The 142,993-nt window shown below is 49.4% G+C and overlaps 1 protein-coding gene across 1 annotated transcript; it reads right to left on the bottom strand.

Annotated features, from left to right (window-relative positions):
• Nucleotides 1-50,970: 50,970 nt before the first annotated feature.
• Nucleotides 50,971-136,201, bottom strand: GRIK3 (glutamate ionotropic receptor kainate type subunit 3). Its single transcript, XM_065650387.1, has 16 exons — nucleotides 136,087-136,201; nucleotides 86,285-86,461; nucleotides 85,489-85,746; nucleotides 84,048-84,229; nucleotides 81,992-82,045; nucleotides 78,605-78,778; nucleotides 77,564-77,707; nucleotides 75,119-75,226; nucleotides 71,579-71,692; nucleotides 69,368-69,571; nucleotides 63,481-63,704; nucleotides 59,159-59,277; nucleotides 57,054-57,271; nucleotides 52,648-52,870; nucleotides 52,175-52,425; nucleotides 50,971-51,165 (listed from the first exon to the last, which is right to left on the bottom strand). The coding sequence occupies exons 1-16, from the start codon at nucleotides 136,199-136,201 to the stop codon at nucleotides 50,971-50,973; spliced, it is 2,760 nt and encodes a 919-aa protein (XP_065506459.1).
• Nucleotides 136,202-142,993: the final 6,792 nt, after the last annotated feature.

Below are 142,993 nucleotides of genomic sequence, written 5' to 3'. Positions count from 1 at the left end.
CAATGAAAACACAGATGAAAGTGTAAGAATATTGCTCAATATCAACTAATCTGATAATATTAAAACGGAATTAGCTTTTTCACCGTCTATCAAAAGATGGTCTGTTTGACACAGCAGGTTCGTAAGGTTTTTGTGGGGGTGTCAGGTTTGTTCCGTGTGTTTGCACAGTGCTTGGCACAGTGTGCAGGACGTGGCTGGGTGCTCTGACAAGCAACAGCTTCTGCAGTTCTCAGCACCATAGGTAAGAAATTTCCTAGAACATGAAAATACAAAACTTCAGATTAAAAACCAATAGCCTTTTTCTGTTATCTCTAGATACCTAGATAATGGCCATCTTGATCTGATTTCTCTTTACCAATTTGTAGAAGTGTTGTAGTGGCTGGGAGCAAAACAACTGCCATGCGAGATGAGTGTTCTTGTAGCATAAAACAACTTGCGTGAACACCTTGCTCTTAAATATTCATGGCGAAGCTATCAACTGATGTGTCACAACTCGTGTTGACACAAAACCTGATCCAAGGGGAAACCAAACCTCAGTCTTGGCATGCAGCTCAAAAACCTTCTGCAGGATTTTGAACCCCAAATGCGTGAGATGCTTCTGATCTCTTTTGCAGCCGGTGCTGAACTGGAATAGAGAGACATGGGAGTATTGGAGGGGTTTGCAGCTGTCTAGAGATGTGTGCGGTGGTGACATAAAGCACTTTTGAAAAAACCTCTGCAGGTTATGAGGAGAAGCATAACTTAGGTTAACATTTATCTTAACTGTCATCGTTGTTTGTAACACTAAATCTTCCTCATAAATAAGCAGAGAAATCTTTGCTTCAAAGTGAAAAATTCATGCTCCAGCTAAACCTCAATTATATTTCCAAACAATATTTATCAGATTTTCTAATGTGTGCTTAGCGCAGTTCAATTTTGTGCTATCAGTCAGAAGCAGCGGAGCTCGGGCAGTGGTGCTGAAAGGTGTTTTTCAGGTGGGAAATGGAGCGTGCAGGAGGCAGCGATGCCATTGCCCGCGCAGGCTGAGCGGGGACCACGGTTTGGGTCCGTCGTTAATGAAACAGTGCATGAAAAAAAACCCCACTGCATTGTTTCTCCCTGCGGAACAAGGGAAGCTGATAGAAATTCCTAAAGGCCATATTCTAGGGGCCCGATGTAGGAAGCTATAGTTTTGTTCTGTAATTCCGGGTAGAAAAAAAGAGTGCCTTTGTAATTTCACGAGTCTCTGAATTTATTTCCTCTAATATTTTTTTCTACAGCTACTTACCACATTAATTTAGTAAAAAACCTGACAACTGTGAATATGCAGAATTTGAGCTACATTGTTAGGTACAAACTAAGCAAAGATTCAAGGTTTGAAATATAAGATTAATTGAACTCTTTCTTACAGTTGCATTGCGAAATTGTTGATTAGCTAGGAATTCATGTTTCTCGTTCATATCAATTCGATTGTGTATAATACTATCTATGTATAAAGCTAAGACTTATGATTAGAAAAGTAAAATTCTTGAAGTGTGTGCTTAAGGCTCCAGCATGGGAGTGTGGAGCAGATGCCTCGCGAAGCTCTGGGAGGGGACAGGCTGGGACAGCGGGGTCGGTGATTGCTCTCGGCTGGTGTTCGGAGCAGAATCCCCAGTCCTGGTGCCTCCCTGAGAAGGTGGGAGGTTCTGTTCCCACCCACCCAACCATTTAGACCTGCAGGTGCTTCTTCGAAGTCATTTGTGCTTCTTACGCGGATGCAACAAAATGGACTGTTCCCTTTGTTCTCGAAGGCGAGCATGTTCTTTGGTCCTTCCTTGAGGAAGGAATTGAGCATACATTTCAGTCCTAGGCAGAGAGAACTTCTTTTCAACAGGGATTTGCTCTGGACCTGGGTAAATCTTACTCTTGGTGTCAGTTTTACCTTAGGTTTATGTGAGCGCAAATTATAGCTCACTGAAGGGATAAATGATAGGACATTTCTCAAAGCCTCTGAATGTGCAAGGCATTGTATTGTTATTTTTCTCAGATCCGTGCTTCAGAAAGGTGCATTTTATAGAGAAGGAGGGGCTAAGACAAGCGTTGGAAAAAACGAATGGTACCCAGAGAACAGATTCCAAGATTCCCATTTCAGATACATATAAAGAGGGAAGCTATAGCAGTATCATTCAAATATGACAGCAGTCACTCCAACCTTTGCTATTACGGCACAAAATTACATGTTCTTGCCAGAGAAATAGGAAGGGCTGATAAGGAAGACAGCTGGGATTTGCTTTCTTATCTGTTTTACACACACACTCTTTCATTTCCCTCCCACTCCCCTCCGTTTCCAGGATCCAGGTTGGATTTTCGGAGCTGCTGTTTAGTTTGCATACAACGGGGCAGCTTTGGACAGGGTCGTTTCTAAGCTCCATAGACACAGGTTGAAAAAGAAATGATTTAATTCTTGTGCTTTGTAATTTTGGCAACATTAAGGATGAAGTTCTGCCTGCAGAGCACTTGATCCTAGAAATGTCACCAGAGGTCCTGTCCCTTTCCTTTCCTTTTCCTTTTCTTTTTCCTTTTCCTTTTCCTTTCCTTTTCCTTTTCCTTTTCCCTTTCCTTTCCTTTTCCTTTTCCTTTTCCTTTTCCCTTCCCTTTCCCTTTCCCTTTCCCTTTCCCTTTCCCTTTCCCTTTCCCTTTCCCTTCCCCTTTCCTTTCCTTTCCTTTCCTTTCCTTTCATTTTCCTCTTTTTTTCCTATTTAGCTTGGCAGGGCATTTTTACTGGTGTCTCTGCAGCCGGGATTGTGGAAATCGCTGAACTCCGATTTAGAGGACGGCCATGCGAGTCAAATATGCCCATGGTTAAGGAAACCTGAACTGACAGGCATTGTGGGCTGGCTGTGCAAACCAAGGGAAGTTTTCTGTGCCAAGTCAGTTCCATTAATCTCGAGGCTGCGAGATGCCTGTGCTGTTATTGATTTCCCAGCAGGCCATACATCACCAGTCTCATCACGGCAGGAGCCAATATGGAGAAGGCACAGGGGGGAAATGGGGCTGGTGGGTTTTATCTCTAGGGCACAGGATGCTCATAATCAATGCAAGTGTGAGAAGCCAGATGGGTTGAGGTAATTGATGAAAAGTGCCTCGAAGTCGGAGAGGCTCTACATATCTTATAGGGAGACGGGGGGGAAATGTTTGTTGTTGATGTGTGTTTCTTTTAATTATTTTTTTTAGGCCAGCAGATACCTTGGGTAGGGGCGATGCTGTGGGTCGGTGTGGGGAGGCACAGCCCCCTGTCCTGGCTGGATGCTGCGGTTGCCTTGTCCCGGGCTGTACGTACATACAGACCAGGGTGACAGGCTTGCTGCCGTCGCTGGCCATTTACCCTTTGCAGTTTTTGTTCCGTACCCGTGTCAGCACTCGATCACTCTGAAGATCTCAGCTTGCTCAACGTGGCTCCTCCCAGGGCAGGTGCTGTGCGGTCCTATTGCTGTGCCAAGGTGCACAAACTCGCCTCCAAATCCCTTGTCTAGTCTCTGAAACTTTTCACAAAATGTATTTTTCTCAGCAACTTCTTTATTTCTTGTCTTCTCAATCAATAATGAGCCATCACAGCAAAGCCCTACATACTAAGCTGTTTTCTTATTGTTCTTTAAGACAGCTGCTTGGAATTAAAATAGCTCTTAGGCAAAACTTATAGAAACAATTAAGTCTGGTGCTTGGGAGATTTTTGCAATTATGAACTGATCATGTTTTGGTTCTGCAAAGACTCTTGCCTCTGGCATCAGTGGATGAGAGCTGTGTGTGGAGATAAGGACAGGAACATTTCTTTGCTTGATTGTGGTCTGAATTCAAACTTTGGGTTGCTGTTTATTTACTCTCGCTAATTTATCTCGGTGTGTGCTTTGCACTTCATGGAGCAGCTTTCGGCCAGGGCAGTGAAGATGAGGAGGGTCGAGCCCAGAGCGAGCACGCTGAGCGGAGCCGGGCGCTCGGCACAGCCCGGCCCTCGGCGGCTGTTTAAAAGAAGCAAAGCCCGACCACTAACAAAAAAGCCACCCCAAGCCCCATGAGTGTGTATATACATGTGTATTCATACACACATCCAGCATTTTAACTGCACATTGCTGATGAGAGCCAGAAATGTGAAGTAGCAAAACAGGTTCCATTTTTTTTTAATTAAATTGGTTGCCTGTTTTTTATGGCAATTTATTGTTCCCTGTTTCTGGATATCAAAGAGATTTTTCTACCTACAAAGAGTGGAGAAAAAAAAAATCTAATTTATTTTCTGTAGCTCATAAAAGGAAACTCCTTTCCCCATGGCAGGACTTCTCAAGTCTGTAAAGAAGCTGCTACAGCCAAACCTATGAGGAGCACTTTTAAGTGGCTGCCAGCGCGGTTTAATTTGCAGAGTCCCTCTGACAGCTTCAGGTCAAAGCGATTGTTATGCCTTTAACTTGCAAATAATTACAGTTAGTATCCCAAGTTGTGTTTGGTCAGGGACAAGGGAGCCTTATGCCCCCATTTTTCTGAGCATGGCAAGCGCCCAGAGTTATTATTGGCTTCAGCGGGCTGCCTCTAGACAGTTTGTTTGGCATGTTTTTGTATTGGGATCTCTAAAGTTGGGAAGGTGATGTGTTCCCGGCCTGCATGGCAATGTTGCCGTCAGAGTGCTCGAGGAGCTCGATGCGGTCACCATTCCAGACCTGTCACCCCCGGGGCACGCTTGGATATGTGTAGACACACGCGATTTGTTAGAAATTAAAAAACGTTTTCTGCACGTTGGAAAGTCTGTCATCCCCATCCAGTGTCAGAACTAAACAGGCAGCAGTGTAATTAATATATAGCTTTCCCTGATGCATTTTCTTTCAGTTTTTATAAAAGAATGTCTTTCATGAGGTGGGCACAACAAAAGTGGGCTTCATAATGCATCATCAGAAGGCTTTTGACCTTGTGCGTTACAAGGTATTATTACTGTTCAGTGTGATAGAACAGATGCTATTTTACTGACAAAGCAAAACTGCATTAAATTGACAGCACTTTGATTTTTCTTGATAGTAGCGAGAATCCTTTTTCTCTATTTTATTTGCATTTTTATTACTGGGAAGCATGGTGACTGGGTTACCTGGTGTTTTTATGTCACTGCTGCTCATCTACTCAGACTATGATGGTCCAAACGGCAGCTGGACTATGAATATGTATCGTTTTATTCACATGTCAAACTTCTGGCATAGGATGCTGAATAGACGGCGGCTTCCTGCAGTTAGTGACCTGGATAGTAGCTCGTGAAATGAAGTGTCTTGAAGTGGAACACTCCATCAACACATGCACATTATCACCTACAAGTGATTCTTCTATTGTCCAAAGTCTCACCCAGACTGCAATATTTTCTGATTCAGAGCGTACATATTAGGGTAGGTTAGAGCTACAGACCTGTGCTGATATGGATTATTCAAATCAAAGATGCTGTATCTTTGAAAAATAGCAAGATATGGCATTCTTTAGCTAAGTGGTCCTGGTAGGCTTTGGAAAACTCCTAGATTTTATTTTTACTTTTTAGAGATAGATTACCTTCCATTTCAGCTGCACACTTGTGGTGTTGGCCTCAAATGCTCTTGGTTTCCATAAAGGGGCAAGTGGGTGAAATGCAGCAGCCTGTGCTGCACAGGAGTTTAGACTAAATTATTGTACTGTATCCTATGGCCTCAAACTCTGTGAACCTGTGAGTGATTCGGTTTCCTGCTGATGGGAGCAAGTGTTGTGAAGATGTTCAGCCTCATGCCCGAAGGATGCCTGGGCACTTCCAGCCCCTTGGTCTCTTTGCTCCAATTATTTATATTTATTTAAAAAAAAAAAAAGTGAAGTGCCTGCAGCATTTTGCCTAAAATGGTAATAACCCTCCTCAACAATGCAGAATACTTGCTTTTGATAAGATAATTTTAAAAGGTAACTGCTTATGATAATACAATTTATTCTTTATAGCTTGGGGGCAAGCTAAGATCTAAATGAAGCATGTCTTCCATTAGAACCCTACAGAAACAAACTAATAGGCTGCAAAGAGAGCCATTTGTAATGTTACTATAATTCACATGATTCATTAAACAGAAATGGAAAATGATAGCATTTTCCTCTGGAAAAAAAAATCCTTATGGAATTACATGCTGAGATCACTTAGTTGAACTATTTTATTGACTAAGCATCTTGTTGTGCTGATGTGTAGATTATATAGACATGCAGCCATTTATTTTTTGTTTTCTAAAATTAGAACTCCTCTTTATTATGGAAATGGTATCACGTAGCTGCCAGCCATGCCGGGGCTCTTCCTGGGGCATTTTCCAGCAGTGGCATCACCGGAGCCCTCGGAAATGTGTTGCTGGTGTTCACTGTCACAGGTCACTGAGGGGAAACGGTGGAGAAGGGTTGAAGGGGTATATGTCAGTAAAGGGCACACAAGTGATGGTTTTTAGCATATGTGGTGTTTTCTGGTTAAGGAGGGGGGAAAAAGGAAAAACAAACCCCATGTATTTTGTCCCTCTAGGGGCCAGAACTAGAAAAAAAAAAGCTTTAAGGGCAGAGATGGTCTGATCTAAACAAGCCGAGGTGCCTTTCAGCAAGACGAGGGTTAGAGGAGAAAATGCAAGGAAGAACAGGAGCAAGCGCTGCTGTTCCTGTGTTGCAAGCTTGTAGGTTCCTGCGTTGTGTTTGGACCTTGCTGTGCGGTTGATGAGTTTGGGGTTAAACGTGGGGAAGGTTGAGGGGGAGCGCGAGCCAGTGGAGCTTCACTGATCTTGAACTCAGGAACTTCATTTTGTGTCCTGCTTCTTGTCACAGTGATTTCTGTCCCCGGGATCCAGGGAAGGTTCTTCTGACATGCACACTCAGCCCTCCAAGAACATCACCCTTGATTAATGTCAGAAAGCAGAGTGTGCCATTTAAAGGATTTCAGGAAAACGGCACATGGAGCAGGTTTTATGCTGATTTTTTGACAGCCTTCATGTTTGGCCTTGACATGCTGCAGGGCAGACTCTGTATTCCACTGGCCATTTATCAGAGGTATCACAGGACAGAAAGACATTAAAAGCTATTTTAAATGAGTCCAGGACGATCTCAGACTGGATAAATGTATGTGGGAGGACTGACCAATCTGACAATCTCGCATTCATCCACGTGAAATCAATCTGAAAGGTACAGTGGGTTGCATCTCCTTTAATGTTGATGGAGGATGCCAGGATTGCCAAAATAACCTGGCACTTGCTCTTTATTGTGTAGGGAAACAGAGTATTTGTTTGTATATGTGAACATCTCTTCGTCTTTTGCAACATGTTGTACAGCAAGAAAAAGTAATGGCATGCTGGTATAACTGGGCATTTTTTGACAGTCTCATACGTCTCTTCAGTCATCTGGTAATTCCAGTGAAGTGCATATTTCCATACCACGCAGCAGAGGAAAGCTAAAGCTACCGTAAGGGAATGTAACTCTTTTGCCAGTGTCATTTACGTTTTGCTTTATTAGGCAAAAGTCAAGTAATTAATCAGTTGATTGCTTAATTCAAAATTCAGTCAATTGCAATTTAGGCTTCATCACTATGCTTTCCACATGATGAAATCTGTTTGATAAATTTGATTCTGTTTTGGTTACCTGGCTATGAATAAATAAAGCAAGTTTGAGGTAAAGACAAGCCAGAGGCTTCAATTTTTTGCATGTGAGTAGAAATGGAAATGTTGGGTTGTGAGCAAAATTCCACAGGGAGAATTTGTAGACAACCCCCTTGGATTTCAGAAGGTGCACCCAGCGGTGTGCTCTCAGATACTGCGCCTTTGTCTTTCCCACTGCGGCTGAGTTTGGGCAGATCTCACTTTGGAAGGTCAAATCCTATCGTTCCAAATGGGTAAAGCTCCCCTGCTCTAGGTAACATCCGCAGACTACAACATAGATCAGAACCAACAAAGAATAACCAAATATATGGCTTTAGAGACACTTCCCCATGAAGAATATACATTCAGTGGTCTCCTTACCTGCACAATAACAAATCTGTGCTCTGTCCTGGATTTCCCACTGTAAGCTATAAAAGAAGCTATCATTTCCTATTTTCTAAACAATTTACAGCCGCCTTAAAGAGAGTGTCTCTCAGCAATCTTGACATCTTGACTTGATCATCAATTCACAGCTATCGTTGCAGGAAATGCTTTTGCCTTCGGATGAGCACAGAAACGAGCAGCTCTGCCGTCAGAGCCCGCGGGAGGCGGCGGTCCCTGCAGAGCCGGGCTCCGCGGTGCCAGCCGCGCAGGGTCGCGGTTGTCGCCACCTCACATTGCCCACTGCCGGGCCGGGGCAATTTTACCAGCAAGTGTTTTATTATTAGTTTGTATTGCTTTAAGAAACTCTCTGCAGTGGAATTGTAATCTGGTAAACCTGGAGCCCATGAAATGAGATTTTCAGTCTTGTGAGTTAGCAATAGGTATGATACATTAAAGCAGATTTACTCCCCACATGAGGGAGATTTTGATGATAAATCTGATAAATTAACCACAAAGATTTCTGGTACAGAGCACAGCTCACCTGCTGACCCACTATCCTCATTTCACTTTTTCATGTGCTTGCTGTGTTTGAGTGCTCCACAAATAAAATTATCCACAATGTTACGTGTACCATTCTTCAGCGGAAAAGCCAGGCAATTTCTTCTTGCAGAAGACATAGGAGGTTGTGAGAAGGTGAAACTGCGAGGATTTGTTCACAGTAGTCATTCCAGGGACAGAAACTGGGTCTGGAGCATCTCTCTGACACTGGGAACATCTGCTGGGGCTGGGCTGCTTGGCATGAGGTGTGCAATTCACTCTGCAGAGCTGCTCCTGCCTTCCCTGCAGGTGCAGAAGGGAAGAAAACAGTGTAATATCAACCACAGTGACAAATGTCACTGGTGACGTCTGGCAGATGTGACCACCGAAAAGATATGGAGGCAGCAGGTCCTGGGGAATCCTTGCGAGCTCTTCTGTGTGAGGGCAGGACCAAACCTGGGGTGTTTGAACTCATAGCTAACTGATATAAGTCTTTGTATTTATATTTGTTGGATGTAGCTGCCTCCAGCTACACTTATTTATTCAAAGTTTTTAATGAGATATAATCAGAAAGGACTTATACAAAATCTGCATATTGACTTGACATTTAAGTATATGATTAAATAAAACCTGCTGAGGTCACCACTTGACTAAATTGGCTTGATGAATGTTGATTCCACTGTACATGTTAGTTTAATTTAGTGAGATCTCCTGAATGGGTTATCACCTTCTGTTCGGTTATTGATGAGGAGACGGGAGGATGCCATACAGGTTCTGTTCTGAGTCCGATCAGCGTGCCTGGGAGCACCCAGCGCGGGCCACGGTCCGTCTGTCTGCCTGGACAGAGTCCTTTCCTTTCCACTGATGCCAAAAATCACTCCAGGACAACGAGAGCCTAATGCGATGTTCAGATGCCCGGATTCTCATAGGTACTGCCCACGTATCTGTTCTTACGCTGTGGTAAATGTGCGTTGCTGATGTACAACGGTGAGAACAGTGTATAAGGAGATGCCTCTCCGTCTTTCACTAAGTTTTCTGGCTTGCAGGCTGGAAATCTGCCTGTAGAAGTGAGTGAAGAGAATGAGGTTGCTTCCACTAAAAGGTTGTGGAAAACTGAAGTCATCAAGAGAAGAACTGGCCTGAGCGTGTCTTCTGCTGGGCTGTGTGTGCTGCTCTGTTAATTGCTTTGGGCTGACGAGGTGAGAGCTTTGCTGCTGCCCCTGGCTGTTGTGTGGCTCTGGTGTTCTAGGTGGGGGTTAGGAGAGCTCTTTATCCCTCCATCCCTGTGATTTTAGACCCTCCCCTGTCACCCCAGGCCCCCTGTTCCTGGGTTGTCACGCTGCAGAAAAGCTGCTGCCCCCAGCATGGGCTCAGTGGCTGAGGAGCTCTGCTGGTGCCCTTGGAGAGAGCCAGCTTCCATATGGACCGTGTTTCAGTGGCATATGCCATTATTCCTGCACGCTGAATTATTCAGCAGTTCAGAATAATGAATCACTGAACAAAGCCTGGCATTATGCAGCTCTCTTAGTCCTCGGCTGCCTGGCGCAGCAAACCCAGCCAGTGTTCCCTCAGTGGGAGCGCTGCAGCTTGGTGACTCTGCCAGAGCCGTGATCCTTGGGAACTGGCTTTGGGGCCATTTCTTGTGGTTGCACGAGCAGCACCTTCCACTTTGCACAGAAAAGCGCACGTCAGTGCTGCCTCAATCCGCTCTTCTCCACAAAACACAGAGCTGCAGCATCTCCCAGGGGAGCAGCAAAGGGATCAGACCCCTGGAAAAGCCCTTTCTCTACTGCTGGATTTGTAGCAATGAGAAATACAAGCTGTTTTGTTGACTGGCATAAATCACTTTCGATAGAGCTGTGCTGATTTCCATCTGTTGTGGATCTGGCCTTTAATCTCCATCGCTATTCTGCAAAGTTAAAACAGTCATGTTCATCTTTGAAAGCCTAAGAGGAAATCTGCAGGAGAAAAGGTGGTTTAAGAATATATTATGCTAGCAGGATGCTATATTAATTATTACGATCATTTAAAATTTCTATAGCTGTACTGCTCATGAACTCCGTTTAGAATTTGTGGCCAAGCCCTGGCATGGCTGGCTCTGTACAGAATATTACCAGGAATCTTTCCTGGGGGTGTAGAGGTGCCGAGACGTGGTAGCCAAGGGCGCGGGGACAGCCCGTGCTGCAGGGTCCCCTGCGTTCAAACCGCCTCCCCAGGGGCTATGAAACACAAACACCCCCCAAGAGTGGGATTTGCCGGGCTAGAACAGACCTGAACCGTGGGCTGGGCTCTGTGTGTCACCGCAATAAACCCCAGCTCCATTAACATGCAAATGGAGGGTTTCTCTGGCAGCCCGCTGACCAGCCCCTGTGCAGCTGGCTGATATTATCCTGGATGTGTAAAAACTGTAATCTGGGTACCTCGAAGGAAAATTACCATCCATTTGTCCTCAAATCATAGCCTTGGTGGGTCTGCTGACAACTGTACCTCAGTAAAGTTGAACTCTGCCTTGCCCCATGTTTGTCTGTATTTTTCCTTTTAATTTCAGTGGCATTTAAAAAATTGAAATTCTGCTTAATGTCAGTCCAGTTGTTCCCGAATTCTTTAGCTCAACTCTCCAAAACATGCATTGTTTGTTTTGAAATTGTTACCAATTTCTGAACACCAAATTTGGCCACTGTTGGAAATGTTGCAGCTCTCTGGGTGCTTGAATCAAATCACAAATAACGCTTGAAATGTTTAAAGACCAGCCCTCCTGTAACTTCTTTGGCTGGATGCTTTCACATAACGTTAATGAATAGGTCTCGTCAGCCACCAAAATCCTTGACCCTGGAGTCAAGGAGCATGTATGAAATGGGGAGAAAAAACCCGGAGAATGTAGGGCTACAGTTCATAATAACTAACAAAATAAGTTTAAGTCCCAGTGCAACTCATTTAATGAGCAAGTGAGCTAAAATACATTGCAGCTGAATTGCTGACTTTGTGTGATGTTGTTCCCACAGAGCTCATTAAACCTTTTTATGTAACGTTGCTGCAGCCACACTTTCTGAAAGCTTTCCCCATTGTGCATTTCAGTTGATGTTTTCATGTATTTTAATAATTTTTCTTTTTGTCCTTTCAATTTAAAAAAGAAAAATCATGGATCAACAACCTAAAGAGCTTAATAAAGGGCAAATGAAATATTTCTTTGGAAGACTAGCTCTGGTGTTTCATGTTTTAGCCATGCGAGTTCATCCTGGAAATTAAAAAATCCTGGTTGTTCCCAGCTTTGAGAACCTGAGCAATAAGCAGCACTGTCAAAACCAAAACATTCAGCACAAAATTCCCCAGCAAGTCAACAAAAGCAGCCACAGCCTGTTTGGAAGGGAGTGGGTTTTGCTTTGGACCATTGCAGGGAAAACCTGTAGCTGTAGCTCTTCAGGAAGGATTCTGGAAATAATGGTGACACCACTGTGGTGCCTGATGTCCCCAAAGGCGGTGGTTGCGGTGTCTGTGCTGCCCGGGAACATCTGACGGCGCTTCTGTGTTTTGATGGAGCTTGGGACTAGTACACAGTTTCTTAATCACTTTCTGGCAAACACTGTTAAGCCTCATTAATGCAAATTAACAGATGATCTATTTTTTCCAGAGTCTCAGTCCCATCACGTGAACTTAGATTATACAGCAGCTTTAGGAAAAAAAAAAAAAAAATCAATTTTTAGTCCTTACTACAAATTGATTTATGGCGTTTTGTGCTCGGCACCGATGGGGTCGCTGAGCCCTGAGCAGCGGCTGCGTGTTCCACTCGCTGCCACGGCAGAAGGTGAAACTCTGAATTAGCAACATGCCTCTGGGAAAAAAAAAAAAAAAATGAATATCATGGGGAGATTTTGCTCGATTTGCCTCCCTTTGGAGGGGCAGCTGCAGAAACATGCTGGTGATGGGAGAGCAGAGGGATGAACTCTTGACTTCCCTGGTCCCCAATGCCTCGTGGTTATCTCGGGGACAGGAACACTAAAGGGGGGCTGGAAATCCTAATCACTCTAAAATGGCAGAGTCTTCTGGGCTCTGACCAAGTAACTGTTTCAAACTCGAAATGAAATGTCTTTCCTGAAATGAGAATTTAAATGAATTAGCTGCATCTCTCAGCAGGTGCTGAAAGGGCTATTTAATTTAAAAGCCAGGTATAATCCTGGCTTGGCACATACAGCTTAATTACAGTCAGTGTTAGCAATAAACAAAAACACGAGGGGAGCGCAAAGCCTGGCCTAGGCAGCTCTGGGATTTCACATTTTCTACAAGTATTGAAATTGCTTTCTAATTAATTTACTCTGACCTAACGGTGTGCCTGTTGAAGGCAGGCGGTTGGCTCCGTCCCTGAGCTGGATTCTGTCATGTAACGTGAATTTGAGAGGAGCAGAGGGATCTCGGGCTGTGCGGGGACCGGGCGAAGGGACTGGGACAGCGGGAGTCTGCCTCAAAATAACTGCGGTGGAACATAAAAAATGCTTTAAAATGTACTGTAGCCCTAAGTGAAAGGGATGAAGATTATACTTCCAGTGAAAAAGTCATCAGAACACAGCTTCATTTTTCTTCAACGACGGTGAAATTGTTGGAGAAATGCAAGAGAAGTTCCTGAAAAGGAAAAGAACTCTAAGCTGCTTGAGAAGCTGGATGTTAAGCATGCTAATTTTGCGTCCCATATTTATTTAGCAGCCAAAAATGTTTTTGCCGTATTTGGAAAAGCACACCGTCAGCTTTGTGATTTGTCCCGTCACACAGTTCACCGTGCGCTGCAGTTCGCCAGTCGTGGCAGCTTGCACATAGCTCAGAGCCTGGACTCATGTGAAGACAGATGTGTATCATGGGCCTGATTATACGCTGTAGCTGGCAAAACAGGGAGTGATTTAATGAAGTTTTGATACAGCTCATCAGATACCGAAATGGGAAGATGCAATATTAATTTAGAAACACATTATCATTTCAATTGTAGTCATTCTGAGGAGTATTAATAACAGGGGAGCTTGTGGCAGTTTGGAAAGATGATGTATTATTCTGAAGGCAAAAATATTCTTCAGAATTATGTTTCATTTGACACCTAAACATCTAGCATATTCCTATTACCACTGTGTAATCAATTTTTTTGCTATGTCTTCCATGCTTACAAAACATAATCACTTTAGGCATCTCATGTGCTGTACTGGAGGCTTCTGAAGTGGGTAGGCAGGACAGGCTTAAAACACTAGGTTGACAACTTTTATCTTTTAATCCTCAATTCTTCAATGGATTTAAATGTCTTGAAATTCTGCTTGACAGCAGGACCTCCTTTTGCTGTCACAAACAAAAGAAAGATGCAAATGTCATCTAAAGCTTGCTCCACCTGTGTCAGATTGTGACATTTCACACACTGACCATTACTCTGAAAGCTTTAATTCTTCTTACATTAAAGTTAGTGCACCTTGGGAACAACGAGTGTCACCCTGTTCTCCTTAAACAGCAGCGTAATTCTCACTAACATTAGTGTAGCGCTCTGATATTAGATGTAGAAAGCGTATATCCTGATTTTTTTTATGACCTCAGGTGCAATTTAATAGAAAACTTGGCATTGAGTTCATGAGTTGAACAAACTTGAATTTCTATTTGGTGATCGTATGAAGTCACAGTCCTTTTTACTGTGACACTTGCTCAGGCTGCAGCTGCTCTGTACTTGCACAGCCTGAATTCCTGGTTGTGCCGGGGTTAAGCTCAGCCTCTGAAAAGCACTTGGATTCCAGTAGCTGGCAGGAAGGAATGCGCTTTCTCTTAAAAAGTGTTTGGGGATATCCCTGCTGCTGTGTCTGCGCCTGGAGGGTTTCCCCATTCCTCAGCTTTGAGATGAGACCAGAATGAATGTTCTGGAAAATAGGCTTACGTTCCCTGACCTGTGCATTGTATGGTTGGAGCATGGAAACAACGGTTTAAATGGATCACTGGTCTATCATGAGCACAAATCCTCATATCCTACATTTGAATTTTCAAATCCTCTGGTGATGTGGGTGTGTGACCAAGTCCACTGGTGTTGTCTGGTCCTTTTCCCTGTCCCACCCCTCCCAGAGGGGCAGCTCCTGGGCCTGTGGGGGTCCTGGGGGGTCACTGTGTCCTGGGCTGTGCTCACGGTGGATCTGCATCCTGCTGCTCTTTGCTAAAGCAGGCGGGCTCCCTGGGAAACCACTGCTCGTGAGCTGAGCAAGCTCCAGCCTGAAGAACCACTTAATTAACATAGTCTCCTGGCAATGGTGTGCAAGCAAATTTCCCATCTAAAAGCAGAATGAAGGCAATATTTTGTGTCTATTCTTAGCCACATCCATTTAATCTGTAGATACTTGAAATCCTCAAGCAGGCTGACTGCGGGGCGGCTCCTTCCTGATGCTTCCTGGTGGATTCCAGCCTGCCGTGCTCCTGTGCCGTGTCACCCAGATGAGGATCCCGGCCGGTTCCGAGCTGAGCTGCTGCGGGGGCTCCCCTGGCAGGACCCACATTCCCAGGGGTTCCCAGGGCTCTGGACTTGGCTGCCCAGGGTGGAACTGCTGGAGCCTGGCTGGGCTGTAACGGCCAATTAGGCAGCGCTGGGCCCTGGGCGGCACTGTGGGACACGATGGCCTCGGGGACAGGCTGCATCGTAGCTCGTGGCGTGTTCTCGTTGAATAAAATCTGTGAAAATAAATCCTTGTTAGACTGCTGGTTTCACAATAATTTAAGTCAACACAGGCCTTAGCTACCTCTCCAGTGCTCACTGCTCTTGCCATGTGATGGGGAAAGATAAATAATGAGGCAATCTTTTACTCTTCAGGCTCTGCCATTGGCAAATGCTTCTAAATGTGTTCCATGAATTTATGATGCTGGTGGCAGACTTCCATGTTATCCCCTGTAATTAATCACTCGGTTTAACAATGAGGAACATTTCATTGGTCCGATTAGCGCCAGGTGAAGTGATTAGTGCAATTAATCAGGTGCAGGGAAGGACTGGGGTTGGATTTGGGCAGAAAAAGCTTTTCCCTGTTCCTAGGTGTGCCGTAGTGAAGCTGCTTGGCTGTGCCCTGGGCCAGCTGCCTCGGGAGGGGGTCTCAGGGCAGGGAACAGGGGCCGAATAAAGTGGATCTGTGGAAAAGATCCCAAATGTTACAGCAGATCCATCACCAATGGAATCAGAGGTGGCCAAGTGACTGACGTGAGCTGTGCGACAATATCTGTGCTTGCACATACCTGTGGGAGACCGCAGAAGTCCCACAATACTTCCTAGAAATGTATTTCTTTAAAGATGCTTTTCCTGTTTTGCTGTTGATGCTGGCTGTCAGCTGCCTGCTGTTCGACTAGCGGACTCTGCTGCTGGTGCTGAGCGCTGTGCGTGGACCAGGTCCCTGCGGTGGCTCTGAACAGCCCTGGGGCTGGTTGTACCGTCACTTCAGCGCCAGGTTGGTGTGACAGTCCCTCTCGCGTAGCTCTGCAGTCAGAGCTGGAGCTTTCTGTTCTGTCCTCACCTTCAGAATTCATCCTGTAGCTATGGATTGCATGCATGGTTTTTAAATTGCAGCTTAAGGCCCATTTTGGTATCACGCATACACTCATGTTTAGGATTTTAGTAGTTCTAGTTCATTGTATTATAATTGGATAGCCTTGGGGAACTCGCTGTCAGAATTGATAGGCTCCTTGCAATTTTTTGTATCTATTGGTGAATTACCATGTACATTTTTTCAGATGTTCATGTATTTATACATTCCCATGGCGCCGCATTTCCTTTAGAGAAACGTACTGATAAATTAGCATTGCAAGCAATGCAAAGGGACGGGTTTCCTTTAAACACAGTGATGTGTGCAGCCTTCAGAATTGCTGAAAAGAACAACAGAACAACTTGAAAACAACGAGAAGTACCTTGAACTGTACTTGTTCTCTTAGCCTGTGCTGTCACGGAGACGTTTTCCACGTTCCCAAGTGCGGGTTGGCAGCGGTGGCGCCGGGCAGTGAACACCCCCAAACCACAGCCCAGGCCCTGTGATGCGCGTGGGTGTCCCGGCTGGGCTGGTGGCTGTCACCAGGATGCCCCGGTGTGTCACACGGGGTGGGAGGATGTTTCTCCTGGTTGTGCTCTCGTGGCAGCTGCACTTTCCGCCCCCCCACCCCGCCCTGAGCACTGGTGCGGCGGCTGCACCGGTAGCCGCCCACCCCCTCTCCGAACCGGGGCCTCCAACGGGCAGTTAAGGCTCCGTGTGGGACCCGCCGCCGGTGGGCGGGGCCGGCAGCAGAGGAGGGGCCGAGCGCCCACAGCCCGGAGGAGCCGAGAAGCTTCTGGAAGGCCCACGCCCGGGGCACGGGGTGTAGAGGAGCCGAGAAGCTTCTGGAAGGCCCACGCCCGGGGCACGGGGCGTAGAGGAGCCGAGAAGCTTCTGGAAGGCCCACAGCCATGAGCAGACTGTAAATGGGGTTCCCGCGCTTTGTGTGGCCTCCTCGGAGCTGCGGGGCTGCCGTGCCCCCGGAGTCCCTCCCCTCGGACGGACAGGCCGTGTGAGGGAACCTCCCGGGGTGGGGAGCGCCTCACCTGCGCGTGTGGGTGAGTGATAAATTACTGAATATGTGCCTTAATAAGCCTCGCCTGGTAGGCAAGTGTACCTTCCTCGTCTGGGACAGACGGGTGTGAATTCCTCGCCTGGGGCAGGCAAGCGTGAGTCCTGGCCGCAGTAGGCCAGTGTTTATCTCTTATGGGCAAAACGGGGCAGAGAGGGCTCTGGTTTGTTGTCTTGTGAGTGCGTATATGCACGTTGTGAATCCTCATTCTTATTTGGCTGCACCCCAAATAATGTCCTAACCTAATATCCGAACCTTTATCTTATGTTATCAGGGTGCCAGTCCGCCTAAACTTCTATTTGGGGTGCCTCCGTGACAGCTCTGCTGTGGAAGTTACGGATCCATCTGACGCCTTGAGAGCTTCCCGAAGGCAGCGGGTGAGCGCGGACCCGCGCGGGGCGGGATGGGGGTTTGTTTCTCGAGCTGGAGTTGCATTACTAATGTTCTCACTTCATACTAGTAGCTACTGGTTGTTACTGGTCCCCTCTGGGGTAGGAGAAGGCTCTCCCAGGAGCAGACAGGCAGCAGCTGTGGAGCTGTGGTGTCTTTGTCACCAAATTACAGAGGGGACCTCAGGCACGGATGGGGTGATTCATCCAGGTTAAGGCGGAAAACATGTTTTTCTGGTGCGTCAGATCCATCTTATGAATCCCAAGGCAGCTGGTGCTCTCCAGCAGAGTTCGGTGAATCCTCTGCTTAAAATTAAATACTCCAGTGACAGAAGGGATGTAGGAAATAGCTCTCACTCCCTTTGACTGCTCAGGCTCCTTCTTTACTCAGTGCATTTGCTTTTTCTAAGGGTAAAAGCAACCATTAATTTAGCAATTTGTGGGCCCAGCAGCCTCGGAAGCTTTCAAAGGTTATTGCTCACGCATCCTCTGCTCCCAATCCTGTGGGACGCGCTACGTGAAATGGTGGAAATGGTGCATGATGAAGGAATGAATGCCCTTTGGAAAAGGTTAAGGCTGCTGGTGTGTCAGGCTGAGCTGGAAGGGTTGGGGGAGTCAGGGGGAAGCAGCGGCCGTGCTGGTCGGTTTGAACCTGGCTGGGGTTTGGGGATGGACGTGCAGAATGGGATAAGCCTGGTGCTGGTCTCTTGGCGTGATGATGCAAAAATCCCCTCCTGCAATGTTGTTGTGAGAGAAACTTCTGCAGCCCTGCTAAACCCAAACGGGCTTGTGCTTAATGTAGTTCTGTCCTCTTGGTGAATTACCTCCTAACTGCTTTTGTACATTGCCACTGGCAATGCTCAGTTTCATGGGGTTTTTCTGTAATATGCATAATTCTGCATTTGATTTTTATGCTTGGTTTGGATGTTGAAGGGAAAAAAGGGGACACACTGTGCTGCTCAGCAAAGTTTCCCTGCAAAGGGCAGGACCTGCTGCTTTATGGGCAGGCAAAGGTTTGCTTTGCAGATTGTATTTATCACGTTTGACCTTCTTAATATTTTCATTATTGCTAGCCCCAAGTGCCTCAATTATGTCAGAACTGTAAAACTGGTTTTAGTAAGCACTTCAGGATTACTTCTATTTGTTCTGTTTCTGTGCAGTGAAGTTGCACTCGCTTTTCATTCTACCCAAGAGAACCGAGCCTCTCACTATTAGCTGACACAAGAAGGGCAAAGCTGAACAGGAATGCCAAGAATTTGCAGCCTCATGAACAGAAGACGAGCTGGGCTCTGCCAGTCGTATTCCCTGCCCCAGGTTGAGCTGCTTCTGTGTAGGAAATTCTGCAGGTTCCTTCTCTCCAGCTTGCATTGGAAGGGAGCATTCATGCGGCTTTTTCAGCTCCATTAAATAGCACAGCTGCCCAAGCAGCTAAATGGATGAGGCTAATGAACATGTGCGCAAGCTTGATGGTTCAGGAGCTAAATTGCCTGGGAGCAGGCAAAACAGAATTAGGCAAGTAAAGAACCTGATTGTTTTTCAAGTGATAAAAGATTGGCATGAATTACAGGAGACATTAGAAATTTGGAAGATGTGTAGATTTAAATGGATACATTTGTTTCAATTAAATAAAGAGGAGGGAACAAAATGCCTGTTTAGAAGCATCATAGACTAAGGTTTCTGTCTTATTTACTCCGATTCCTGGGCTAAAAATTGATGTCTGTGCATTTGGGGATCAAGAATTTTCTTTTTGTTGTGGGGAGCCCACCACAGCTCATTGGGAGCCAGAATAAGAGGCTTGGAGCGGTCGGTGTTCGGTAGCTGTGGGGTTGTTTTAAGGCATTTTAATGTAAATCCCACATCAGCTGCCTTTTCTGGCTGGTGTCAAGTGCAGCTTTGCAGTGGCCTTTGGCTCAGCTCGGATGCGGTTTGGAGAGGAGACCCGAGTACCCAGCACCCATGAGGGGGTCCCGGTGTCACAGGGAAGGGTCCTGTGGCTGCCCGGCTCACTGTGCTGGTCACAGCCACCCCATGTCCCCACCGGGTCCTGGAGAACCACCAGAGTGACACTGAACACTCCCCCTTCCAGTACAGGTGGTTTTCACTGAATCTAGACCTTCTCATTTCCTATGAGGTTTGGTTTCCTCTCTATGAAGTTTTGTTTGTTTTTTAAACCAAAATTTTAATTGCAAGTTTTGTCAGGTTAGTTTCCAAAGCTGGTGTTGCATTTTTCAGTTGCAGGTGTTCTTCCTGCAGCTTTTGGAGAACGTGTTATTTCAGTGAATGTTTTGGAAAGTATATCAAAGCAAATTTTGATTAAAGCTGTAAGAAGTGAAACAAGTGAAAAGTGTGCTGTTCCAGGCAGTCTCCCCAAAGTAATCTCTTTTTACGAAAAGCATGACTGTTCATTTGCACCCACAGCCCTCTGGGGCACAGAGCTCTCCTGGGGGGAAGGACATTGCCACTGGTTTTGACAGACTCTAACCCCAAATTTCCCTTCCTTATGACTCACCTCAAAGCTCCTGATGTTCCTGCCAGCCTGTCCCATGCCGATGGCCTCGCAGAATGTCAGTGTGGTGCTTTTGCAGCCCCGGAGCCTGGTAGAAAAATCTACCATGGGGTTCATACAGCTGCCGCTTGGTAGCTTCCTTCCCATTCAGGTCTTGAGATTACTGTGGCATTGATTGAACGGGAGATTCATGGGGGGAAATTAAGCCTCTGGAAGATACAATAATTTAAATAATTGGCAAATTTTTTTGTCTGTGAGAACATGAGAAATACAGAGTGTTCATTCACTATAAATTCCTCCAGGACTGTGGTACAGAAGCAGATGAATTCTTATGAAACAAAGATTCTATTTTCATGCAAATATCCCTCAGTAATAAAGTACTCAGGGAATAAGAATGACAGGAAAATGTATGATGTACAAGCAGAATTGTTTCCAAAGCAGTGTATTTTCCACGAAGCCTCAGTAGCTCTTAATACCGTAGGCCACGTTAGCAACAGTGCACAGTGTAAGATCAGGCTTCGCATGAGCAGCATGATGGAGAAAAGCGACTGATGCTGCTGTTCCTGCCACTTTTGAACTGTAATTTCTGTGCAGAAACAGTCTTCTCCAGTCATGTCGAGAGAAGGAGAAGTCTTCCACATATGCAAGGTAGGAGAGGATGGCTCTTGGGGAGCACCTGAAGGAGGTGAAAAGCCCTGAGTCCGTTATGAGCATTGTTCGAGTCTAAAGTATTTGAGACTCAGGGTTGGTTTTTGGGGCTGGGGTATGGGTATGGGCTCTGCTTCGGATGGCTCTACTCTGTTACTTAGGACCACGAAGAGGAAAACAGATCCTGCACTTTGTACGTATTTAGCACCGACTTGGACCATACTTCGTCAGCAGTAATTAGTCAGATGGATTACAATAGTCACACCATCTCAGCCCAGATATGTGCTAGTGTGGTTTCAAGGCCAGGACATCACCGCCTCCCTGATTTTTTTATCCATTTTATACATATTAACGAATACGAGTTGCAAACAATGGACATGGGGGTGTCCATATGAATCCCAAATTCAAGCCTGGGCTGTCATGGAGCTGTGTGCAGGTATATGCACAGGTACAGCCAGAGGTGTGTGATGAGGTGAAAAAAAATGTCATGGAATTACCTCTTTGGAAACTGCGAAGTCATTCTGTTCCACTAATATATTTTTGAATTTGAGTGTTGCATGAAGAGTTCATTACCTCAGAGAAACAACCTATTAATGTATTCTGCCCACAGTGCAGTCTCATTCACTATGCAAAATGGAGACGTGCACACACAAAAAAAAAAGTTACAAGCTTATTTAATACTGGGTTTGCAAAACAGCAAAATGAGATGGATAAACTATCCCTGAGCTTCTAAACCTCCACCTTGTTAATGCTAATTCATTCTTTGATTTTTCAACTTGTTTTGATCAGACTCTTCTTTTCTAAATGAACCTGTATCTCCTTTCAGAGCTGGATGTTAATCAGCCAGGATACTCAACATTTCACCCCTTGCTGAAGAAAATAAATCTGTTAGTCAATTAGCAAGAGGAGCGGGTCGTGCTGGGGCAGGTCAGCTGGTCCCTTGGCAGTGTGGACGCAGGGGATGGGACTTTTCTAGGACTGTTTTGGGTCAGAATCATCTTGTGGACTGGGGACACTGGGACAGCAGATGGTTCCGAACCCTCGGGAGGTCTCTTCCCTTGTGGAGGGCTGAGCCCTTTTTGTTTCTCTGCGTTCCCATCCAGGAGGCTTCGCTTACTGCTGGCTCTGAACCTCACCCTGGTGTGTCTCAGCACCTTGGTCCCGCTCAGGTTGAGCCTCTCAGTTCCTTTGGTTGTCACAGGTCTGGCACTTGGGCTGCTGGGTGTAATGCCAGCCTGTTGCAACATTAGACAGGGTTTTTTCTGCTGTATCTCAGGCCTTAGAAGCATGGTTTTAAACATTAGATAAAACTAAATTAATCAATGTATAAATTAATTACCAAAAATGACTTAGCCTCAGAGACTAAAGCAGGGATGTGTGAGAAAGAAACCTAAATGCCAAAATTAAAATCTCAATTAAATTTTACAAATAATGGCTAATTACAGGGCTTTTTTTTTACATACATATTAAATTGTAAAGAATTATTAGATATTTAACTGACATTTATCCAGATAGCCCACAGCAAGTTAGGTAGCAGTTACATGCTATAATAAATGTCAGCATTTAAAAATTAATTGCTATGCTATCTAACTTGCTGTGGGCTGTCTCGTTAAATATTAATGGGATGTCTAAAAATATGTTATGAGCTGAAAGGATGATTTGGGTGCAGGATGGCAGAGTTCTGGGGCCCTGAGGCTGCATTTGGGCACCGTCAGCTCAGGGCTCGGCATTGCGGAGCCCTCGCCGTATCCAGCAAAAATGGGTTTGAGTGTGGTCACTGCTGTTCCCCTCTGTGCAGAGATAATATACAATGGAGAAGAGTAAAGATAAGCTGGAGAGGAGGGAGGTCCTGTCCAACATGAGTACTTGTATTATTTATTTTGAACAAAATGTGTGCTAAGCGCTTTGCAGAGATCACACATCTGAGCATGCTGGGTGTTTAAAAAGCACTGGGAGGGAAAAGTCTTTTGCAGCTCTGATACAAACAGAAGGGATGTTCTTGTTCTAACTCGATGTCCCCCATACATAATGCATGCTGGTCTCTCAGAAACACGGGCTAATCGGCAGTATACTGTGTCCATGGCAAATGCAGCGCATGCTGCTGGACCAGAGCTTGCAGACCATTCCCGTGGACTTGTACTGTTGAAAGCTAAGAAACATACAATATGTTTTCTCGGTCCGCCACTGCTTTAATGCTTTGCTATTCCTTGTACACTAATAAAGTGTCTGGAGCGAGCAAGAGCTTTTGCATGCAGAGAGAGGCTGCACAGGCTTGTTGGGGGTTATTCCTGAGGCTGAAACCTCTGGAGCAAGTGCAGGTTCTTGTGGGGTGTCCTGGCTGAACTCCTGTAGCAGAGTGACTGATGTAGCTAATTCATAGCTAATTAACTCTGCAGCCAAGGCAGTCCCTGTCCCTGGGGTTCCCCGTGCTCAGCCAGGCAGATAACATGTGGGTCTGACCCCAGGAGGGGACCTGAGGGTGTCCCAGGCGCTGGTGGCCGCAGGGCAGATGCCACAGCCCGGGCAGGTTGAGCTCATGGGCTCCATCAGACTTCTCTGCCTCGCTTTGCATCTCTTGTTTTTGCAGCCTCTGAGGCAAATACACTGCGGTGTGGGTTTTCAGCCAGCTGAAGTGTGCGACCAGGTCTGTGCGGATTTTTGAGAGGTGCCATCTCTGAACTGGAAATGGTGGGATTGCTGCAGAAATACTTGCATGAACCCTCTGCCTTGTGCAGGAGCACCGTTTCTGTCCTTTTGAGCCACTGTTCCAAACATGCTCCATTATACCCATGCAGAGCAGAATATCCTCTGTAAACACTGAGCCTGGTGTAATGCTTGCCCAGTGGGCTGACTTCTCAAAAATTACAGATAATTGAATTTAAGGTGCTTTGGAGGAATTCCCCTTCCTTTCCCCTAAGCAGGCCAGGGAATGCGATTTCATTCATCATGTACTCAGTTCAAAGGACCATCTACTGCTGAAGGATTGAGCAAATATAATTTAAGGTTCCACTGTGCATGTGACAGATTTAATTAGTGTACATGGGAGCTCAAAGTTGTTCAGAAAGTATTTGTTTGCATAAAAATAGGCTATGTCTGCAATTTAAACTGGAATAAAGTACTGCGGTTATGAAGAATTTAATGAGTTGTTGCGTAATGTTCTTTATAAACACCATCCTAGATGGGAAATTGTATTAGGAAATAAAAATGAGGTTACTAAATGCAACCAAATCCAGCCTTCCGTATCCTTTTGCTTATAGCAGCTGTAATGTGTTGTCAGTGCCATTCGGTGAATGTGAACGGGAGCTGTGTGCACAGGAGTGCTCAGGAGCAGAGAAAATCCTCCCCGATAACCTGTTCTCTTATGGCGTCAAGAGAGTCTGTCCTACAACACTGCAACTTTTTGTTTAGAATTGTCAGAAAACTATTGATTTCCACCACCCAGGAGGCTGATACAAAGGCAGAAGCTTGTTTTTGTTGTTGTCTTGTAGAAGTCTGTTTACCACAGTCAAGCACTGTATGTTAATTGTAAAACTGCTGGCAGCCTGCTTATTACATGACAGGGAAGCCAGGGAGGATTTGGGTTGGAGCAAAACGTGATGACACAGCAGGAATTTATCCGAGGGAAAGAGAAAATGGCTACGAGGCAGGGATCCAGCTGCTGCCTGCGAGGGGAGACCCGAGGATTCACAAGCAGATTTCAAACTGATGTTCATAAATGGCGTGTATGGCAAGAGTGAGCAACACTCCATGGCCCAGGGACTGTGCCCCGTTCTGCGTGAGACCGGGACAGGTCACTTTGTTGAAAGGGCACCTCAGCCACCCAGCACTGGAGGCTGAGCATCCACACTCGGAGAGTCTTTGGTCTAAAGCAGAAGAGCAAAAGGAGCGAGCAGGGGCAGGATTCTGGAGGATTCTTTCCCTTCCCTGCTCAGCGCTGCACAGAGCAGCAGCCCAGCTGCCCTGGGCTGGAGCACCGGCTTCCCAAAGGAGAATTTGTGCAGTGGCTTTGTCAGTTTTCTCCTGGTACGGCTTAAATCAGAACAACTATGTTCCTTATTCTGTTCATTCAACAAACATACCAGTTATTTATTAAGAGGGAGACTAGAGCATTGTGTATTATTTTGCTTTATTCATCTGCTGCCCAGGAGTCAGAGATCATTCAGACCCTGTTTCTGAGCTGTTGGAGTGATTGGCAGCCATGGGAGGAAGCACCATTCAAACAAATCACATATTTAATTAGCTTTCTTTTTTAGTAGCCAGGCTGCAAGGATCGGGGTGTGGAGTTTCATTCCAATAAACTGGTTTCAATGGGATTTCCATCTTAGGTTTCTCAGAAAACCCCAGTAACTTGTACATCACTGACCTGCAGTTACATACAGTCTGGTTGGAGTGAACTCCGTCATTTCCTACTTGGGAACTTCAGTTGTTACCTCGTACCTCTGGAGGTCACTATAACAAAGACAAAAATACAGATACTGCAAATTGTTTTAAGGATTTTATTTGGCTGTTATTTTCTGTTACAGCACATGCACGTGTGAAATCTGATCAATTAATGCAGATGTTGTAATTGATTTCTGCCTGGGAAGGTCATGATCTTGAAGGATCTTGATCTCTTGGTCCATCCTTCTCATTAACGGCAGCACTTGTCACCTGCTGTGCTGCCCGGGTGGAAGGTTTCCCTCTGGTCAGAGATGGAAGCTCTAACCTCCTTTTCATAACGACACAAAGGACACGACAAGGCCAAGGATATGACAGGGAGATGGTGGAAAAGCCTGCGGTGCTGAATTTGGAAGGAAACTGGAAATATTCCTACAAATAGAATTTCCATTAGTGCTACTATTCATAAAATCTTTTGTTTAAAAGAGAGATGCTGCTGGAGCCATTTCCACTGGTTCTTAGTCCTTCCCAGCAGAGGTGGGTGCTCAAAGGACCTCATCAGCCATTTCTCACCATATGTTGTCTTTTTAATCCCCTGTAGACAACTGCAGCATCAGTCAAAAGGTATTACTCTAGGGCTTTCCACAAGAAAAAAGAATTTCTCATTCTGGTGATATGCAGCATGACCTTCAACTTACAACACCCTAAAATAAAGTTTGTCTGAACTTTCCAATTGATGTAACCAGGCTGCAGTATAAAGCATGAGGGTTTCTTGTGATCTGAAGCTTGTGCTCTCTGGTTGTTTATCACCTGAAAATTACAATGTCTATTCCCTGATATGTCAGGATATAGACACTATTTCTTGTTTGATGGCTCAGCTTGACTTTTCAATGACTAAAATTTACATCATGGGCTTTCAATCATGTAAGTTAGTTCTTAGCGAAACTTCAGATGCCTTTGATCTCTGCCCATGGGTTAACTGCTTTGAGGAGTCTCAAAACTGTTGGTATTGTTAAACAGACAACATATTTTTTCTTTTGATTAGACAGCGAGGCTAGCACAACTGTCTGCTTTTCAGAGTTATCTGAGCAGCTTCTCAAGTGCTGGAAGTTTACCCTTGAATATGACAGGTATAAAACATGTTGTGTGTGTATCTTCCAGTCAAGTGATTGATCTGCTGCATTAGCACAAGCTTCAGCTTTGTCACCCTGGCACTGGCAGGCTGAGCAAAGGCTCTGCAAGGGGAGATGACCCAGCAGGAGATGACCAAGGACACTCCTGGGATGGAGCAATGGCCAACAGAAACCTTTGCATCATTTTCAAATATGTGAATTTGGTTTGTATACTGATAAGCACCAAATGCCCATAATAGAAACTGTTTTCAAGGACAACCCCAGAGGAAATACTCTGCAGCATTGGTCATGTCACTCAGCATCTGCTCTTCAGTGCCTGTTAACTCTTCAGAGATCTGATCAATCAGCTGGTTAAAAACCTCTGCTGATATTATTTCAACAGGTCTGTAAGGACATGCAGCAAATATACGAGGAATATGGTATGAGCTGTGTTTTGTAATTTTTCCTTTGATTATTTGTTGAAAATGAATGCAAAAATTAAGATAGATTGCAGAAGTAGGACAGAGCATGGCATATTAATTCATTTTATTCAGATTAGTGCTAATTGCTAATGAAAGTAGGCAGGAGAGCAAGGCCCTGTCAGTCCCAACAAGGTGTTAAGTGCAACTTCTCTTGCGGCTGTTCCTGCCAGAACAGACCTGGGCAGGAGGTGGTGTTGGGAGGCCCCGGGTGCCAAACAGGCAAAGCAATGACTGTCAGCTCCAGGATCTGGGTAGTGATCTAATCCTCTGAATTTCAAGGCTTGGATCAGCCTTAAGTACAGAGGAACCTCCTTTAGTAAGCAGAGTCATAGCCCAGAACAAGCAGCGTACACTGTGTGGGGAGGTGATCTCCTTTGCTTTGTCTTGGAGTCATTACATGCAAAAAAGAAGGGAAAAAAACCTCAGTAAGAGTTAAACAATAGTCTTAACACCTGCGAATTTAAGAAGTGGTAAATAGCAATTATAACTTTAAAAGGATGCTTTTTACTGTGGCGTTTGAAAATGACTTATTTGGAAACGAACACTGAAAGAGAAACCAATGGTGCTGTGCAGTTTGGGAACAGCGTCACCCGCGAGCGGCGCCCGTGTCCCCGCTGAACGCGCAGGAGCCGCCGCCGCGCATCCCCCCGCGCCAGCGCATCAATGCAGGACCTGGGACCTCTTTCCCGAGGTGGCACTGACCAAGCGGGAGCTCATCAGAATGCGAATTGCCAGACAAAGGTGGGAAAAAGGCGTCTAGGAAGTTTGAATGGCAGCTGTCAAATGTGCAACTGAGACCAATCTCTGTTTAATTTGCCTCGAGAGATGAGAAATTCCTTGGTGGCATTTCGTTATGTCTCCAAAGGTGGTAGGGGTTAGGTTTTTTGGAGACCGCTTCTCTGAAGTGCCACAGAATAAGTATTCAATTCTCTTTTCTCCCAAGAGACTCTGGGCATCTTGTTAAAATACCAAAGAGAAAAGTAGAAAGACATAAAAAGGTCATTAGAAAAACTTAAGAAAGTGGCATTTAGCAATCGTAACAGACTTTTATCAGCTGAAATGCTAGGCTTTACACTGATTGTTGCAGGTAAAGATCACCAGGAATGTTTTTTAGAGGATGCCTCAGTGCAATGTTGCAATTCGCATTTATCAACAGAATTTCCTAAGGGGCTGTTGATTTAGAAAGTCACAGGATGCAACGCATCCTCCCCATCTTGCAAGATCACTGGAGCAAATGAAGTAATTGAAATTACAACAGGAATTGCAAACATAATAGGTGGTATCTTCCGGATTACTTAATTGCCAAGAAACCTCTGGAGAAAGGATTTTCTTGGTTAGTGGCTGTGTGAGGAGCAGCGGGGTTTCCCTGGCCCAGCTCCGCGGAATTGCTGCAGATCTGCGTTACGAGGGACTTACCTTACTGCTCAACTTCGGGCATGGGTGGCTGTTTGGAAAGTAAACTAACAAATGGGTAGTAATTTTTTTTTTTTTTAGTGAGTATTTTAGTGTAACCCCCCCTGTCACCAAGACAAGGCTCTGTATCGAGGGAAAAACATTCCCAAATGGGATTATTCCCCGTGCCAGTGTGCTGAGAGGCGGAGAGGAACACTCGCTAAGAGGATTTTCCTCCAGTTCTGCTTGTTACCCCTGTTTGATGTGGGCAGATCTGGTGTGAAGACAAATGGATCTTCAGTGCTCAGGAAGTGCCTATATCTACAGAAATAATGAATTAAATTAGTGCCATGAAGCTTGTTTCGCCTTGCGATGTGCATGTTTAATTATTTGACAGGTTTTGATAGAAAGTACAGTGTTTAAGTGTCCGTATATTCCTACATATGGTTCAGCGAGCTGATCTTTACGTATTCATGCCTTATAAGTGGCTTTGAGTGCACATCTAACAAGGGACTGTATTAGGCATAATAGGATAGGTACGGCAAAAAGGAGAATGTTTCAACTGGCATCTGAAAGGCATCAGTTTCTGTATGGGATAACAGTGTGAAAGTGCCTCTTAGAATAACCCACGGAAAATGCAAGAGATGAGTTAAATGTGAACCCAGGAGGAAGGTCTTGAAGATTGTGCTCGCAGCAAAAATGTGATCAATGGAGAACAGAGAGCGAAACAATGGCAAAGCCTCCCAGCTAAGTAGGTCACCCGATAACGAGACAGTGACTCAGGCAGAGAGGAAGAATTTAATTTTTAAACACCAAATTCTGAGTTTGCTTGAAATAAAACATACATATAAATTTAGCAATGGGTCAAATAAGATAAAAATATCTGTATTATTTTGTTCTACTGTTATCAATTTTTATTTTATTTACTTATGTCATGCTTTAATAGCTTTTAACATTTAAGTCTTCATTATATATGAATTCTTTGTGTTACTGTTTTTCCTCCATCCCCAGCTCAGGGCTCACATGAACCAGTAGCTACTGTGTTCAATCAGACCCCAGTTAAAATACGTCTGTGGTTATGATTAGTATTTTATCTTATTGATTAACGGAGAAAGATCTCTAAGGCGTATCTTCAAATCATTTAGCAATAAACCACTGTGTGATAATGGTGTCTTTATAATATTTTTAGTAATGACACAGGGAACTTATTCTTCCTTCTCAGATGTCAACGCTCCAGTCCCAGGATTGTCCCTCCGTGTCCCCACCAGGGACAGACACTCTGCTTCCATGCACAGGTTGGGATGGGGCCATGTTTGCGTTCCCTCTGGGGGTCTTTGCAACTCTGTGCTTCTGGGCATTGCTCTGAAATAATGAAATGCATGTGTATTTTTAGAGGTGATCTGAATTTTGGATTAATTAAGAATGTAAGTTCCAGGTTCCTTCTTTAGATGTGAACTCTTATTAATATTTATAAAAAACTATTACATCTTAATACATTCATAATACATATGTGGTGCTATCAGTTTTAATAGGCTTTTTTTAGAACATCACTGTAACTGTGGGGATGTTCTCCATCCTTCTTGGAGTTGAAAGAGTAATCACATGGATTTATTCTCCAAATGTTTACCAAAGTTTTTTTTAAAAGCCTGCTTTTTAATTACCATGCCAGGCTATCAATAAAAGGCTGTAGGCAATGTAATTTCAGCTGCAATCAGAACCGTGGAGGCGCAGAGCGGCCGGAGGTGTGAACGTGATTGAATCCGCTCCCTGGTTCTGCTGCTGTGGAATGTGAATGAACGCGGTGCGGGGGCGCCGGTGGCAGCACCAAACCTGCTCCACACTGTCACCGGGGACTGAGGAAGGGAGGAAAGAGAAGCTTGTAGTGCTTTAGTTCTTCAGAAAGCATCTGGTTTTGATAAATAAAGCAACGAAGTGCCAGGCATCCTGTATTGCAGTTTCTATGCACGTTTTTACCCATGTTTGGCTAAACTTTGCCAAGCTCCTTCCTCTGCAGTCATTAGGATTCCATATTTTTTTTGAAATCTTTTTAGTATTCCTCATTTCAAAGTTAATTTGCTTTCAGAACAACCCAATTAGAGGTGAATCACTCTATATATATGCAATTCTGCATTAATCGCTTTACTTGATCATTTGATATTTATAAGGCAAATGCCTTATTTTCTTTAGAAGGCAGATATCATTGCCTCCCACCTACTGCATCTCAAGGTCTTTTCCGTTTTGTGGTGGGCTATTAGCAATAAGGAATAATGTTTTACATGGTTGTTCAGAGAATCGTGTAATTTGCAGCAGAGTCGCGCTCGGCAGCCGCCGTGTGTGGTTTGGAGGGTTGGGAGCCGAGCTCATCCCATCTGCCACCCTGGGGTGGGACCTTCTGCACCAGCACCCTGGGCCAGGAGAGGGGAAAATAATTGGGGAATTGGTGACGGGTTGTCTGTGATGCTGCGGAGAGATCTGATGGATCTTCCCGGCCCAACCGATCGTAGTGTTCGTGCTGGATTTGAGCTGTGCACGCAATCCTGCGTCCTGGACTGAATTATTTTTCAGGGTTGAAATATGTATCTCCTATAGATACATAAATAGTTACGGACAAGCCCTTTTTTTCTGTCTTTTGTTACATGAGTTTAGGATTAATTCTGGATTGGTCCACAGGGGTTTTGAAATGAAAATAGCTTTAAAATATTTTGCTATTAGCATATGTTGGCAGGAATAAGCATGAAAGCAGGGCTGGTTTTCAGTCAGCCTCCCAGTGTGAGAGCTCCGGCTCTAAATGTTCACAGCGTGTTCTTCAGGCTGTGCTAATATACATCAGTTCTCCCAGACAAATTAACACTGAACATTTGCAGTCAGAATGTTTATGAGCTGGGTCAGCTGCAGTGATCTTATTGTGATAGCTCTTGACATGATTTCGCCCAAACCTTTCCTCTCCCTTCTGGTTCTCCTTGGAGCGGGTTGTTCTGACATTGCACCCACGCCTTCCCTCCAGATCCACCCCAGCAGAAAGAGCGAGTGTGCTTTAAGTCCAGACCAAGGAAGAAATGGTATCTAAATCTAAAATTTTGGGCAGTGAGGGTGAAAATGAGACACGGGAGTAGGTGAAACGCCGGCCGGACGAGTGGAAGCAGCTCATGAGCCAGCCCTGGCAAGAGTCAGGTGAATATGCCAAGCAACAGTCATGTGGCATTAAAAATATGTTTCCTTAAAATACAATAAGAAATGATACCATGTTTTGAAGCCTGCAGCAAATTTTCATGGGAGAAAAAGTTCTATTTTTAAAAATGAATAAATATTGGATAAGTTTTCTGGTGGTATTTACAACAGTGACACTTGAACTTTTGGTTTATTTATAAATTCAAGGATCCTGTAGCCAAATTAGTAACACAAAAATTGCTGTCTTGTAACATTTCAAAGTTGCAGGCAGCTCCATCCATCTCCAGCAGAATCCCATCCCGAGCCAGCAGCAAGAAGAGAAGTTGGCACAAATTCAATTCATTCAGGCTGGAAATAAGATTGAGACATACCATCACCTTAATTCATTATTATTTTCACTATGCGAATTGTAATCTTGTCATTATCCTTTATGCCATCCTTAAGATAATTCTGTTCTCTGGGGAGTTTCAAATGTTTCCTGCCAGGTAGCAGTGCTAGAAATATATATTACATATCAGCACACCGAGCCCTGTACGATAATTACAGGGGACACACAATCTCATTTAAACCTGAGGACACCTGTATAAGCAGGGAGGGTGCTGTGCTTGTTGTGCCGTGTGGCAACTGCTAATGCTGTTGTTATACAGGTGTGGATTAGATTAAACTGTGTGCTCATTCCATTATGCATTTCCCTGGTAATCATAACTACAGGCACAGAGAGCTCCCGGGATCCGAGTAGCCCATAAGAAAGTATTGAAATGTGCTTCCTTACCACCAGCTGTGTTTGAAATAAGAAGCCTTTGTGAGTAATTTCCAAAGCCACTGGACCAAACAGCCAAACGGTGAGACCCCTGAGCCTGCAGGACAGGGAAAGCTCCAGAAAAACGGTGGAAACTTTTGTTCTTTTGCCTTGATCCAGCCAAGCAGAGAGTGTGTAAGCGTGGGTGGGCAGAGCTGTTTGCTCCGCTGGGGTGGAAGCACCTGCCCGGCACTGGAGGTGAGTGTGTGTCTGTCTGTCTGTCTGTCCCTGCCTTCATCGCACTTGACAGCTTTGTCCCAGCTTAGCAATCGGAGGCACTGGGCTGAGGCGAAGCTTGACAGCGTGATGAAGAACACATGCTGATGTGTAAGACAAATTGCTGGAGCAAAGCTGTGGTAATAGCTTGTAATGCAGAGCGAAAATAAAACAAACACCACCTGGAAGGTGCCGGCGGAGCGGATGTCCCTGCAGCCATGGGCGGAGACGCTGTGGGTGCCGAGACCCTGTGGGTGCTGTTCCCATGGCCGTCCTGGGTGCCCCCACCTGCCAGACCCCGGCAAATGGGAAACTCCGGCACCAGAGGGCTATAAAAATACATGATGGGCAATATCTGTAAGAGCATCAATCTTCATGAGTGAGGAGAGGATGGAGTAGGGGAGTCGCAAGTGAGTTATCCTGTCACTCCTGACAAATGAAGATGAATTGTGTGACACTGGCTATTTATTTACACACTTTGCTGGGTATGCATATGGGTATGAGCAGGAGGAACAGCGTTGTGTCACATATGGAACTGTGTGCTGGAAAGGGCCTTTGCAGGGAGGAGTTTTGTGTGGTTATTGCTGTGTGTGGTCAAAACCAGTCAACGACTTGTCTCCACAGAAAGCTTTGGATGGCGAATTTCTCATTAGTGGGTGAGGGAGGGAAACAAGCCCTGTAGCTGCTGTGATGTCCCCGGTCCCTTGGGAACTCAGGAGCACAGACCTGCCAGGGGAAGCTGCAAAAACCCTAAAACCAGGGGATGGGCCAGTCCCACCCCCCGTCCTTGAAAAACAAGCGGTGGGTGGAAAAGGGGCGGCCTATTGTGAAAATAGGAAGCTGTAGCAGATGAAGTGTCGCGTCCTTCGGTTTCCTGGGGAGTGGGTTGATCGTGTCTGCTTACGGAGCAGCAGGAAGGTGCGATGCTAATGCTGTGTCGTGACTTTTGCTTGCGGCAAATAGTGCGGATAGGGATCAAAGTCGGGGGGATGCGCTGGAGGAGGCTGCACGTGGCCTGGGCTGTGTCTGACCGTACCCATTATCTCCCATCAACATGTTGATAAACTGTTATCACTAAATTATCCTCGGTCTAATACAAGCTTCACATCAGTCGGGTATGAAATCCATTACTGTCTGTCATACCGCTTGGCTAATGGAAAGAAACCCTGTTTTCTCCGTTTAGATTTTGGTTGGATCCCTTTATCTGCCCATTATTTCTCCTGTAACTCCTTCTAATGGAATCACACTAATACAAAATGACAAAGAATCAGAAAAAATGACACCGAAATTGAGGGAGCTGTAAAAGCCTGTATTGCCTCTACTTGGCCTTGTTAAAGAAGGTGAAGTCTGAATTAGTTTTAAGATTTGTTCATTCAGTGACTGATCCCATGAGCTGGTTTCCTTTGCTTAAAAAAAAATAACAATTTTTGTTTTGCAGTAAATTCAGTATGCTAATGTCATGATAGAAAAACATTTACTGTGATTAGTGCAATGGCTTCCCTGACCCCTTTGTCTTTATAAAAAGCACATGATATGGCTACCTCTGTTTTATTAATTTAATCTCACTGGGCTGAGTGTTTTTTTAACATTTCTGGCATGGGATTGTAAAGATTTAGCACACTTTTTTTTTTGCTTTCTTTTTTAATATTCCACGGACACATGAGATGAGACCAGGCTGTATAATTTTCTTCCCACTCCCTGTGTGCAGTCACTGAATTCGTCTTAATTTCCTGCACCAGTGCCCTTGGACTGGGAGCCGGTTTCTGCCACCTGTGAAGTCGATGGCACCGCTCACAAGCTCAGGTGATTAAAATGCTCGGACTCCAGCTAGGCACAGAAAAGTGCGTTTTTTCATGGATGCTCTCAGTCTAACGCAGCGATGAGATGCAGGACTGTGGGTCGATGCAGGGGGCCAAATCCCAGACAAAACCAGGTGTGAGAAGAGCACGTTGTGTGCAAGCTGCAGTGCTGACCCGGCGAGTCTGTCTGATGCTCTCACCAATACCCGCTTCTGATTTCAGGGTCTAAAGTTTGCATGCTGGTGCTGAACCCATCACTTTTTCTCTTGTGAACTTCTAACAAGTTCTTGCTTCCTTAGCAAAACTGTAATCCTGATCGAAGTTCCCTTCTTTCTCACTTGATTAGAGTAACAAAGCTCCCCTTCCTCCCTTTGTGTGTACCTGAATTTTCATTTTACAAGCCCTTTTTTCACGCTCTGGCTGTGTATTTGTGGGGATCTCCAGGTTGCTTTGCATGGGCAGTTGGAAGAAGGCTCATGCGGCTTGCACACTGTTTGAATGGGTGTTTGTGTGTGGTGGCCGGAGGGAGGAGGAACATTTCCCTGTCCGCTGAAGGATGATCTCTGCTTCCCTCCTCATCCTCGAACCCTGAGCCTCTGGCTCCTGGGGAGCGTTAGAATTTAATAGAAATAAAGAAAGTAAATGAAGAGTGCTTCATGGGCTTCTGACAGGTCAGCACAGATCATGCCATATAATAATTTGCTGGTTCTTCAAACATCCTTTTCTGGCATCTTGTTAGTCCGCAGACAGACAAGCCACAAGTGCATGGGTTCTCTCTGTCCCTCTTTTCCTGCTACATCAGTGCCCGCGGGGCCCTGGATTGTCACTGCTGTAACCAGTTGTACGCTCTCCCCTGCTGCAGATATTAATTTTTTGTTTATAGAAAAATCCATAAGGTTTGAGTTATCAAAAGCTGTGTGCGCTAGTGGGAAAGACACAAAATCAATGCTGAAATATTGCCTTATTTAATGGCTGCTGTAAATAGCTCTGTTATGATTGTTTAGTGGAGGTAAATGATGAAGCACGGGAGAGGCGAGCTGTTTGCAGCCCACAGCCTGGCACCCCCTCCGGCGCACTGGGAGGCATCAGCTGGCACAAGTCTGAGAACGCTCAGTTCATGGCTTTGCCGTCTCTCACACCAGAAAACAAAGGGGAGAGCGGGCTGAATCTGATGGCTCTTGGTGCTTTGCTCTGGTTCCTGGTATAGCCGTGCTGCTCGGGGAGCTCAGCCCGGCCCCTCCTGCAGAGTGTTCTAGATGCCTTGCTTGAAAGTCACAAGGAATTAAGAAATCCTGCTTTGCACAGCTCCTTGAAGGTCAGACATGCTCACTCCGAGCAGCATTAGCCAGTCCGCTCATGTGCAAACCGGGGTCTGAAGGGCTCACGGAGCCTGACAAGGGATTTCCCTGAAGTGCTGCTGCAGCCAGTCGGGTAGCGCCGGCATCGCCTCCGTCAATATTTAACTCTGAGTCAATACAGCTTGATGTTCGGCTTAACAGAACTTAATATCTGCCTAATGTCAGCAAGGTTCTAGCAACTGCTGGGTTTCTGCGGAGAGGGTTTCTTGGCGGTGGGGCCGAGGTGCTGGGAAGGAGCTGTGGCCTCGTTGCTCGCAGGCGAGGGCTGCGCAAGCGACTCTGGCTCCGGTTCACCCAACGGCTGGGCTGCAAACCCAGAGAGCTTTACTGGGGCTGTGCTGGTCAGAGCGAGCTCCATACTGGGGGATGTGGAGCGATGCGCTGGGCAGTGCTGCGCCATGCGTCGGCAGCGGCCTCTCCAGTCGGCCCCATCTGTCACCCGTCTGTACGAGCTGCTGGGACCCAGGCAGCTCTAACGGGCCCTACAGAGGGACAGAACAGGGTCTTCTGCTTCCCATCAACGTCTGCAGACGGGTGGTGCTGCTGATTTTGCTTTGTTCTCATGAGGGTTCCCTGTATCTCCAACCTGCAGGGATGCACTGGGGCCGCTGCAGCGGCTCCGTCCTGCCCTCGGGCTCCATGGCTTTCCTTCCTCCAGCAGACATGTGTCTTTGGGCAGCACTTATCCAGTTAAATTTTTTTTCTTTTTATTATGGTTTTTAATATTCATGACACATGCAAGTTAGGAAAAAAGGTAATTGTCCCAATTAACACTAAATAGGTTTTTCTCACACATCTTGAGTAATTTGATGCTTCTGCTTATCGCATAAAAAGTTTCCTAGTGGAACTGCCTCAGACTCAGTGTTCATACAAGAGCCTGCTGAGCTTCTGTAATTAAGCTGTGATTAGCCAGCTATAAATACATGGTTTTGAATACAACATTGCACTCTTAGGGCAACTGGAAATAATCCAGTGGTGGGATCAGTGAACACCTCAGGTACGGCAGCGGTTTGTCTTTCCCACCCAGAACAGAGCACGTCTCCATGGCCTGAAACCAAGGGCACAAGGTTGTGTTGGTCCAGCCAGAGACATGTTGTATCCTGTGGCCTCTGGGCCCAACCGCCGCTGTTTGTAATGTCAGGGAACTGCTCTCAAATGAGTTACTGCTGATATTTCATCACGTACATTATTCGGCTAAAGAATAAACTGGAGGAAGCCAGGACAATTCAATGAAGGAAGCAAGCTGACAGTTCTTGGGTAAATGATTCATTATTCACTCAGCTCTGGCTGTTTAGTGCACTTGCCCCGACTCCTGAGCAGAAGTCAGCTCGTTTCAAACCCTGCTGCATTTCCATTTCTCTGCTGTGACCCAGCGTGACAGATGAAATGTTCATGAACACACTTATCTTTCGAATTAGAAGTTCTGTCAAATCTGATTCTGTGAACTGCTTGCAGAAAATTCCCATCAGCTGCTAATTTTCATCCCCTTACGTCTCAAATACCGTTTGTGAGCTCTCTAACTCAATGTTATTTCAGTTTTAAAAGCACTTCAGGAAAAACAAGGTAGGATTATTTGGCAAAAGAGGCAGTTGTCTAAAGCGCTGTCAGAACAAGCACTTTCTTTTCAGCAGCCTCTCCATACTGGAAAATGTTTGTGTCGTACTGGGAGAAATGTCTGCCTGCCTTTCTATGACACACCTGTACCAAGCCAGGTCCCTACTGTTGAGCTGAAAACAGTTTTCAAGGGGTTGAGAAGTGTCATGGCTTTTGTAGAGTTTGGTGTGCTGTTATGGAAGTGTTCCAGTGGTTGTGGAAGCAAATGGGGAAATTTGAAACTTCAGAAGATTGTGCAAGAGCAAAGAGTTGCACGAAAAGAAGCGCAGCACCGGAGAGGGGATGGCAGAGCCTGTGCCTGGGTCAGGGGGGGAGAATAGAGAAGTGGAAGCAAAAAAAAAAAAGACTTGTGCAAGATCGGAACTGAACAAAATACCCAAACAAAATCCAGAGAAAGGAAAAGGAAGGTTGACAAAGGAGTTTGCACTGTGGACTCTGATGTGCAGGCAAATGTGGCGTGTTCCGTGCCAGCCCTAAAGATCAGTGACAATACCTGTGAACGGTTGGATCCGAGCTGTCAGGAGGATTGTGAGAGCATCCCCAGCATGGCAGCACTGCTTGCTGGTCCAGCCTCGGGCAGGTTTAGAACAGCCGGAGAGCAATGGCGAGTGGTGGCTTCGCTTTGGGTGTTTTGCACCAAGAGCTGTGTCCCTGTACGTGCTTGTTCAGACTGGGAGGAGAGATGCAGTGTAGATGGGCAACTTTATTGCTAACTTCTCCATCTATTTTCTGTCTTCGCTTTGTTCACCGGCAGTGCTGCGTGGGTGCTTCTTGGAAGAAGGGCGTTGCAGAGCTGTGGCACAGCTTTCCTTGGTAAACAGGATTTGATAGTCACTTCAAGTGGGGCTTTGCAGTAATTCTCGCGTTTCATTCCTTTATGCTCTGCCAATCCAGCTGAGTCCCGCTGCTCCTCTTTGTCCCTCTGCTATTCCAGTCCAACCCTGCCCCCACATGAATGCACAGAGAAGTATTTTTTCCAATTTAAAGCTGAGCAATTTTATTTGTAGCTGTAAGTGGGTCCATTAGCTCTGGTCAGAGGAAAGCTGAAGAACATTTGGCAGATAATTGGGCCTGGGTCCATCAGAAGGTCTTGATGCGGAGCCTGCTGCAGCATGTGCTGGTGAAACATCTGTTTAAATGGCTCTGCAGCTGAGGTTTCATTAGAACTGCCCATCACGACAGTCCTCTGAAAGCTCTAAATACGCCAGGGACTCCTCTGTGTCTGCCCAAAATAGCAAACTCTCCACTTAGTGGCCCTGTGCTAAAACAGGGGTCGTCTCATTTAAATATTCCCGGCTGTAGGCATGACCTGAGACTGTGTTGTAATGTGCTGAGCTATCAAAGCTTCACTCTTCGTAGCGTCTCATTAGCTGTGGAAGAGGTGAGGCTGGGGATGGCATCCAGCTGTGTCCCTGAGCTGAGTATATAATTTTCCAGCCACATCTGGAAAGGGGGAGATATGTAATTGGATGGAAATGGTCATTTGTCACCATGAAAAATGCCTTTTCCAGTAGGATTTCCTTTGAAAACAAGAGTCTACCCCTGGCTAAGAGGAGATAATTCTAGTGTTTGTGGAACTGGATGACAGGCAGATATCATTTCGGACTCTTTCCCCAAGTGTGCTCACATTCCGCTCACTTTCAGCCTAGGGCACCCATAGAGTTTCTCTGTGCACCTCCCTGCTCGTTTCCCCCCCCTTTGCCAGCTGTGCAGTGCCAGCTCCACTCCTTGCCCTGCTGCTCCAGCTGCTGCCTTGGGATGCTTCTGTGCCTTGATGTTTGTCCATGGCCCATGTAGTCTCTCCAAAACATTGAACGCTGAAGGAAGATGCAGAGCAGGAGGCGGCTGATGCCTCCCTGCATCTCTTGCGTTGCACAGAGTTCCTCCCAGGTTTCCACGCTGGCGTGTGCCAGCCTGGGCGCACCGGGCTGTCCTGTGGCTGTCACCCAGCGGGTGGCTGGTTCTGCTGTTCCTGTCCCTACCCTGCCTGCTCCATCAATCAGGCGAACGTGCCCTGTGGGTGGGATCCCCCTTCCTTGTCCATTACCAGTGTGTGACCGGGCTCTGCAGCAGAGCTGTGGGTTCCATCCCCACTGCTGAATCAGTGCAGGACACTGTTGTTGTACCCCTGAGATGGGGTCAGAGGACTTGCTGTTTGCTGAGCCACGGTTGGTGCCGTACGGGAGGAATAGCAACGAGCGGGGAGTTTTCAGACATGCAGATTTGTTTTGCGGATCATCATCTGTTCCTTCCGTGTGCCACTTAAACTGCCTGTTGTTATGCAAATCCCGTAATGTATTTATGAGTGCTCTCCTGAGATTTCAAATGGCAACTAATCTGGTTAGTAGATCCATTCTGCAAGAGACCTGTGTAATGCATTCAGCTGAAGATGAGATATTGGTATTTTAGGCATTTGACTAGAGACAAAAGCTGTTTTATCCCATTCACCAAGCATTACAATGCGCTTACAGACCTGAAACCCATGTAGCTGCAAGGAGGGAAAATTAACTCAGAAGTATCTTATTGAAATAAAAAATGTTAATTTAAAGTCTCTCTATGTTTTGACTCTAAAAATAACTTTAAAAAGCAAATGTCTCCAACAAAAGCAGCACAAGTGTTTGAATAATTTTGATATACATGAAGCACTTTATCAAATTAATCTTTCATTTGAAGACTATAAATATTGTAAAACTCTTAATTTTCAACCCCAGCCATTGTGTATTCTAGCAAGGCAGAGTTTGGTGCAGTTCTGGTCTCCTGCTGTGGCACAGCAGGGCTGGGAGAAAGTGCGGATGGGGCAAAAGCCCCAGTGTCCCTATGTCCCCATTGCCTCCCCTTCCCTTCCCCGTGGTCTGATTCAGGTCCCTCCTGCCCCCAAACTGGCCACTTAATGTTCCTTGTCAGATGACAGATTTCAGGAGAGCATTAGTAATTAGGAACTCCACTCTCATCAAGGAAAATGATTAGCGAGAATGCATGCAGTTTACAAAAGCAGTTCAATTAAAGAGAATAACAAGCTTTTTACAGCAACAAAGGAAGGACTAAGTAGACCTCAGTGAGTAAATAAAGCTGTAATCAGTGTGATCAATTAAAAATCTCAGGAAGGCACGAATTAGATTGATATTCCAAAAGGCTAACGTGTCTCTTGGGACCACAAAAGAAATTGTTCCATGTTTTAGGGAGAATATGGAGCTTCATTAATTGTAAACAACAAGAAAAAGTTAAAAAACGGGGAAATGTTACTTTGCTATAAATTTGTTTGTAAACAGATTTTGACTAGTGTTTTCTTCGTGAGGCTGATAGAAAAGTCTATGGCTGGCTAAAATGAAATTGAAGAAAGGTTCAGAAATGGATTGGCTGGCGTTTTAACCAAGATCCTGAAAACCTTTGAGAGCAGCTGGGAAGTGACTGTGGTGGGGAGGGATTTCTGTGGCAGGTAAGGCTGAGCAAATGGTACTTTATAGCAGAAAAGGAGCTGTACAAAGTGGTCAGGGATTCTATTGCCACACGTGAGAACAGGCAGAAATTCACGGGCAGAGGGTGGACGGATGCAGAAGTGATGGTACGTGACATTCATAGGATTATGAATGATTTCTCAAATTTAAGCTCACTGTTTATGTGAAACTCGTCTGCGAACTCTGCAGCACCTTGTATCACCATGTGAACAGTAGCATGAAAATAACCTTTCCCCAAATAAACGCTGAATGCTGGGGAGCACCTGCAGCACGAATGACAAATCCGAGGCGATGGGGCTATTTTAGCAAGTTCAGATTCCAACCAGCCTCTTTGCAGCAGAGGAAAGTCCTATATCGATACCTCCCCATACTGTTGATTTGCACTGGAGAAGGGTCGGCGTTCGCATTAAGTTCTCCAAAGTTTTGATAACCTTATTTCCCCAGAGGGAGTTTTCAGGCAGGGTAACATATAGCCTGTTGTTGCATGTTCCGAATTCCATTTGCGAGAGATCAGTATTTTATTGCCAGACCAGCATTTAAAAATTGCTCTTTATTTTCTTAGCTTCGTGGGATTTTACAGCCCCCAGAGTGGAAATAAAATGATTTTTTGATAAGATTGGGGCTTGATTTTTATTTATTCGTTTGAATGGGAATCTTTCCCCCACGAATTGATGCTGCTGGTTCCAGAAAGCAGTTCTGCAGCCGCCTGCTCCTGGCTGCAGAGGTGCTGAGGTTGGCAGCGAGCGGCTTGGTTCCCCAGGCACAAAGGGCTTTTCTCGAGTTGCAAGCACGCGTTTTCAGAAACGCCTGGTGGTTTTCAGTGCCCGGCCACCGGCATCACGAGGCAGGCGCTTCCAGAGGCGAGCGCTCAGCTTTTGCTAAAAATAGGGCCTCTCTGAGGCGTTTCAAGTTTCCTCCTTTATTCCTCTCTCCATGCCATCCTTCAGCAGTCGCTGGAGCAGCCGCGTGTTGTACTCTCAAACCTTTGATTGCCGATGTCGTGCCTTCAGATCCGCCGCACCTTTCTGTTCAGCCGGGTGGTCCCGCAGAGCCGGGCGATGTGCCCCAGAACCTGGAGTTGTTCATCCTCCTCCTGCCCCTTCGCACTGTCCCTGCTCCTTGCGCTGCTGTGCTCGTGTGACTCAACCGCGACCTGCTCTCTGTCACCTGGGGATTCAAAGGACCTGCAAGTCTCTAGGAGTTTGTCTCCATGCCTTGGGGAGCCTGAATCTGTGAGCAGACACAGTCCCACTGGGCTTTGCCTTCCAGCTGGAGAAGGTGTGCCATCTTGCTGAATTTTCCACTTGTTCTTTATTTACTGAAGTATGTCTCCTGTTCGCTGGGCTCCTGAAGGATTGAGGCTTTGATGCAGATTGCTGAAGTTATTCTTGGGATGGTGGTTTGGGCTGCGTGCCACCCCGGCACAGCTGCGCTCTGAGATCCTTCCGATGCATGGGTTCCTTTCCTGAAGCATTAACAGAGAAACACACTAATTGCTAATTGCTGCTAATTAATCCTGTGTATGGTTTATTAGCAGATGAAGTATAGCTTTCTTCCCCTCCTCAACAACTTGAGAATGTTTAAGCCTTTTGTGTGGCTTGTTATATCACCACAGTTTAGACTCCCCCCAGTTACTGAAATAGTTAGTAATTAGCTTATATCCCTGTGATCCTTGATAAATATGTGGGGTTTTTTCCTAGTCCTGTGTTACTCCATGTATTTTCATGTCATATGGCAAATTAATTCCATTTTAGTTTGCAGATTTTTCTCTGAGCACTTTGTGCAGCGTTGGTCACTGTGAATTGTGCATCTTTGCCTGGAGGTGTCTCTGCTCATCTTTGTAGCTAATTCCAAAGCAAAATCTCTTGTACACTCTGAAAGGTCTGGATAACACGAAGCTAACCAGAGTTTTGTGCTTGCTGGTGTGTGTTGGTGCTGTGGCTGCTGCTGCTGGAAATCTGAGGAGTAAAAGCCTCTTCTAAGTCTGGATGTCAGGGGTACAGTTTGGTTATTGGAGCTCCTGGAACAAAGCTGAGTTCTGAGGTTTTCTTGTTGCTGGTAAATAGAGGGTATGGACATCATTTTAATTAGCATTTTTTGACCTTAACTTGCTGTCTGCTTGCAAGGAAAAAAAACCCTTTACCGAAGTGGTTTAGTCCCCTGACAGCTCTGTTCTTCCAAACCGGCCGTGTAACAGCAGCATTGGCTCTGCAAATGGCATCGTACTTGTTGCTTCTTGATCGCAACACTAGATAAATGAATTTTCTCTTCCCTCCGGGGTAATGACAGTTTAAAAATGCCCTGTCCTGACTCCGCTTCCTTCATTTGGCAGATTTTGGGTGGTTTATATAATTTGGCAGTGATCCTCTGTCGAAACCATGTCCAACATTTCATGCAATAAACTTAATGGACTTTTCCATCTTTGAACAGCTGAGTTCTTTCTGAGCAGCTGCTCTGGGTTATTGATGGCCTAATTAGAGTGCTGCCCTAGGCTGCCACCAACCTGGGAGAGACTTTTTTCCATATTCCAGTGTAGCACAGGAGCAAGGTGTTTCCCCATGACCTGGTGGAACCGCGTGAAGAGGCCGAGCTCTGGGTCCCTGCAGCCCTGGCAGGGAAAGCGGCATTTCTCCCACCACTCCATTTGGAGAAAGGCTAAACAATTTTAGATTGTTTTTAAGTTTTCATTGGAGGCTTTGTAATGAAAACGATTCCTGCCCTTGCTGCGAAAAACAATAACGTTGCCCTTTCCACCCAGCTTTGTTGTTTACTTCATCAATCATCCTTGCTTGGTAGCTCATTTCAAGGTGCTGTGACAGAGCTCTTGGGTACGAAAACTGGTATTTCAGTTCTTACGCTTGCATACGGAAGTCACCTGGCATGTGTCTGTTAGTGACTTAGTCCAGACTGTGTCATCAGACCTTGATTCTGAGGGGAGTAAAAATTCCAAATTTGCTTTCTGGAACTATTCCATAACATCCACCTAAATTGCACTGTGCTAGAAAACCTTTGGGATTGCGAATTTGCTTACCAGACCTTTCTAGCTCTCAGCATCCACTGGAAAACAAGCCTGAAGGGAGTAAGACCGAATTCAAAAGGTTTTCAAATCTCACATTTAACATTCTTGGTCATGTAACTAGTTCTTTAGGTCCAAGCTGGAGTGCTCAGAGCTCCCCGAACAGACCTGCCTTGGCAGCCGAGGCTCCAAGAGATGAGCGGGAGAGAAAAAGGCTCAGTGGGAAGGGCCATGTTTCCGAGGAGCCGTTGGAGAGGAGACTTTAAGGTAAATCACGGGCTCGTGTTTGTGGCAGCGGGTGCCACAGGGCTGTGCTTTTCAAGCTGCCTTTAAACCAAACGCGTGCCCATGGTGTGCACCATAAATCCCGTTAGAAATAAATAAATAAACCCACCAACAAGCGGCTCAGCCATCAGAATCTCAGACGCTTTTGTTTGTGTTATTTTCATTTGCCTGGGTAATCGAATTTGTTGGAATTAGGGGTTTGTCTGGATAATAACATTTTCTAACCCTCTGGAACAGAGGAGGGCTGTGGTGAATGCCGATGTGCGGCACGCTGTATTGATTGCAATAAACTGGCCCTAGATACCATCAATTACCCACTTGTGATGGATGCTTGCTGGCTGCCAGCGCTGGATCACACAGCGCCGTGTCTGCTGGCTGGAAATGCTCCGGAGAAAACGGAACGTGGAAACACGGACATTCAGACTCGCGTGTGGATGGACAAGCTGGAGATGGGTGCAGGGCTTTGGGCTGCGGTTGTGTTGCAGGGCATCAAGAGGACTGGGATTCATTCAGAAAGACAAACCGTTCTAATTGCATTACCTATTTTAGCTGTGTGATTGTCTGCAGGGCAGACTGGGATTAGCATTGTTGTAAGAACCTGCTGCTTCACACCCAGCTCCTCCAGCCTCTGTAATGCTTCTGTGAGCTGGAGGAGTCCTGCTGCACCGCGCTCTGTTCCCGTCTGAGCGCACAGGAGTGGCAAAGCCATTAGCTCGGAGCACGTTCCTTAATGTGGCATAAGCAGCTAAAGAAGATGTATTTATGCTCCTTCATTTGCAATTGATAATCTCAAGAGTGAGAGGCTGGTAATAAATTTTCTCACTGGGGCTTCCATCCCTCTGCAGCCCACGCTGCAGAAGGGAACAGACAGCTCATTTACATAAGATAATGAAACTGCAGCAAAATAGTAAAATTGCAAAGCAACTTTGTTTTAATAATGACAGATGCTTCTTAAACACTTTAATTCTGTCTCTCAGAGCAGTTTTAGCTAGGCCACCAAAAGGGAGAGCAATATTGCTGAAATACTTGGAATAAACCCCATTCCCTTCCCACAACTTGGAGTTGCGCTGCAGGCGTGAACTGTGGGGACACCGCGGGGTTGGGTCCCCTCGGCACCTGGGGCGCAGGAGCTGCCACCGGTGCTGTAACAATGGTGCAGATCTCTGTGGTTTATGATAGCAACAGCGTAAGCAGCTATCTGAACTTCCCCGAGCAAAATTCACTGCCAAAGTGTAGCAGACACTTTGCTATAAAGGAGCGGCGAATGGCGCGTCCAACAAAGCATAGGGAGAAAAATAAACACATTAATGGAGAAAAAGCCATCACGTGAGTAAAGAGCATGCATGGAGAAAATGGAAAGAAATTCTGGGCAGCAGGAGAGGGTGAAAATAAACTGACTATTGCTGAAGGGTAAAAAAGCCCTAGAAGGATGGGATGGTCTGAGCCTGAAACCTTTCTGCAGCACACTTCTGGGCTTTTTTCGCAATGATTCATCTAACTCTGTACTCTGCTGTATGCCCCTTTCTCCCTGTAATGATCCCCCTTTCCCTTCTGCCAGAGATCGTGTTCTGGTTCCGCCTGCTTCCCTTTCATGCCCCCCAAAAGGAGCCTCTCCACGCACTGTCCTCCTCCCGGCCAGCGTGCAGCATCTCTGGGGTCGCGAAGCCTTCGCTGGATCACCCGCGCTTTGCTAATGTACAAAACCCATTTCCAGGCACATTATATACAGAGCCCATATGTTACTTCAGTGCTGCCAAAAGAGTTCCTGTTTACTCAGCTCATGCTTTCAATCGGTGTTCGGAGTGTACTAAATAGCACCATTGATACTACTTAAAGTAAAAGGGGTCAGCACCCTGTCTGCCCCAGCAAATTGCTCAGGACCATCAGCTCCGCGCCATCCCTGTGCCCAGCGCCTCCACTGAGCTGCTCCCAGCTGGCGGGGCCTTGCTGTGTTGGGTTTGGTGTCTTTTGTTACGCTTTCAAAGTCTGGAAATGCAGAGGAAAGCCAAAAATCTAATTCCTGTGATGCGTCATGACCATCTCAGCCCGTTCCACCCACCACACGGTGCGTTAGAGAAGCAGCTGGATCTCCTGCTGCCCTCATTCCCTCTGCTCCATCCCCAAAGTTTCATTAAGGAAATCAGGTGCATTTTGCCTTTGAAAACATTTAGGTCCAAATTTGCCTGAGTCCTTCCTGAATGACAACGTTTTTGTTTGGTGTTGTTTGAGGGAGGAGGAAGGAGTTGGTAGCTGCTGAGCAGGGGTGCAAAGGAGGAGTTGTGGGGGTTCCCATCACCCGTCCTTCCCCACGAGCGGGCACAGGGACACGTCACAGCACTGGCATCGGGGGCAGGAAAACACCTGCTTGCAGACGTACAATTACTGCTGTAAAATGGGATTTTGCTGGAAGAAACACAGGTTAAAAATTGTTCTCTCCGCTGAGCTGAAGATCTAAAATGTCTGAAAGCGCCTGGCTGGGACAGGGCAGTGGGAGATGGGGCAGAGATGCTTCTCTCAGCACTTCTTGATTTTCTTCCTCTTTTGCCCAGAGGGACTAATTGGTGCTCAAAGGGAACCAATCTCCTTTTTTATGAGTGAAATCTCTTGTCCGATTAATTATTCATTTGTAGCATGATTGGCAGCTTTCAGGTGGCGGGTTCACAGTCAGCAAAGGGTGCTCTGTAGACTGACAAGGTTAATTGCTGCCTGGCGTTATTGGTGGTAACGATTTATGTTGACAATTCCTTTATTTCTAGTGCCGACGGAGGTTTGCAGCACAGGGTCAGCCCATGCTGCCCCGTCCTGCCCGTTCCTGTGCCGCATCCTTGGGATTTCGTTCCCAGAAGCAAGTCTCACGTGCTGAACAATGCAGAAGCAGCTTTGCAACGGCCTCAGTTGCTTTTACCTTTTTTCCCTTTCTTCTTTTTTGACATATTCTCTGCATATCGATCGGGGTTTAGAATATGAAAGCGAGACTCGGCTCTGCTCTCAAAGTCCCTCCTCTGTGGGAGCGTCAAAGTTGCGATTTTCCAAGAGGTCGGAGTGAGTAGAGGTGAGAAAGGCTGATGAGGGCGACCCTTAAAAATAAGTCAAATGGGAAAGAATTGTCTTTTAAACCTTGGTGTAGAGGAAATGGCAATTTGCGGGGTTATTAATTACATGCACAAGCACAGCGCCGAAAATACCGCCGTTTGTCCCCAAGCGCATCTCTGTGCAGGAGGAGCGGAGTCCCCATCCCGGGCTGTGTTCCCATCTTCCCCGCCTGCAAACCGCAGAGCTTTGCTCCCCGCCTCAACGCAATAAAGCAGAGTTGTAAACATTTCAGCCTAATAAACATAGGCCCTGAGGGTGTTTTCAGCTTTTATCAGGCTAATAAGATTTCTGCGTTGTGTGGCGAGGGGCAGCAGGTAAGCGGAGCTGCTCTGAACCTCGCAACGGTCGGAGGGGCTGGGGGATGGCATTAAACAGCTTGGGTTTAGGTATAAAATTTCAACAAGGGAGTTCTTCAGTAGAAACAGGCATCAACTTAGTTATTTTCTAGAAATTATTTTTTATTTAAAATTTAAAACCATATTACTTCATACAGCAAACTGTGCACTTTTGTTATATCACAGTGTCTTAAAAAGGAAAATAATCAGAATTTTTTCTTTTTCTTTTTTTTTTTTGTAAATTTTATTTACATCAGCCTAGAATGATCAGCAAGTAACACAGTTACTATGAAACCAAAATTGTTACAAAATGTTTACAAAAAACTATATTCATAGAAATTCTGCATGTCCACAAAGGAAAAATCCCCTGAATGTCACGGAGACCATTTTTTTCCTTTTTTACCACTCTTTTCTGTGTTTTTTCTTTTTTTTTTTCTTTTTTTTCTTTTTTTGTGTGTGTGTCGTTTTTTGAGAAACATGTCCCAATAAGGTACAGACAGGGGCTTGTGTTGCCCATGTCCCACCAGCCCCGGTGCCGTCACTCCCACGGTCGCTGGGTGTTGGGGTCCCCATGCATTTGTTGGGTGCCCGGTGACACCTGCTGGGATCTGGGGGGTCCTGTCACCGGGACCGGGACCCCACCACAGGGGAGCAGGGGCTGCCTGGGGCTGGAGCTGGTTCCCCTTGGCGTGTTCCGTCTCTTGGCGGATCTGCTGTCTCAACGTGGTCCCTGACACGTGCTGCTGGTCAACTCCAAGCAGAAAAGCGACCCCGAGCAAAGCTGCTCCCTGCGCCCCTGCCCTGTCTCACGGGAGGGCTGGAAGGAAAAAGCAAGTGATGGAGGGACATTGAACTGAGATGACGACAGTTTAGATACAGTTTAATAGCCCAAACCTGGGTTTTCTTCATTTCCTCCTCACTTTTTCAGTCCCTCTGCCCACCAAGTGAAGAATGGCGCCGATCGAAACGAAGTTGGAAGTCAGATGGTTTCGAAGACGCGAGTTGCCGATGGTCATGGACAGGTCCCAAGTAGCCGGCAGAGGCTTTGTCACCAGCTCTGCCCCTCTGAGCTGTCCCAGCGCATCGCTGCGAAGCGTCGGGCGGCTCCTCCGCGTGGCCTCTGGGTCCCCGGGGACACGGGGGACACGAGACCCCGGTCCTGCCGAGCTGAGTAGCCACCAGCTGCATTCACCCTCCTCTGGTGCAGCTGCGCTGGGTTCCAGTGGGACAGCCGAGGGCTGGCACCAGTTCACCCCAGTTCCCGGTGAGCAGGAGCTGGTGGAGAAGGGAAGGCAGCGGTTCCTGCCGGGCGGGGGTCCCAAGGAGCCCCCAGCTTCCACACTGAACGCGTCCAACATCTCAATGCTCAGGATTTAAACAGAAAACCCTCACATGGCCGCGCAACGTTTGCTGCTGTTTCGTCGCTGATTAATGGTGGGTGCAGGGAAGGGAAAAGGTTCATCCGCAGGGTTTGGTCCTGCTGGCAGATAGCACCAGTAATTCCACATTCTCATCCAGCACTCTGGGATATTTGTGAGCAAAATCAAATCAAACTGGTGCGAAGGATGAATAAATGGAGTTTGTGGTATTAGTAATATTTATTTATTTTTAAAAAATCTGCCAAGAAGCAAAATGAATGCTATTTGCCATGGTATTTTACCCTCTCTGGATATTTAAAGCCAGTTTCAGGCTTTATTCTTCTCTCTGCCTTAACTGTAAAAATCTCTAAGAGTTTAGAAATCTGTAAAGGAAACATAAAATCTACTACTCTGACAAGCCTAAGGATTTGCAAAGAAATACAGAAAGAATGTCATTAGCTTTGGGAAACGGACCCACACTTCCAATCTATCCTCTGCTGTAGGTGTTTGATCAGCAAATTACTCAGAATATGGTGCCCGTCGAGTTGGCAGCTTTCACCCCTAATTTTTCATGATTTCTATGTGAAGGTGAAAATGTAACGTAAATTCTTTGCATATCTTTACTTGAGTTAAAATATGGCAAATTACCTTCTTCTGTTTCGGGTCACTATGTTGCTTTTTATATCATGGAAAAAACAAAATAAGGACTAATTATGTTCTGTGGTAGCAGAGGAACAGCTATCTCCCCTTGAGCTAATTTATTAATTCTTATCATCTCCAAAGACAACCTTCCTAACTGAGCCTCAGAAGGAAACAGGTGGGGGAAAAAAAACCAGACCTGAAATCAGCTACGAACAGGTTTGTTCCTTTGGGCGAGGATCAACTTTCCAGAAGGGCAAACCAGGTGGGTTCAGGTGCCGGTTGCTGCGGTTGCTGTGCTCACAACATGAAGGAGTTTGGGGCTTCGGAACTCGGGCACCATCCATCACTGTCACCCTGACGCGTGCAATGGTAGGATGTTGCTCTTTTCTTCAACACCAGTGTTCAAGTCAGAGCTTTTAAGCACCTTTGCAATACTCGCCGTGTGGTGTTCTGGGTAAGAACGGGCAGAGCCGTTTCTGTTTGTTTAATTTTGCAAATTAATCCACAGAGTGTCCCCCTGGCCACACGTGCCTTTCCCTGTGGAGGGACAGAGCCCAGTGATGTTACTTGGGCGTTACTTTAGGTCAGCAGAGGGGTCTTTGGTAATTCTGACTAAATTCATCTGCAGGACCAGCCTTCTGGGTTAAGCAACCTAAAAAGAAGAACACAGTTCATGGAAGATTTCTTAAAAACATTTCAGTGTGTGTTTGCTGAAATGGGGTGGAGTTGCTGCCTGCAGTTCCCAGGGTGTCGGGCCGGGCTCTCACCACGATGCTCGTCCCAGGCCAGCGCTGGCCGTGCGGGCTGAGCCTTGGCCCTTCAGGTCTCTGCTGCCACGGAGAGCGTCTAGTCCTGGTCCAGACAGATGGTCCTGTCCTGCTCTGGGTGCGCGCGCAGCAGCGCTGCTGAATTTCACAGGAATGGGTACCGTTCGGCTCTTGGAAACGGCTCCACTCCTGCACTACTGGAGCTCGTGGGGTCAGCCGTGTGCTGCAGTTCTTTGCAGGAGAGACTGAGCTTTGCGGAAAGAGCGAAGGAGCAGAGGACCTGGAGATGTCACCCTGGGCACGGGCTGGGGTTTGGCACGGGGTGTGGGTGGTGTCAGCAGCCCCGCGCACACCGCGCTGTCCCAGCCCTGCCCAGGCGCTGGGCTCCGCTCAGGCTCGCCGGCCCCGGCATGGTGAGCTCCGTGGCTCGGCCGTACGCGGTGCTGTGTCCCCCGCACCCCGGCACAGCCAGCACAGCCCCAGGCACGGCACCACCGAGCTGCTCCGACAGAGGGCACGGCCACGGCCACCGCGGCGCTCACAGACCTTTCCCAGACAGCGGCGCCGAAACGTGCCGCGTGTGCTGGTGTGGGACAGATGCTCGCTCAGACGCTGTGCACGCTGCACCTGACCAAGTGTCGCTTTTTATTGCCATGCTAAAGAGGGAGCTCGGGGGCTCCTCCTTACCCACCGAGGGTCAGTTTGGCTCAACTCTGTTTGGCCTCCGTGTGTTTTCAGTATGTAAACATCAGACTCCTGGATGGTAGTGTGTTTGGACTCCATGGGGCCTGTAGGATCTAAGTGTTAAAAAAAAAGCAACGAACAATAAGAAAAACAAAACAGAAAAGCCCCAAGCCCCATGTTACAGTCCGTGCTTTGAAGTTATTTTTCCTATGCCGGTGATCGATGCAGCTGTGTTGTAAAGGCCTTGTTCTTGAGATGAGCCAAACTAGGCGCTTTTAAAAATTTTATTCCTCTTGTCTTTTAATCCTTTCTTCCCTAGTTAAGAGTGCATCCAGCCTCGTCTGTTGCAGTTCCTTCCCTCCCGCCCCCCTGTTCCCATTCCCTAGGGAAACACGGGTGTCAATCCGGTGTTGCAGGTCATGTTGTCCTTCCCGGGCAGCCGTCGGTCGTTGAACGTGTGCATGTTGATCACGGCATCCGCCTTCACCATGACGGGGGCCTGGGGCTTGTGTTTGACCCGGCGCTGGCAGGTGAGCGACAGCCGGATCTCGTCGGCCATGGCACTGCAGAAGGAGCGCTGGGGACAAAAAGCACCATTACTCCTGGTAAAATGTTCTGCTGACCTCTCTGCCAGCAGGAGGGCCCTGAAACGCAGCTCTGCAGAAGGCAGGCGCGAGGTTTAGGCTGCGTTTAAGGCATCAGCTGTGCTTAGTGGGACTTTAGTGATGTATGGGCGGCTGGCTGACCCCTCTCTCCTTTGGTGAGAATTGTACCTTTGAGGAATTAAACCCTGCGAAAGGCAGAGCTGCAGGCGGCTGTTGGTGCACTGGTGCGGTGTGTGATCCCTGCTGGGGCTGCCTGCTCTGTGTGCTGGGGTCAGAGGGCTGGGGAACCCCGCTGGGCTTGCTGAGGGGCACTTTGCCTTCATCTGTCTACTCCATCACATGAGCAGCTTGCTTTGATTTCTGGTCATGTACCTAAATGCGCTTTCCGTTTACCATAGCACAACACACAAGAGGGAAAAGCATAACAGCAATGCTCTGGTTTAATGAGCACTCGGCACGTGGGATGGGCTGTTTGTGTAAGTGTTGTGGTAAGATAGTGTGAGGCTTCCTGGTGGACTCTGACCAGTTCCTTGAAGCTCTTTGAACAGGAGTGGGGAGAAGAGATGGAGACTTTGTGCATGTCTACGTTATGCCTGGAATATGCAACACGATTGCATGTGACAGTGGTGGGTGGATATAACAGCTCAGAAAGGTCCCTCCCAGGGACCTCTTGTCCATATTGTCATGACTTACGTGTCGTCTTGCTCAAAACTGCCCTACTAATGTTTACCAGTGTAGTTACTGCAGCAGCAGATGCCCCTGATCGAGGGGACAGGATTTTCCCGCTGCGCTGGGGCTCCGGGAGCGGGACAGAGCAGCGGGCCCTGGGGATGGTGCTTTGGGGGTGCTGCATTTTAACCCCCGGGCTGTGGCCGCTTGGGCTTCCAGGCAGCACGGGCAGGGCTGGATCCCTCTGCCCATCTCCCTGTCTGGCTCTGGGGTCAGCATGCAAAACCCTCTAACGAGTGGGGAAATCGGTACCTGCTCGCGCTCCGCCGTTTTGCGCAGCTTGTAGATGAACTCCACCATGGCCACGAAGACAGACAGCACCAGGCCTGCTGCCAGAACGATGAAAATCCCACCGATGTTTTGGATGCCCAGAGCACTGGCCTCCTTGTTCTCATCCTCAGGGCAGCCGTTCCCCCGCCACCACTTCTCCTTCATGACATGGAGCTTGTCCTCCTCCTGCAGCTGGAGGATGGCAATGGTGATCTTGTCCCTGTACGGTGACCCTGGGGAGAGGGAACACGGTTACGCACAGGGGAGAGTACTGCACAAAGTAGGGGATGTCTCTGCACCAAGCAAAGCTTTTCAGACCTCTCTTCAACAGGCAGACAGCGTAAGCTTTGGGATTTGGAAACTCGCCTCTGGGAGCGGAATACTTTATCCTCATCGGTTGGATTTGCGGTAACCAGTCCCCTCCTGCCCACAGAACCCCCGCGGCTGTTGCTTACCCATGGGCGTCCCAATGCCATAGCCTTTAGAGTCGAGGAGCCCCCCGATCTGCGTGAGGTTGCAGTTGCGCTGGGTGATGTACTCGATGGTGGTTGACTCCATCAGCAGCGCGTAGTCGGCTGTCAGAGTTCGCTGGATTCCCTCCTCGTTGTTCTTAACGAGTGCTGTGGGTTTGCTGCTCATGAAAGCCCACATTTTTTCAAACGTGGAAATTTTGGATTTCTGGAAAAACAATTCCCCCCCCCGCCCCGAAATAAGAATTAGTCTTCTATTTGCTGAAACAGGGTTCTTTACAGTAAATGATAATACCAGTTTGAGAACAGATCACATAATGGAATCACTACCAATTTGACTGTGTTTTAAATCCCTCTCTGCTTTCCCTGCCCAGTGTCGTTTAGCATCACACTGGGTCTGTTTAAAGGTATTGGTCTCCTAACCAGAATCTTGTTTCTCCTGTAGTGTTTCTGCATGATGAGAAGACAGAGAACATTTCAGAGGGTTTGTCTTTCTCTTTCGCACATGCTCTGTTACATTTTTGTCTTTCCTCAAGCATCACAAGGAAACATGTCTCCTCTGAGATGTGTGCAACTGCCAAACAAATTTAACATATCCACATAAACAGAGGATAGAAATATTTGAGATTGTCTTACGGCTAAAAATAAACATGTATATTCTTTCACTATCAGCAGGCGTTCTGTTAAAAAAGGAGGAATATGTTTTCCATCTTACTATTCATGTGAATGTTTTATTCTTCTAGAAAATGCGTTGGGTGGGAAGATGTATGGTTATTTTATGTCTTTCCATAACATTTGAAATATACCATTTATCTATGGCCACCTTCTGAATTGTCTCTGTGTAGGTTGTCAGAAAGATAACTGGCTTCAGTCTGGAAATCCTCCCCAGAAAGCACTTGGGCTTTCTCTGAAGTGCCGCTCACTGGTCACTGTGTCCCGTTCCTCCCTCCGTCCCGGCTGGAAAAGCACTTGGACATTGAGGCTCATGTTCATGGTGCTGCCTGCGCCTTGATGCGCCGTTCTTTTCTGCCTCATTTCTTGTTTTTCCTGGTGTTGTTCCTGCGTCTTTGAGCCTTTTTATTCTGGAAGAGGCAGCTCCATCAGCTGAAAGCTCCTCGTCCTCGGCGCGCCGAGCAGGAGCCAGGGGCTGGGTGGCAAACAGGGGGCTCAGTCTTTGCGCTTTGCCTGGAGTCAGGGTATGCGCTCACCTGCATCCCGAGCATAGATTCTTCTGATAAAAACACTAAATAAGGCAGAATTAACTAAGAAAATCAGTCCTTTCTAATGCTTTCTATTCCAAATGCTTTGCCTGTCCACCCCAGGCATTTTTCAGCACATTTAACAGAAGTTAAACATTTTATGGCAGTTGCCACGTGGCCGAACAGCCCGGAGCTGGTTGGCATAGTGCAGTGACAAAGGCTGTTCCTCTGACCCTGCGGGCTCATTCTCCTGGCTGAAATATCCACAGACTCATTTCGTCTCAGTTGAAGCTTGTGTTTGTCATAATCCACCCGATGAACGTGCCGCCGTGGATGTGCCGGAGCAAATTCCATTCAAGAGGCAGTATAATCTCCCTCACTTGAAAATCTGGTCCAGTGCCTCTAAGGTAGATTTGTGGCATCTATCAAACCTCAAAGAGCAGCAAGAAATGTAGCCTCCAAAAGGATTATTAAATATCTGTACATTACAATGGGTAATTGAAACGAATAGCATACTCGGCTTGCTGATAACGACTTGTTTAACATTTATACAGTTCACATCAGAGGCCTCTGGGTTCACTGGCTCTCCCTTTCTCTCTTTCTCTTCCTTCATTTAATGCTCCTTGGGTGTTGACACAGAGCTCTTAAACAACATCAGTGTTCTCCCAGTTTAAAGCATAGAGCAAAATAAACTGGCAAAAAATCAATAGGCTGCATTTAGTGAAGCTAATAGGACTTGCATGAGGCATTGTTGCTCTTCAGGCAACTTAAATTACATGAGACAGGGCTCCCTGGAAGAGAAAAAACACTTTTCTCTTCTTAAATCACCGTTTCTGACCAGCTGAAAGGACTTAATTGTGGTTCAAAATGCCAGGAGGAGCCCAGGTTTGGCAGCTCCGGCTGCTGTGAGTCCAGCCTGCTCCGGGTGTCCCGGATGGGGACAGCGTGGTGGGGGGGACACCGGCGACAGGGGGACACCACCGTGGTGGGGGGGACACTGATGACAGGGGAACACTGTGCTTGGGTGGGCACCCCCAGACATGGGCCGTGTCCCCGCAGCAAAGTGCCGCTGGTGACGATGTCCTCGTGTCCCCGCAGATGAGGCCGTGGTGGCTCCTTCAGGCAGGTCAGGCCCTCGGTGCGATCTCGGGGTCTCCCCAAAGTCTAAAACCCGCCACGTCCTCACTGAGACCTTATTTCTTATTAGTTTCTTTAACTTAGCTGGCATGAGACGAGAACATTCCTTTTCCAAGTGAAGATTCACCAGCTGTAATTCTCAGCACAGCACTGGCAGTCGGATCGACCTGGCTGTTCGTTACAAGTCCAATTTGGAAGCGATTGTCGCTCATTGTGAGAAAAGCCATCAATCAGAAACCGCAGGAGTGGCCACGGCGAGGAGCGTCCCGTGCTCCAGCTCACACATAACTCAACCATCAAACATTTTTTCCTATTGGGCAAAAGTTGTTCCTTCCTCTGTCCTCCTCTGAGAACACTTCAGCTGTACTGCAAAGGCAGGTGCTTATTTATGGGAATTTGGGTGGTGTTACCTGAGAACATACCATTCATATAAGCAAAACCACCATCTTCATTAGGCACAATAATATTAGTAGTAATTTAGTAGTCAGTAAAGAATGCACGTGAGGTTTTTTTTATTTTCCTGGGTGTTTTGTGGACATTTTATTTTGCTGGACTTCTGATTTTACAGTTTAAGATAATTTACCTTCAAGAATCCTTACTGGGGTTAGTTACTGTTTGATATAGGCTGTGGGGAGATGCAAATTTCTTCTCTGTGGAATGAGTATTTACTCTTATGGGTTGCATAGAAGAAATCTGAGATAGTGGCAGGCAGACAGACCCTCCTGTGGTCCCCAGACCTCCCTCAGTGCCCACTTTGCTTTGCTGAAAAAGGCAGATGAAGAGGAACTCGGAAGCATTAAGATAAATGGCCTGACACCAACTTCTTCCTGGCAGAGAAATTCCAGAGTCATGAGCTCCTGAGCGCTGGGAATGATGGAGGTTGTTGCTGACAGGGACAGGCTGATCGGGGATCGTGTCCCTCTCCACGTGCTCCTGTCCCACCGGTTCATGTGAGTGGACCTTCTTGGGATAAAACCGTCGGGATCTGGTCCGCTGCCCTCTGCATCTTAATAAAACCCTGCATTAGTGCTAAATGACATGCCTGTATGAAAAGCTGCGTCCCAGCCCCTCTGAATTCAGCAATCGCAACGGCGCTGGGAACGCCTCTGAGTTCATCCCTTGAGTCACAGCCCAGAATCTGCCTTTAATAACCAACGCGTCAGGACCAGTCACCCAAATAAATTAATGGGATAGTTTAGAGGAGCCACTACGAGGCATCTTGCCAAGACATATATGCCTTTTTATCAGTGAAATTGGCAGGAAAGTAACTTTCAGGCTTAAGATTTTCAATTCCAGCCTGTATGAAAAAATAAATTGATTTTCACTAGCTGAATATACTTACTTGTGAGGATTTAATATTTCTGTACAAGTGAGTATGTAAGTACACACATACACTCACTCACACTCGTACTCCACACTGCACATAAACCCAGCATTTGTTCAGAGACAGCACGCTTTGCAAGATACGAAGGATTTCTGGCGTGATTTATAACGAACTCTAGATGCTGTTCCTAAATTAATTGAGCTGTGTTTATTCCTGTAACTCGATCTGCATTGCCAGGGAATAAATAGCTCCTCAAAAGTTCTTTTCATTAAGCCGAAATGTGCCAGTGGGGTTGGGAAAACTCTCCATTTGCCGCACAGAACAAACCTCGGCTGGAGCAGCCGCTGGGTTTGGGCTCAATTCAACAGGGACCTTCTGCAGGGAAGGTGCTTGGAGATCGTGCGATCCGCCTGTCCCGCCGTGCCTAATGTGCGCTTCGTGTTACGGCGTGTGAGCCAATAACAGGTACAGCCTCAGAAACCATAAAATGAATATATGTTGTAATTGTGACTTCAGTTAGCAACGGGGAGAGGGGGATTCAACCATGATGTGAGTCTAGGTGAGCTAAACTGTCCAAGTCTTGGCAAGGGTGGGAGACTGGAACAACCTGCTTAGAAGGAGAAGCAGCGGTGGCTTAGGAGCCTTTTTGTCTTTGGTTCTTTGTTCTCGGTCCCGCAGGCCTGAGCAAGTTCCAGCCCTGCCTGGTGCTGAAAGCCTGTGCCTGGTCTTACCTTGAAGAAGGTCATGGTAGCTCCGTCCTTCACCGCTCCGTACTCTATTTTCGTCTGCTTTGCCAAGTCATCTGCCGAGTCGATGGGGGATTCCATCCTCTCCACCGTCAGGAAGGCGGCGAGGTTGGCCGTATAGGACGAGATGATGATGAGGGTGAAGAACCACCATATGCCGCCAATGATCCGTGTGGACAGGGCTTTGGGCATCAGCTCGGAGCCTGGGGTGGGACAGGAAACAGAGAGAAAGGACCTGGACATTTTATACACTATATACATCTATATAGAATCACAGAATCACAGAATGTTAGGGAATTGGAAGTGACCTCAAAAGATCATCTAGTCCAATAGATATAGAAAGGGTTAGGTTTCACTGTCAAAACTGTACAGCGACACAATTAAAACCAGCTGGTTTTGAGGCAAATGACCCATGGGTCTTGCATGCAAGCAAATCAGTGGGGTTTTTGTAACGTTTGCAGAAAACCCCTCTCCCTTCACTGCTGACCTTGGGTACAATGTACAGGAAACATTCCAACAGAAGTGATTAACCAGGCTGCTTTTATGAGATTTAAATAGCAAACCATTGCGGAACTTTTATGAGTGTTTTGTTCTGCTGTTTAAAAAGTGCTTTGCTTTTATACGGATTATTTTTCAAAGGATTCACTCCAGGGAGTGTGTTCAAATACACAAGGTTTAAAAAAAATAATCAAACAGCAAGAGAAAGGAACTATCAGGGTCCAGTACTTTGAATACTGGTGAGAAGTGGGGAAGCAGGAGATGTTACAGCATAAAAGGGGTAACAGGTCTGGAATGACTTTTATTGAGCAGACATGAAGGACTAAATGGGTTGTGCTATTTTTGTAATTGCCCAAGATACCTTTTAAAGCCAGGAAAGAGCTTTGGGTTTGAAACAACTGCGTTCAGAGGATATATCCAACCTGGAATTCGCAACAAAGATTGGGCTTTGCAAAGCAGTTTTAAGCAGCACGGCACCAAAGCACATCTCAGAGTGTGGATTTTCTCCCCTGAGTGCAGCAAGGAGACCCCAGGGAGCCGAGGGGCCTCTGGGTGTCGGGGGCTGCTGTGGGTCTCCCCAAATCCTGCTGTGGGTCTCCCCAGGATCCTGCTGTGGGTCACCCCAAATCCTACTGCGGGTGTCCCCAAGATCCTGCTGTGGGTGTCCCCAGGATCCTGCTGGTTCCCTGCTCTCGCCCTTTGATGCATCGGCCAGCATGACATCAGTCTAGCTTTGAAATACTATTCTGCTTAGATGCAGAACAGAGTTAAAAAGAATCCAGCTCTTTTAATTTATCAGCATTTGCTCCGAGGATGATTCATCCTGCTCGAACACCTTGCTGGGAACTGTCCCCGTCCGTCTGGGCAGCCGGGTCTGGGAAGGGGCTGTCACCGGTGGGAGCACCGTGCATGTCACCGTGCCAACGCTGCTGTTCTGCTGCTCTCTGGGTAGAACTACTGATACACGCTAAGTTAAAGCGTGATAAATGCTTGACATTTTCTGCTTATTTTTATTCCTGGATTTTCTGCAATTAGATCACAGCTGAATTTTGTTCCTTTTTCAGAGATGCTCACAAGCTCCCCCTCTGCTGTCTTTTTAACAGATTTACTCTATTCATTCAATCTCTCTCTCTATATCCCTTTGCCTTATTCCAACTGCATATAGGAGTGTAATCCCACCCATACCCCATTTCTAAGGTCCCTATTACTGTGGTATCTTCCACCAGGAGCACTGGAAACATTCAGTCTCGCGGTGGCTGCCGGGCAGAGCTGCCTGGAGATGCTCCTCACCATCCGTCCGCTCAGCCCCAGCAGCCTTCGCCGGTGCTAGAGGGAGTTCCAGGCCATTTCACAATGTGCAGAATGACCAGATGAGGATAAAAATGGACACAGACCAGGGGGGATGATGCTCTGTCTTCTGTGGAAGTTGATTTAAAACAGAGCGAGCCAGGACAGAGATACTGAGATTAAACCAATTGCTTGAATGAACTGAAGTGGGGATTTGCAGATCTGTGGGATGCTGTGAGTTTGGGGAGCCCAGGGGGTGCAGGCAGCACGCTGCGCTGGGGCAAGGGGTGCCTGGGGGGCTGTACCTTGCTGCATCAGTGCTCCCATCCCGAACCAGAAGCTGTTCAGCAGGGTGAAGTTGTTCTCCACGATGTCCGAGCCCGGGTTGCAGGGGTGAGCGTCGTACCACTCGTACGGGCTGAACCTGCAGGCACAGGGGAAGCAAGAGCTCGTTAGTCAGGACATGGCTGAGAAGAACCCAAAGGAGCAGGAGAACAGGAGCCTGGATCCATCCCGAGCCCGGCGGGTGTGCAGCTTTTAGCCAGGATCCGGGGAGGATGTTCAATGGGAGAAACGCTAATATTTTCAGAGCTGTTTATTTACATTTTCCGAGAGTCCCAAATTTTGCAGAGATTAAATTAAAAACATAATTGGTGTAATTGCTTTTGAACCAGGCATTAATTATCATCTCCGCTTCCTTCTGAAATCCCTGTAGCTTCGCAACGGCCCTTTCCCAAAGCCCGGCCCACAGTCTGCATTAGGAGACAGTTCTCTCTGTAATTCTCTGCCAGACATGCTGTTACCCAAGGAGATGTCTTGTTGCTGAATTGCAGGGCTGCCCCCAGTCAGAGGGTGGGTGTATTTGGAGAAAAGAGCCCCAGCTCTGTCCCAGGTGCCCCCAGCAAACCCCCAGCCCCTCGGCCAGGTCTCTTGTCCTGCCCACCTCCCTCGGCTTTTTAAATAAGAAAAAATCAGAAAGGAAAGCAAGAATCAGACTGAATTCAGACCTGGCTTTATATGCTGCCTATGCCTTTAAAAACTTTCTCTAAATTTATGCCAGGGGTGTATAAAGGACGATGCCTAAGCCCTTTCTGTTGAATAAAGCCAGAGTTCAGGAATTAATGAAAACCTTCTTGGGCTGCCAATGAGAGAATATGAAACGGAAAGGGAATTGGTAAGATCAAATGAGCCTGACAAGATGACATGCTGAAGAACTTCAAGGTTTCTGAGCGAAAACCTACTGGTGCTGCTCAAATTACAGAGAAATATTCAGAAAACTGCAAAGCGGCGACGGAGTCTTCAGTGCTTGAAAAGCGAGTGGGGCCATTAGCGGCAGCAGAGGGTGACGAAGGAAGGAGCGAGCGGAGCTCGGTGACCCCACAACCAACGGGGGCTGCTTGGGGTCCCTGCCGGCTGGTTCCCCCTCCCCAGGTGCCGAACGGGCTGAGAAATATTTCATCAAAAACTCTGATTATTTTCTTGTCTCTTCTTGGCCTTTATAGTGGGGAAACAGGGGAGCATTTCAAATAAGATTTAAAGGTCTAACACGGAATACCTTTTGAGTCTAAATTGCATCTCTAGAGGAATTACTTATGGATGACCCAGTCCTCATTGTGATTAAGATGGATGTTAAAGCCACCGCCCTGGTGTGCACCCAAAGGTGATTAGCTGGCATTTGAAGGCCGTGCGGGTCTGGGGACGAGTGACAGTTCAGATCAGCAGCACGGCCCCTGTGGAACCTTGTGCCAGGGTCCCCGGACAAATTGCCCCCGTGAATTCTTAGAAATTGCCACTGTTGATGGCTCTGGGGGGGCGGGTAGGAGCAGAGGCTCCATCAATAACTAAAGACTGATTAAAAGGGGAAATGGATCAAATACATCCTTTCCCTGCCTCTAAATAGTCTATAAGTTGGTTTTAAGTGGCATTGACCTATGATTATAGCATCAGCAGAGGACTCTGGTGCCTAGTTCAGGAGACTCATGTCTCTGAATTAAGGCTTTGCTATTTCAATTGTGGTTTTCTCCCGAGAATTGAATTTTAGAGGCCTCGCTGGGGTCAAAAGCAGATATCGTTTCCATTACTTCTGAATGCAGTAAATATGTTCCCTATGCAACCTCTCGCTTTCCATCTCTATGTGTTGAAAGATTGTTCCTGCAGAACCTTAATTACACTGAACACTTGATGTTCTTTGAAAGAATAGGAAGACAGAAGAAATGTCAGGAGCAAACTGTGTGAAAAAGAAACAATTGCCGTCTTTCCTAGGTTCAATTTCAGCCCCAAACCAGTCTGGTAAGGAGGGTCCCCAGGGCGGGAGTACCCGGGGGGGTCCCAGGGATGAACAGACCAGCTCGGGTCTCCTTTTGCAAATGCAGCTTCTCAGGCCTTTTCACATCAGGGCTTGTCCCAGTGCTTCCTTCAGCCTCCCCTCCGTGTTTACTGCCACGAATTTCACATGCAGATACAGTTTTCGCATTTAACGCGCTTCGGAAGGGGCAGCTGGACAATTTGGGCTGGATTTGGCCATTACGCGAGTTGGGAAAAATAAACTCATAAACGTAAAATTGTGTTTGAATTGTCATTGCAAGCCACACAAGCAGTCTGATACTTTATGACATTGAAGTCAAAGATGTTCCGGCAGCAGAGCCCATCTAGCTGCGTTCTGCATGGCTAACAGACACATAAAGTGAAGGAGTTCTGTCAGTCATCGCAATATTTTTCCTTTTTGTAATTACCTTGGGTTCATTTTCCCAGATGAGTATCTTTTCCCGCTGAGAGCATCTGGTTCCCTCTCTGACACAAAGCAAAACCGTGGAGGAACCTGTCCTGCCCTTCCCCGGGGCTGAGCTGGGGCAGGACAAAGCCAGCAGCCACGTTTTGCCCAATTTTCCTGCATTTTGTGTGTCTGCGGCCGGAGGGGCCGCAGGGCAGAGCTGGCGGAAGGTCCAGCGATGTGTTAATGGCAACACAGCTCTCGGCGTTGTACGCGATCGTACCAAATGCTGCCGTTCTGTGCGTTAAGCACCGGCTCCAGAACCCCAGTGCTGGGCGGTTGCTGGTGCTGCTGCTCCCCGCGGGCTCCGTGCAAAGCGCCTGCAGAGCCCTGGGTGCTCACACAGCTCCTGCGGGGCCGGGGGAAGCGCCTGGGAAGCCGGTGTATCACCATTCGCCACAGATGTGTTGCAAATACTAGAGAGAACGATTGCAGTTGAAATGGGGAACATGGAGAGCATCCCGTGTCCCCTGGGAGTGACGTGCAGCCTCTCCGGCTCCGCATCCCAGCAGAGGAGGGTTCAGATGATGCTGCTTCGCCATCCCAGATGCTCTGCAGCGCTGATGCTGCTAAGCCGAGTTTACTTTGACAACTGCTGTTATGTGTAATTAGGATGTTTCATAGTAAACTCAGGAAATCATCTCTAAATGCCTCTGTGGACCTGAGGGATGTTGAAAATTGCAGATTTGTTGTAACATGGGGGTTAATGGATTCTGGTTGCTGCAGTTTTCGTGTTTAAGCTTTGCTTTGAGTATCTGTCTGATTGATGGCAGTGGATGAGACGGGAGCCGGTCTCTGGAGGATGCTCTGGGGAAGGCACCGCAGCCCGTGGGCTCTGCACAGACCCCGTCCGGGCTGGGGCGTCTGCACGGAGCTTTCTGAAGGCACCGCCCGCATAACTTCAACTGGAAGGAATGAGAAATGAGTCTCTAAAGCAGGTTGTGCTCAGGAGACGTTCCCAGCACGGTGTTTATGCGCAATATTTCAACCCAGCGAGGGCTGCGTGTGGCTGGGGGGGCGGCTGCGGGCAAGAGGGGGCAAGTGCTTTGTTTTGGTTTGAAAAGGTGGAATCACGTATTGAGAGCAGCCCCGGACGGTGCGTCTCATCAAAGACTCTGTGAAATTAATAACACATGCAAATATATGCAAATTCTGCTGCTTTTAAATATAGAGGTTTAAAACATGCTAATTAGATGCATATTAATTTTGTAAACAGATACATTGTCTGATCCGTAGCAACGGGTTCTCCATTCTTTTAGTACAGGAAAGGGTTTGTGGGAGCTTTGCTGGTGGAGGATTCAGAAACAGGAGGTGAAAACGGTGCGGGACACGGGAGCTTCTCCCTGGAGCAGGTAACAGGAGCATGAATGGCGAGGAGCAATACAGAGCAGGAAAATCACCCTTCGTTATACCAGGGAGATGCTAATGAAACAGAAAGGCAACAAAATTTCTAAAATCATAAAAGCAAGCGCATTTTAAAATTCTTTTGTACTGGAAGTCTACTAAATCTGTAGAACTGCCTGCCCTGAGACAGCGAAAGAGGCTTAGGGGTTTATGTTAATAAAGCAAACAAACACAAGCGCATTTAGGATGGTAAAGCAGTACAAAGGATAGAACACAGGCTGGAGCTGGCAAAGAGGGAAACAAATTCCTCGGTGGATGGCTCGTCTGTAATTCTCCCCACGGGGGCTCTGTGACCTCTGCAGCCACTCTGAGGTTCGGGTCCAACACCAACAGGGAGCCTGGCAGGTGTGAGCAGCCAAGAGCCACCCAAAGGTGATGGAATCGGTGCCGGGTTTGGTGCTGCGGCTCCCCCCGCAGGGCAGAGCGGGCCGGGGCGGCCCCCGCGTCCCTTACCTGGCAATGACAAACAGCACGCAGCTGACCCCCAGGTAGGCGAGGAGGATGTACATCCAGATGTCGGGAGAGAGGGGGTTGAGGAAGGAGAACACGCTGGGGTTAGTCCCATTGGGCTTTCGGTACAAGATGCTGACCCCCAGCGTCATGAAGGGCTTGGAGAAGTCTATGGCTTTCTCCCGAACGTGGGTGATGGTGAGAGGAGCAACCGCCAGATCAGCTTTCTGTGCGCGACACAGCGGGAGAGAGGAAGAGGTGTTAGAAACCGAGGTGTTGCCATCCCCGTTGGAACACCCACAGCAGTCAAAAACCCCCAAAGCGCAGCCCTGGGGTTCCCCGTTCCCCCGGCACAGGTTGGTCTCCGTGTCCCCGGTCCCTCCAGCCAGGCCAGCAAACACCGACCTGTCAGAGCTGCACAAACCGTGTTCGGGGGCTTCTGGCATCACTGACTTAAGAGCAAATGTGGTCGTATAAATTATGTTTCTCAAGATGAGCAACACGCGCCCCGCGCCAGGTGCTTAGCATACTCGTGCAAGATTTATTTAACATCTGGTTCTGAAAATTAAAATTCTAAATTAACCACGAGTGATAATTACCTAGAGATATAGTGGATTTGTCATTACTTGCAAACTTTAAATCAATATTAGCTGTCTTGCTAGAACATGCTTTGCTCCAACAGAAACTATGGGTTCACTTTAGAAATGGGTGAAGATCTCTGGTCTGGGTTGTGGGGGAGGGTTAGACTGATGATCTCGTCTGACATTGCAAACCTGTGATGGAAGTCAGTAGAATATTTTTAAATATATGGGAATCTGGGCCTTTTTCTGTAAGAAGAGTTTCTTTTATCCATTACATGTATATACATGTGTGTGTATGGAAGGGCCTTCTCTCCAAAGAACATCACTTTAAAGGTCCTGATGAGAAGAGTTTCAGGAATTCTCTAACAAGGGTAAAAATCCGTAGTTTTTTGTAACATGGTTCTTTAGCTGAGCCCTGGTTGCTTCCCTTTCCCTGTCACTGGCGAAATGGAAATATATTTTGAAATCATCTTGCTACAGAAAGTGTCCGTTTCGATCAGTGGCATTTGTCAAACCTTAGAGCAAATGGAAACAATATGTTCGCAGTGATCCCCTTGTGCCGGCGGTGGCTGCGGTGACGCCGATGGGAGCGGAGGGACGGGGGATTAAACGGGGACGTTCTGCATCCCCGTGCCATCCTGCCGGGAGGATGCTCAGCAAGAAATGCAGCGTTTTAGCTCCTCCATCCCCTCTGTGTGGCTGTCCTGACTCCACAGGGAAAACCAAGGGAATCTTGAAGGATTTGGCTACGGATTTTTCTGGAGGAGGGGACAAATGAGCAGTTCTGTGGTCAGCGCTCGCTCACAACTGCCTGTCTGAAAAAGCTTTGGCCAAATTTGCCAAAATGTTACAGCAAGCTAAATAACAGCCGGGAGTTTATGCTCCACCACAGAAAATGGAGAGAGGGAAATCTGCATGGATGCCCAAGGATCAAAACGCTTTTAGGGCAGAAATAAAATTTTACTGTGTCATTTCAGCAGCTCCTGTGATTTGATCACAGCCCCGTGTCCTTGGCAGTAAATGTCACGCAGAAGCGGAACGGAGCGTGGGTTAGGGAGCCCGCGCTGATGCTGTGTCCTGAGCTATTAAAGGCAGCACAGGGCTGCACTTCCATATCCTTTTTATCAATGCAGATTTTTCTGAAGGTGGCCTCTAATTAAGGGTTTGCTGACTGAGAGGATCTAAATCAAAACCCACCAAGGGTGACGCTTTCATTTGTCGTGCTCTGACATTACAGGCCGGGAAGTCAATTATCAGGCCCTGGCTGCTTCCTTCCCTCAGCCCCAACTTTCATGCTGTTGCACAGTAAGATGGGTTTTATTAAAAATGAGGAATGATACAAGTTCCAGTGGCTTAAAGGCCCTTATCCAGCAAAACCACTTAAGCACACACTTGTTTCCCTAGAGCTTGCAGGCCTTCCAAGCCTTATGTGTGTTCCTAAGTGTTCTGCTGAATTGAGGCCAAAAAGGTGAATTTCGCAGCTACGCACCAAGTGCAGACGCTTCTCTAACACACCTTGAAGGGTTTGGATCCCCGTATTCACCCAGCGTTACAGCATTTGCACTTGGCTGGAACTGATGCAGGTTCACCGGGCGTTCAGGGGGTGGATTGTGTTCTCTGCAGAGATGCTTGGCTTTATCGGCAAGTGCTGAGTCTTATCTCGGGTTCTCAGTGATCACGGGGATGTGGCCTGGGGTCAGAACAGCTCTGGCACAGCCCCTGAAACCCCACAGCCTCAAGGAAAGCGCCGTGTGCCCGGCCTGGCCGAGCCCAGAGCGGCGTAAGCACCAGGATAAACATTTATTCAAGAAAATAAGCCGCCTCAGTGCTTATTTTGCCAATCTGAGTTAGGTATTTACATAAACTAATTATGTATGTGTTGCCTGAGAGACAGGTAAATAGTGCAGGTTTTACTTATCATTATTCAAGTGTGACATGGAGGACACTTCATACAACAAAATTGGTTTTTTCCTATTCTCAGCCCAGTGGCTTCCAAACGCGTCCCCAGCTCATGGCACTTGGATTAAACATCCACCAGTGCAGGAACGTTAATGGGAACGTGGCAATGTGGTTCAGTTTGTATTTCTGCCAGATTTTACTGTCAATAAATGCCCATTTATTGTGAAAGTGTTAAATCAACTGTCATAAATCGTCCCTGAGGATGGATATTACATCTTCTCTATAGTTACCATCAGCAGGGATTTCCATTAGAAACCCTATTATTTTTCATACCTTTTTTATTCCCACATGAAGTTTCAGATGGAATGGAAATTTGATATCCACTGTCTCAGCAAAAGACAAGTTTTATTTGTGAACAAGTTTGTGCAAAATGTCCAGAACAACTCATTCTGCTGGTTTTATGTGATCCTGCCCGCAAACAAAGGGAAGATTTGCAGGCGTCGTTTTGCCGGACAACTAGAATTTATGAATCAGAATGGATGGGTCACAATGTACAGTGTAGTTTTTCTTGTGTCAGTAATGATTTCTATGAATAAACATCAGTGGCGGTTCAGTACTGATGAAAGGAGGGTCCCTGTTTATTATGGATACAGGACACAGGAGCTTCTCTGTCACCCGGGTGCCCCAGAGCTCCCCACACACCAGCGTAGGGAGCACGTTCAGCCCATCGAACGGAGGCTCCTCTGCAGGGGAGGATGAGGATAACCAACCAGCGGTGAGGAAGGAGTCTGCTTCTCCAGGGAGTGCACGGAACTCCCTCAGAACGGGGGTTTTTGGTGAGGAAGGGCGAGCAGCAGATGAAAGGCAGCAGGGCAGGGCTTTGTGCATGTAGCTGCACGGGGCTGTCGTCTCCAGATCTGCTGCTGGGGACCTGGCAGACAGGGTCATGCTGCGAGCTGCTCCGGCTGCTCTTGCTTTTCCTGTTGATGCTTAAGGCCAGACTAGAAACAAAGCAGTTTTACAAAGGATCACAGCCTGAGGCATCGCTGCCCATGGCCAGGCGTGTCTGGATCAGAGAGGACGGGGAGGAGGATGCGAGACTCCCAAACAAGCCAGGAGACTCTGTGTCAACAGCCTGTCCTCCCACCCGAACAATCCCAATTCTTTTATGAGAAGGAGACGCTGAATATGAAGGAAAGCCAGGCCAGATACCGAACTCACAGTGTGGGCAGCCCTGTTTTCATCGCTACAACTTTGTTTGAATGCTGTCTCCAACGCTTTTCCTACGAGGTGTGAAATAAGGCTGAACTTTCCCGTTGCAAAGTGCCGATCAGTTACTCCTTTCCCCACACGAGCTGAAGATGCTTTGCTGCTGAGGAAGGGCCCCATCTGGTTGCAGTTTCACTTTTTAATGCTTTACATAAACACTGTTATAAAAAGCAATGACATGCAGATAAAGAAAATAATGGCTTCGTCTGGGGTTTGGGCACTGGTTGTAAATCACTGCTCGGCACGCACCCGCCACACCTGGTAGAAAGAGTTCGAACTTGGTGCTGCAGCAGAACCTGCAAGAAGAGAGGGTTTGGCCTTTGCCTGTTGCTGGATGTTAATTTGCTTTTTAGCTAGCCAAGAAATACTTTAATGCAGGTTGACCATGAATTTCATGCTCCTTAATGAGGTTGTTCCTCATACCTTCTTCTCGATCTGTCTCTTTGAGCTGACCACAGCTTTGGGGATGGCTGAAAGCCTCCCGAGAGCCCTCTAATGTCTCACAGGACATTGGAAGTGACATGGTTTGGACTAAATGACAGTCTGGCTTCTATTCCTGCTATCTTATTTCCTGCCTTGGAGCAATTTACTTCTCAGAGCCCTGCACTCCAGACACTCCGCGGTGAGAGCCGCAGGACCGTGGCCACCGTGTCCCCAACGCGTTGCCCGCGACCGCAGCCCGTGCTCTGCGCCCGCTCCTGTCTGCGTGTCAAAACACCGGTCCCTTCTGTCAGGACACTGTCACTTGTCTAACCTAGCAAGGCTGTTGTGTAAGAGGCTATGAAATCTGTATTTCGAGCTGTGTGGAGTTTTCTGGAAGCAGACGTAGGAAGGCAGGTTTGCACAGCGTTCCCCTGTGGGACGCCGCGTCCTGCTGCCCCAAGGGCTGTCCTTGCGTGTCCTTCCCGCTTCTCCAGGGCGAGCCATCAGAGGACGGCAGCGCTCTCCACTAACCGATTAAGCATCATTTTGTCCCTACAAGGGACATAATCATTATCATCTGCGTTTTACAGATGGAGCAAGTCTTGCACAGAAGCAACTTGTCCAATGTCATTTAGGGCAGACGAGCCAAATCTGGAAACACAATCCAGATCCCCGAGCCCCAGCTCCGTGGCCTCTCCGCCAGACAATGCTCCGGTACCTGCACCACGCAGCTCATTTGCTGGAGTGACTCACGCAGCAAATACATTCTTCTCACATGCACTGTGAGAGCATCACAGCTGCTATGTATGGGGGATTATTTTTGTCTCTTTTCTACTTAGGCGATGTTTTCAAAATGTAGCCAGGAACTTGAGATGTGGCCCAGGGGCCGTGCCGCTCGAGCAGGACATTCAGGACAGAGCTGTGCTACAGGGTGGCTCATGCTGCCGCGGAGATCAGAGATTAATTTTGTCCTGATCTTTTCTTCCAGAGACCTTTTCTGGGAGTAAGAGATTCATAAAAGCGCCAGCTTTCCTCGCCTCCCTAACTGGGCCTCTGGGATCACAGGATGTGCTGGAGGCAAAATATCTAATTAGGAACCTGAGCAACCTCTGGCTGCGAGTGGAGGTTTCAGAGTAGGTGACTTTTGGCAGCTGCAAGAGTAAAGCTGCCGCGACAGTTTCACTGGTGTTTAATGGGCTCTCAGAAGTGGCCGCAGGAGGAAGAGCACAGCTGCTGTGTTGCAGGGGGAGCTCCACGTCCCAGGAGATTTTAGAAAATAAGCTCTGTTTGTATAAAAGAAAGTGTATTAAACTGTCCCCTGCACACCTGCTCTTGCAGTCTGGATCCCAGAATCGCAGGATCTGTTATCCGGATTCAACTGAGCTTTGTCTGGGCCACGTGTGGGGTCCCTCGGCCACCCTGGTGTTGTGCCCTGGCTCCTGTTTGTGGGGGCAGAGCAGCGGTGTCCCTGGAGGTGACAGCAGCTGGCACGGGTGGCCTCGTCCCTCCTCTGCCTGTCCCCCCTCTCCGTACTGCGAGAACGTCCATGTGCAGAACCCCCCCGTGAATATTTAGAAGAGCCAAAGAGCTGCTCTTCCGACAAGTCATGCAACACTTGTCCGGGCAGGGTGAGGAGCTCGCTGGGGCTGCCCCGAGCCAGCGAGCACCCGTCCCCCCCGCAGAAAGCCTTGGGGACACGCGGGCGAGGGCTCACTCACGTGGTCGATGAGCTCCTTGATCATGCCGTTCCACTGCCCCTTCTCGTCCTGCGCCCCGTACTTGCCATCCTCCACCAGCCGGATCTCATAGCTGAAGCCCAGGATGATGGCCAGCTCCTTCAGCAGGTCGATGCAGTAACCCTCGAAGCGGTCGTTCCCAAACAGGGCCGTGTCGGACTTGCGGAACATGACAAAGGGCTCTTCCTGCACACGGGAAGGCAAAAAGTCCCCGTGAAGGGTCGGTGCGGTCGTGGCGTAGGATGGTTTGAGTTGGAAGGGACCTTGGGGACCATCTAGTTCCAACCCCTGCCAAGGGCAGGGCCACCCCGCAGGCCAGCCTGAGTCGCCAGGCACTTGGAGCAGGGCTGGCGCCGTGACATGTTGGGAATAAATTAACTTTGCACAGCACATCAGCTAATTAGCAACCTTGTTTGCCCCACGAAATTTAATTTTGTCTCTTCTGAGCAGCCAACTGCTTTCCATTTGGTAGGATTTCAGGGAGAAAAATAACCATTTCGTGCTCTGAAAATGAAGAGCGTTGAGAAACAATAAAGGGGGGAGGACAAATTGGAGCCCCAATCTGTTGCAGCGGCGATGCAGCCGCCCCGCAGCGCGGTACCCGCGGGCTGGTGGGTCAAACACGGCGAGGGGCGGGCAGCCCCAAACCTCCCCGGTTTGGTTTGCTTGCCTCTGGTTTGGCAAAACCGGTAACATCCCGGCACAGAGCTGAGCTTGGCACGCACGGCTCAGTTCGGTCCTGCCCTCCCTGCCGCCTTCTCTGGAATTAGTGCTTTGTTTGTGAATCAGCTGGATCCGTGGATCTCGATATAAATACACCGGCTCCAGAGCAGCCATAAAGCACTATTAATTTGGGGAAGAGCTGTAGGGATTACATACATATTTAACAGCCGAAGCACTGAACATTAGGACGCCACGCGCTTCAGTAATGTATCTCCAGGTCTCAAACATTTCCTAGGGGGTAATTCTGAACTCTGTGAACCACTTATTCACGGACTATTTCACAATTTATTACTGAAAATGGCCAGACATCCAATTCACAAGCTCTCTCGGTTTGCTAATCGATTTCTCAGTGAAGGTGCCCTCAATTTCATAACTTCACAGTTCCCATATTGCTTGGGGAGAGTGGTGCTGGCTGCCGGGGTAATATTTCTCTTCCAACAAGTCATTGCAATATGAGCAAAAGGGGGAAAAATAACCTTTCATGCTTTTCCTTTTAAAGTTTCCTCCTCTGGCTTTTCTACAATCATTTACACCAGTGCAAAAGTACAAAGGGGCGTTGCAAATGCAAATAAAATTTCAGGTTGTGTTTTATTTTTTAGAATCCAGTATATGGAGATGCAATTATTGCAAAACTCAGGTCTAAGCACATTTCCTCCTCCTGCAGGCAAGGGAATTGCAGGACAGCCGCGGTTTTGAGGTAGATACCCTGTGGCACATGTACATGCCCAAGGAATGGTACAATTAATAGGAACTGATATCACCCTTGTACATTATGTAATTTGTGCACGCTCGCGGAGTACGAGATGAAAACGCTGCCTGAAAAAAGCATGTCAAAGGCAGATGGCTGACAGGTCTCCTCCTGGCTCCATCATCTCACATTATGCCGTGGCCTTTGAGATCCGGTGATTATCGCACCCTAGACCCAGACATTTCCACAACCCCGGCCATGCGTCCTACCCCTGACAAGATGCACTGTTTCTCGTTTCCCTTGGTCCTGTCCATACACCTTTCACCGATACTCCGGTCCTGAATTACCTTTACCCTCTGTACCTTTGTGCCTCCTGAAAATATGGAACACAAAGGGCCAGAGCGTTTCCATAGGCAAAGCCGCAGTTCAGGCTCAATCGTGGGCAGGCTATCCAGGGGCTGACATGCCATGAGCCTGCGCTGTGTAATATAGCCGTCTAGAAACCAATGCCACTAGTCATAATTCATTAGATAGTAAATAAAAATTCATTCTGATCTGATGCCTGCCGTCAAATCCAATAGCGAATGTGAGAACAAAATGCGGCGTGACAGTTGGGAGCGGAGGAGACCTGTTAAGCAACCATGGTTTGCGGGATAACGGCATTACTCTTAGCTAGTTTATCAAATACCAACTTGAGGGGGAAAGAAACACGATTGTCACAGCTAAGCCAGCGTCCCTGGGATTTGTGGGTGGAGGAGAAAGATGAGCTTGCAGTCACCTACCAGGACCGTGGTGACAATCAGAGATCTGTTGCTCAGCGAGTCTGTGACATTCGGCCCTCGTCCTTTGGAAATTTCTGTGATGTTCAAACCCTCCGAAGGGCTCCACGCTCCAACCTGAAACAAAGCGGGCAAACCCATGAACACCCAGTGACATCCTCCTGGCCTGGGTAGAGGAGGTGCTGCTTTCATCTGCAATAACCAGAAGCAAAGCTGAAATGATCATCTTGTGTCACCTAAATAGGCGATTCGCATTAACCCTCCAGTTGGAGGTGACTCCAGCTGCACGTGTCTAACCAGCAATGCTTGCGCTGCCCTCTGATGCAGGTGTGTGGAAGAGGACCATGGCGAGTGGAATTCAGGGGCTGCATGAACAATTTGCGAAGGTACCGTGTACAGCAAATCGTCAAACCAGGCTGGAGAGTCAGCTCTGGGCAAGGGTCAAGCAGAACAAAAGAAAGCAAATACAAATACAAGGCCAGTTTCTTTCTTCTTTATTTTCCCACTGATTTGCTTTGGTAGGGAAAATTAGAAAGAACTTGACCAGCTCTGCACATCCCTGGTAGGGACCGTTCCTGACTCTGCGCTGTGGCAAACCAGAGGGACGTTTGGAACGGGTCCCCTTGGCCCAGGTCGCCCCTCGGGACGGGCACACGCAGCCACAGGCCCCACCAACGTGAGGTGCTCTGTTCTTCTCAGGCTGTCAATTTTAATAAAACATGAGGCTTTGAAGAAGGCTATTGACCCAGAAATAGCAAAACGTGTCTCTATTTAAGAGAAGTCATCTGGGCAGCTCTAAGCCTGTTAACCTGATCTCTGCGGCGCTGGGGAGGCTTTAGACCCAACTTTGAAGGCTGAACTGGCTAAAGGACTGTGACGGGGAGATGAAATGTCAGGAGAGCTGGAGGAACATGGGGTTGCTGGCAGCAAAAGGAGCAGGGTGGCCATCTAGCCAGGCCGACAGTGAGAAAAACCAAACCCCACGTGGAAATGGGAACAGAACGATCCATCTGTAGGGTCAAACTGTGAGATGGGATTCCGAGAAAGCAAAGGCAGACAGCTCAGACCCACTGGGAGCCAAGAACTTCTCATCTTTTATTTATTGCTATTTTTAAGCTTCTTCAACTTCTTCAGCAGTCCAAGGGAAGAACTTGGTTTTACTGCATCCCCAAAAAGAGACTTCGTAATGAGCAATGCTGCCTGGCAAAAAAATGTCATAAATTCTAGAAGAGTTTCCATGAACTTTGTGAAAGGCTCTAAATATTTCAGGTAAAACCTAAGCAATCCCCCACATCTCCCTTCGATCACACAACAGCTGCAATGTCAAAAGATTGTGATTCTGCATGGGAAAAGAGAAGCAGATGTGAAGCCCCGGCCAGCAGCACTGCAGACTTGGTTAACTCGGCCTTGCTGAGTTTTCTTTAAGAAATTAAATACATAGTACTTAAGACTGAATTAATCAGTTTAAAATATTAAGATAAAGGAAAGAAAAAAAGTGCATTAAGAGAACTGTGCAAGTCAGATAGTCAAACCACATGTAATTAGGTATAGTTAAATACTCCTGTAATCCCTGGAACATCCAAGAGCCGTGAGGATCAGGAGTTCAATCCTAAAGCTCAACAAACATAAGCTATTATACATAATGCACAATCCGTATGGGATTTGTTTGTAGTTTGGCATTTTGTTATTTCAGATTAACTATTGACACAAACCTCGTTTCACCAGAGATGTGACATCGATACTTTAAAACCCCTCTAGAGCTGACAAGGAGCTTTCAAAAAAGAATAGCGGAGCTGTGAAATCCGTGAGTTGCTGGAGACAAAAGCTGCACAGAGTGCGCGTCGGGGTTTGGTGCTTCCTCTGGGCTTTGTGTGACACACAATAGCAAGAAATGCAGCTGGTGCCAGCAATTCCCCGCCACACCTGAGGAACTTAGCGTGACAGAGAGATATTGCGGTTGTACCTAAACATTTGGATTCATGTGGTATCCAAATCTACGCACATTTCTCTGTTATTCCACCAGCACAGCTCTCCAGCACTGTCGGCGCCACTGTGCTGCAAAAAGACGTGTTGGGTTTTTTTGGTTTAGACTCTATAAACAAAACGCTTTGTAAAAAACTGAAGTCAAGCTACAGAGATCATGTCCTGCTCAGGTCTGGTGAGAAGGTGGCTCTTCCCAAATAGGCTGGGGTGGCGGCAGCTGAAGCTGGATGCCATTGGGTTTATTTGTAATGTTTTCTGTATTCGATACCAAAAACCACTCACTAGGAGAGTGCCGTGGCGACCTTGAGATTTTTTACTTGAAGCAAACAACTGCTGTGTTGAGAAAGCGTGGCAACAATTTATTTCAAACCAAAGGCAAAACAAACTGTAAAAAGGGTGGATGGGGAGGCCGAGCTGTTTGGTGCCAGGGAGCTTCACCGCGCAGGATTGTCCCTGACCAAACTGCTGCCTCCAGCCCTGTTTGATTAATTCCCCGTACTGGCATCTGTGCGTGTTGGGCCGCTCGCTGCACGGTTAATTGAAACGCCCCGCTCTGTGCCCCCGGCTGGCGCTTCCCACAGCCCCGTCACCTGTCCCTGTGCCGGAGGGGACAGCACTCGGCGCTCGTCCCCCCTGCCCATCGGCACCTTGTGCCTGTCGAAAAGCAGACTCTGCTTGAGAAGGGGGTTTGCTGCCTGACGGCCAATCTGTGCTGTGGATGTGCAAGAGACCTTTAGCAGAATGAGGCTGTGGGGCCCTGGGGAAGGAGCTCATCGGGCTGCTCCTTTGGGCTTAAACCAACTGACCTCACCTTGAAACCTGTGTTCCAGTAGCGTTGATGCTTTGCATATGGCCTTTAAAAAAATTATTTAAATAAATAATTGAAGAAAAGGAAGCGAAATCCCCACGAACACCTGAGAATCAGATTTGCACATCAGCATCGCGTTCCTGTGCCCGGAGATTTGCGCTAATTAGGAGGATCTGAGGCTGTAGCCTTTGTGCCGTGTCTCTTCCGGGTACCGGGCAAACACGGGCATCGAATGAGACCCCTCCAGCCAACCAGGCAGAAACACACTTTGCTTTTTTCTTATTGTTGCTTGGATAACACAGACCAGAAATAAACAAAAATACATGCTGCATCCTCCCCCAAAATCTAGGCTGTAATAAGCTGGCGCCATTTCCAAGCCCTAGGCAGTTTTCTTTGTGGGAAATCACACCAAGATGATGCTTTCAAGGGCTGTTGCCTCCTCAGAAAAATCGGCATTTTGTAAGCGAGGCCAGCAAAACGGGGCGGGGGGACGGACTTTATTCCTTCTCCCCTTGGCCCGGGCCGGGAGCTGTTACCGGCTGCTCAGATCCCGCTGCGATCCCACGCACATCACTTGGGGCTACTGAGTCATGGCTGAGGCGTGGAAAAGGATCTGAGGAATCCCACAAAGCAAATATCCTTTTGTGTAAAAACCAGAAAACATGGAAGCAATACCACCACCAACTATTTCCTCTGCTGCCTGAGAATCGGAGATAGACTAAGCCATTCCAGGTAAGACCAACCCCGCCTACCTTTTCGAGACCATCTTCTTTGAGGCTGATGATATCCAAGTCAAAATCTGTCCGTAAACCACTCGTTTTATTAAAGACAATTCGTCCTGTTAATCCTTCCCATTGGGCCTGTGGAAGGGAGAAAAAGTAGCAGGGCCGTTACTGGGCATCATAAATAATCTTTTACCCTACATTGTACATTCTTTTAATTAGTCCTTATACTGGTTCTTACTCCCCAAAGAGCATGATTAATTAACAGTCATCTCTGTCCTGTTCAGACTGCGGACAGAGCTGGAGATTTTCTCAACTCTCTTGCAGTCCTTGCTGCAATTTTTGTTTGCACCTTTTGTGTTCACCAGCTGTTGCGGGACGTGATGACTCAGTAGAAAACCACTTGTATTTATCATGGCATCCTTGTGTGCTGCATTTATCCTTGTAGCACTGATAAATGCTGGGCTGCGGGGAGCCGGGGTTCGGGACAACTCCAGTCCGGCTCATAAATAATCCTTTTTTGCACGAACCTGCTGATGCTTCCAAGGTTTGTGGAAGCTGAAGTGTCCTGAACACTCCCCTCCCTCCTTTCGGACGGAAGGTGGAGCAGAAGAGGCCGGGAGCTTGTCCGCACTAGCAGGCTCTGTCCTTGTGAAGCAGGCGTGGGGATCAGGTGGGAGTGCTGTGCCCATAGCCCTGCTCCGCTTTTTGGCAGGATGAGCCCGAGGCAGGTGCCCCTTGGGGCTGGGGAAGCCCCGTTCCTGGAGAATTTCAATGTTTGACGGGGCAAGGTCCTGCACAACCTGGTCTGACCTGGGAGCTGGTCCTGCTCGGAGCAGGAGCTTGGTGTCAAGAGCTCCAGATTCATTTCAGCGAAATGATGCTATGATGCTGTCTCTTTTCCAGTGTACACTTTGCAGCACCACCAGAATTGCTCTCTCTGATTTAAGAGGTGATTGAGCCCTAAATGTCAGGCAGTGGCCACGTTGGCAGAGCAGGTGAAGGGACAGCAGGTGGGCTGTGCTGTGAGCGCCCGTCCCGAGGAGGATGCTCCGCTCAGAGGGCTGGGCTGCCGACACCTTTGCTGCTTTGCAATCACATCTCAGGCTCTGTCCCCAAGCTGGGGAGCGGGTGGCTGCAGGGACACATCCCTCTGTGCACCCCTTGGTCTTTTGGAAGTTGAGAGGGAGAAATTGCTGCGTGTTCTGATTGCAGCGGGGAGGAAGCTTATCCCTGCAACGCGCTGACACCGTGCCAGGGAGGGAAACAACAGGCAGGCACTGGAGTGTGAGGCTCAGGGTAATTTGCAAAAGGAGCCAACCAAACAAATTATTTACACTCTGTTTTGGCAGCCAGCTGGAGCAGCTTTCTGCAGAAGGGAACAAAACACGAAAAAGGAGAGAGAGAGAGGAGAGAATACTGTCTTTAGTGCCTATTAAGAAAAGAGTTCATTCTCCCTCTGCAATGGGAATCATTCTTCTTCTCTCCTCCTCTCCTTCTGCTACTCTTCTGTTTAAAAACTTTAGGGGTTTTTATACCCAGCCTTTTAAATGTGACCCAATTGTTCATCCCATCCTGCACCCACTTTCATAACTTGCTATGTGAACTGCCCCAGGCAGACAAGTTTAAAAAGGCCTTGGGGTAAATAAGAGGGTTTTTTATCACAAAGACATATCTGGTAGGGTTTGCAGTATCTCCCTGCAGCTCTGCCTTCATTTTTTTCTTCCGTGAGGGCTCCTTTTTGCAGACAGAACAAACCTGGGGTGTGAGTGCAGGGGTGCGTGCTCGGGCTGTTTTGGGACGGCTGGACACTTCTCACTGTACTCTGTGGTGAGCTCCCTGCTCAAGAACACCCATGCTGTGAGGCTGCCTGCATGCTTCAGCCAGAGGCAAACAAACAATTACATGGGCTGAACAGGGAGAAATCATAATGACTGAAAACAAGAGGGAACGAAGCTGCATCCTCGCTCCCCTGGCTCCCTACGTGCGAGGTCTCCCGCTCTGCCCAAGCCGTTGGGCAGCACACAGAGACCCCGCGCTGCCAGCGCTGCCGCTGCGATTCAGCGGCACCGAACGCCCTTTGTGGGCCCCAAGCAAATGTTCCTTTCCAAGGTAAATGGCTGTTGCTCGGCTAAGAAACAGCCTGAGAGAGCGAGCGGTCCAGCTGCTGGTGACGCAAGCAGAGGCCAGGGCAGATCTCGGTGACGGCATGGGAGAGCTCGGCTCGTTCGGGATGCTTGGCACAACTGCATGGATGTTATTTTGAAGGCAAAGACAAGATTTTTCCGTTCTGGGTGCACTCAGCAGCCCGGTGTGTGTCTGTGGTACCTGCCCAGGCAGGGGGGTGTTTTACAGCCCTGTCCCTGCCAAGTGATGCCTGGCACCCCTGTACCTGTGTGCTGAGCAGCTCGCTGCTCCTGCGGGGGAAGTTTTGTGTCAGCAGGAAGCAGTAATAGTTGCAAATCATGCTTTTACCTCTTTTATAAAGTTCATGAAGCGGCCACCGAACCTCCAGGCTTTGTGGCGGTGGCACTGCAGGGAGTTGACGGTCATCTGAGGGGCGCGCTGGTAGCAGACGGACACCACGTGCACCGCGTCGTACAACAGGGCAGCGTCTGTCTAAAGTCAAGGGGAACAGCATTTGCGTCGGTGGTGGGTCCAGAGCAAGGAAGCAAGGTTTGCTAAGTTACGGGCTGGAGGGGAAGTGCAAGAGTATGTCCAAGCAGCTTCATGGTGAATTCCGTGCTGTAATGCCCAGCTGAGATCAGGACACCAGGCAAACACAAATAACAGGCAGGATCCCCTCTGGAGAAGCACAGAGAGAGGGACTGGGACAAGAGCCAGAGGGGGGGAACCCAGCACCGCTGCAGACAACACGATGCTGCAGTTGTGGGCAACGCCGCAGAAAAGTAGGTGGCTAAAGGAGAATAGTGGGGCTCTCCTCTGGGGAAAAAAAAGAACAGGAGGGATGCAAGGAGCCATTTCAAGGTGAAATTCTGGGAGGCTCTGCCACTTGTGGGGCGAGTTCTGGCAGATCTGAAGGGAGAGGGAAGGAGGGAGCCAGTCAGCAATTCAGGGGGTCGGAGACAGCCCGGCAGGGAAGACAGATGGGCGAGCAGGTGCCAAACCTTCCGAGCAGTAACTCAGCGGAGCGGAGCTGCCGTCAGACCCTAAAAGGGAGTCATCAAAGCTGCAGCAAAGCCCATCTCTGGGCAGAGCTTTGGCTCTTTCTCCCTGCATCAATCCCAGCGAACTGCCTGGCGCAGTCCAGCTGTGCCAGGTGTTGGGCTGAGGGATCATCCTGCCCTGAGCTGACACAGGACTCGCGGAGGGAAACCGAAGAGAGGCGACGATGCCTTTCCCGGGGCTGCGGGGTTTGGGGCGCACACAGCCCGTCCTTGTCCAGTTACCAGTACAACAACCAATAACTATAACATTTAGCCCTTAACGAACGTTCCTAGCCTCCTTCCCGCTCTGATCTGCTTCCCAGACTTCCCACATTTAAACTCCTCGTACCATCATGACGCCGTCGAGCAGCCCCAGCTCCGCCTTGGGCGCGGACTGCAGCCGCTCCATGGACCACTTCTCGATGATGGAGGACACGTGCGGGTTCTCCACGTTGAGGATCCGAAAGCCGGTCAGGTTCACTCCGGAGTAGCGATATGGTTCTAGGTCTAATGCATAAAGATCCTTGAAAGAGAGAAACCAGTTTAAACATTTTGTTTAGCTTTGTTTTGCTTGTGTTTTCTGTCTGTGGCTGAGGTGAGCAGGCGGAGCCCACAGAGGGTGGGAGGCAGGACGATGCCCTCGTGGGTTTGGTGGCTTGTCCTGCCTGTTGCCATCAGTCAGTGCTTGCAGGACAGGGCTCAGTGGTGTTGGTGGAATTTGGGTGTCAAATGTGCAGATTCACCCACACACAGCAGGGGAAGCTCCTACTGCACTCGCTGCATGACAGAGGCGAGTGAACTGTGGGGAGAAACCAGAACCACTGTCTGTAACCGTGAAAAAAGGGGTTTGAGACTAAGGGGAGGGGGACAATGCAGAGTTCCTGTGTCGAAGCTCCTGGGGGCCTTTCCGTGGGCCATTTGCTGTGAGTGCTGAACCCACAGGGTGCTGCAGATGACGGAGGAGCTCTGAATGCAGAATGCCAATTTGCAGACGGCTGTCAAAGAGGAACTAAGACGTGTTTCTTGACATTATGACCAGCCTACACAGTCTGCAAATGAATGAGAGTGCCCTTTATGCGATTTGCAAACCCGGGAGGCAGGCAGCCCGCCAGCATCGCCTGGCAGCAGCGAGACAGGCGAGCGGAGCCTCTGCAGAGGCGCTTCCTAATGCATCTCCTGGCTCTGCCACACACTGAATATTAACTGCAGTTTGGGATTAACTTCAGTGCTCAGTACCTAGTCTGGGTGGTTTGGGGTCAGACAACACGGCCGGAGCGCAGCGGATCTGCTCAGCAAGAGCCCCGGGCAGCAACCCGAGGGTGCAGAATGGTGGTCAGGACGGGGCTTCGTTAAGGGGAATTGTTTGTTGAACAGGACATATTTAATAAGAGTTTATCCTGAACAGTTTCTGCAAGTGTTCAATGGTAGTAAAAATATGGGGAGGCTGAAAGGCAACACCACTGTCTTCTGCGATAGAGCGGGGGATGAATATGGGAAGGATGTTCATTGCTCTCACAAGGGATTATCCCTAAGAGTTTAAATCCAGCAGGAGATCTCGTGGCTGTCGCTGTTGTGCATGATGTGGCTGTACTGGCAGGACACGGCGTCCGGCAGCAGCGAGCTCTGTCCTGCACGTGGGGCGCTGGGAAAGGCCCTAAAACACACCGCCCTGAGCAAAGCGCAACAAAATCGGTACTTGCCAGCAACCAAGACTTCATTCGCAGTGGAGGAGAGAGGAATTCTTACAGCTGTTTTGCTTTAATAAGCTTTGGGGGGGTTGATCTTTTCCTTAAGCCTTTGCAGCCCCAAGGCACGCTGCTGATGGATGCCGTGGTTTAATCTGCAGGTGCAGCCAGGGACCGAGTCATTAATCACACCCACAACAGAGTTCAGGGGCTTTGTTGTGTGTGTGTTTGGTTGGTTGTTTCCCCCCTGAAAAATTGCAAGTACAAACCTCCACGTTTTGTTAAAGGGCATGGTGAAAACCAGGCCATAATGTTGACTTTGAAGTGACTACAAGCTGAGTGCCAGGACACGGAGAGGTATGGGGCTGAATTGCCATATCAGTTTCTTCTGGATTTTCTGCTCCTGTGCAGCCACAAATTGAAACATCTGGTTCTATTTTCCACCTCATCTACATTCCTTTTCACTCATTATTTTCTGTACTGCAGATTAATTCTCCCCTCCATCCTACTACCCTGGACTGGTTTGGTTTAGCGCCTAACTGGAACAAGGCAGGTTGGGTCTGTAATTTTTGTTTCTGTCGACTCAAAGGCTGGGAGGAGATCGGGCTCCTGCCGGCGGGCAGTGGGGACATGGCCGCGTTTGTACGAGCTGCTGAGGAATCATAAAGGAGTTGGGGCTGAGGGGGTGTCACTGCCCGGGGCCTCGCGGGGCGCAGAGGCTGCGCGTGCGGTAGACGAAGGCTCGGAAGGTTCCTCCTCCTCTTCTTCGTCCTCCTCCTGGGGTGGCCGAGCCCTGCGAGCCGGCCCCACAGGGCTGTGTGCAGCCTTGCTGCCTAGCAAAACATCGAAGCATTTCATGCCAAGTGTTGATGCACTGTGCTCGGTATTGACTGGGGACCTTTTAGAAACATTCAGTATAACATAATAGACTAATTCATTAGCACCCCATGGGTCTAGTACTGGAGGAGCTGAAGCACATGCATTGCAAGCTAGGAAAACATTGCCTTGAGGAATGACAGATTAAAATATCTTTCCCATGATATAACTGTTATTTCAGGAAAGTGGCATTAATTGTGATTGCTTATCTATTAATTTATTATAATTCTTCTTTTCCCACCTCCAGGCTGTACCTACACATGAAATGTACTCTAGGCTCAGCTGGGGCTGATTAATAGAAGGTTATCTGGGAAATGCTCAAAGCTGCCTGGAATAGATAATAGCAGCAGGGGTAATTAAAATGTCTTTTGCATTTGAAAAATAAATTTTGCAGTTTTTAAGGGTTAGTTTAGTCTGTTTTTTTCCTAAAGGCAAAAAGATAAATTGGATTTTCAAAATCACACAAAATTCAACAGTACACTAGACAATAGCATGCTTAATGGAAACAAAAGTGGCATGCCAAAAATCCCAAACCGAAATGCCTCTGGAGTCAGAGAGGAACTGGCCCGTGTTTAATGAGAGTGGAGTTAATTTCAAGATGAGTTGTTCTCATGCAAAATAAACCTGCAGGACTGAACTATTGCCCACAGCAGGGCTGCTGCTGGCTCCTCGGGGAGCCCGGGCTGAGCACACAGACACGTACCCGGTTCTGACTGAGACCTGGTCCCACCAAATGCCATTTGGGGGTCTGCAACCGCGCAAATTCGCACTTATGCTCATCTTTCACTGCGTGGGTGGCTGCACTGAAATCAAACTGACTGGGAGGGGAGATAAAACCAGACCCTGCATCTGTGCCCGGCTGGAGCAGCTCCCAAGGAGCGAGCAGGGCCAGAAGCAGCCCAAGAAAAGGCCGACGTGACTCGGGATGAGCTGCACTGGTGGGATTTACAACCACATCTCGGTGCTCTGTGTCCCACCTGAGGCTCCGTCCAGCCCTCCCTCCCCTGGCAGGTACCAGCCCTGGCTCTGCCCGCCCCACCGCGCTGCGTCCCTGGGACAGGACAGACAGGACAGGACAGACAGGACACCCGGCCCGCTCTCCCGCCGTGTCACCACCTCCTCACTTCCCACTCCCAGCGAGGGTAAAAGGTGTTGGAACAGATCAGATACTTTACCAGCGTGGTGAAGATGAAGTGGTAGTATTCTGTCATCATTCCCATCGCCATGGCCTTGGGGAGAGGAGGGACAGGTTAGTAAGAGTGTGCACAAGAATATCACAACAGTCGTGCAATGTCAGCCCCTGAAGAGCTGATCTGGTAAGTGCAGCAGAAGACAGACCCAGAAACACAGGATCTGGATTCCAGATCAGTCTGTGAAGCAGTTAAGTGTGTGCTTGGCCAGCAAGAGGTGTGTGCTGAAGAGCACCAGCCTGTCCCCCTGTCACCTGGCCACCAGCCTGTCCCCCGGCCCTGGAGCTGCCAGGCTGGTCCCTCCTCATCCGCACACCCAGGTGCAAAGGGCTGGAGCAAGGGATGATACCTCAGCCTGTGAAGCGTCAGTTAGAGCATGTGAAACCAATCGAGAGTAAATAACGAGATCCCAGTTCAGGTTCTGCAGCTGGATCGGTGGTAGGTGGAAAGTTCAGACCTGCTGGAGGAAACAAGCCCCGGCTTCCCAGTGTTGGCAGCCTGTGTGCAGGATACATCTGGGTTTGTGGGGAAATGAATAAATGATAAACCTGGTGGAGAAGCTGCAGGCAGTTCAGGATGGGAATGGGAGCTCCGTGGCAGTGACGACAGGCACATCTGTGCGCTGCAGAGCCAGCTGCCGAGGGCAGAGGAGCTGGGCAGCCCCAGAACAGCCGTAAAGCGCTAACAGTGACCCAAACTGAGCGAGGGCAGAGGAGCTGGGTGGGATGGAACGGCCTCATGGGCAGACCCAGCTCTGGCATAGGTTTCTACAACGATATTTTTGTCCAAGAGGGTGAAATAATGCATGATTTGATGTCTCAGTTGCTCCGAGGAAGCTGCCTGGTATGGTTATCAGAGGTAAATAACAGCAATAATATACAAACATTACTGTTTCTGGGACAAACAGAAGGCTGGACCAATCTTCCCTGGCATTTCTTGCAGCCCGGTGTGTTTTCTATGGAGCATTGCTAAGCTGCAATTCATGGCTTTGGGTCCTGAAAAAAGCCAGCACGCACGCAGCGCCAGGCAGGAGGACTCGGGAAGATTTCTGTCTCCCTAGTCCCCCCTCTCCTCCATCTTCCTCACTCCGTGCTCACAGTGATGAGCAGAGCAGATGGCACAATAAACTATAATAAACTGCATAATAAGTGAACAGCACCAAACACAGCCAGCATGTTAAAATAATAGGCAGGAGACAATGAGTCCCTTATATTGCTTGCTTTAATAATCCCTCCCGGGCTTTCTGGTTTCTCTGAGCTCTTCCCTTCCTTTTACATCAAGCAGGCTGCAAGAGAAGCCTCTTTCCATGTGCTTGCTTTCTCAGCCCTTCGGGGGGTTTATTTATTCTCTGTGGTAGTGTCTTGCTGGGCTGATCTGAGCAACACTTCCACTGGCTGGTTTTTAGCTTTCTTTGTGAGATCGTCGTATTGACCCTGAAACCTAAAGGCGCTGGGAGACGAGGAGGAGCCGGGGTGAGCAGCAAACCTGCGAAAAATGCCACTGGAGGAACTCCGGGAGAAAGGAGAGAGACCGAACGAATGGAAAATCACTGACATCTGGCTTAAAGTCCAAGAATTGCACACGGGGCTGCCGAAGGGCTGGAGGACGCCAGCCCAGCCCCATCTGTTTGCAGCGGGATGTGCAGCTCATCCCCAAGGACGTGTGTTATAAACACCCTGCGCCTTTGCAGGGGCGCGTGTGGACCAACCTGGGGGCAGACGGGAAAGAAGGTATTGAAATTCAGCAGGCACGAACCGGTCTCAGCGCTGCCTTGGACACACGCTTGGCCTCGGCACTTTCTCCCGTAACGTTTGTTTGTTCTTACCAACAGTCACTTTGTGATACTTCATTTTTTTTGCGGTGAAGACTATAGTTCCTATAGAAATCCAATAGTATCCTTGAAAAATGGACATGTTGCACCTCTTAGGGCAGCTGTGGCTTGTGGCCAGAGGGAGGGCAGCAGCTCTGACCCTGCTGTCCCTGCAGTCTGCTCGCCCCGAACACACCGTCCCGCGGCGTCCCCCCCTTGCCCCCCGCTCACCTGCTTGAGAATCTGAGCCGCCATCAGGTGGCTGCAGTCGAAGATGATGCGGAATTCCCTGCCCCGCTTCATCTCCTTGAGCAGCGGCCGCACGTCGTCCGTGTCGAGCGGGAGCTGGCGGATCTTGAGGCGGATGTTGTAGCGCGATGGGGCCATGATGAGCTCCTGCAGCCGGATCAGCCCTGCGGGCAGCGCACAGACCCGCCGCGTTACGCAGAGCCTGCCCTCGCCCTGCACCTGCCTATCGCTGCGAGGTATTTCTTCCCCTGTTCTTTTATGGAATGCAATCAGGGCTTTCCTCTCTCCCTCAAATGGCCGTTGCTAAAGGCAAATCAGAGCCAAGGTGCCATGTGTCAGTCATTAAAAACCCAGATGTTTCCAATCGTTCTAAGGCAGAGTGGCTTTTCCTGGGCCTGGCTATGGCCGAGCTGGGGTCCCTGCACTGGGGGGGAAGAGGAGAATAGCAGACTGGTCCTAACCTTTGACATCTCTGCCATCACGACATATTTTCTGAAGCAAATGTGCCCTTGAGAAAGGACAGGATGTGCTAATCAGCTATAGAACAGATTAAAATCTGCACTATTTATGATGCACAACAGTAAAATAAAAAAAGGAATAGATACTTAAATTTGTGAGCAGTATAGTTCATAACAGTCACTTAATCACAACTTGTGACTTTCTTACTACCCTCAGAATGGTTTTATTTTTATGCAGACTGTACAAAGCCGTGCTGGATGCAGCAGGAGTTACTGGTATCTAATGTTGCAAGAAGAAATTCAGCAGATGCCTATTGCAAGGAGGAAAATAGAAGCATGTCCTTCTGCATAGTGGAAGAAATACATTAGAATACACCACGAAGAGAACATACTGTGACCCACATTTGCAAAACAGAAACGTCAAACTGTGTTCTCATCAGCCCTCCCCTAAAGAAACCATTTGGTTTAGTGGAATTAGGTTGGACAGGCTATCCAATGTGTCTTTTGTTTTGGGGTTTTTTTATCTATAGTCTTATGCAGTGCTTTGCTTTGTTTAACCATCAACAGCTTGCTTTATGTGCAAAACTTTGTCAGTTACGTTTTACAGAATTAGCCAGAAAACAAAAAACTTTGCAGAACTGCTGGGAAACTGCCCCCTCGATGGCAGCCGCGAACCAAGGGCTTTGCTGTGCAGGTGGCACCGCGGTGCCAAACGCAGCCGAGCTGAGCGCGGCCAGGCCAGCGGACAATGGATCCTCCACGGCCCTTTGTCTCCGGGGGCACGGGGGGTTCCCCACGTCCTGGCGCTTTGTGAACAGAACACATGTGAAAGGATTCCGGGGCAGCGCTGGGGAACCGGCGCGTCCCCTGCACCTATCGCTTCTCGGGTGTCATTTTGCTCCTAGAAGCTTCGTTAGAAAAGTCCCTAAATGGGGCCCACAACAAAAAAATCTCCTTCGCCTTACCTGTGCTGTCATCGTAAACCACGGTGGCCGACCTCCATTTCAGATACTGCACCAGGTCCAGGATGGCGTGGCTGAGGGAGGCGTAGTCGGGGTACAGGTTGACATAGAAAGTGTCCTTGTTATCCAGGGGGTGATGCTTCCAGCGGAGCTGGATGTGCGGGACCTCCAGGGCGTTGCAGATGGACTGCACGGCGTTGGTGCAGGAGCCTTGGGAAGGTCCGAATATTGCGACGACCCCCAGCGCCAGCTGGTCACAGGCTGCGAAGGGAAGGGGGGCTGTGGGCAGGTGTCCCCCCAGGGGCTCCCCGACAACCCCAGCCCAGGCAGCGCCGCTCGCTTCTCCCAAAGCAGAAGCAAACCCACCGAGCCCTCAGGTCACCAGCCCCACAGCCTCTGCTGTGTGGCCACATTTCTTCCCTCCTCTTCAGTAATTCAAGCGGGCTGCTGTTATCAGATCATAAAAACTGACTGGCTTTTAGGAAGAGAACAGAATTTCTGCGCTAGGGATGTTGAAACTGCCAGAGATACAGTAAACTAAACAAAGGCATGGCCTCCAGACCTCTGCTCAGGATTAGAAGCAAACACTGAAAGGAGTTTTGCGAGGTTTGCGGAGGGAGAAAAGCATAGTCGTTCCCCTTCTATTAAAATGCCTCTGGAAGGTCAGCTCCTGGAGGACTCTCCTCCAGATCGCTGACGAGCGCAGGACAAAACGAGTGGCTGGCTCTCACGCCAAACTGTACCTTTTTGTGCCGAATTAACAGCCATGAAGCCGCCAAGCGGCGTGCTGTGCTCTTACCTTTCTTAGTTGCTTCAAAGCTGTCGTGGAAGTGTATCCTCTGGATGTCGTAGGTTAGCGTTGTGTTAGGCAACAAAGTTCTGTTCCTGTTGATAATATTGGCAGAAAACCTGAAGGCTTGTTCCTCAGCACTCATCACCTGCGTGTTGGGGCCATCTGCATACTCAAAGATGCCTCCTGCAAGACAAGGCAAAACCAGCGTTAAGCCACCTAAAGTCTGATTCGGAACCTTCAAGGACGAGAAGACTCTTGGCCAGAGCTGTGACATTTGCAGGCTGAACGAGGCCACTCCAGGACATTTCCTGGACTGAAAGAAAAGACATTAAAACATTTGCATTTTTGCTAGATGCTGGCCCGTGTCCAGAATGCCAGCTTTGCAAGGCAACAGGGGACAAATGTAAACTCTTGGAATATTTTTATAAGACAGATAAGTGGGTTTCCGTAAGACTTTAGGACCAAACCCTGGGAGGTGGGTATGTTGTTGCTCATCTGCAGGGATGCTCCGGCGTTGTGCTCGGGGGAGTTTCTGCCGTTCCCCCCGTGCCCCGCTGGACCCTCCCGCCTCGTCCCCCACGTCCTCGCGCGGGACGAGCAGTGCAGCTGGTTTTAGTGCTGTTTTCAGCGCCCTTCTCATCTCCTATTGTTCCTCATGTTTAGTTATCCAAGTTCGCAATTCAGACCAGCGGAGACTTCTGAATTTGCCTGCCCTACAGCTCATCTGCTCAATAATGCACATCTCGGATGCGGGCTTTGCCGTGTTCAAAAGTTGTTAATGCCATTACACCTCCCCATGGGCAGCAAGCTCATGTCGCGGTACCGCTGGGTTTCTTGGCTCCGTAACCGAGGCTTGTCCTCAGTTCCCCGCTGACAGCCGCTCTAATTGAAGTGACTTAGTGCAGGCGTAAATTATGTAATTGCACGTCCTTGTCTCAGAGACGTCAGCACCATGCTCTGCCCCTTACGGAACCACGGAAAAAACACATGAACCTCGCTCTATCTTATTAAAAAGTAAACCAAAATAATTAATGGATGAATGGGATAAGCAAGTGCAATTGGTAACAGATGGTCTCTGGGTTCATTAGCAGAAGGAAAATCTTCCTCTTCAATTTAAGGTGGACTTAAAATGTTTTGTTGTAGACAACAGATGTCTGCTCAGCCCTCCTCATTCTCAAGAAACTGCACAAACACTCCTCCAGGAGCCAGAGCACATTATCTCTGGGTTTTGTGGCCATTTGGTGTAAGCCAGGAGTGCGACTTTGGGGAGAGCCAAGCGGACGTTGCGGTGACAGCTCCTCAGGACACCCCGAGTGCAGCGAACACGGGAGCGCTGCCGAGACCTTCCCTGTCCCTCCCCAGAGCCCGCCGGCTTGCTTCGGAGCAAGTCTGCTTGCGACAGAATATAGAGGAGCCGGGTACGTGGATTATTGGTGTTCGATCCCAAATAAATTCACGTTCCCGACATCCAACTGGATATAAGAGGCTTTTTGACAGAAAAGGATTTTCTGTGCAGCCACCCAGTGCCTTGAATTTAGCGGCAGGCGCTGAGGAGCAGACAGGCAGAAGTGATGTGTTTCTGGCTGTGCCGCTGGGACGATGTGAGACCTGCTGCCGTTGCTCGGGTGCCGCAGAGCTGGGGACACCGCTCCGCAGCGGCCGGGGCGCTGAGCCAGCCCAGCCCAGGACCGCGGCCGCCGTCCCTCGCAGCCCCTGTGCCGCTCCTCCAGACACCTTCCTTCCCATCATTATTTAAAGAGTCTAATAACCGGCTTGAGACAGCTGATTAATGCATAATCTTCATCATGATTACATAGCATAACTGGCATTAATTTGAAAAGCCAGCTAATTATGAAAATAATTGTTGCGGCTTTTCCATTTGAGCGAAACGGAGAATATCTGCTTGTGCTACTGAGAGAATGAGGGATGGGACATCGGCTGGGCCGGGGGACCCCACATGTCCCCACAAACCCCGCCGGGAGGGGTGAAGCGATGCAGAGCTGGGCGGTCTGCTGGTTACCGACAGACGTGGTCAGCCCTCCCTGCGCTCCCCAAGAGCCATCGCGTGCGGGTCTCACACCGGTAACCTCACCGTGGCTTTGCTCTCGTGTACAAAGTCAATGGGCTATAAAAACTCAACAACAAAACCGTTCCCGCTTTTATATACTACCTATAAACAAGTTTCATCTGAGACTCTAAAGGCCCTTTAGTGTTATTGCCTGTCTCTAAACCATTTCTGCCTCTGCCCTATTTTTTGAGCTATTTCCGATGTCTCGGTGACTGCTGGATGCTGCTGCCTCGACCTGGTGCTCAGGCCCCTTTCGCAGCATTGCCTGTGCCGGGTCCCAGCTGCCCCGTCCTTGTCCCTTCCCGTGCCGCAGGTGACAGGTGACAGCCGTGCCAGGACGGGACCGCGCGGCAGCGCCGGGCGTCGTTCAACACGCACTGAGGTTCAACAGTGTCTGGTTGAGTTTGTTTCTTGCCGTGTTTGTGCGGCCTTTAGTGCGCTGGGCTCCAGGTTCCCAAACCAGCCTTATCAGAGACCCCTCGGTCACGCTGCCGACAGCTCCTCGGGCAGGACGGGATCAAATGCGAGCAACCGTTATCGCTTGCTTTTGCATATTTTTTTGATGGAGTAATCGATTATTGTATGTGACTTCTTGGATTTTAAATATTAGTCACCAGTCAGGTTAAATAATTATGCAGTTGTCTTTTACCTTTAAAGTAGACTAATTGCTCTCCAGGGAATGTCAATCAGCATATTGGAAAACACACTAATTAAAATCAGCTTCACGTCTTACTATTTTATGTTATTTTATTTGATGACCACTGATGTTGCTGCTGAGGAGGGGAGGTTTAAAAATTCAGAATGAGAATCCAAAGCAGACACGTGCAACTCTCCTTTAGACCTAGAGCAGAAGAGCAATAGCGGGGCCAGGCCGGGCAGGCTGGTTACTGCACGTGAAGGGAGGTTTGGCCACACGGCACAGGGGATCCCACTCTAACTGAGCAGCAGAAAATTAGTCTCTGTGTTCGGAATAAAATCTGGATCCCAGGAAACACCCTAAACCCCCGCGGAACAGCCCAGCAGGAGCAGCGGGGACGGGGACGGAATCCTTTCCCAGCTCATCCTGAGCTGTGTCTGCACGGGCTACATGCAGCCCGAATTATTTTTAGCTCTACTGAAAGCTAAGTCAAGAAATTCAACGTGTTTTAGTTTTACACTTTTTGCCCTCTTCCCCTTGTTAACAAAACAAACAGCTTCATTGTCGGAAAGAAAATCCCAACAGCCCTCAGTGTGCGGTGTGATCTCTTATCTTTTACTCCTTATAAAATCACGGAGTTACTTAGCTCTGAAGAACGACTATTTCTGATAACGCTTTTCTCTCCCCCGCTGACAGTGTTTTTAACACATTTAGACAGCTTTCTGACAGTCTCTTTCCATGTGACATCCTGGAAGAAATATGCGTTTTGAAATAGCTCTTGCTGAGGATGGAGCCAGCCTGAGCTCCTGCCTCCAGCTCGCAGACCTCTCGTGCCTCAGGGTCTGTATTTCGTGTATTTTTTCTCTGAGGTCACAAAACATCTTGTTGCAGAGCAGGGCTGGGCTCTGTTTTGGGGCAGGATTAGCGAATGGGCTCAGCAGGACCCGTACCCGTCGTTTGGTGGCTGTTCCTCCCGGGTGGTCCCCGGGGCAGGACGGCACAGCCCGTCCTCCCCAGACGAGCCTTTCCTGGGATGCCGTGAGAAATGACAATTCTGCTTGTCTGACCAGTCCAGTGGAGAGAATTTCACTGTCGTAGTCCAGGTCCCTGCAGGGCCAGCGCTTATACCAATAAAGAGAAATGAGAAAACACCAGTGGGAAGTAAAAAAAAAATTCTCGGGAGCACGAGGTTGTGCTGTGGGGATGGAGCTAAAACTCCCAGAGACTGCCTGGCACCCTGGGACTCTTACAGCCACAGATGCAATAATACTGACTGAAGGGAAAGCAGCAAAATCCAGAAGGCAATAAATATAACTCCTTGCTCTTCTTGCCCTTTCCCCCGAGGAGCTGCTGGTATCAAATGCTCCATCAGTAAATGCAGCTGAAGCTGGAGCTGGTCTCTGGTTCGGGCAGGTGTTGAGCGGAGCCCCCGTGTCCGATGCTGATTCTCGCTGCTGTTCTCCAAACAGAAACCAAATCACCCTGGGGATGGACGAGCGAGGCTGGGGGTGCTGGGGCCCCCCCTTTCCCGGCAGCCCCTCACCCCGACCCCGTTGCCATCCCACAGCCCGGGCTGAGCTCCCGCGGCACCGCGTTCGGGCTCCGGGCAGAGCCAGCAAACACAACTCGCAAACTTAGGAAGCAAACCTCCTGGGAAGGAGCCGAAAACTATTTCTTAGCTGGGTTTCTGGTCTGACAGAAGAACGGCGCGGCAGGCTCCGAGTTCCCGTCCCCTGATGGTGCATCGGCCCTGTCACTTCAGCGCGGCGCTGCCTGATGCGATGCAGCACGGCCGTGCATCTGCGGCAATTTCAGGCTCCACGACCGCGCATCGGGCGAGAGCCGCGGTGCGGCTGTGCCGCCGGCCCTGCCGCGGGGATGGTGACCGCTGAAACCCAGAGGAGGATCTGAGCCCCAGCGCAGGGCGAGGATGAACCTCAGAGCCGGTGTGTCTGGGTTGCTTACGCTCGCACACTGCCTGTGTTCATTACGCGTCTCTTTTATCAGAATTAGGAAGGAATCGGGCTTGTCCCCGAGCAGACAAACGTTTCTCTCCTGGCAGTTTCTCTGGCTCTCAGGTCTGGCGTATTTCCAGCTGTATTCTCAAGCGCCCCAGGGTTTGCTCTGCCTCCCCGGACTGACAAAGCCCATAATGTCCCTGCTTGGGAAATGTGAAAATTCAGGTTTCCAACCCCAATGGCAGCAGGGGACAGTCCTGCTCTGGGCTGCCTGCAGCACCCCGAGTGCTGCTGCCTGTCTGGGGGTCCCGGGGACCCCTGGCAGCTGACGGGAGGAGCTGGCGAACCCAGGGATGCTCCCAGCACCTCAGATTCCACCACATTTTGCAGCAGAGTGAAAGGCCAGGTACTTGCTGAGTAATGCCAAGAAAAGGAATTCAAGCAGAAAATCAGATATGCAGAACGTGTGTGTGCCATAAGGAGGGATTTTCCCGCCTGCCAGGACAGAAAGCCCGTCACAGCAGGTTGATCCATTCCCAAGAGACGGCATCTCCCTCTTCTCTCATTTTGATATTGAATATGCAAAATCCTACTTCATTTGCACTGTATTAGGTACTTCATGTCACAGGGGGTGACATTCTTCTCTGTATGAGCTGTTTAACAGATGAGCAGCCAAGTGGCAAAGAAATACATTATTAATGCTTCTGGTTAAATTAACTGATTAAAAACACTGTAGCTAAAGTGTGTGTATCAGCACTTTGCTTGCACTAAATGAGAGATTAATTGAAGATGGCGGTTGGTTTTTTAGAGGGCAGCAGCTTGGGATGGTCCGGTACCCATCACCCGTGGGGTGGGGGGGTCACATATGTCACGTGTGGGGTCAGTGGGTCACCACACGTCACCCGTGGGGTGGGGGGGTCACATATGTCACGTGTGGGGTCAGTGGGTCACAACACGTCACCTGTGGGGTGGGTGGGTCACACACATCACCTGTGGGGTCGGTGGGTCACACATGTTACATGTGGGGTGGGTGGGTCACACACGTCACCCGTGGGGTTGATGGGTCACACATGTCACATGTGGGGTCGGTGGGTCACACACGTCACCTGTGGGGTCGGTGGGTCACACACATCACCTGTGGGGTCGGTGGGTCACACATGTCACGTGTGGGGTCGGTGGGTCACACACGTCACATGTGGGGTCGGTGGGTCACACACATCACCTGTGGGGTCGGTGGGTCACACATGTCACATGTGGGGTCGGTGGGTCACACACGTCACCTGTGGGGTCGGTGGGTCACACACATCACCTGTGGGGTCGGTGGGTCACACACATCACCCGTGGGGTCGGTGGGTCACACATGTCACGTGTGGGGTCGGTGGGTCACACACGTCACATGTGGGGTGGGTGGGTCACACACGTCGCCCGTGGGGTTGATGGGTCACACATGTCACATATGGGGTCGGTGGGTCACACATGTCACGTGTGGGGTCGGTGGGTCACACACGTCGCCCGTGGGGTCGGCGGGTCACACATGTCACCTGTGGGGTCGGTGGGTCACACACGTCGCCCGTGGGGTCGGTGGGTCACACACGTCGCCCGTGGGGTCGGCGGGTCACACATGTCACATGTGGGGTCGGTGGGTCACACACGTCACATGTGGGGTGGGTGGGTCACACACGTTGCCCGTGGGGTCGGTGGGTCACACATGTCACATGTGGGGTCGGTGGGTCACACACGTCGCCCGTGGGGTCGGCGGGTCACACATGTCACGTGTGGGGTCGGCGGGTCACACACGTTTGGTGTGTTCAGCACCCGTGTCCGTGTCCATCTGGTCCCGCGGGAAGCGGCACCACCAGTGCACTCTGCACGGGTCGCAGCTCCTGGAAACAAACTTCTCCTCCTTTGCAACTCCCACTCGCTCGGCCTAATTGGCAACGTTTCCTCTGCCGTCGCTTTGAACAAGCTGTTCTGGTGTTGCACGTTTTACATCTGAGAAAGAGCGTTTACCGCGGCGGCAGCGCGTAACCCCGACCAAGGGAGCGGATCAAAGCGCTAATCTGAGATCAAAGGCCTTCAGCAGTGCTACAGCAGAAATAAATTAAGTTAGCAACAGATTTCTTAATGATATTTACATATTTAATTTGCATAATACATGATTAAAATGAAATGGGCATTTTTATTTTTTTAAGCAGGCTCAATTAATTAAAAAAAAACCAGGCAGGACCATAATCTCGTAGGAGTAGATTCCCATCAAGATAAGGGCAACAAGAACCTTGTAATTTACAGGAGGTACAGCTCGCAGCATCGTGCAGATCTCCACAATGACCGGGGAGTCCCAGCCTGAGAAGCCCCCGAGGGGCAGAGCTGCCCAGTGACACCCAGTCCCACCAGTTTCCCTCGGCGGTGCTGGGACGGGCTCCCGCAGGCTCTGCCGTTTTGCTTAAGTAGGTTTATTTCTCTGAAAAAGGCAGATCTTGCGCGCTTTGGGCTACTCGCGCTCAAGTTGTTTTTACTATTAGACACCTCACCAAATACTTGCGCTGGCTTTGATTAATTAGCAGTTCGGATTTTTGGTGTGGGGGTGCCACAAGTACAGGGTTAAACCGCAGTATTTATTTGTGCCTCTGCTCTGCGCCGGGTCGGTCTGTGCAGGATGGTGCTGCAGGACGGAGACCCTGGGGCCGTCACCCCCCTTGGCGATGGGCACCCCCTCCCCAAAACCTTCCCGAGACTGGGAACTCAGCAAACGTGTCCTGGAAATCACCGGTGACCGAACAAATCAGGCATGCTCGGGTGGCATCTTTATGGTCGTGCTTTGGGCTATAAGCACGCTTTAAACTGTAATATATGGGAGAAGAAAAAAGTTTGAAAGCTTAACGTTATTAAGGATCTGTAACACAGGGTTTCGGCAGCACAGCTGTAAGTCTATTTTCCCATTGTGTTTTATTGGCCTGCGGTGTAATCTGGTGGTGGACACGATGTCCATCTGGTGCAATATGAAGCAGAGAAGCGAGGCCAGAGCTGCAATAAATCCAGGTTCACGCCTGCGACTGCTGGGGCTCGTAGAACCCGCAGGATGGTCCAGCGCTTCCCATCGATCTGTGCTCTGCGGGCACCGCGTCTCCCTGCGGATGCTCTTGGGTTTGGACCCCCCGGCACCACCCCCTGTGCAACCCCAGCAGGCAAAGGTTCGCTCGCTTATCCCCCTGCAAACTGGGTCCCACTGGTTAATGTGTGAAAATTGTCCGTGGGCATGAACCTGGCAGAGGAGGAGCAGGAGCAGCGACCAGCTCGCGCTCTCCCAACAGCTGCTCAGGTCTGGCACAGTTCTGGCCACGGTTCTGAGTTCTCTGTTTTCCTTCCCTACCGGTTATTAGCTCCTCTTTTACCTGGAATTAGAAATACACCTGGTATAAGTATGGAATAGGCGGTGTCCTGCAATGAAATGAAGTCCCACATAAGAATCCAACCCAATAAAAATTAAAATTGTTGCATGTTAATTAAATTCTTCTTAAATATTCATTGCTAAGCCCCAGCTAATAAATGTTAATACCTGCTTGGCACGTAGCATATAATATTAGACTTGAAAAAATCTAAATTAAATCTTACACTTCATTTACAATATAACCAAATAGCAGCAGTCAACTGATTGTTTCTCATTCTTGTGTTGATGCTTCCAAAAATCAGGGCTTTAAATAAGATGATGCATTGAATAGCAAATGCAATTCTGCAAATATTATGACATATTGTTTGCATTCTGCCCTAAATATTTAACAGTTCCATTTTACAAGATTTTTATGCCACATGCTGAGAATTTGCTGCTGATAGATGCTGAATTTGATTGATGAAATGGATTCCATTCAGGAGCTGACAATCCCAGACCCCTCTCAGGGTCTTTGCTCTTCGCATTTTCTGGGTGTTTTTCTGCCTCTTTTAAAAAAAGTAATCAGAGAGAGGGAAAAAAAGCCACCGAGTTCTCTGCAAAAATTGTTTCTGCTTAATCCCATCTGCTCTCCACAGAAAAACCTTTATGTAGGAAAAGATCAAAGGTCTGTAATGGGTTTACCAGGTTTCCAAGAAGGGCGTGCGAGGCTGCGAGTGATTGAACTGCCCTGTGCAGGGGCAGCCACAGATGGAATTGGGAGATTCAGACGCCCAACGTGGCCTTCGTATCTTCCTATTTTAATGTCCTTAAGCAGGGGGAAAATCCATCCCGTGCCGGGATGCGGTGCTGGGTGTGTTGGGAGCGGGTGTGGGGGGGGCCAGGGCTTGGGGACACCTGGGACGCGTGGCCTGACCGGCCCCCTGTGCTCAGGGTGGCGTCTGCACCATCCGCTGTTTGTGAGAAAAAGCAAGCTCAGGATTTCTTAGATATGCCTTCGCAATCTACCTTGACCAACATCTTTCATGGCAGCAAAGATCTGCCTAGGGTAGGCATTTAGTAACCGCGCGATGTTCTTGTGAATGGTTATTTGTACTTTTTTTTTTTTTTTTAAATTTCTTAATTGTCAATTCTGAATGTCCTGGGTAATTACAGCTGAAAGATTTACTGACTTAAAAGCGGCACTTTATTCCAGGGAATGAAAGAAAATGAGAGAATGACAAAAGGATCCGCTCTGAAAAATGCTTTCAAGGTTTTCCTGTCTGTTCTCTCCGTTTACAAACAGCGACACGCAGAGCAGGGGCTGCAGAGGGACGCAGGGACCTGCCCGGCAGCGCGACTGCAAAGGAATTCTAAATTCCCCATAATTATCAAAATCAGCTATTAAAAACCTTTTCTGGCTCATCAAAGAATAAAATGCACATGAAAGAGCAGATGGCATGGAGCTGTGATCGGTGCCTGTGGCTGAACACGGGGCTGGTGCTGGCGTCCCCGTCACCGTGGTGGGGACACAGCCAGGCTGCCCGCGATGTCCTGACAGCTCTGTCCCCACTGCCCAGGGCAGCGTGGGGAGAAGGGTGTCCCCACCAGCACTGGGTGTCCCCACCAGCCTGGGGTGTCCCCACCAGCACAGGGTGTCCCCACCAGCATTGGGTGTCCCCACTAGAGCTGGGTGTCCCCACCAGCCTGGGGTGTCCCCACCAGCATTGGCTGTGCTAACGAAGCTGAATATTCATTATTGTGACTAAACAAAGTGAGTCACAAACTAAGGTGGCTAAATTATCAGTTTGGTAGCTCAGAAATGGGGCAATTTGAAGACCGTTCCAATTATAGAGGAGGTGGAATAGGAAGACTTTATTAATAGATTCAAATCCAATTAAAAATGCACATTAGTCATTGTGTAGTGCTTCACACCTTTGTCGTCAGTGCCAGCGGATGGAACCGCACCAGGTGTCTGCTCAGTGGTGACCAGAGCACCTGTTCACACCAAACCCCAAAGCTTTGATGTTTTGTGATAATTCCAGGATTTATCATCGTTATCACTGCTTATTTAATGCTAAGGACACTGTTTCCTCAACTACAGCATAATGAATTACCAGAGATCGTGTGTTCAGTGGCTCCTATTGATTCATGCAGAGCTAATTAATAGATACATCACCCAATCATAAACATGAGCAATAACACACGCCTCGTTAGCACAAACAAGCAAACTGCTACAGAGAGGGCGGGGGCAGGTCTCTGGAAGGGTTAATGGGATAATATCTACTGATGGGAGTAGAACTTGTGTGCTGAACTTGAGCAGTCCCTGCTGCAAGGTGCAAAAGGAGCTTCAAATGCAGCTGAGCTGAATTTGACTTTAATTAAAAGGCATATTGAAGGGAAAGATTTCTGGGAAAGGCGAGGAGCGAAGGTTCTCTGTTTTCCTACCCTGTTTCTAGAGCTGGTGTTCTTCCTCGCCACGGTGGGGCTGCAGCAAGCAGATTGGTTTTGGGGGGAAACCACATGAATTTGGGCAAAACAATCCTCCTGCTCCAGCGCGGGCCGAGCAGCCGCCTCGTGGTTACTGCTGCCACACCGGGGCCAGAGATCCGAATCGGGGACAGTGTCCCTGACTAGTCCCTCTAGTTTACAGGTGACTGGTGCAGAACTCAAGTAACAGCTTCAGCTGCAAAGGGCTAAGTGAGAAAAAATAAGATTAATAAGTGGAACAGTCCATCTGAAAGCAAATTTGTAGAGGATGCTGCAGGCATACACTCTGCTATAGTGCTGAGCGGCTGGTTTATGCATCGCTTTCTTCTTGTTGTATGTAATATATTTAGAAGCTATTTGGAAAAGGCGTTTCTAGTATCTTGTAGCCCAGCAGTAAGTGGGGCTCTGCTGGGTAGCAGCGTGTGAATCTGATGAACGGAAGTGTCGGGTCACTGCCCCACGCCCGGTACAAAATCCTGCACTAAGCTGCTGCAAACGCGTTGGTCCCAGTGACGTCCCAGGGGTGGCCGTGGGTGGCCGCAGGGCGCCGAGCCAGCGCTGGAAACTCTGTGTTGCTGCAAACGCGCCCTCTGCCCCGCGCTGCTCCATCTGCTGGGTGTGGGGTGAGTGCCACGAGGGGGACGGCAGCGTCACGCAGGAGCTGCGGGGCTGGGGTGACACCGCAGGGCTGGGGTGACACTGTGGGGCTGATAGTGACACTATGGAGCTGGCGGTGACACTGCGGGGCTGGCAGTGACACTGCGGGGCTGGCAGTGACACTATGGGGCTGGAGGTGACACTGCGGAGCTGGCGGTGACACTGCGGGGCTGATGGTGACACTATGGGGCTGGCGGTGACACTGTAGGGCTGATGGTGACACTATGGGGCTGGTAGTAACACTGCATGCTGCCAGTGACACTATGGGGCTGATGGTGGTACTGTGGGGCTGATGGTGACACCGCGGGGCTGGCGGTGACACCGCAGGGCTGTGTGTGCAGTCCATGTGCTTCTTGGGACTCCCTTAATTAAAATCAACTAGTAACAACTTGGGGCTATAATAATGAAAATACAAGTTAGCATTGGAAATCAATAGCATTATTTCTGGCCATGCTGTGGACCTTGCTCCTGAAATGTAGAAACAATGCAGAAAAGATCCAAAATGAAAACATGAAGTGAGATACAAGGCTTCTCCATGCTGGTGTGCTCTTCCCTTTCTTCCCCCGTTCTGTGCTGTCCCTGTCCCCCCTGGTGTCCCAGCAGAGCCTTGTTTTCGGAGCAGGACGGGACATTCCCACCGCCGAGGTGACCTTGCCCGCTCCTGCACGGGGAGCTGTGCGGATCTGCGAGCTTTGCTCAGGTCCCTCTTGGGCAACTACTTCCAAGAAATGCGGTGTGAATTATTTTACTTCTTAAATACTGTTTATGGAGATACTTCAAGGCCTGCCCTCAGTCACATCTCACCAGACGATGAGTTGGAATAACCCTACTGCTTAGTGTTTCACTCGGCTTTGTAGTATAAAGAGAATACTATAGCTTTATAGTGTAAAGAGAAAAAACAGACACCAGCTAGAAGGCAAGGGGAAAAAAGATGTGCTTTTTGAAACTTGCAGATGGTGGGATGAAGGCCTGGAAAGACGATTCTTTGCTCAAGATGAGCAGCGAGTTTGGCACCGAGTCCTGGGTCCCCTGCACTGTCCGTGCTCCCTCCGGCCTTGCCGGCGGTTTTGGGGACACGGGCTGGAGCAGGACCTGCCTGTCCCCTCCTGCTCGACAAGAGCCGTGTCGCGACGTGCTGTGGCATGATGTGCTGTGACACGACGTGCTGTGATGCGCTGATCGCGGGGAGCAAACCAGCCACCATAACGGCATGGGGCAGCTGCCTTGAGCCCCGCAGCCCCCCCAGCGCCCCGAGGACAGGACCGCGCTCGGCCAGACGAGAGACGTGACCACTGTCTGTCAGTGCAGAGAAGGCATCAGCTCTTATTTGCACAGAGGTTAAGCGAGATAGAGATCTGATGGAAATTTTAGGCTGGACTTCAGCAAGAGCTTCCATATTGCAAAGCCAACAGACTGAAGGCACAGCCTCTCAGAATGCAAATCCTCCTGATGCTGCAGATAAACTTCCCTTGATGTCCCCATGCTTCGGCTTTCTCCTGGCCTGTGTCCTCAGGAATGTCCTGCCAGGGACCTTGCAGGATGAACCAGGCTCCTGGGAACCGCTGCAGCCAGGAAAAGCTGTTTCCAGTTGACAGACAGCCCCAGGTGGCGGTGGCTGCGCTGCAATACTTGTGGCAGGATCAGGAGCGAAGCTTTAATTCAGACACTGGCTCCAGCAGAGCTGAACAGGGAGGAGATGGAACAAGGAACCACTTGGCAGCTGAGTCCTGCTCCATCCCTGCAGCGTCCTGGGCCTCCGGAGAAGCCAGGTCACATGCACCGGGTGCTTCACAACGGTTCAATGAACCAGCTTTCCCACTTGCATCTCTTTAAACCGACCGTGAGAGAGGACTAACCTGAGAGCCAAGCTGGCCCCACCGACAGCTCCGTCCCCAGGCAGGGCGATGGTTGTGAGCTCTAGGAATTGCCTCCCTGTCCTCCTGCAGAGCTCCAGCTCCCATCTTTCCCGTCTCCCCTTCAGAGGCTTTAATTGCCATAATCCTTTTCCATGTTGCAGTAATGAAGCGCTTGCTTCCCCAATAAGCAGGAGTTAATTTGGGTGCATTCAAGCTCTCTGTTCAGTTTTTTGGATTTGGGAGGCACTTCCTGATGCATTCACGTTGAACTAACAAATTTTTATTAATGCTTTCAAATGGAGATGAAAATGATGTGTTATCTCAGAGATGGCAGGCTTGATGAAACTAAAAATCCCACCGGTTCAACCTCTGCTCCTTCTGTTTTGTGTAGCTGAGCCTCGGTGCAGTACTGGTACTGGAGCACCTCCGAGATGAATATGGCAGCCCTAACGGGATTAGCGTGATACTGGTACTGCAGTACCCCCGAGATGAACACGGCAGCCCTAACGGGATTAGCGTGATACCAGTACTGCAGTACCCCCGAGATGAACACGGCAGCCCTAACGGGATTAGCGTGATACCGGTACTGCAGTACCCCCGAGATGAACACGGCAGCCCTCGCAGGACTAGCGTGCTGAACTGTGTATTCCAGCTGGGCTTGCTTTGCTCACAACAGCTCGTCTGAACTTCATTCATTAATGTGCTGCTAAAACAAGTGAATGGGTTTGAAACGTAACTTAGGGCTTTCTATCTCCCTCACCTAAGCAAGAGTACAAATATTTATTTCCTCCTGCAGAGTAATTCAAACACAAATGCTGGGAGCAGCCAGGTTAAGCTCTTGGGCAACTGAAGCTGGTCAATAGGATCCGGTGGATGGGTGAACGTATTGGGTTGAGCGGCAGAGATAACCCCATCCTGGTTCTCTTTATCCCATAACAAAGGGATGTTTCACCGGCACCAGCGCTGTGGGAGGCAGCGGCTCCCGTTCCCGTTACTGTTAATAATGCTGGGTTTAGCTTCCCCTTCCAGAACTCATACAAGCAGGTATTTGTGATCTCTTTCAAATGTATCTCACTAGCAAATCTGAAAGAGTGTATTGCGTGAATATAAGAAACTTGTAGAGTTCTTCAGATAATCCTTGATTGTTAAGTGCTGAAACAAAGGTGCATAAAGGTCTATTTCTGCAAGTTAAAGGTCACAGGGGGAGCAGATGGGGGTTGCCTGTGGAGCTAAAGGGATAAACACAAATGCCTTTCTTAATTCTCTCATCCCCTTGATGCTCACCCACCATCAGTGGAAATAATGAACCTTTTCCTCAGGAGAGGAGGGGGGAAAAAGGCATCTTAGCTGCAAATTTTCATTTTTTTAAAGTAGTATCAGATACTAATAACTAAGCCTTTTCCTGGTTTAATAACAAGGAATCTTCCCAATATCAAAGGCAACATTAGAAGCGATGGGGCCAATTAACTCTCAGAGTTTTCCCGTGACCTTTGAAGTCTGCACTGAGATACTTTGTATAAATAGACTAAAATAATACTGAAGGATGATGGTTGTTTCTTTAGTTTAGTAGCAAAAAAGGCTTTCCTTAAGCAAATATGGCAAGTGTGTGCAGAAAGGTCAGCAAACAGAGTCCCATGGCCAATGCAGAGAGGCTGGTATTTAAAATCCAACCTGTTTCAGTGCTGAACACCATCGTGATTTTAGGCATTTTAGGGCAGAGCACTAGAGAGTTGGTTTAATTACCAGGTTACAAGGAATTTGCGCTTAAATTAACTGTGCCTCCGTTTTCCTGCCATCACACAAACTTAGTTAAAACACCCCTGAATAGTACAGATTTCTAACAGGTTCTCCAGCAAGTGGCTGTGGGTTTATCTACTGATTAATAGCCATGAGCTGGATTGAAGGTCACCCTGTTATGTTCTCCATGGGTGTATGAAAATAAACACAGAAGATGTCCTTTCCGTATTTCTGTGCAGGGGGCCCAGAGCATAAACACGGCCATAAAATCATCGTAACATCACACAGCTCAATGACAATATAGTGTCTAATTATGGAAGGCTCAAAGACATCCTCAGGAAGATACAGAGTGGAAATGCAGGTCTGTGGATGGATCCGAGATGAATCCTGAGGAAACTGGGCAAAAGAAACAGGCACCAATAAGTAGCATAGAAATAAGGACTCGAGGATATTCGACTATAAAAAGATGGGAAAAAGGGGCTGTCTGTATAACTAGGAAGCAGCTAAAACAAAAGACCAAAAGGGAAACATAAAGCTGGAAATTGGGTAATAAATCTCTGCCCTCATCAAAGAAGAGACAGTTCTATTGGAAAATAAAACCAACATTCTAGAACACAACAAAGCGGAATTTATAGTCCAATTAAAAATGCGCGACAGAAAAAGAAAACCTCAAATACTTTTCTCCTTAGTGTAGGTAGAATGCAGTGAGAACATGGTGTATCAGAGCAGGGAAGACTATTGGGAACTGGAAGAGAACAGTAGGTTCTGTGTGCGATGGACGGGGGTTTCTCCGGCTCTGGGACGCTGTGCAGTGGCTCTTGTACCCCCAGGAACGCTGTGTCCTGGCATTAATGTGGCTACAAACCTACCGGAACATCCCACAGCTCAGTGACAGCAGATCGCCTCATTATAGAGCCCACAAAGACATCTGTAAGTATCATAAACCACAAGTGCAGAGCAGAGGATGAGTCTCTGACTCCCAAAGAACATGGGAAAGGGGGAGAAACACCGATGTGCTGCGCAGGGAGGGCAGTTCCCGGGGGGAGAGCGGGGACAGACAACGTCCGTGTGTCTGGAGAGGGAAAAGCAAACGCCATTATTGTCAGAAATGCTCCTGAAGATGCAAGGCAGCTTTTGCATGAGCAGCGAGAGCCGCGCTGGCCACACAAACCATCTGGAGCTCCCTGTGGGGATTCAGTAAACTTCCTCAAATTGCTTTAGACGTTTCCCACTCTCTCTACTCATTTTATGTGCAGGGTTCAGCGAGACACTGTTTCCTATTTGAACACCACTTGTCACTTGTATTTGGGTCGTTTTTCTTGTCTTGGCCGATACTTTACTTTGTTCTTCTGGCTCCCGTGTCCTTCCCACAACGGCAGCTCTGGCACGGGGGGCCCGTGCACCCCGGCACCGGTGACACCGCAGGGAGCCCGTGCACCCCGGCACCGGTGACACCGCAGGGAGCCCGTGCACCCCGGCACCGGTGACACCGCAGGGGGCCCGTGCACCCCAGCACCGGTGACACCGCAGGGAGCCCGTGCACCCCGGCACCGGTGACACCGCCGGGAGCCCGTGCACCCCGGCACCGGTGACACCGCAGGGGGCCCGTGCACCCCGGCACCGGTGACACCGCAGGGAGCCCGTGCACCCCGGCACCGGTGACACCGCAGGGGGCCCGTGCACCCCGGCACCGGTGACATGGGGCGGGGGCCTGTGCACCCCGGCACTGGTGACACCACGGGGAGCAGGGCACAGCCAGCCCCATGGCACCGGAGGGGACGGCATGTCCCTCGGGTGTCACCGCAAGGGTGACGCTTGTCCCTGTGTGCAGCAGGGACAGGACTCTGCCTGTCCCCTCCGCCTCCCCGCGCTGCCAGTGCCAGCTGCTCCCCACCGCTCTGTCTCTGCGGCTGATGGGGAGTCAAACCACAGACACTCACACTCCAGCAGTGAATTATGATATAAAAATAAGCATAGGGCTGATGATTGGCTTTGTCTGCTTTTTGCAAACAGATGCTCCATTGTTTATTGAGTCTGTTCTCTGAATCCACTGACATGTACATGGTACTTGGTATTTTAGATTTGCAGGCACTCTTGTATCTTAATTTTTAAAGCGCACCCTTTAAAATGCCCGTCAGATGCATTTTGCATCTTGTCCGTTAGCACGACCTTCTCCCACAGGGCAGGATTTAACAGAGACTGGGGCCAGAAGAGCCACATTTCGCAGCGCTGCCAGAAAAGCGGATCCCAGCACAACCTGAATCTAAAGCATGTATCTATATATCGCAGCCTTCCCTTGCTGCTGCTCGGGGCTTCATCTCAAGGAAGGAGAAACTTTGTTGTGCTGGAGCTGACTTGTTGCTCAGAATCTGAAAGTTTTCTTCCAGAAAGAGTAGGAAAATATGCTGCAGTAATGGTCATTAATCACGGAACATTCTATCTCACACTGAACTCTTAGGAAGTTGCCCAGTGCACGTTCGCTGCTCTAGTGGATGCGCAAACAGGTGCTTCTGGTGCCTGTATAGACTTAATTTGCTCAAATACCCCATCTTCTGTGAATACACAAGCTCTTATGATGACAAAATTAGTTTGCATCAAACAGTTCTTTCTGCAAAATGCTGTCTCTTGTCTATTTGCAGACATGGTGTATACCTGGCAAGTAGATTCATTTTAAAAAATCAATTTTACATAGGGAATATTTGGAAATATTATGCCTACCACGGTTGTTATGCGCGTGTTGGATAGAAAAGTACCCCTGCCTGTTCATCATGCTGCTTGTGACATTTTCGAATCTCAGCCCTGTCCCGTCTACCAATACTGCAAGAGTGTGTCCTGAATAAGGGGATTTGGCAAAGCTCTGCAGCACTCAGCAATTTCAGCTCCCGGGGATACATATGAATGATTTTTGCTCATGCTCCTTCTCATTTCGGCTTTCATTTCTGCAGAAACTTAAAGGAAAACTCAGCCCAGATTACTCTGTGTTTGCCTCCCATCAGAGCAAAATTATATGATTTTACTTGATTTCTGCACGAAACCCCGTGTCTTAGTCAAGTGCTTTGTGTGTGTATCCCACTAAATAAGACGGAGATGCAGGAGATGGAAGGGTAAAGCCAGCCTTGGATCAGTGGGTCTCAGCAAGCTGGGCTTGATCCTGCTCTGCAGCCAGAGGGGAGCTGGAAAATACCCGGGACTTTTGGGAGCACCAGCATCTCACGGGCTCCAGTGCAGAGGCAGCGATAGCCCCATCCAAAGGGAAAAAGGCCCTGCAAGAAACACTGACCAAGGCCATCTCTGCTGGTGGTGCCAAATTTAGGCTTGTTCTTCTAAAATAATAACAGAGCAAATTTTCCAAGCATCTTGGTGGCAGACACCTTTTCCCTGAGTTCTTCAAAGGAAAAAGCTCCTTTTTTTTAAGACCTCACTGAGGTCCCTCAGGCTACAGCGCAGCAACTCTTGTTGGCTTTCAACAGCATTTTCAATTAACACCAATATCTAATGAAAGTACATAATCACAGGTATTCGGCTGCCACAGGACTGATAGGAGACGCAGACTTCAAATGCAGTGTCTTCAGAAACCCAGCTAAAAAAAAGCTTTTCATGCATAGTAGTCTGATATATGCTCTTCCACTTGTGCGTTTCACCAAGGGGATGATATTCAGTTAATTTTGACAGAAGGAGAAACCGCTTTGCCCCATAAGGACTAAGACTGGTCCCAACAAGCTGAAGTTAAATGAGAACCGTGGGGAGCAGCTCAGCTCTGCCCGGCCGTGAGCATAATGCACGTTTGAATGAGGAACCGGCACAGGAGCCGTTCTGCCATCCACACCGGACCTGCTGACAGCCAGAGACGAGAATGTCCCCCAGTAGCTGAGACTTCGCTATTACTATTAATTTTTAATGTCTTGCTTTGTTCATGCCTCGATACGCACAGCCCGAATCCAGCCTTCAATCGATAACCTGCCCGTCTCCCTCCCGTCTCCACCTTCCAGCCCCCGGGCTGTGTCAGAGGCCAGTGTTGGTGCTGAGCAGGGCTGGGGTTGCTCAGCTCGGTTGTGCATACTTGTAATTATTTTCTTCTGCATTAGTGCATCCTTATGATTGCATTTCTATTCATCGTTTTGAAGTGTGCTTCAGACGCTCGGCAGGCGCCTTGTTAGACAAGGTCGTGCCCCGAGATGCTCTGAATCCATTTTGCAAGGGGAGGGCAGGGCAGGCGAGGCGGGGATGAGCAACGGGCTGTGCAGATACAACCCGGAGGTGTCTCTGTGTGCCCGACACCCCTGACGGCCACAGGCAGCACGAGCACCGACCGCAGCTGAGCAGCACTGGGAGAGCTCATCCCAGCGCAGGAGCCACAGCGCCCTCGAAAAATGGATTCAGAGCATCTTGGCAAGACGCTTCCCGCGGGCTGCACTGGGATCCTGTTCCCGAGCTCCTCTCCGGTCCTGGGTTAGCGGAGAGCTGGGATGCACCCCTGAGATCCTGCCAAAGCATCTCTTGGGGTCCAGTTTCTCCTCTTTTCAACGTCCCCCAGAATGCCGACAGCCCTTCCTGCTGTTGGGTGGGAGCTGCAGAAAGCTTTTCAACCCATTGGGATTTAAAACCAGAGGTCACGGGGGTCCTGATGTGTCTGGCTAAGAGAAGGCTCCATTTTCTCTGCTCTCTGCAAGCTCTCTCCAGCAGTGCTGTTCTGAACAACACACCAGTTCCTAGAATCTCAGGCACAGGCTGAGATTGCAGTATTTTTAAGACATAATGAAAAAGGTAATTTTCCCAGCCTCCCTGCAATCTTCATCATTGGGGAGGTATTTTGTGCAATTTGCAGTACTAGCTATAATCATGCTCCCAGAGATGATAGCATGCTGCTGGAGCGCCAGGAGCTCTTTGAACCCTGCGATGCTTTGGGCCCCCGAAGTAAAAGAAAAAAAAAAGAGAGCGGAGCCACGTCGGTGCCGTCTCTGCTGGAGCTGCACCAGCGCTGAGCACAGCGTGTGCTCTGCGCAAAGGCTGGTTTAATACCCACATTTGAATATCTGCTCACGGGCTGGGAAGACCAGATCAAAGGTGAATGAATCCCTCGAATATGTTAGCACACAGAACATATGTCCTGCGAAAGGGGCACTGCCATGTCCCTGGTGACATGCTCCGGTCTGTCACTCCTCTGCCATGCTGCTGCTTCAGGGGAGGAACCCACAGCACTGAAATGACCGTGGTTGTCACAGTAATTTTGGCAGGATTAGTTGCTGCTCAGTGAAGGGGGCACGAGGTTCATCTCATGTCCAGCGCATTAGCCTTTGAAATCCTGATGGGACTTGGAAGAGCTTCTAGATTGCCGTGGACTTTGTAGCCTTCGCTTTGGCCGTGATGGATTTGCTGAAACCATGGGCAGTGGGGGGAGCAGAAGAGGCTTTACAGAGGAGACGAGGAGCCAGAGGTGCAGCTCCGCCCGGCCGCTCCCCCTTACAGATCTCTGGGGCATTAGGAACAGGACACAGCTCCCGGCAGCCAAGCTGGTTGGACCGGGCTCCATCTATGGCCACGGCAGCACCGGCACAGCCGAGGGGACGCTGGCTGGGAGGAGGAGGAGGCTGCTCTGCTCTGCTCTGCTCTGCTCTGCTCTGCTCTGCTCTGCTCCCCAGCTGCTCTGCCAGATGTGTGGGACGCTGGGGGGTAACGCTACACAGCACAGGGTCTGTAACACAGCGGCTGATGGAAGGGAAGTGCAAAGTTGTGTTACGGGCAAAATGGAGCCCGGGAGTCTGGGCAGCAGCCTCCGCGGCGCTCATGAAATAAAAGCATCCCTCTTGCGCCACATGCCAGAAGCCATTATCCAAAAAGCAAATCATCTACAGAAAGGACCATGAGGAGAGCGCAGCTCAGAGATGGGGGGCTCTGCAGCCGCTAATCTACAATCATCCGCTTAATCAGAGCGTCTCTGTCACAGCCTCACTGCCTTGTGTTCCTGGTGTTAGGGCTCATGATATATATTCGCAGGCAACAGGACGCAAACAAGCTGTAATGCTCAATCAGATGATGTTAGCGTTTTCAAGAAAACAGAAATGAAAATGTCAAACCTGTTAAGCTTAGGAGTGCTTTCACCAGAACGTGGGCAGGAGGGACTCCAGGAGGTTGTTTAAAAATAGGAGCCAGAGGGAAATTGCTCTCACAGTGGTGACATTCTGGTGCTGATGCCCTGCTGGAGCACTGCTCGCTCGGCTTTTTATAGAGCACAAAAGGAAAAAAAAGAATCATGTGATGCTTAATTTATGAACCCACTCAAAAAGCAGGGGCTCAAAACTCTGCTCAGTCATCTTAAGTTCAGCCTTGAGAGTGTGTGTGTCGCAGCTCTGAGTGCCTGAACAAGGCAGCAGGAGAGGGAAGGAGAAGCCCGGGGCCTCTTATCGATGGTTTTACCCATGCAAGGGCAGCACAGGACACTTACCCCTCGGAAAGGTGGTATCTGATACCTTTTTTACACCTCTGGAGTACAGATATGTGCCTCGGTGCACAGCGGGTCGGTGCCTGTGCCGGGGCTGCTCTGCTGGAGCAGCACAAGCTGCAGCACGAAGCTGCCGAAAGCCGAACGGGGGAGTAACCAACACCGGGAGGAGTCTCAGGGACTTCATGTATTAAGGTGACATAGTTGTTTCTCCTCTGTGAGGGCACTGTGCACCTAAGAGATTGGGAAGGGGTTACTGATCAGGATTTTAGTCCGTTTGTTGCAGTTAAAGACCATTTCATGCTGTATGTAACTCAGGCTTTTCTTTCACTAAAACATGCATATGTATTGGATAAGTCTCTTCTTGTGTTTATTTACACGTAAGGCTTTGGTTTATACTATTTTGAACAGGGGGCAGCATTATTAGAAAGCTTTTTGTTAGATTGAAACCAGTGCACTGGGAAAGGAAGTGTATAATGCAGAGATTGATTTCTTTCCCCCTCCCTCTGCGGTCCCACGGGCAGCTTCACACCAGGGTAGGGAGCGAAGGGTGGGCCCCTGGCAGCTGGCGCAGGAGTCCTGTCCGTCTGTCCTCCTCCCCGGCCCCGCACAGGGACGTCTCCGCTCGTCACGACAGCGCGAGGAGGAGCTTGGCAGGGCTGTGTCTGGCGGCTCTGCCAAGAGCCGCTTGGCAAACGCGCTGTTGATAGACTGGAGAGCAGATCTCAGATCTGCAATATGGCCCGGCTCAGACGGTGAGCAAACAAACCCTGTGCCCACCCGTTCCTCGCTCAGCTCCTCGGGTGTCCCCTCGGTCTCCCGGGGCAGAGGTGCTGGTGCCCGGCACCTCCATGGGCTTTCACGTGAGCCCGAGAACGGTTTCCTTTGGCAGCTCTTTAGGGCTCCCGGGATTCCCTAATGGTTACAGCCGCTCTGTAAGCATAAAAGTGATTTGTTCTAAGCCTACAAATATAGAAACATTTTGCCTACCCCATTTTTCTTCTTGTCTGAGAGGAGGCCAGGCTAATACATCACAGAGTCTGCAAAGCAGCGTCACAGCCATCAACCGATGTACCAAAACGCTCTGAATCCTCCTGCTGTGGGATGGAGACTCTCGTTGTCACCGCCCTGTTCTCCGTTACCCACCGTCCAAGGCTCATGTCGCACAGCACAGAGCAGGGGCCCAAAGTGACACCTTTCAGTCCCTGTGTCCCCAGGAGCGATCTGCGCGGTTCCCTCGCTGGGCGGACGGCGGGAGCACTGCGCGTTGGGGAGGCCGAGAGCACGGCTGGATTCCCGCACCCGTTTTCCAGCCTAACTTTGTAACAGAATCACAGAATCACGGAATGTGAGGGGTTGGAAGGGACCTCAAAAGCTCATCCAGTCCAACCCCCCCGCCAGAGCAGGAACACCCAGATGAGGTTACACAGGAAGGTGTCCAGGCGGGTTGGAATGTCTGCAGAGAAGGAGACTCCACAACCTCCCTGGGCAGCCTGGGCCAGGCTCTGGCACCCTCACCATGAAGAAGTTTCTTCTCATATTTAAGTGGAGCCTCCTGTGTTCCAGTTTGCACCCATTGCCCCTTGTCCTGTCATTGGTTGTCACTGAGAAAAGCCTGGCTCCATCCTCCTGGCACTCACCCTTTATATTATTTATAACCATGAATGAGGTCACCCCTCAGTCTCCTCTTCTCCAGCTCAGAGCCCCAGCTCCTCAGCCTTTCCTCACACGGGAGATGCTCCACTCCCTGCAGCATCTTCGTGGCTGCGCTGGACTCTCTCCAGCAGTTCCCTGTCCTTGAACTGAGGGGCCCAGAACTGGACACAATATTCCAGATGCGGCCTCACCAGGGCAGAGCAGAGGGGCAGGAGAACCTCTCTGACCTACTGACCACCCCCCTTCTAATACATGCCGTATACTCCCGCTGCGCTTTCCTCCCTCTGCACCGCAAGGCTCCCGCTCCTTCCCTTCCCTTATCTTTCTCAGCTATTTACATCAGAAGCTTTTTGCAGCCCAGATCTCGTTTGCTCTGTTTGTGAATCCCTCTTCCCGTTTGATGTGGGAGCCCCCTCACTGTTCCCGTCCCCGCGCGTCGGGAGCGTCCCCGTTGTACCCAGAGCAGCGAGCGCGGCTCTGCCACAGGTGCTCTCTGCTCTTTCATCTCAGCAGCTCTCGGAGCCGCCCTCCCTCTGTTCCAGGCCCCGGCGTAGGCGGCACGAGCTGCACGCACGGTGGCATCAAAGCAGCAAAGAGACAGAGAGACTGCAAACACACCGAGCGGTACAAAGGGCAAGGCAAAAATAAAGAGTCTGATCCAGACGCTCAGGTATCAGATGACAGAAACATAAACAGCACGCTGCTGCCTGGAAATGAATTGCGATTCAGCAGCCAGGTGAGCAGAGCTGTTGGGGAATGACAGCTCCTCTCATCAGCTTTTCAATTACCTGCTGAACACTGGACCTCACAGGCGGCAGAAAAGTCACCGGCCCCCCATAGCAAGTGGCTGAAGGACCAGCAGCTGTCCCTTCCCTCGGAAGACGTGAAGAATAAAGACCAGCTTAGAAGGTTTCTAAACCCCCATTCAGTCCTCCCGGCGACATCGGTCGCTTGGTTGCACGAGGGCGGGAGGGAGAACGTGCCCGTGGTCCCTGCCCCGGCGGGTGCTCCTGCGGGGCTGTGTGTCCCCAAGCACTGGGAGCCCTGGATTTCCACCCTGCCCATGGGAAAAGAGCTTTCCCGGTGCTGCACGCAGTGGCTGCTCCTTGCCAAGTTAACTTCAATACACATGTGTGCAAAAGTTGCTTCTCTGTGCAGTGAACAGCGGCTCCGGCTGTCCCGAGGCAGCCACGGGACGTTGGCTCGGATGAAAACATCCCCTTTACACAGAGATCCCGGAGCAGCACAACTCCTTGGACTCCGCGGGCTGGAAAAGGCGAAGCAGGGAAACAAAAACTTCGGTCACATAAAAAGTCATAGCGTTCACCTTATAAAACACACAAACTCAGTGATTTAAAGGGGGGAAAACTACTATTTGTTTCCAAATTTACAGGCAATAATACTTGATTTAGATCCCTGTCTGCCTCCTGTATAGACTGCCATATAATTTAAAGGACAATAAAGTCTGGGGCCATAATACCATCACCACAGTAAATCAGGCCAGCTACCACTACTCAGAACAGAAATTATTAATCTGTGTTCCAAATGATATGCCTACATATTGCTTATTTTAGCTGTTTATGCAGCGAGCTGAGATAGCACTTTCCTCTGTTATTATATTTTACTTTTGCAATGAAATACTGTCTCCTTCTACCAAAGGGGCGTTTATTACCCAATATATATGGGGGCAGCCTCGTGTGTTGCGCACGCAAAGCATCTAACACCAGGGTGCAGCTTTACAAGGTGCCGCCGTGCTGTTGGTTTCTGGGATTTTCTCGATGCCGAGGGCACTTGGGCATCCCCAGACGGTACCGCGCGCGGTGGGGACCGAAACGGGGCCGTCCTGGGGGTTTGTCTGCAGCCGGGAGCCGGTACCGCCTTAATCTGAATGCAAAATACTAGGAATTTCATGTTTAAAATGAGCAGAGTTGCCAAGCTCTTCTGAAATCCCTGGGATTTCACAAGAGGAGACAGTGCTGCTGTTGTGGGCAAACCCACCGCAGCTGTGCCCAGGATTCTGTCTGCGTTACCGAGGGGCTGGCACCATCTGCACTTGTAGGAGTTTTTTTCTGGAGTAAAACATGAAGATGTTAATAACATGGATTTTAACGTGGTCCTCAGGACTACTTAAAAACTTGTGTTTTTAATAAAGTGCGATTTATTTTTTAAACAAATAGCATGAAGAAAAATATTGCAGCCTCCCACATTGTCTGCAAGCTACATTCTGTCTGAAGCAAAGGGCTGAAAGTTACATTTGTACATAATGAAATATTCAGCACTGAAATTTTCCCCAGGAATGTCCCCATCTGCTGCTAGATTTCTCTTTCATGCTAATTATTAAATAGATCAGAACAGAGATAAATAATAGATTTCCTTTAAAGAAGCAGAAGTAAAATGTAATGAGTGTTTGGTGTCGGGGCGTTTCGCCCTTTGAAGTTGCAGTAGCCGTAGTGCATCCCGAGCCACGGGCATCATCATCCTCCCGGCAGCCGAGGAGCAAAACCTCTGCCCAGAGCAGCACCGGGCGCTCCCCAAGCGGCTCCTCCGGCTCCTCCGCTTTTGTCCCTCATTCCTCAGCTAATAAATCCAGCGTTTTACAGCTATTCTCAAGCAAACGGCGAGCCCCGGAGCTGCGCTGGGACTGCCTGTCCCGTGAGGACGCCCCGGTCCCCCCGGAGCATCCGCAGACCCAGACGGGAGATGCTCCAGTTCCCTTCATCGTTTTGCTTCCTCGGGAGCTCATTTCATGCCTTCCGTTCAGGAACAATGGCAGTGGTTAGTTCACAAAACATCTCCCAATATGACGTGCTTTCTCAGTGAGGACTATGCTCTTGAAATTCCATGTGTGGCATTAAGTATATTTATTTACAGCGCAGCCTTATGCTGCGGAGGGCGCTGAGCCTGTCGAGGTCCTGGCGCGGTTCCTGGTGCTGTTGTCTGAAAGCTCCGGACTCCTGAGAAATCTCCGTTTAGCACAAGGAGCCCGAGGTGTCTCTGGTGCTGCTTTGGTGACGTGCGACGGAGCCGGGTCTGCTGAGCAACGGGACGCGGGACAGTCCCCCGGAGAGCGTTTGGGGAACGTGCTCCCTTCTGCCCTCGCCTTAAACATGTCATGAAATCGTAAGCGGGGAAAAAGCAGAAATCTGAAGGAATGGCAGTGTTATACTGCAGACAGGGGAATTGGCCTGTGCAAGAAAGAACAAGGGAATTGGTGTTTCCCAGCTCAGCGGCTGGAGCCCCGTGTTTGCGGAGCTCTGCGCCATGGCCGTCACCCCATTGTTATATCCACTTTGTTATATTTTCTCTCTTCTTACTGGAAGCAAACATGTCCCTAATAGTGCAAATTGCTGCGGAAGCGTTAATGAAACACATTGCAACTGTAAAGTAGGAAGAAATCTGTTACTATAAATCGCGCTTCTGTTTCCCCGTTACCAATCAGCTGGAGAGAGTCAAACGGGTCAGGTTTGCGTGCAGCTCGTCGGGAACGGGCGTTCACAGTTAAAATAACAAGAGCAAGAGCTGTTTAGCTGTTTGCTGTGCCTCTGGAGGGACGGTGGGAAGGGTCTGGGTGAGGATGGCAGTGGCCGCAGGGTCTGTCTGCCTGTCTGCGGACTCCTCATCGGCCCATTGCTTTTGCCACAGTTCTAAATATCCCTGTTCTTAAATAAGGAAACTCTTCCACCACTTAAGTATTCTTACCTGTAGGAAGATTTTCTTAATCCATAATTTACGTCCCATGTGTTTCGTGTTATAGGGTGGTTTTAAAAATCTACAGAAGGGCGTCTTGTTGATGGCAAATTTTGAAGTTAAATACAAATCCTGTTTGCATCTACCCTCTTTATGCCATAAGAACTTTCTGAGAAGGAAAAGTGAGAGCCACAAATGTCAGGAAGATTAAAAGATCTCTGTAAATGAGGTTCAATTCATCTTTCCATCATTCCTGGAAGAAATGCATTGAACCATACTCCAGAGTTTGCTGTTCATGAGGCTTTCAGATGAAATCTTGAAACACTTAAAATATGAACATTTGGTAGAAACTGGAGGTCAAATGCTTGTGCTGAAAGGAAGTATTTTTACTTTGTCACCTGGGCAAAAAGCTCCTTTGATTTTTTTTTTTAAACATATTCCTAATGTGGAGATGAATGGTGACTGTGGTAGAGCAATCTGGGATCCCTCAGCAGGCAAAGGCTGCGTGTGCCTGATCTTCCCTGTGGGGACAGTGGAGATCAAAGCTCTGTCTGCTCGTATGCTGGAATAGCTCATTCCTCCTCACATCTGTTTGCCCCAACTTATTCCAAATGATAATGGAGTTAACATATATAACGGCAAGCAAAAATCTGACTTAAAATGCTTTTCAAAAACTGTCTGTCCAAAAGATCCAGCTCTGTCCCTTCCGATTAGCTTTTTGGTTTTCTCTAAGTTAATTGCGAAGTTGTCATCCTGACAGTCTGCTGTAAAACGAGGGGAAGACAAGACAGAGGCAGAAGCCGAAGGGTCTAAATAATTCAGAGCTGTGGTGCATTTCTCAAGGGGCCCCAGGTGACGTCTGTTAATGCCGAAGCGCTCGGGAGACCCAGAGAAAAGCGGGGAGTGAATTCAAGCCTTGCCAAGACATCCCGATGGGAGGTGACGTTGTGTCCCTCAGCGGGTCCCTGTCCCCAGGAGCGTGGACGTGTCCCCACCAGCAACGTGTCCCCACCAGCAACGTGTCCCCACCAGCGGTGGGTCCGGGGGGTCTGAATCACCTTCTGGGGGGTTTCCTGGCGAAGCCACCGCGGGGCCGCGCTCCCCGGTCCGGCACAAACTGGTGCATTATGGCTTTGTTATGCTAATGTCCCAGCACTGCACAATTTAAATAGCACTTCCAGAAAAATTAAGTATGTTCATTGACACAGTGAAATGTTTTCACCCTCCATGTAACCTTCACAGTTTCTGTACAAAATCTATCAGTCAGTAAACTATTCATCTGCGAATGCTTACCAATTATTATGCTAATGCATTACAATACATTACAGTGAATTCTTTTTAAATGCCAGGAAATGCAGCTGTCTGGCAACCCACCTCGCCTGTATTATGGAGCTATCGATAAACAACATAGCATTTGCAACTGGATTTTGACTGCTTTGTCAGAACTACGCAAAAGAATTCTAATCATTTAATCCTGTGGAGAAATTCAGAAATTAAAGTGGTGTGATGTATTCTCCATGCAGCGGGCTCCAGAGTGGCACATACACACAGGGTGATAATAAAACTTAGGCTAGTACACATAGACTGCAATTGGAGATACGAGGTTGTACGTGGAGTACGGCATAGTAATAGTTCACACTGAGATGATCCCTTCCACAGATCACAGGAACCAAAAGGAGCTCTCTCTTTTGTCGCTTGATAGAGGAAATACTCAATATTAATACAAATTTGGCTGTACTCTAAATCACAGAGGAATGAGATGATAAAAATCCTAATTTATTATCCAGAATTAATATTTCTTGCTGAAAAGAAGAAGCTGCTTGGTCTGCGTATTTGAAATTTCATTGCATTTTTAACGCGCTGCCTGTGCGTGCAGAATCGCGGCCAGTGCCGGCGTTTGCTTTCCCAGCAGCGCTTCGTGCAGATCCGCGGCTGCGAGACGCTGCTGTGTAGGCTTACATAAATGTACGTACTCGGTATTTTTAAACATTTGCAATTGCATAATCCTTTCATGAATTCATTTATTCCTCTGTAGAATATTGGTGAGAGACTGGGCGTACATCAGCGGTGCAAAGAACTTGTTGGCTGCGAGGATGCCCCAAAAACTTGTTGGCTGCGAGGATGTCCCTTTGCTGGACCGGCCGCTGTGGCTCAGAAGCTGCTTTGCCTCCTCGCTTTAAGGCGACTTGTCTCACTGTGGCAGATGTTTGGGCATTTCTAATGGAAAAATGCAAAGAAAAAGAAATGCAGCCAGAGGCACCCATCAAAACTTCTCTCATTCCCATATTTGTCTTTTCTCAGAAGCTAATATCCATGAATTTGGTTATTAGAGTCATAATGTTATAATTATTTCATTTAATACTCTAATTATCCCTTGTGATTAATCCTGGCCATAACAGAAATGTCTGTGAGTCTGGAAGGCATGTTCCAATAGATTTGGCATTATGAATGTTAATTTGAGTTAACAGCTATGATAGCTAGAGGAAGAGAAACCAAGAAGCCAAGAGGACTTCCAGCTTCTGAGCAAGCGCAGGGCCTTTTCCTGCCTGTTTTTGTTTGTAACCGGGCCAGCGAGCCCGAGTTTCTGCTGGCGGGGGGTCTGTGACCTGGGGGTAGCGCCGGGTCGGGGTCCGTGCGCGGGGGGACACAGTGGGGACAGTTTTGGGTGGGTTTAGTGCAGAGCTGGCACTTTGGCCAGGTGGCGTTTCGATGCGTGTTTGAGAGCTGTCTTACCACCCCGTTTCCCCTTATTTTCAGCCACAAAGTCACATTCAGAGAAGGTATCTTAAATTATTAAGTGTCTCCCGTGTCTGCGTCAGCAGCCCCCGCGCGGCCACGCTGCACCGCTGCGAGCGGCAGAGCAAAAGCTTTTTCTGAGGATCTGCTCTTCAGGTCCAAGGACCTTGGTGAAGGAGCTTCATAACCGTCAGACGCACATTGGCTGCCACATGCACAAAGATCTATCTATACACCTTCGCACTGCAGTTTACTGAGCTGAAAAATTGCTGAAAAATCAACACCAAAGCCAGCACTAAGTCTGGAGGTTTTGTTACTTCTTGCTTCTTTCCCAGACATGTGTGTGCTCACACACACACCCAGACACACATGTGCCCTCGAAACGTTGCGTGGCTGCCTCCAGGGACCAGCCGTCTGTACCTTTATGTACAGAGAAAGGAAATGCATGGACAAAGGGATCCTGTGCTCAAAGGGACCCGTGGGCCGGGCGGCTGTGATCTCTAGAGAAAGGCTCTTCCTATAAGACAGACCTTTGAGCAGCGTCGTGTCGAAAAGAGCCACTGGTATCTTGTGCAAAGCGAGGAGGGGCTGGCCGAGAGCTGCTTTGTTTTGCGATGCGAGTTACCAGCAACAAACAAATTACCCAAATTTACTCAACAGTGTAAACCACCTGCGTACACAAACTCACTTTTCCTTCAAACAAAGGAGCACCTGGCAGTGTCAAACTTCCAGGGGTTTGCAAACGCTGTTCTGTAAATATTTCTTCAGGTGCTCTCAAACATTTGCGAGTTGGCTTCTCTAAAGTGAGGTGCTCAGATGCTGCGGGGTGGAGCTGGCTGGCTGATTTTAGGTGCTGCGATGTGAAAGACCGAGCCAAACGTGGCAGAGGCTCCTGCACAGCCTGAGCAGCAGAACCTGCCGAAGGCTCCTGTGCACCCGCACGGCTGAGGGCAAACGGCATCGCCCCGGGGCTGCCGTGGAAATTAATGTTACCTGGCTTCTCCCCTGCTAGTCCATCACCCACACGTTTGTTCCCAGTTTAGTTCACCCTGTAGTAAGTCCCCAGCGACGGCGTTTCCCCGTTAGCTGCACTAAGGCTGGGTGCCTGGTGGGGTTGGTCCCACGGCCGGTGCTGCCGACCTTCCCCTGCCCACCTCCTGCAGCATCTCAGCTCTCAAGGGGGTTTCCAGATGCACCCGCCTCTCGTCTCTCGGAGACAAGTGTTGACGTGCAGGGCAGCGCTGTGAGCCCAGCGGCCGTGCCCCCGGCTGCGGTGCCGGCAGCACAGGCAGAGCCCATTAGCGAGCCAGAAAGAGATCCAGATGTTGAGCAGCTGCGGAGCCGCAGGAGGCAGAGGGCAGGCTGGGTGGGAAGAGGCTCTTCAGTAAGAACAAACGGGCGGATTCTTGTCCCTTCCCATTTACATTTTGCACACTCCCAAGGTGGCTGCCAAGGGCTGCAGTGCAGCCGCGGCCTTCAGCTGTCAGAAAGATGATCTCGATTCCGCTGAAAAGTTCACATCCGACAGAATCCTCCTGCTGGGCCGTCTCGGGTGTGCTGGGGCTCGTGGCAACGCCGCAGGAGCGGGGAGGGACGGGGACGCACGTGCTGCGCGTTAGGGGAGGTTAAGGACGTGCTGCAAGATGCGCGTCAGATGGAGCCACGTTAAGTTTCCAGGAGGAGCAAACCTCGTCCTCCGTCAGCAGAACCAGCCCCCAGACCGCCCATTAAAAGCTTTTTGGTTTTTGAGGTTTTTTTTATGGAAAGGAGCTACAGCGAGGAACAGCAGCTGCAAGGACATGGCTCTGCACCGGGGAAACCCCCGTCCAAACTCAGTGCCCTCCTGGAGACACCTCCGTGGAGCGGGTTGCTCAGCCTGGAGCTGCGGGACGGGCAGGACGGGCGGCGGGAGCTGGAGGTTCAGGGACCGGCCCCACGGCCACTCCTGCCCTAATTCGATTAACGAGCACACTCGACTTCGCTGCTCACGAGCCCTGTTTACAGAGCAGCGCCTGTCAGTAAAGCCAAGTCTCCTTTTCCCGTGTCTCCGGCAGCCAATTACTCATTTCCAGTGCGACAGTCTGTTCTTAATTTGGCAGTTAGGGGGTTGTTGAAGGAAATAATGCAGCAATGTCCTCTTAGTGGGAGTCTCGAAAACAATATTCTAAGAGACGGGAGAAAATTAATGCGAAAATGTGGTGTTTACAGGCCCCTGTCACTGCCCATGCTTGAAGGACTGACTATTAACACCTGGTCGATAACAAGATCTTTCTCTAAAGAATTTTTTATAAGGCATCAAGGATGATATTGAAGAGCATGAAAATAATCTGATTAATATGATGTCTCCTTGAAACATTTCTGAAACGTGTGAAGTGCTGCTTTTACTGCAGTGTACTTTTCGTCACAAAGTGAAATCAAAGTGCAGAACAACACGAAATGCAGAGTTCCTCGCTACATGGAATATTGAGGCCATAAAACCAAACAATAAAGTTAAATAATTTATCATAAATATCTAAAGCTCTCAAATTATTCTCTCCATTAACGGCCTATGTTTAAAATGATCTTTGCATTCACCATGTCACAGATGGCAACATCAGACAAGAGAGTCCTTGACAAAATCTCGCTGTAATTATTCTTTCCACAGCTGCAGTTATTTTAATGCCTTTTCAGTTAAGCTGAAAGAGACGCACACATTTTATAAATAAGGGCTTTTAACCAGTTTGACAATGAAGCATTTGAAACGTACAGTGCAAAAAAAAAAGAAAAAAAAAACAACCCAAAAACTTTCACTGCGTCTTGAAACCTGGGAGAGCAACTGTGGAGACTCGGAGCAGGAAGGCGACTGTTCTTTCTACAGCAATATTTAGCAATTAAAGCTAAAATTACGTTGATTGTGTTGGCCTGAGATAGCTGTTCCCAGCAACTTTCAGAGTTGCTCAGACACCATCTGATCCTGCGTGTCGTGATTTTCGCCTGCCGGGGGAGCGGGGGGGTTGGGATGTGTCTGCGAACCCGCGAGGGACTCAGGCGCTTGGAAAACTCGAGCCGAAGCACCAGGATTTCGGTTCCCGCGGGAGTTTGCGGCAGTTTGGCAGAGCTCGCTGTGACCTTCACTCCTGCTTCTACATCTCTCGAAAGCCCTCGAAACACCTAAGTCTATGTTTTAGCAGCCTGAATAAGTGGCCGTGTTTTTTAAAGCTCCAAACACTCAACAGCTCTTGTGAAAAACAAAAGAAGCTGGATCCTCTTTAAGCGAAGTTAGAGTTGCAGCTGCTTTTCCTTCCCCCGCTTTAAGCTGTCTATTAGTCTAAAAAAATGTGCGGAGACCCAACTCAAATGACGGTAGTTGTACTGGGAGGGTATTTTCCCATTTAAACCAAATAAAGAAAAAGGAAAGAACGGCAGATCGGTGGGAGGTTTTTCAAAGTGTCGTCCTTTGACGCACAAAGAAGACGTCGTGGTCCCCGGTGCTTGCAGACTTGGGAAGCCTGATTAATGAAGGTTATTGTCGGGGAGGCCTGGCTTTTATGCTCAACGCTGAAAGGCACCAATCCTCAAAGTGCTCAGCATTATACAATAACAGATTGTGTGCAGTTAGCCTTACAAAACAAACGTGCTCTCTTTTATGTAAGATTATAGAGCATCCGTCACTGCCTGGCATGAAATACCACACAGCACCAGTGTGTGTAATTAGCAATACGTGAAGTCTAAACATTATTTTAAAGGAGCTGGAACAACAACAACAAAAAGGGAGTGGATGTTCACATCTCCCTTTCAGTCGGAAGCGTCTGTTCTCCCCTGACCCAGGTCCCCGGAGCACAGACCCCTCCGGGACGGGCGCTTCCCTGAATTTCGCTCCCGCATCGCCCGGCCCCATTGCCGGGATGCGGCTGCCTCGGTCACCGCGCCCGGGACAGGGACCATTCCCTGCCAAAACCTCCGCTGAGCCTCTTAGGAGATTTAGGCCGCAAATGAAATACAACTGTAGAGCCGAAATGGGGAAAATGGGATTTTTTATGACACATAGTGTGCACTGTGTTAATGGGCTGCTCATAAACCACAGCTTGCCTCGAAATCCTCTGCAAAACCCAGAGAGCTGCCACATCCCAGATCTCTCTGTACTTATTTTATCTGCCTACAAAAGGAAGCAAGGGCATCAATTCTCGCTGGGAGAAATGACACCGCGGCTGTAAATCCATTTGGTTTGCTCCGCGGTGACACTGCGGGGACCCGGCCGGTGGCCGGGGCAGCAGAGGTGGCCGTGCTGCCCGTGGAGCATTTGCTCTCATTTGCTCTCGTTTGCTCTCGTTTGCTCTCGTTTGCTCTCATTTGCTGTCCCTTGCATCCTGTCCACCAGATGCAAATGGGAACAGTATTTTCCTCAAGCATTTTGCCTGGGGCTGCCCAGGGTCTCTGTCAGAGCTGCGGCCTGACCTGAGGCTCCTGGGTGCCAATCTCTTATCCCGCCTTTTATTTTTGCACAATTAACAGCTATATTTAAGCACCTGAATAAACAAACTTCATCCTTGAAACAGTCAAGCATGCCTCGTGGGGTCCCCGTATTCCTCAGTTTTGAATCTCAAGCCGACAATTAAAAGCAAAAAAAATCACTTATACAAATTACCATCACATCATGCTGTGGAGCCAGCACAAAGCTATTGTCACTTCCTATTTCAAACATGCTTGAATTAAAGGGAGCTTGGATTATTATTTTTTTTAAAGAGAGGCAGGGAGAAGTGCTCGGCTGGATGGCGAGCAGCTGTCATCAGACGGGTGTCCTGAGGGCTCTGACAGCCTGGCGCGGGCTGGATAATGACACAGCCGTGTCACTGGTTGCCAGTGTCACAACCCCTGACGGCAGAAGAGACCAGGGCAGAGCTGCGGAGCGCCCGGGTTCCCAAAACCTCACACGACATCGCGGCCTCGGGGCACCTTGGAGGCCGCTCCTTCGCACCAGGACTTGTGGCCCAAAGGGGCCGCGAAGCTGGTGGTGTCTCCTGCAGAGGAGTGGCCGAGGCGTTCCCGTGGCTGCCATAAAGCCAGAGCTGCTGGTAGCAGCTCCTGCTCCTGCCCAGGACCCTCGATCTGAGCGGCCCAGGAGCGTTTCCATCCCCAAGAGCACCGGCGTCCAGCAGCACAAAGTGTCCGTGTCCTTCGTCCTTCCCCGCTCCCGCAGCCCCCAGGCTCCGCCGCCCCCGGCAGCAAAGTGTCCGGACGGGGAGGGAGCTGCTCCCATGGCAGCAGCACCTTCCAGCTCCTTCAGCTCCTTCCAGCACCTTCCAGCTCCTTCCAGCACCTTCTAGCACCTTCCAGCTCCTTCAGCACCTTCCAGCTCCTTCAGCACCTTCCAGCTCCTTCCAGCTCCTTCCAGCTCCTTCAGCACCTTCCAGCTCCTTCAGCACCTTCCCGCACCTTCCAGCTCCTTCCAGCACCTTCTAGCACCTTCCAGCTCCTTCAGCACCTTCCAGCTCCTTCCCGCACCTTCCAGCTCCTTCCAGCTCCTTCCAGCTCCTTCCCGCACCTTCCAGCACCTTCCAGCTCCTTCCAGCTCCTTCAGCTCCTTCCAGCTCCTTCCAGCGCCTTCCAGCTCCTTCCAGCACCTTCATCCCTCCTCAGTCCCTCCTCCTCCTCCCAGCCCCGCTGCACCCTCCTTTGCCTTTGGCATCGACTCGCACAGAATCCTTCATCGTATGGATCTGGCTGGGGAGCCAAATGGTCGGGAGCTGCTTATAGCCTCCTTTTTAATTAAGTGTCTCAAATAGGGGTTTAATTGGGATGTAATAGCACACGCTATTGTACATTAGTTAAATACCAAGGGGTTATTAAGAGTATGTTTTTAAGGCTTTACAGTCCTATATTGAGTAAACAGTTGTTAAATTTCAATAAATAACTTTTAAAATCTACATTAAGTAAGCAGTTAAGCATATTTAGGATACTCGTGTTTTTCAGAACGACTCCAGTCAGAGCGCCCTGGGTTGTAATCTCACTATTTCACTAGTTAAACGGGGTTGTGCCTGTTCATACCTATTTGCTCTGCCTTGGTGCAGCAATGTGGGCTGTTTACATCCACGTGTCGCAGTCCTTCAAACCCTCACCATTGCAACGGCTCCGAGGAGCAGGGGCAGCGCCTAGCCTGATTTTACAAGAACAGCATTAAGGCACAGAAGAGCAAAGTCATTTGTTCAAAGCCACGCGGGGAGTCTGTGGCAGAGAAGAACAGGAGCTAACGAAAGATCAAAAAACACTTTTCTAAAAATAAGGCTTTGAAAATCTGTAAAGGAATCGTGGCTCTAACAAATGGCTTTATTACGATCAAAAGTGCAGTTAGTCGTGTGATGCTTTTTTGTCACGGACATTGGTAATGAACATATAAATGTCCCACGATCTGCAAAATCTACCAAATGTTTCCATCCCTTTGCTGCTTGTGTGCAGGGAGTCCCAGATGGGGGTGACGGGCTCCGGGAGGGACAATCGGTGGCTTGTCCCCACGCTGTGACCAGGCAGGCAGCTCTCGCCTGGCTTGTGCCAGGAGGGTCTGTCTAAGACAGCACATCAGGAGCGAGGTGTAATCACCCCGGTCACCATGGCAGTGAATAATTTAGGACTCACTTAACCTTCATATTAAGGCTGATCTTGCACTTCCCGCTGCTCTCTGCAGCCGTTGTTCCTACAATGAATTATCAGCGTCTCCGAGGAGTAATCGGGTAAACTGCTGCTGTTCGGGAACCGGCACCCGCGGCACCGAGTGACGCTCGGAGGAGAGGACGTGGAGAGGAGGCACCTCGGGAGGGTGGGAGCAGGGATGGGGATGGGGACAGGGACGGGGATGGGGACAGGGGCAGGGATGGGGACAGGGACGGGGATGGGGACAGAGGCAGGAACCAGACAGGGACAGGGGCAGGGATGGGGACAGGGACAGGGACGGGGACAGGGATGGGGACAGGGACCGGACAGGGACAGGGATGGGGACAGGGACAGGGATGGGGACAGGAACTTGACAGGGACAAGGGCAGTGATGGAATCTGAATCCAAACGCTCCTTTCTGAAGTCATTCTGCACTGCTGAACAGGTAACACTAATGAAGAAGCCAAAAAATCAGGAATCTTCAAGCAAGTGCACTGTAAAATTAATGAGAAGCTGCTGAAGAACATAAATAATCCGTGCTCCCCATTAGAGCTGGTTAGCACCGTTAAAGCGATGCCGAGGAAAACCTGCCCAGGCCCCATCAGCCACCCTCCCTTTGAAATCCATCACTGTCAGGTAGTTTTTGTCAGCTGGAATCAAAGAATGGTTAACCCTCTAACACCCAGGCTATTTAGAAATAATTATTGTTATTATAAATCAAAAACGATGGCTTAACTGGTCACAAAAATGTATATCTAAAAAACCAAAGTGAAGCAGCATGGCCGCGAAGGAAAAATCATTAGCTCCCTAGTGGGTTTACAAGTAATTTGCTAGCAATAAAAATGCAAAAACACATTTTGGTGTGTGATGATCATAAATAATCCTTGGACAAGAATTCTTTCCAGGACTCACAAGTCCACTCCCTTAATGGCAAGTTTTATTACCCTGGTTTCTCTGTGTTTCCTTTCAAAATGCTGCTGTCATAACAATTTACGAATTACAGTCCCGTTGGCATAAACTTTCATAATTCATATGGAAGTAGGTTTCCCCACAAACACTCACAAAGCACAAGGAGTCATGTAACCACGAAGAATGACCTTAATAATGCAGTCACAAAATATAGATCAGACTCCTGGGCCAGGACTAAATATAGACGGTCACCAGGTTGGGGGAGCATCTCCGGGGCAGGGGCAGGGTCATTGCCGGGCTCTCAGCCGCTGTGCCCCGCGCTGTCACCAGGGCTGGTGGCACCTCGCAGCTTCTTTGGGAAAGAAGGAACACGCAGCGTGTTCTGTTTCCAAGCACTGGCAACGAGCAAAAATCCCGACCAGCTGCTGAGGAAGGCTGTGAATGCCAGTTTTTTCTTAAAACAGGAGAAAGTACAGCTTGCTCAAGATTTAAACTGTGTTGATTTCTTCCCCGCACTTGTGAGGCCAGCGGGTGAGGAGTGAGGTTCAGAGTCCCCAGGAAGGAGACTGGGGACGTGGGCGATGGCTTGGGCACAACCACGGGGCAGGTGGCATCTGCTGGGGTAACCGGACCACGATGGGACCCTGGGGTGGCTCGTGGCCACATCTGCCAGGTTAACCTGACCACGGTGGGACCCTGGGGTGGCTCGTGGCCACATCTGCCAGGTTAACCTGACCACAGTGGGACCCTGGGGTGGCTCATGGCCACATCTGCCAGGTTAACCTGACCACGATGGGACCCTGGGGTGGCTCGTGGCCACATCTGCCAGGTTAACCTGACCACAGTGGGACCCTGGGGTGGCTCGTGGCCACATCTGCCAGGTTAACCCGACCACGATGGGACCCTGGGGTGGCTCGTGGCCACATCTGCCAGGTTAACCTGACCATAGTGGGACCCTGGGGTGGCTCGTGGCCACATCTGCCAGGTTAACCTGACCATAGTGGGACCCTGGGGTGGCTCGTGGCCACATCTGCCAGGTTAACCTGACCACGGTGGGACCCTGGGGTGGCTCGTGGCCACATCTGCCAGGTTAACCTGACCACGATGGGACCCTGGGGTGGCTTGTGGCTGGTCTATGTGGTCACGTTGTGTGGGGGATCCTTGGAGTAAGAGAGAAGGAAAGAGAGTGAAAGTTAACTAGGTTAGAATTGCCTCCAAAAAGTACTAAAGCTAAATGCGGATTGATAATGTAAAGATAAGGATATGCAAATGAGGCCAGGTTTTGTTCGTTAGTGTGCCATTGCTCTCCCTCTAATTGGAGGAAAGGGATCCAGCAACTGAAATTGCCACACTTAATGCATGAAGTGACACTGCAGACAAAATATTTTGTGTTTTTCCTCAAAAAAGCACCACGCATTAAAGTGTAAGGACATTGAGTAAATATGGGTATAGCTGTCTTACTACTGATCAGTGTATAAATAGACGGGCACGTGTATAAAGTCGGTCTTGTCTATTGAAACCCCCCTCGGACCGGCAGTAGCTGCTGGAAGAGCGGCGGATTGTTTATATTCGACACTTTTATTTATAACTTTAATCTTAAGTGAAGCTGATAATCTGTGCAAAGACAAGCTCTATGTTTTAAAAAATGTTCCTGGCTTATCGAAGATCATGTACCAGGCTTTCTGGGTAACCCTTTCCCCATGATGTGCATGAACAGGAAAAGAAACTAAAGATCCTGTTTCCATTCAAATATTATGAGCCAAGCCTAGATATCACCCTGAAGCTAAACAGCCAAGGACTCATTTTGAATATCTTCTAAGTAAAGATGACAAAAACTGATCTTGCAGAAATAAAAATTCGTAAGAAGAAAAGTGCATAAAATGAGGAAGAAAATGGTTTTCTTTCCCTATAAAGGAAGAAGAGATCTTTAAGATTTTATAGAGCAGAAATTTAAACCAAGAACCTCCTTTTTACAGGTCCCTGTTTCAGCTTAAAATGGTAATAGCATTACTGCAAAAAAAAATTGCCTAGTGATGGCATCTGGAGCTGCAGAAGGTGCAGGAGCTCCGGTGCAGAACTGGGGTGCAGGGGAGAGGGACGAGGACTCGGGGGGGCGTTTCCTGCGGCTTCTTCACTCCCCGGGTTTGCAAACGGTGGGTTTGGGAGCTCCTTGTGGGGTGGGTGCCATCGCTGCAATGGGACACGAGCTGCCACGGCCCTGGGAACCCCCCGGGCTCTGCCCCATCTCCAGACTTCCAGTCTCCAGTTCAGTTTTCAACTGCTGATGAGATGGTTCACGTCGGGAAAATCCTGTCTCTGTGCCAGACAGTTAAAACTGAAAGTAATTAAGGGAAGATCTTTTCCTGCAACAGAAAGTACTGGACATGTGGAGATAGCATAATAATAAGTGTTTCCGCCGTCCGTAAGCCCACAAAACAAATTGGATTTTGAATGAAGCACATGGAACAGTGACCTATGTATAAAACTTATCTTGACCTCAAAAAGTAATGACATTTTGTCTCCAGTTCTGCTGCTAATTACAGATGCTGGATTCTGAATATTCACGTTTGAGGATTCACTGCTCAATTGTTTAAGAAGTCTAAGAGCAGCAAGATGCGGTGAAGTTTCTCTCTTGGGAGGGACCGTTGCGTTGCTGCAGGTCCAGCCCTGTTCTCGGGCAGTTTCTGCCCAGCTCAGACGGAGCAAACTCGGCAGGGGAGACTTCGGACTCAGGCTCTTCTTCCTCACCTGAACTATCTGTAAGCTCCAGACTTGGTAATTTGAACTCCTTTTAGTTCTTCCCATGGTTAATTCTCTAGGTCAGCCCTTGGGGCCCGGGTCCTAAAGGCCATTAAGAACCATTCAAACAGCCTGTAATGCAAAGCAGAGCCAGAGAGCAGGGCAAAAGTGACCTGAGGCGTGATTTGCAGTGAATGTCGTCTTCTCTCATAAACAGCAGAGACTCGGTGGGATGATTATCCGCCCAGATTTATCTCTGCAGCTCCGTGTGGATCCTTCTGCGCTTAAAAATGTCTCACTGCCCTTTGCATTATTGCATTGCCCTTTACATTCATACCGCATAAACCTCTCAAGTACCGTAAAACTTACAAGGTGTAATATAATGTCGTGATTTTCTTTTCTACACCATAAACAAAAGTCACTGAAAAAGCAGCACGGAAAGGGAGACGTTATTTGGCCTGACAATGATACAGGATGAGAAGATATATACAAATACATACACATACACTCTTACACACTTAAAACCCCGAGCTGGATTGATTATCTGGCGTTGATGGATCACTTCAATGTATTACATAGATAAGGAAATTGATTATTCAATAAATTGCTGTCTGCACTGAGAATCCAGTGTTAAAGAAGAGGAAATATTATAAATCTGTCTCACATAGGCAAAGCAGCAGCTCATACTTTTGAGGTTAATGGTGCTGTAAAGGAACAACAGCTTGTTTGGTGTGCAGGGGGACCAGGGCCCTGCCCAGAGCTGTGGAGCAGGGACCGTCCTGGCGCGGCTGCTCCGGGACTGCGAACGAAGGTGGTTCCAGCCCGCCCGGGGACAGGGACAGGGATGGGGATGGGGACAGGGACAGGGACAGGGGCGGGGATGGGGACAGGGATGGGGACAGGGGCGGGGATGGGGATGGGGACGGAGATGGGGACAGGGATGGGGACTGGGACAGGGATGGGGATGGGGACAGAGATGGGGACAGGGATGGGGACTGGGACGGAGATGGGGACAGAGATGGGGTCTGGGACAGGGATGGGGATGGGGACGGGGATGGGGATGGGGACGGGGACAGGGATGGGGATGGAGACGGGGATGGGGATGGAGACGGGGATGGGGATGGGGACGGGGATGGGGACGGGGACAGGGATGGGGATGGGGATGGGGACAGGAACGGGGATGGGGATGGAGACGGGGATGGGGATGGAGACGGGGATGGGGATGGAGACGGGGATGGGGACGGGGACAGGGATGGGGATGGAGACGGGGATGGGGATGGAGACGGGGATGGGGACGGGGACAGGGATGGGGATGGGGGTGGGGACAGGAACGGGGATGGGGACAGGGATGGGGACAGGGACAGGGACGGGGACAGGGATGGGGATGGGGACAGGGATGGGGATGGGGACAGGGACGGGGACAGGGAGCACCAGCAGCTGGGGCGCACTGAGGGAGGGACCTGCCCGGCACCACCAGGCTCAGCAGACACCCAAGCGACGGGCTGTGCAGGGGAGCGAGAACATCGCGGGGGCTGGAGCGAAAGAACAAAGGGAAATGGAAATGAAAAATGGAATATCCAGGACCGCAAGAAACCATCCACCTCCATGTCCCTCTGCAGATCAGGCCGGCAGGTTTTCTGGGCTTTGTCTCCTGTTTCTTTCTGGGTAGCGAGCTGAACTTCTGCTTGCAAAAGAGAGGAGCGGGAACTAGATAAAGTCAGAGGCTTTGAAAGAACTCAGGCGAAGCATGTCATAGAAATGTCTTATAGCAGTATTAATAAATAACAGCAAAAGCTCAGCTAACAGACATGCTTTAGAATGGAAATATGTAATGGCTAGATGCTTTCTCTTGGGAAAAGCATTTGAAACGGCCTGTGATAAACTTCTGTAGTAGGAATCCGGAGGAAAGAATATAAATATTTCTGCAAGTTATGACTATGATATTCCCGAGCTGAGTTAGTTCTATAAGTCTCCAGGTCACATCCTGATGCCGTAATGTTCCTATGACTCTCAACACAGAAAACAGTGACTGCTCCAAGTCAGGTGTTGGCAGTGACTGAAACTGCTGCCAGATGTTATTTACTGCGTGTCCTGCGGGTCTGACACTGCCCCAGGAGGCTGATACATGAATTCTCTGGAAACCGCCTTCTTGCCCAAGAAACCGCGCTGTGCAGTGGAAGGCAAAGACGGCAAGGAGAGCGCAGCTGATGCCGAGCTCGTCAGGGATGCTTTGTCTGTCATTGTCCAACGCGGAGCATCCAGACCCTGTTGATGCCGCCCAAACAGCAGCAGTCCTGACACACTGGCACAACTCCTTCGTGTATAGAAAAATGCAAATGGTTATAGAAAGCGTTAGGGAACGGTCTTGATCTGCTCTAATTTTTACTCAAAAATATATGCCAGCCACCCTTGTGCAGAATATGACAGATTAATAATTCCCCTCCAGCGAGGCATGAATCGGAGTGATTCAGACCGAGTAGCACCTGTGTGCTTGAAGAAAACCTTTTATTTAGACGGCAGTGAAAACAGCCACCTTTGTTTCAGGCTCCAGACACCGTGGCGGTACAGACACACGTGTTGTTCTTCTCTGGTGACGTAGGGGCCAGCTCTCCGCAGAGCAGCTCCGTTTGGCCGCTGCGGTGTCGTGGGGCCGTGCGGTTCCCAGATTAAACCCCGCTCTGGCCTTCCTGCCAAAATCTGTTCTCGGGTTCTCCGCTAAGCGTGTGCTGGGACCGTTTGCTGCATCGGTAACAAAATCAGCCCCGTTTCTAACACAGAACTGCTGCAGCCAGGGAACCCCCCGCCCGGGTGCCTGGGCAGGAACTGAAAATCACTGAGTGCTTGGAATTCACTGCAAAACTAACCAGCAAGTCTAACACTTCAGTCCTGATAGCCAGCCGTAACTCAGCTAAATTTGTGGGTTATACCAGATTTTATTTACTGTTTCATCCTGGGAGATAACTAAGAGATGACAGCCATCTATTCATTAAAGCGGGGGAAAGCCGCCCACAGCCGGCGCTGGTTCTCTCACCACCCTCTTCCACATCTTTAATCGAATTTGGATTTTCCAGCACCAGCTCTGTTATTTTAAGAACAGTTTATGTTCCTGTTCACCTGGGTGCTGGTGAGTTCAAAGAGCTGCTCTGGTCACCTCCCAGTCCCCAGTTTGAACAAAGGACGTGCTGTAGCAATCAAATGTCATTATAAGCTAATGAGCATCCAGTGGCCTCTTCCCGGTCCTTATTGGACACGTGAGCAGCCGTCACAACCGGACCTGCTGCAGTGGCACTAACAAGTGCTCCCGAAGCTGCGGCTTGCAGGTGTCAAGGATGGAAGGCTAATTGAAATCAATCTGTCTCAAAAGCCTTCGTAATGTGCTTAGTGCTGTAGTACCTGCGAGTCTGGGTATCCCTTAGGGGGGATCCCTGGGTGCCCGGTTTCCAGAGGGATGAGCAAAGTGCAAGGCCCGAATTCAATAATTCGTCTGAAAGCTTAAGTCTTTGTTTCGTTCCTTTGATATTAGCTGCTTTATTTGTCTGCTTAAAAACTTGCGTGGACAGGGATGTTTCTCTGACTCAGTAACTACACAGACTAAACTCCTAATCCGAGGTGCAAATACTCTTTATTTTGGTGTACTCTTCAGACTTAGTGGGGCTTGAGCAAAAGGCCAGGCTGTATTCAGGGAAAAAACACGCAGCCTGGGGGCTTTTTCTCCAGGTGAGTGAGTCATTGGTGCATCAGTTTCTGTCGGGGTAAATCCAAAGGGCACAGGCAGGAGGAGCAGATGACAGCTGCAAATCACAGCTGCAAATCACAGCTGCAAACCAAACACAGCCCCGCTCCCCAAACCACTGCAGAGCCTGGGAGCTGGGGTGTGATACCCGGAGTTGCCTCTGGCACCCGGGTACCCCACAGCTCTCCCCAGCGGTGTTTGCAACCCAACCGGCATTTTCCTGATTATCTTCCTTCCCAGCAATACCAGAGCAGTCACATCCCTATTTGTGCGTTTAGGCACAAGCTGGAGTCTCTGAGGGGCACCTGAGCCCCCAGAATTCACGGGTGGAGCGCTGGGATGCCCCACAGTCACTGCAAACATCTGCAGTCCCAGCAGTTCAGGTTTCCCAGCTTTAAGACAAGCGGCTCTTCTCACTTCACATCAGTTCCCTTTGGCAGCATCGCCACAGCGCAGGTTTCATCCTCCCGTTCAGCCCTCAGCTCCTCTCCAACATTTCCCTCTCCCCTCCCTCGCCCGTTGAGTTCTGGTGCTTTCAACTCGTTATCTGCCTTACCCAGAGACTTCCACCAGCCTGTCTTCTAAGTATGCAAAGAAAAAAAGGAGTTTAGACATCATCACATTAAACCTCTAGCCAAAATGAGGGAAAGGAGATTGCACGGAAACGCAATACATTGGATTACAAGGCTTAATGCTTGCTACAAACAGACTGTGCAGTGTCGGGTTTTCTTTGATATTGTGTCGCCATGAGAGACTCCAACATCGTGGCTGTTCTGGCAGAGCTGGAAGCTGCGGGGAGCAGCGCTGGGCGGCCGTGGAGCAGAGCAGTGCCCTCTGCCGAGCTGCCGCCCCGGCCAGCGTCCCACGGCACACAGGGAAACGCTGCGGTTCGCGTGCGATCGCTGATGTACTGACGCTGCCGATCTGTGCCAAGGGAGCGCTTCATGGAGCGGGACAGGAAAGACCCAACTTTGCTGGAGACTGAGTTACTTATAGCATTGCTCTGTGCATGGCTGCGGCGTGAAGGCTTTACAGAAATCTTCCCATAATATCCACCTCTGTTTAGTTTCTTCGAGAAAACCATCCAGAGATGAAGCGATGGAGTTCGAAGTGGTAGCAGTGGGTTTGCAGCTGCTGGTGACAAAGCCCGAGGTCGCGGCGCAGCAGGAGCAGGGGGGTCATCACCGTGTCCCCGGCGCCGGTAGAGCCGTCTGTCTGTCCCTGCACACAGAGCAGCTCGTCACCGTGTCCCCAGCACAGGCAGGGCCGTCTGTCTGTCCCTGCACACAGAGCAACTCGTCACCGTGTCCCCAGCACAGGCAGGGCCGTCTGTCTGTCCCTGCACACAGAGCAGCTCGTCACCGTGTCCCCAGCACAGGCAAGGCCGTCTGTCTGTCCCTGCACACAGAGCAGCTCGTCACCGTGTCCCCAGCACAGGCAGGGCCGTCTGTCTGTCCCTGCACACAGAGCACCTTGTCACCGTGTCCCCGGCGCAGGTAGAGCCGTCTGTCTGTCCCTGCACACATAGTCCACACAAGCTCCTTCCCCACCCAGCAGAATCCGCTGCCTTTAACCCCAGGGGTGGACGTGCTGCTGCCCATCGGGACGTCCCCGCTCTAAGGCCACCAGCACCAAGTGCGTCTGTCTATTTTGGCGGTGCTCCTGCCCCTGAGAGGAATGAGGGTCTGCTTTTCTTCTGGTCTGTGGTTTGATCTTGATTTCCTGTATGAAGTTCTCGAGAGGATGCCAAGATCAAATAATTAGACTATTCTGCGATGAAGAGGTAACATTGTTATTCAAATGTATTCAGAATTAATTTACCACCAAACAATTTACACTGCCACCCTTACATCCCGCTGAAATTACTGGAACACGTTACCTGACACACAAAGCATCTCATGACCTGAAGTAACTTTATCAACCATTAAATGCTTGAGCAATGGGCGCATACTCACAGAAATACCTGCGGAAACGCAGGAGAAGCCACAAAGGCAACAGAGGGATTTAGAAACAGGAAAAACACAACAAACCAAAACATACCGCTTTGCTGCGCCAGTGAAAATGCAGAAAGCGAGATCCTGCAGCAGCGCTTGGCCCCGGGAGCGCGGGGGGTTCTCATCTCGCACCCCTGCATGAGGCGGCGTCCGCCGCTGCGGGTTCACCGGGGCGGCCCAGCTCTGCTGCTGGTACCGTGCACTGGGAGCACTGGGAGCACTGGGGGGCTGGGGGATCATTCCCCAATGGCCCCTCTGCCCCCCACTGCCATCCAATGCCAAACTCGCCACCAGGCTGGCGGTGACAGGAATTCCCTGGCGCTGCCGTCCCGAGGGTTCCCTCCCTGCATCCCCCCCCTCGCCCCCCCCAGCCTGCAAAAGCCTGCTTGTGCCTTTGTTTTTAAAAATAAAACTTGCTTTGCAGAGTGTGGGAAGGTGATTTCAAAATAAAATTCCAGACAGGCATAATAAGCCTCAGAAAAGGCAATCACACAGAGGAGGATAATTATCCACAGAATTTGTGTTCTGCTTATTTATATAAAATAATCAATGATTTTTTTTTTCCACACAGACTCCAATCCAATTTGATTGTCTTTTCTGTGTTACTTGCAAATCATACAAACAATCGATGCCCTGACTCCTTCTCTAGGCAAACATAGCTTAGAAACAGACTAGAAGAAATAAAATCCGATGGATTCCTCCATGCAGGACTATTTGTTTAAAGGCTTAGCTGGAGCCTGATCCTGTTCACAGCAACCTCAGTGATACAAGACTGGGACTGTCAAACATGCTTGAAGTATAATTATTGCCACAAATATCAGCGGGAATATAACCTTATTAAAAAAAAAAAAAATAAAACCCAACCGAAATAAAACCAAACCACAAACCAGAATAAAAGCAAGAATGCACAGAGGAAGGTGATTCCTATGAAAGGTAGAACGTGAGCTGAAAGCCCCCCCGGCACAGAGGAGGGACGAGGCGAGCGTGCAGCCCAGTTTGGGGGGACCTGGTTTGGGGGGACCCTCCTGTCACCCCCAGCACCGGGGGACAGACACGGCCCCCACTGCCCTGCCCTCCCAGCAGGGCTGCCCAAGGGCGGCGATGGCAGCGGGGCCGCGGTTTTGGCATCATCTCCTCAGCAGCACCGGAATACAAACAAACCCACTAATGAACGAACGCAAGGGCTAAAATTGGATTGACGGCACCCGTGGTCTATTTTTTACAATTACTTACTAATCTCAAACCGTTGGCATCCATCTGATCTGCACGTCTATCTCACTAGCACGTCATCCATCAAAATAATCGGTCCGAGTCGTGTCTGATGGTGCTTCAGCAAAGCACGGCGATGGAAACCAGTGTGCTGCGGAACACCAGGCGCTGGTCCCAGTCAGCCCTGGCTTTGGCAGCACCGGGGCCGCCGGGCTCCACAAAACGGCATCAGGCTCTCGCCTGTCGCTGGGAAAGGTGCTACTACTGCTCGTTAATCTAGGAGAAAGGTTAGAGAAATAGGCTGCCAATGGGAGCTTAATCATCTTGCACTCGCTGCTTTTACTGTATGAGGGGCACGATATTGGGAATACTGAGCTGCTCGGTGCAGCACTTACTAACAGGTGTAACCTCAGTGATCCCATGGCAGCATCACACAGGGCGTAAACACAGAGTAACTCCATCGCACCGCCACCGTTATCTGTCTTTGTACCAGAAAAGCTCGGGGCCGAATCAAGCACCTTGAGCCTGCAGCAGATCTTTCTGATACAGCATTTTCAAATATTTAACAGATTGCATAATAATTGAACAGCTGTTGAAAAAGCTTCAGATGCAAACTCCTACTTAATAAAAAAAAAATCCAGCAATAAGGCACAGATTTTCTTTGTACCTGTAGATGTGTAGATTATGTTTAGATGTGTAGATTAAATATTTATATTTTACTCATGGGAGAAAGAGCGCTTTTGGCTTTTCCTTCCCTTTCTTAGATATCTCTCCCTGTATTTATTTTAGTATTCAGCTTCATAGGAAAATAACAGAGCTTTGAGAAGGTGCCTGTTTTCTCTCTGGCTTGATTTTCAGTTCTAAAACAATACTTATTTAAGTGTTCTGCACTTCCTGGCATAACCTAATAATTAAAAGAATTACTTGAAAGCCAGGGCAGCTTTGCACAAATTAATGCAGGGGGTAAAAGCTGCAATTTTCCAGTGGGCTGAAAAAAAAGAGGACAAAATTATGCCAGTTTTAGCAGAGAGCGAAGGTGAACACCGATCTCCCTGCAGCCCTATTTGAAGCCTTTTTCTGATCTTTAGGTTTCTTATTTTACTGATCAAGGAAAAGGCTAAACAAGGTGCTGGACGTCGGGGTGTTTCTCAGCAATTAAAGCAAGGCCGTTCCTGCGGAAGGCACGGCGGCGCGCAGCAGCGCTCCCGCGTTCTGCGTCTAGAAAACCCGTGTGCAGCACCAGGGAGGCGATGGGCATGAGGCTGGACATCCGCGGAACCACAGGGATGCTCCTGGGCTGGGATGGCTCCCCCGAGTTGGGCTGTACCTGGGGGCCTGGGCACCCCCACCCAGCGCCCCCAGCCAGGACCCCACCAGTGCCCACCACAGCAGCCCATGCAGGATCGGGCCCGCCGCTGCTAAGCCAAAGCAGGAGGAGCTGCCAGGGCAGGACCCCCCCCGGGGACACCCCAGCTGCGGCAGGACCCCCCCGGCACACAGCCAATGGTTCCAGTGGGGATCTGTGCCCTGGGACCCATTGGGAAGAGAACCGCTGCCGCAGCGCTGCGGAGCTCTCGCTGGGGACAGGCTGCGACGGACCGGGGGGGGACAGTGGGGACACCTCCTCCCTGCTGGCAGCAGCACCGGGAGCTTTCCTGGGAGGGGGTGTCTGTGGCGCAAAACATTTCCAGCTGCTCCGGGCTGTGGCTGAGCATACCAAGCAGCTTGGCTCTAGCAAAAGTTCAGCAGCCGCCAGGGCCCAGCCCCAGCGGCGGGTCCATTAACCTTTTCCACCAGCATTTCTGGCACTACAACACGCACAGGACCGCATCTGCCTGGAGAGCCTGGCCACAGAAGTCCAGGGGAGAGCAGATGTTCCCCCTGCAGGAATCGGCCGTGAGACGGTCTGGGCCACACAGTCGCTCGAAACTGTTCTGGAGGTGACAGCGTTTCTCTTCGGAAAGCAGCTGCCCCTCCAGATCAGCATTTTCCTCTTACTGCCTTTCACATTGCTGCTGTGCAGTTGCACTGGGATAAATAAAACCCATTTTTTCCCAAATATTCACAAATCTGTTCTGTTTTCACTAGTTTCTCTGGGTTAGAATTCAGTCCCTGCAAAGACAAGTAAACCTGTCCTTATAATTTTTACTGGGCAGACAGCAAATCCCTGAGAATGTGTACCGATGGCAAAGTACATGGGATGTAACAGGAAACCAGCACCGTTCTCTCACTGACATGCTTAAAACAAGTATCTTGTTTAATTAGAAAAAGAAGGATTGTGGACTCTTTCCCAAGCTGTTATCTGTGCAATTACTTTATGTAACATTATTAAAAATTAATTTTTCCCACAACCTCCGCAATTTAAAGAACACGCCTGGCCCTTAGCAGCGGCTGCAGCATAACCAGCCCGCGGGCATCCTCCGGGCTGCAGGGCTCGGTGCCACGGCCCCCGGCTGCCTCTCCCGGCTGCTGGGCACAGCTGGCCCGGGGTCCGAGCCCCTCTGCACAGCACCCCCATTGCAGCAGGCTCAACGCCTCTCCTCGCACCGCTACACACCGGGCACCGCAGCCCCCCGCTCCGGGGGCAGATCATCCCCTTCTCCAGGGGCAGAGCAGCCCGACTCGCACCAGGCACCGCAGTCCTTCCAGCAGCGAGCTCGGCACCCCCCTCTCCAGGGGTACAGCACCCCCCTCTCCGGGGGTACAGCATCTCCCCTCTCCAGGGGTACAGCATCCCCCTCTCCAGGGGTACAGCATCCCCCTCTCCGGGGGTACAGCATTCCCCTCTCCGGGGGTACAGCATCTCCCCTCTCCAGGGGTACAGCATCCCCCTCTCCGGGGGTACAGCATCTCCCCTCTCCAGGGGTACAGCATCCCCCTCTCCGGGGGTACAGCATTCCCCTCTCCGGGGGTACAGCATCCCCCTCTCCGGGGGTACAGCATTCCCCTCTCCGGGGGTACAGCATCCCCCTCTGGGGGTACAGCATCTCCCCTCTCCGGGGGCTCAGCACCCCGTCTCCGCTTTGCACCGTGCCCAGCACCCCCATCGCACCGTGCCCAGGGCGGCTGCTCGCACCGGGCGCGCTACCCCCGTGGCAGCGGCACGGCACCGCTCCGCCCCGGGACACGGCACCGCTCCGTGCCGGGACACAGCTCCGCAGCGGGACACGGCACCGCTGCGCCCCGGGACACAGCTCCGCACCGCGCCCGGCACCGCTCCGCGCCCGCGGGCACCGTCCTTCCCGTCCTCGGGCAGCGCAACCCCCGCCCCGGCACCGCGCCCCGACCTTGCCCCGCGGGGCCAGGTGGCCTTACCTATCCGGATGACATGCGGCATCCCGTGCGAGCACTGGCCCCAGAAGCCGCCGACCAGGAGCGCTGCCCAGTATTCCCAGAGCACGCCGCGGAGAGCCGGCCAGAGATGGGGCATCGTTGGGGAGGGCGCGGGCCCTACGGCCCCAGGGGCAGCGGGGGAGCGGGCGGCTGCTGCCCGGGGCTCAGGCGGAGCGGCCGGTCGGCGCCGAGGCCGGACCGCTCATGGCACATCTTAGTGCGGCCGCGCCGGCCCGTCCCGCGTGCCGAGCCGAGCCGTGCCACGCCGAGCCGAGCCGAGCCGCGCCGGGCCGTGCGGTGCCGGTGCCGGTCGGGCGGCACCTGCGGAGCGGTGCCGGTGCGCCCGCAGGAGCGGCTCTGTCCCCTCCTACCGCTGATGCGCGCGGCTCGCGCAAAGCCCGGAGTGGAGCCTGCACACCCTCACACACCCTCACACACTGACACACACCGACACACGCTGACACACCGACACACACCCCCGACACACACCGGCACCGACGCGCTGTGCCCGCCCGCTCCCCCGGGGCGCGGGGCAGGAGGCGGCCGGGGAGCGGCGGCGCGGGGGCTCCGGGGGTTCCGGCAGCCCCGGGGGTCCCTCTGCCCCGACGGCCCCCCGTCCCGCGGATCCCGGGGTACCCGGTGTCCCCTATGTCCCCGACAGCCCCTCCACCGGGCGCCGGGCGAGGCGGGGCAGCATCGCTCGGGCCGGGGCGGCGGGCGGCACCGGGGGTCGGGGCCGCTGGGGTTGGCGGTACCGAGCAGGCGCCCAGCCCGGGCTGCGCAGCCGGGAGTTTAATGACCGCGGTGACAGAGACAAAGGGCTGCACATGCAGCAGATAAGTAGCTGCTTTGTCAACTCGCTGGGCTAGGCTGGGGTGAATTTATTTTTTCTCATTTAAATAATTTGATCTATTCCATCATTTCCAATCGCTCCCATTTGCCAGCTGTCTGCTAACTACATCGCCTGGAACATCTGAAGAGCAAATCTTTAATTTTCTTACAAACATACTATTACTTCATATCTGTCCATCCTTTTAATTTTCCTTGTCCGCCGCTTTCCCCAGCAGCAAGCTCGGCACGCTCAGCGCCGTGAGAAAAGCTGATCGCTTGTCCTGCGCTCAAGCGACTCGGAGCAGCCTCCGCTCGCCTGAGCGTGTGAACTGGCGGAGGGGACATACGCAAATCATTATCGGTCTAAAACCCGAAGAAAAGTTCCGGGGTGTTGCATGTGACAGCAGAGAGCGGGCGCGGCGGCTGCCGCAGTGAGGCAGACCCGCGGGGCTGGGGGGGTCCCTGCGTGCCCGTGGCAGCGCGGGGGGGTTGGCCAGGGCGTCTGCTAGCTGTCATCATCACGGAATGGTGAGGAGAAGCTGGAGGAGCCTCTGGGGGATCTGCACGCCCACGGCAGCAGCAGCCCCTCCTGCAGATGCTGGTGTAACTCTTCCTGAAGCCCCCTCGGGCGCCCGAGGCCGCGGTTTAGCTCGTGTGGGGTGATGGGCAGGGGCCCCTGAGCACAGCCTGGGCTCTGAGCATCGTGCCGTGGTGGAGGAGGCTTCTTCTTGCTCCTACCTAAGAGTCGGGCCAGGAGGCGCAGGCACGCAGCATCTTCAGAGCACCGTGCAGAAATCCGCTCTCTGAGGTCTGTTCTGTTTGGTGTGGGCAGACTGCGGCCCCGTGTGCAGCAAGAAATCTTACCCGTGTCAAGGACACTTACAGAAAAGGGTCTCTCAGGTTAAGGATATTTTTATCCCTCCTGACACCGAAAAGCATAAGATTTAGCAAAAGGGCATGGAAGAATTTTTCTTTACTTATTGCTTAAATGAAGGACAGCTGTTTCTGTGAACTTGTTATAAAATTAAATGTCACAACCTGGTGAGTCTTTGCACCTGGAGATAAAAAAGCCCCACAAACCTATTGGGAGGGAAAGGCTAGAAAGGGCTCTTTCTTCTATGTCTGTTCTTTACTCTCTGCAGATTCCAGCATGTAGAGAAGTGGGTTTGATTTTCAGTAACTTGGGATAAGAGGTTGAGATCTTGTGGACTATTTAAACTAAAATGCAGCCAGGATGATATATGCTATTGGTTCACTAGTGTCAAGATGTTGCTTCTCGCCTTTTTGCTAGCACCAGGCTTCAGCCCCTGGATCCTAGCAGCACAAATAGTCTATTTCTTATTTGGTCAGGATCTGATGGGTGCATGGAGGTCATGAATAACGCTCAGCGGGCATGTAGGTCAGAGAAAGAAGTCTGTGCTGCTCAGAAAGGCAGGACGATGGTTTACCTGAAGTTGGATGGCAAAGCAAGCCCAGTGTGCCCGGGCAGGGGTGTGTGCTGTGGCTGGGGGGTGGCTGGGGGGTTGCTGGGGGGCTGCTCGGGGCTGCTGTAGCCTTTCCTGCCCCAGCAATCGAGCCGTGCAGCAAAACAGCCGCTGACGGCTCCGTGTCCCTTCCTCTGCGCTGTCCCCAGCCCAGTCCCTCGGCAGCGCTCTGCTCTCCAAGGGCACCCCAGGCCTGCCCCATGTCCTGATTAAAAAGAGGGATCATTTAGAAGCTGCTCTTAGATGTTGCACCATGGTTGCCTTGGGTTATTTTTTTCCCCACCCCTGTGGGTGCCCTGCCCCAGGGTCCACACCTGCGCGCAGTGACCTGCAGCCGTTGGGCCAAAGTGTCCCCAGCTGCGGCCAAGGGTGGCTGTTGGCATCTAATTACAGCAAAGACAAAACAGCTGGAAGAAAAGAGAACATATCTGCAGGATGAACAGAGCACCTTGTGGGACCAGGGCTCCAGCTCAGTACTGCTGCTGGGTAAGTGCTGCCCCATTCCATGTGCTGGCTGTCTGTCCGTCCATCCATCCCAGTGTCCGGGCAGGCAGTCTTTCCCTGGGATGGGGATGAGTTTGTATCGGGTGAGACAGGACCTTCTTTAGGAATCGGTGGCTGTTGCCGTGCTGAAGGACAGGCAAAGGCAGCAGGAGGGCTCGGGCGTTCTGCGATTTGTCACAGTGATGTTAAAAATGGGAGGTGTTTGCCTGGTTCACAACCACGGTGAAAATAGCTTTCACGTGGTAATTCATTGCTTCATAGTGTATCAATTAGTGCATGTGCTCTGCTGTGTTTGTAACTTAGGAACACAGTGTGCCCTTTGGAATAAGTCATTTGGTTATTACTCGTTTGTTATGAGGGTGTTTGGATATGTTGGGTTTTCATGCTGCCTTTTTTACAGCGGATACATGTGGTATTTAGAGTTCATTTATTACCCAGATAAGAGCCTGATACTTATGTACATTTTATATTTTTTTATATACATAAAAATCTCAGTTTTCTCACCTGCAAATACAGCTGTATATTTATTGATGTTCTAGACTATGAATGTAAGGCTTTATTTTTGAGTATGAAAAGGAACCACTTGCAAAATTGGAAATAGTGTTTAAAATATTAGTATCTAGGGGAAAATGCCGATTGACGAAGGACCTTTTCAAATAAGATTGATGCTTCAGAGCAGCAGCAGAAGTATGAACCTTGCAGAAAGAGACGTAAGCATTCCTATAGCTATGGCATTTTTCTATGCTAATGAAGAAAAAGAGGCTTCTCTTATTTTTTTTAACAGTATCTAAACTGGTTCATTTGAATTAGCTACATCCACATGCATTTTGTTTAGATTTATATGCATCAGGTGTAATATAACCACAATCAATGTGAGTTATGAGGCCCAGTGCTCACATTATCAAGATTCATGTGCTAAAGTCGTCTCCGAAAATACCAGAGAGTAAATACACGGGGGCCGGAAAATACAGATTTCTGGGACTTGAGTGCCCTCTACTGAGAGCATCCCTGCCAGCCCTGAGCTCTGACACCGCCGGCTTGATTGATGGGCCACTAAATTGATTTTCAGCCAGCGGTTTGCAGGTTCACCATTATGAAGAATATTTCCTTTCCTTCTGGTTGTGCGCTCGTTTCTTCTCCTTTCACTTCCCTTTAACGCTGTGGTTTTAATTCTGGTTCCTCCTGCAGCTCCGTGTGTGCCACGGTAGATTTTATTTTTTAAATAGCAAGTTTAGCTGCAGTAAGGATTCCTCCTGAAATAATTATCTGGGAGCTCCGTCCAGCGCTTTGTTGCTGTGAAGGGAATTAAATCCTTGCGAGCAGCCTGGACGGGGTGACGGTGCCGCCTGCGCTCCGGGAGCTCTTGCCAAAGCCAACAGCAAGAAACCATGTTTGCCCCCACAAACTTAATGTCATTTTTGTGCTGCGTTTTGCTGGTTGGGAAGAGGAGGGTTCCCACCTCCGCTCGGTGTTCCGAGCGCCGTGTTCCCCGTGGGTTCCTCTGGCCGCGGCGCCGGGGGCACCGGCAGCTCTGCCGTCCCCGCCGCGGAACGTGCCGGAAACCGCCCGCGTGTCGTACAACGTGTTGCTGGGCAGGTGATTGGAATGTCTGGAGACTTCCTGCTGCTTAGATTTTTTTGTCTGGTTTATTCTCTCACTAATTCCGTGCAAGCCCCCCGAGGAGCGCGGTTCGCGGTGGGGTCTGCACCGCAGGTTCTTGCCCAGCAGGGCCAGGGGGCAGGCAGGGAAATGCTGCTTTTTTTCTGTAATCTGTGTTAGAGGGTAATACTCCTAGAAGAATTGTTGCTGCACTACGCTGCATATATTTGTGTTGGAACATACTGTGGTGTAATAGCTGGTTTGAAATGTATCCAGTTCTGCTGAATATATTATCGTGAAAGTCAGGCGAACGCGCTGGGAGAACGCGAGCTCCTGTCAAACCGGAGAGCAGAAACGCTCTGCGGAAACTGGGAACGAGCAGGGAGTTGGTACCGAATCCGTCACTGTGCAGGGCGTTGCAGGGACCAGTGCTCTGGGGAAAGCTCTTACCAGGGCCCGTGTGGTGGAACCGATTCAAAGGCGGCTTTGCTCCCACCTGGGGAGCCGTTGGCATCGCTGTCACACGGGGTACCCGCTCCTGGGAGGGGACAGCGGAATCGGGGGACCCTCGGGTGGCGTTGGGAGGCGGTTGAGCCGCCACGAGCATCCCTGCCGGCGCTGGCAGCAGGACCCCTGCTGGGCGCCTCCTTTGAGCCGCGTCTTTTGATCTGATGTTGGTTTTGAATCTGGAGACGGGCTGGTGCTCTGAGAGCCCTGGCTGCGCGCGGCCAGCGGGGCCCGAGCATCGCGGTGCTGGGGCGAGGGCGTCCCGCTCGTATCGGAGCGTCACGAGCCCCTGGCCGCTCATCAGCCGCACGCAGCAACGGGCGAGTTTGTACGATTGCAGCGTGTCTTACAGGCTGAAAAGGGCAACAGGGAACAAACGAATAAGTAAGACCAGTTTAAATTATTATCTTTATCGCACCACATGTTCGTCCCAGACAGGAGAAGCTGTTTTGGCCAGTCGGCTTTGTCAAGTGCTCCCTTTTCTGTGCTGCGATATAGTCTTTTGAACTAGGCTGAGTGGAAATACGTATTTGTGTCAGACAGCTTTTGCATGTATTTTTCATCCTCCTTCTGCAGAGGTAGGAAATATTTTTTTTTCATTGGAAAAAAAAAAAAGCCCTCTCTCTTTAGGATTGGTGGGAGAAGCCATTTAGCCATTTGCAACTGATGGTTGTAAATTATGCCTGCTTAGTCAGACAAGAAAATGAGACACTGCAGAATTAAACTCTGCTTGCAATTATCTTTACATGGAACCAGTTTACAAAAAAACTTGGTATGCTCCTTGGCTTTCTGATAAATTCTCATGTGATTTATTTTTAACCTGTCAGCTTCAGAGCGTGGTCCGCTGTATGAAGCCCAGGAGGGGCATCTCCTCTTCTCTCCTGGACAAGCACGACAACTGGCCGAGCAGAAGGTTGGTCACCGGCCAGCCCGTGAGTGCACAGGGCACTTCACTACCCACATGTCTAATTACCCATGCAAAGACTTGGAATGAGTTGTTAATACCTTTTTTTTTTTCTTCCACACGTGCAAAGGCCAAGAAAAGAGCACGTTATTTTGAATGCCTGTTAAAATCAGACTTCAGTGGAATTATGCTGGGAATTAATTTGGCCAGCTGCAGCCAGTCTTGTTTCCCACTCCCCTTGCAGACTCAGGCCGGTTTCCAATTCGCAGCAAATTTCTCGGTTGTTCCAGCACATTCAGAGAAAGTCTAAATGTTGGGTGGGGAAGCTGTGGCTGGGTCTGGCTGTTCCTGTTCAGAACAAAATAAGGCAGGACTGGGCATCGCGTCCCGGGGAAGTCCTGATGTGTGGGGTGGGATGTCCAGAAAAGCAGCTTTCCCGTAGCACTGGGCATTGGCCGTGGGCGAGATGCTGCGAACGACCCAGGGGCGTGAAATGTGTGGAGGCAAAAAGCCTGTGACTGTGGGAATGATGTCCTGGCTCTGGGACAAGGTGCCAGGTCGTGCTTGGAAGAGACTTGGGCTGGGATTATCCTTGTGCTTATCCCGCACGTCTGAACTGGAGCACAGATTTCCAGTGGCCTTGTTTTAAGCTGGTGTGAGACGCCTTTTAAAACCGGTGCTAAACCAGACCGTTGTGCCGGTTAAATACTTGTTATTCATGGCTGTCGGTGCTTGGGCAGGAGGTTAATGTTGGTGCTTTTCAGCTTAGCAAGCAATGAAGAGTTTCATGTTTTATCCTGGTGGAAGGGGATTGTGCCGCGCGCAGTATTTATGGGTTGGAAGGGGGGAGTGTGGGAGGCTCCCCGTGTACATCACAGTCCTCACAGGAAGAAAGAAACGCTGCTTTTTATTAGCTTTTAAAAATCCAGTGTTTATTTGGCTATTTTAAAGGCGTTAAGAAAACACAGAAAATGAATTTCAAAAGATAGAAAACCACTGGTTTTTTGAAGTGTAACTGCTAAGACGCTCTCTGGTTTTCCCAGTTCTCCCAGGCTGCCCC

This window comes from Caloenas nicobarica, chromosome 23 (genome assembly GCF_036013445.1).
Source record: "Caloenas nicobarica isolate bCalNic1 chromosome 23, bCalNic1.hap1, whole genome shotgun sequence".
Classification (NCBI taxonomy): Eukaryota; Metazoa; Chordata; class Aves; order Columbiformes; family Columbidae; genus Caloenas; species Caloenas nicobarica.
This window is presented reverse-complemented; position numbering and strand designations above follow the sequence as displayed.

Coding starts and splice junctions, on each gene's coding strand:
- GRIK3 (XM_065650387.1), bottom strand. CDS start 136,201: ATGCCCCATCTCTGGCCGGCTCTCCGCGGCGTGCTCTGGGAATACTGG. Junction 86,462..136,086: donor GCCGCATGTCATCCGGATAG/GTAAGGCCACCT, acceptor CTTGTCTTGCAG/GAGGCATCTTTGAGTATGCA. Junction 75,227..77,563: donor TCATGAACTTTATAAAAGAG/GTAAAAGCATGA, acceptor TCCCTTCCACAG/GCCCAATGGGAAGGATTAAC.